This window comes from Bos taurus, chromosome X, assembly GCF_002263795.3.
Source record: "Bos taurus isolate L1 Dominette 01449 registration number 42190680 breed Hereford chromosome X, ARS-UCD2.0, whole genome shotgun sequence".
NCBI classification, from domain to species: Eukaryota; Metazoa; Chordata; class Mammalia; order Artiodactyla; family Bovidae; genus Bos; species Bos taurus.
In genome coordinates this window covers 13,567,580-13,711,758 of record NC_037357.1, presented here as the reverse complement: position 1 = coordinate 13,711,758, position 144,179 = coordinate 13,567,580, and the positions used below count along the sequence as shown (strand labels likewise).

The window sequence follows — 144,179 nt, the reverse complement described above, 5'->3', positions numbered from 1 at the left end:
TTGTTAAGAAAATGAAACAAAAAGCATCTAAATAAGAAAGGAAGATGTAAAACTTTATTTGCAGATAACATGATCATCTATGTAGAAAATCTACTGAGATCTACAAGAAAGCTACTAGAACTATGAAGTGATGTTAGCAAGGTTTCAGAATACTAGATCACTTTTTACTTCTATATACTAGCAACAAAAATAATTGGAAATTGAAGGTTTTTTTTCCTGTTTTTATTTTTATTTTTTTAAATTTTATTTTATTTTTAAACTTTACATAATTGTATTAGTTTTGCCAAATATCGAAATGAATCCACCACAGGTCTTGGCTGCAGGCCCACAGCATGTGGGACCAGGGATTGAACCCATTGGAAGTTGGAGTCTGAACCACTGGACTGCCAAGGAAGTTCCAGAAACTGAAGTTTTCAAACAATGCTGTTTACAATTCAATGGGGAAAAAATAGCCTTTTCAACAAATGTTGCTGGAACAAATGGATATCCACATGCAAAAGAATGAAGTTGGTCTCCTTCCTAGCACCATACATAAAAGTTAACTCAAAATAGATCCTAGGCCTAAATGTAAGAGAGGTGAAACTGTAAAATTCTTAGAAGAAAACATAGCTGTAAATCCGTATGCCCTTGGATTAGGCAACTGTTTTTTAGATATGACACCACAAGCAAAAGCAACCAAACAAAATATAGACACATTGGGTTTAATCAACATTAAAAACTTTTGTGCATCAAAGGACACTATGAAGAAAGTGAAAAAGTGCACAGAATGGGAGAAAATATTTGCAAATCATACATTTGATAAAGGTCTAGTATCCCACAATATAAAAGAATTCTTACAACTCAACGATAAAAAGATAAAAACTCAAGTAAAGACTGGGCAAAAGGGACTTCGCTGATGGTACAGTGGTTGAGAATCTGCCATGCAATGCAGGTGGCCTGGGTTTGATCCCTGGTGGGAGAACAAAGATCACATATGCCAAGGATCAACTAAACCCACGTGTCACAGCTACTGAAGCCAGCAACCTCTGGAGCCTGTGAGACACAACTAGAGAGTCCGTGCATGGCCATGAAAGGATCTCACATGATGCAACGAAGATCCTGTCTGCTACAACTGAGACCCGATGCAGCCAAATAAAATAATAAATAAATAAATACATGAAAAAACAGTAGTAAAAGATCTAAACAGACACTTCTCCAAAGAAATCTCTAAATGGTTACACATGAAACATTATTAGTCATTCAGTTCAGTTCAGTTCAGTCGCTCAGTCGTGTCTGACTCTTTGTGACCCCATGAATCGCAGCACTCCAGGCCTCCCTGTCCATCACCAACTCCCGGAGTTTACCCAAACCCATGTCCATCAAGTCGGTGATGCCATACAGCCATCTCATCCTCTGTTGTCTCCTTTTCTTCCTGCCCCCAATCCCTCCCAGCATCAGAGTCTTGTCCAATGAGTCAACTCTTTGCATGAGGTGGCCAAAGTACTGGAGTTTCAGCTTTAGCATCATTCCTTCCAAAGAACACCCAGGACTGATCTCCTTTAGGATGGACTAGTTGGATCTCCTTGCAGTCCATGGGACTCTCAGAGTCTTCTCCAACACCACAGTTCAAAAGCATCAATTCTTCGGTGCTCAGCTTTCTTCACAGTCCAACTCTCACATACATACATGACCACTGGAAAAACCATAGCCTTGACTAGATGGACCTTTGTTGGCAAAGTAATGTCTCTGCTTTTGAATATGCTATCTAGGTTGGTCATAACTTTCCTTCCAAGGAGTAAGTGTCTTTTAATTTCATGGCTGCAATCACCATCTGCAGTGATTTTGGAGCCCCCAAAAATAAAGTCTGCCACTGTTTCCACTGTTTCCCCATCTATTTCCCATGACGTGATGGGACCAGATGCCATGATCTTCGTTTTCTGAATGTTGAGCTTTAAGCCAACTTTTTCACTCTCCTCTTTCACTTTCATCAGTGGTCATTAGGAAAATCAAATCAAAACCACAGTGAGATATCAGTTTACATTGCTAGGATGGCTTGAATAAAAAAAAAGTAGAACAATAAGATGGTAAGATGAGTAAAAATAGGAACCTCATGCCTTGCTGGTGGGATTGTAAAATGGGACAACTGCATTGGAAAATAGTTTGGTAGTTCCTCAAAAGGTTAAATATAGTTACCATATGAAGGGAAAAGCTCATAGGCACATACCTAAGAGAGCTGAAGATACACATATATACAAAAATGAGTACATGAGTGCTCATAGAAGCATTTATCACAACAGTCCAAAAGCAGAAACAACTAAGTGATGCATATGACGCTATTAATACAGACAACATAAAGGAATCTCAAAATAATTCTGCCGAGGGAAAGAAACCAGCCCCCAAAATGCATACTGTGCTATTCCATTTATATAAAATTCTGAAAATGCAAACTATACAGTAACAGAAAGAAGATCAGTGGTTGCCTGGGGATGGGGGACTGCAGAGGGGATGAAGTAAAGGATTACAACAGGGCAGAAGGAAACTTTAGGGAGTGATGGAAATGTGATGGTGGTGATGGCTTCATGGAGATACACATATGTCAAAACTTGGCAAGTTGTACACTTTTTGTACAGCAGGCAAATGTGAAGGTTACTTTATGTTGATTATTTCTCAAGTAAAACTATAATACAAAATTTAAAAAGGAGCAGGTTTGTTTACTTTTTTATTTGCCCGTGCTGGGTCTTAGTTGCAGCAGGCGAGATCTTTGATCTTCCTTGTGAGATTTTTAGCTGCGGCATGCGAACTCATAGTTGCGGCATGTTGGATCTAGTTCCCTGACCAGGGATCGAACCCAGGCCCCCTGCATTGGGAGCTTGGAGTCTTAGCCACGGGCCCACCAGGGAAGTCCCAGAAGCAGGTTTTTTGAACAGATGAACTGCCAGGTCCTTTCCAGCTCTGATTCTGTGATAGCTATTAGAGGGGATTATCCCAAAGCCTTGCACCGCAATGGTGCTTTGTAATAGGATGCCCAAATCATTGAGATTAAACAAGATTTTGTTTGAATTATTCAGAAACAGGCCTTGTTCTTTACTTTCTGGGACTGTGTAGACAGAGCCCCAAAGCCCAGTTGAACGACGCAGTAGGGAAGCACACCCTCCAGGCAGTGGGAAAACGTCCAGGTCAGAGGAGGAAACTGGGGAAACGACAGCCTAATGAGCTCTGCTCTTTCCAACTTCTTTAAGTCTATGATTCAGAGGATCGGCTCGTCATGGACATTCCAGACCAATGAGGCATCTCAGGACCATGAATGCAAAGACATCCCAGGGGAAAAAACAATGGAAGACAAGGTGGAAATGAGAAATGGCCTTTTTAGGTCTCTTGACCCAAATGCAAGGAGCTGAGAGGATATGGAGGAAGAGGTGGAAGTGTCCCTTCCCTGCAGGAAAGGAGATTATGACTTGACAGGGTCTGGGGAAATCAAATGCAAGACACTGAAGAACTGGAATGTCAGGCCTCCAGGGATGCCTTCTAGATGGACGTGCCAGAGGAGCAGGAGGAAGGAGGTGATCCCCTCCCCACCTGTTGGCAGTGAAAGCCAAGAAGGCAAGGAAGGGAAAGAATGAAAAGCCCAGAGGCACGCTTCAAAGTCATTTGTCAGCTGGGCAGCGCCTTAAGCCAGTGCCAAGGTTGATGGAAAGCACGAGCGGAGATGGACCCAGCCTGAGAGGCTGTCACCCTCCCCTCAGCCCGCAGCTGGAGCAGATGCTTTAAAGGAAGACGATTAAAACCCTCGATGCCCAGGGTGACTCAGGGCAATCTTTATACCTGAGGAGAGTGGCATTTTCTTTTGATCCCAGAGGATGATAAGTTAGGAGCTGCAAGTCTGAAGCAGGGGAATGGAGTGTCCATGTAATCTTATCCTACCCAGCAGAACTCCTACAGAAACTCTTCTTCTAAAGGGTCCTTTCTTGCTTCCACCCTCGAATCTCCTGCTGCCCCAGACCCTGGGCAGGGCGCCTCCCTGGCTTCCAAAAAGCTGATGACATTGGTCAATGTTATCACGATTCCTTAAATGAGTAAGGCATCTCATGGTTTATAGAGCCCCTTTCCCTCCATGATCTCATTTTTCTCATCATTCAACCCTGTGAGATAGGCATTGTTTCTCTCGTTTTTAGGAGAGGAACACAAGCGATGAGAACACAGATGTTTGGATGAATTAATTAATTCATATATTCGTTCAAATAATGGCTGAACACCTACTATGTGTTGGACACCGGTTAGGTTCTGAGGACAGTGATGAAACCAGACAGCCACAGGCCCTCCTGGAGCTCAATAAATTGGGGTTGGCGGGGAAAGTAGGTGAGGAGAGTTATTGATACAATGCAAATCTAATTGCAAACTATGAGAGATATGATGATTTCTCAGCTGGTCTGGAGGCTAAGGCAAGCATCGCTTAAGGAAGCGGTATTTGACCTTAGAGCTGAGCTGATGCTTGATAGGTGTTAGCCAGAAGAAGGTGGGGTGGAGTAGAGAGTTCTCCAAGAGGAAAGGACATGGCACTGCAGATAGAAAGAGGGAGAGAGGCAAGACAGGTGGCTGGCACCTTGCAGGCCATGGCCAAGAGTTGGGTCTCAACCCTCAGAGCCACTGGGAACCACAGAAGACTGGCAAGCTGAGCAGGCCAGCCTAACTATTCTGGTTGGTTTGGAGAATGATGTGCAAGGACTGATGGGGCTTAAATGAGGATGGGGCACAGAAACATAGAGAAGTATACAGACTTGAGAGATATTGGGAAGCAACATGGACAGAAAGTTCATGCTCTTACGATTCCAGCATGCTAGGGATACGAGCAGAGGTAGTGGGGTGCAGTGGGTTGAATGGGAGTGCGCAAAAGATATGTGCATCTCTAAACCCCTAGAAACTGTGAATGTAACCTTATTTGGGTAAAGGTCTTTGCAGATGTAACTAAGTTATGGATTCCAAGAAGAGGTCAGCCTGCAACATGCAGGTGGGCACTAAATCCAATGGTAAGTGTCCTTATGAGAGAGAAGCAGGGACTTCCCTGGTGGTCCAGTGGCTAAACCTCTGAGCTCCCAATGCAGGGGGCCCGGGTTCCATCCCTGGTCAGGGAACTAGATCCCACATGCCACAGCTAAAGATCCCATGTGCCAAAACAAAGACTGAGGATCCTGCATGCTGCAAGTAAGACCTGGAGCAGCCAAATACATAAATATTTTAGAAAAGAAAGAGGCTGAAGGAGGTCACACAGACAGACAGAAGGCCATGTGAAGATGTTGCAGCCCCAAACCAAGGGATGCCTGGAGTCATCACAAGTTGAAAGAAGCAAGGAAGGAATCTCACCTAGAACCTTCTTGATTTCAGACTTCAAGCCTCCAGAGCTGGAATAGAATAAGTTTCTGCTGTTTTAAGCCACCCAGTTTGTGGTAATTTGTTACAGCCACCTTCAGAAACTAATATGTGAGATTTTGCTGTAAAATGGCTACCTTTATTTTTTTCCCCCCAAATGTTACCTTTTTAAAGTTAATACATTACTGGGCTCTCTCTTTCTGTGTTCCAGAAATGTATGGACGACGAAGTGAGACATCAAGAGGCTCTCAGTCTGTGATCTGGGTTAAGACCCATGCGGTGACGATGACACCTCTGATCACCATAGGGGTAGAAACTCGCATCTGGGATGGAGCAAAGCTGACCGAGATTATCTCGCTAGCTTAGCCTCATTATTTCAGAGCTCTAAGCGCACAGCCAAACTGGTCATAGACCTAGTTCCCATCCATCTTTGCTCTGTCTCAGCACACAAAGGTACCAGATTTGAGGTGGTATAATACCCCACCTTATGTAAGTCTGGTTAAGATTAGCCAGCAAAGCAAGAAGAAAGGTTCAGTGGCCCACTGGACCTTGGAGATAAACCTGCTCATTTGGGAGTGGCCATCCTAGTTCACAGGGCCTTGCTGCTTGAGGAAGGAATTCATAGGCCCCCCTCGGAGGACCAGTGTATTTATAGATCCTGGAGGAGAGGAAGGATGGAGGCTCCTGGGAGACGTCATAGAGGATGTGCAGAGGAAATGAAACTGCTCTGAAAGACCAGCGGGAGGAACGGGGACCTGCGTGGCTCTTGGCGAGGCTGAAGGATCAGAAGGAATGGGCAGGATGCAGGGAAAAGGGGCAACTCTGTGGGGCTGGGGTGGCGGTGGGGGTGGAAGAGCAGTTCTTTACCTTCTTGGAGGCTCCCGCTTGGGACTGAATCCTGCTAGTGAGCAGTCAGTCCGTTGAAAATATTTGATATATTGCCAGTGATCTGAATTCCATTGCCATAATACCTTTCAGAAACATAGTTGTGTCATGTGAGGCGTATCTGTGAGGGAACCCTTGATCTGTTAAATATATAAGAGAAACTGGGAATGTATGTTGTTTGCAAAGAAGTTGGAAGAAATGTAAACGTTGAATGAACATTTCTGGGACATTTGGAATCCATTTGCAACTGGCAGAAACATGCCCTGTGAAAGGATTTAGCACGCAAGGGGACTGAGTTATGGAATTAAAGCCAGGGATGTTAATAGAGGTAGTGTGGTTATGCTGCAAAATGGCTACTTCTCCAAGTTTTGCAAAAGTGATAACTTATAATGTTTAGTATTTGACGCTGCATGCTTGGGGCAAGGGCAAGTGTGAGAGGCAAGACCTTTAATCTGTTGCCAGGGTTAGGATCCAGTTGATGATAAAGACTGGGAGGGATTGGATACCAAAGTGAGGGGAGAATCAAACAGCTAGCTGAAGAAGAAATCCTGGCAATGTCCCAAAATCCCAACAACTGGCTTTTTTCCCCCAATTGGTCATTAGGATCTTTTGATTTATAGAGTAAGTTTCAGGCTAGTTTCCATGTAATTAACATCATGGTTTCACACTCAAAGTGGGAAAGTTAATCCCTGAAGATGTATTAAGTTTCTACTGTATGGCAAACATTGTGTTGGTTGCTCTGGGGCATATAGATGAGTTAGAAAACTCAATTCTAGCCAATATAATTGGAAAGACAAATACTTAGTAATGAGACAGTGAAAATTCATGTTCTCTGCTGGTGCTGAGCCAAGTAAAGATCATTTGTCAAGGAGCTAGTTAGTGAGGCATCAACCAGCAGCTGGCCTTTTCTGCTGTTTTTCAAGTTCCTGTTAAGTAGCTACAGAGACAGCGGAAGCTTTGAGGCTCTTCTTACAGACTTTTCACCAAGGTTGCTGCTACTGAACTTCTCTGATCATTAATTTAGCTTATGTCTTAGGGAACAAATTGGATGAGTGATATTGGGAAGATTCATTATTATGATGTGCTCCAGAAGGCCTGACTGTGAATGAGAGTCCGTGACTAACCACAGCCATTCTGAGTGGCTTCACAGTCAGCCGGGGCACTGCTCAGCCAGTGAGTGAGTGACAGCTGTATTCAGGGAAGGCACCGAGGGAAAAGCAAGAGACAGGAGTCAATGAGATCTAGGTCTCCATCCCAACTTTGCCACCCGCTTTCTGTGTAACCCTGGGCAAGTCACTATTCCTTTCTGGACCTCAGTTTCTCTATCTGCATAATGAGGGGGTTGGGACTCTTTCTGTTAGGGAGATTTCTCTGAGTACTGGCTAGGCTTATCACTCTCCGGATGTGTACTTGTCACTCCACTTTTTATATTACTCCTGTTAAAATAGCCACTACCAATTGGGGGTGGGGGGAGTTCACATCTTTGTGTTATTTCTGCTAACTCTTGCTGTTGACCCATCTCAGAACCTGTTGGACAGGCTGTAATGACTTTGCCCAAATAAGGATACCTGATATTTATCATAAACTCAGATTGATTATTAACATGACTGTACTGCCTGGAGAATCCCATGGACAAAGGAGCCTGATGGGCTACAGTCCATGGGGTTGCAAAGAGTCAGACATGACTGAGTGACTAACACACATACAGTTCCTTCCCGCGTTCAATGAATATTTATTGAGTATTTGCTTTGGGCATTAGCACTGCTGGTAAGAACACAAAAATGAGTAAGACATAGCCTTACTGTCTCATACTGTTGTTAAGATATAAACAAATACCTATGAGAATATATAAAATTTATATAATGCTTGCCTTACTAGAAGAGTCAAGCAGTGTACCAAGTACTTCCTAGGTATTGTTGGGTTTAATCCTTTCAATTTTCCGGGGAGCTAAGCCCCCCCCCTTTTTTTCAGATGAGGAACCTAAAATTCAGAAAGCTTAAATAATTTGCTCTAAGTTACCTATTTAGGGACAGTGGCGTTATTTCAGAACCCAGAAGCTTAACCACTATGCTTCACTGCTTCCTAATTTGATTCAAGACAGTACGAGTGTAGTGTTAGAAGTGCGAATAGCGCTTCTTGGTGGTTCAGGAGTTAAGAATCCACCTGCCAGTGCAGGGGACACAGGTTTGACCTCTGGTCTGGGAAGATCCCATATGCCATGGAAAAACCAAGCCCATGTGCCACAACTACTGAGCCTGCATGCCTGGAGCCCACGCTCTCTGTACCAAGAAGAGCCTGCACACTGCAATGAAGGGCAGCCCCTGCTCACCACAGCGAGAGAAACCCCATACGCAGCAATCAACACCCAGTGCGGCCATAAATAAGTTAATCTTAAAAAAAGAAGTGCAAATAAAGTGATATATTAGGCTCAGAGAAGTGAGAATTTGCTTCTCAAAGTTCAGTGAGGGAAGTGTGTGGTCTTCCAGGTTCAGCAGACCTGGGAAATTTTCTTAACTTCTGTTAGTCTCAGTTGCCTCATCTGTAAAATGGGAATGGTAAGAAGTAGGACTACTTCATGGGCATGAGGATTAAATGAGTTAACATACGTGAAGCATTTAGAACAGTGCTTCACACGCAGCAGATGCTCAATAAATTTTAGCTACATCCTCCTCCTCTGTGGGGACAGAAAGAGAGGAATGGGCTACAACAGGAATGCACTCTGAGGTTTCAGTGCATGAAACTATGAGTTGAAACTTGGGTTGTTACAAAAACACTACTTTGAAGAATTACATGCACCCCTCTACTGTTCACTGCAGTGTTATTTACAAATGCCAAGATGGAAGTAACCTGTGTCCATCAACAGATGAATGGATAAAGAAGCTGTGGTATATATTCAATGGAATATTATTTAGCCATAAAAGGAGTGAAATCTTGCCATTTGCAACAATATGGATGAAGCTGGAGGGTTTTACACTTAGTGAAATAAGTCAGACAAAGAAAGACAAATGGTGTATGATATCACTTATATGTGGAATCTAAAAATAAAACAAACTAGTGAATATAACAAAACAGAAACAGACTCACAGATACAGAGAACAAACTAGTGGTTACCATTGGGGAGATTAGGGGGGAGTGGCAAGGTGAGAGTAGGGGATGAAGAGGCAGCAACTACTGAGTACAAGGATATATTAGATTGTACAGCACAGGGAATATGGCCAATATTTTATAACTTTAAATGGAGTATAGGCTTCCCTGGTGGCTCAGATGGTAAAGCGTCTGCCTGCAATGCGGGAGACCCGGGTTTGATCCCTGGGTCGGGAAGATCCTCTGGAGAAGGAAATGGCAACCCACTCCAGTACTATTGCCTGGAAAATTCCATGAATGGAGGAGCCTGGTAGGCTACAGTCCGTGGATCTCAAAGAGTTGGACACGACTAAGCGACTTCACTTTCACTTTCGTAGTCCATAGAAATGTTGAATCACTATGTTGTACACCTGAAACTAATGTAATATTGTAAATTAACTCTATCCCAACAAAAATTTTTTTAAAAAAGAAGGTTGGGTTGTAAGTTGTCAGAGGGGATCCCTTTTTGAGTTGGCTCTGAAGCAAGGTGAGCTCTGTGTGGTGGTGGTTTAGTTGCTAAGTCATGTCTAACTCTTGCAACCCCATGGACTGTAGCCTGCCAGGCTCTTCTGTCCATGGGATTCTCCAGTAAAAACATACTGGGGTGGGTTGCCATTTCCTTCTGCAGGGGATCTTCCCCACCCAGGGATTGAACCTGGGTCTCCTGCATTGCAGGCAGACTCTTTACCAGCTTAGCTACGAGGGAAGCTGGAGCTCCATATAGAGCAGTCAAATGAAACAACTAAGCCCATATGCCACAACTATTGAGCCTGCGTGCCTAGAGCCCACACTCTGCAACGAGAGAAGCCCCGCACACCACAATGATGTACAGTGTCTTTTTTGAGCCAAAGTCACGAGAATGTCTTCTTGCTTGAAAGGGTGGAGCTTGATACTACTCTGGGGAATAGGACATACTTCTTCATAATACTATCATAATACCATACCTGGGAGGCAAACCTCAAATTCCTATCATGCATTAACTTCCTGGATCAAGTGTATTCATCAGATTAACTCCAGTAGAGATGGGTGCTTTGGGGGAATAAGATAGTGAACAGTTCTGATGGCTACTAAGAAGAGAGGTATGGATGGAACAGGGCAAAGATAGAGCTGTTCTTTCCTGATCAGTTCCAAGAGATCAGAGGCCAGAACCCAAAGGTAAGTGGGTGGGTGGGTGGGTCTTATCAGTAAAAGGAGAAAACTAACATTGACTGAGCAACTACTGTGGCTGGGGCCTGTGCTAAGTACTTTACAGGCATTATTTTGTTTAATCTCCCAACATAACGAGGTAGGTACTATTATTACCCCCATTTACTAACTGAAGACACTTAGGCTCAGAGAGGTTAAATAACTTGCCCAAAGTCACACAACTAAGGGTTGACGCTGAGAATCAGGATTTGAATTCAGGTATTTGAAATTCCAGAAACTGAGTTCTTTCTGATACACACACTGCTCACTGCAACCCAGAGGACAGGGAGTCAACCAAGCAGCAGAGGCTGGCGGTGAAGGCATACAGAGGTCACCAAGCAGAATGGAATAGCTTGTGCACAGCGCCCATGAGGGCAACGAGTCACAGGCTGGCTTCACAGGGGTCCGATATCTCATCTCTGTCTTCAACAGTACACTGGATCTACCCTGGTCCTCAGAATTGCCTCTGAACTTGATTGGAAACCGACTCTTGCCCCTCCTTACAGGCTCCAATTGCAAGAATGCTGCTGCCTCAGGGCAGGAAGGTGGGGACAGCAGCTTGCACCTCCTCCCCACCCTTGGAGAAAAGAAAGAAAGTGAAGTAGCTCAGTCGTGTCTGACTCTCTGCGACCCCATGGACTGTAGCCTACCAGGCTCCTCCATCCGTGGGATTTTCCAGGCAAGAATACTGGAGTGGGTTGCCGTTTCCTTCTCCAGGAGATCTTCCCGACCCAGGGATTGAACCTGGATCTCCTGCATTGTAGGCAGACGCTTTACCACCTGAGCCACCAGGGAAGATAGCAAAGACCTTTAAACATTTATTCTGCTAATATGAACTCAACAGTGTCCTCTTCCAAACAAAAGACAGTGCATAGTTCTACCAACAGTCAGTTATTTCTTCAACAAGTTGCCTCCAAGTGCCAACTTTGTGCCACACACTGCATGAGTTGCTATCATTCTGATGACCTTCAAGTCTAGTGGGTGGAGGCAAGTATGCAAACTAGTTATTTGACTAAGCTACTGAGATATACAGGAACATACAGGGGTTTCAGTATGACTAAGCTGAGTTGTATCCCTTACCTCACAGGCCTTGGTTCTGAAATGGGTATCCTGGTGGTGGACCCTCTCCACAGGCCCACAGAACATGGCATGCAGATACAAAAGTACAGGCTGAAATAACTGCCAATGAAAGTTATAGCCATAGCTGTTAAGAAGAAGATAAAGTTACTGTTGGCAAGAGTAGACTGAGAAAGGAAAAAGATGAGATCTAGAAGACTAAGAAAGGAAAAAGATGTGATCTTGGATCCAGGACTGGAAAAATGGATGCAGTTCAGTGAAGTGGAGAGAAGAATTAGATTAAAACATAATTCTCCCACATGGTCAGCTCTTTAAATCTTGCTTTTGATGCATGTCTTGGGAATTCCCTGGTGCTCCAGTGGTTAGGACTCCAAGCTTTCACTGCTGATGGTCTGAGATCAATCCCTAGTCAGGGAACTGAAATCCCACAAGCTGCACAGTGCAGCTTCTATTCACTGAGAGTTGTTTGCCTTAAATTTGTATTTGGCTTTGCTTTTGTATGTTGTAGGTGGGGAAAAGGATTATATAAGAAAGAATGAGGGACTTCCCTGGTGGTCCAGTGGCTGGGACTCCATGCTCCCAACACTGGGGACTCAGGTCCGATCCCCAGGCAGGGAAGTAGATCCCGCATACCTCAATTAACACTCAGCACAGCCAAATAAATAAATAAAGTAAGAAGAAGAAAGAATGATTGGGCTACTCTAGCCCAACACTGTCCAATAGAACTTTCTGCAATGGTTGAAAGGTTCTATTCTGTGCCGTCCAATTCAGTAGCCTCTAGCCATAGGTGGCAGAGAAGGCAATGGCACCCCACTCCAGTACTCTTGCCTGGAAAATCCCATGGACGGAGGAGCCTGGTAGGCTGCAGTCCATGGGGTCGCTACGAGTCGGACACGACTGAGCGACTTCACTTTCACTTTTCACTTTCATGCATTGGAGAAGGAAATGGCAACCCACTCTAGTGTTCTTGCCTGGAGAATCCCAGGGACAGGGGAGCCTGGTGGGTTGCTGTCTATGGGGTCACACAGAGTCGGACACGACTGAAGCGACTTAGCAGCAGCAGCCATAGGTGGATACTGTCATTGGGGCCAATCGCATTAGAGAGAGCAGCTCTTAACCACTTAGCAAATAGCCCATCCACACCCTGGTTAAGGAGCAATTAAATATGAACGCTTCCATGAACAGACTTATGGGGGAGCTCATTCGCAAATGCCCGGGCTAGTTCCATCAGCAGTTAGAGGATCATGGTTCCTAAAAAGCATCCCGCAAGGGTTGATTTACGATTTGCACGGGTATGCGATTTGCACGGGTACCTTCAGGTACATTATCTCATTCAATCCCCTAACAACCCTGAAGGGGGTAGCACGGAGATGATCATCCCCGCGAGATGCAGTAAATCTAGGTGACAACAGCAAGGCCCTGCAGCCGTTGAGGGTGAAAACTAGAGGTCCCCTGTTTCTCCTCCTGGAGGGGGAAGACTCTTTCCAGGGGGCAGCACAAGGAGAATGATCTCACGTTGCTAATGCCCACTGCTCACCGCCTGGGCTTCACGGATGAAGAGGTGAAGACACCTCTACCTCTCCTGTCTCTGCCTTTTTCCTACTGAACTGGGGCCAATCTGGCCGTAGCCTATGAACAAGAACCTTATATTATCCCCTTCCCACTACCTTGATTTAGGCAATAGAAAGCGTTTTGAAAAGATCGTTTATATATTCAAAATTATGTAGGGAGCACCAACCATGCCCCAGCCATTGTTCTAGGCCTGGGGATTCAGCTGTGAACAAAGCAGAGACCCGCACTTCGGAGTTGACAATTACCGTGGACCGAGACTCCTAAAAAGTTGGGCGTACACTGCATTGTCTTAACATTTCAAAAAATATGTTAAATCTATGGTGGTCTCTTACATCTTCAGTGTCACACACACACACCATTCAAGGTGTTTTTTGTGTAAATCTGGACTTGCCCTTCAAGCAAACTGCTTGGCCAACTGAAATGTGGAAACACCTTTCAATTTAGTCTTTTAACATGTGTTGAGTGCCACCTATGTGCAGAGCCCGATATTGGGGACTTTGAAGAGAGGCAGAAGGATGAGAAGACAAGGTCCTATCTTAGGGGGTTCCCAGGGCGCTGAAAGGCAGTTCCTTGCCTTGGGAGCTCCCAGGCTGTAGGAAGGGACAGTCTAGACTGGGAAGGCAAACAACTTCAGGACCCACTTTCAGAGGGGAGTCCCAAGTACATGCAAAATGAATCCAGCCTAGGCTGTCTGGAATCGGTAAATGGTCCCTTGTTGTGATAATGGGGAACAAGAGAGCAGATGCCGTCTCTTAGGAACTGTCACATGTCCCAAGGACGAGGAGGAACCGGGGCAGCCTCTTCTGGATTACGCTTTATCCTGGCAAGTCTTCTGAATGAGAAGTGGAAGGATGGGGTGGGGGCATTCCAGTTAGAGGGTGCCTCCTGGAGGGATAGTAGGAAAAATGGGGGCACCGGGCACAATTCAAACCCAGTTGAAGACAGAGGAGAGAGGCGGGCCAGTGCCTGAGGGTCTCGGCTAAGTCCTTACAGCTGCGGGGTGGCCGTGCGGATGGACGGAGTCAGGGGTAGAGGGGGCGAGTGGGGGCAGTGCCTCGGGTCCTTGACAGCTGTTAAGGAAGCGTGGCGACAAAGGGTTAAGTGTGCCCCGGACTGCCCCAAACGCTTCCTGTGTTTGAAATCCTTCAGGTCTCCAGAACCCTATGGCCCCCGGCCAGGCGGGCTTTGTCCGGGGAGCCGCTTGTGGGCTGTCAGAGCGGCCGCGCCGCCTTTGTTGTGGGGCCACCTCGAGGTTCCTTCTCGCTCCCTGGCTGGGGCTGCCGAGTGCGTGCCGGGAGGGGGGCGGTGTGGGAGGCTCGCTCCCTCTCCCTCTTCCTGGCCCCCCCTCCAGCCCTCCCGATGACCACATGACCAAGTGGGCTCGCGGCCAAGCCACAGGCTACAAAATGCAGCCCCTGGAGTGAGCGGGGCGCATTCCCGCTGGCAGCCTGAGCCCCGGGCCGTTGGAGCCACAGCCGAGCCGCCAGCCATTTGGAACGGGCTCGCCGCCGCCCCCGGAGCCGCCGAGACCAGCTGGGCGGCGCTGCCCCGCGGCGGGAGAGGGAGGCTGCGGGAGACAGGAGGCGGCGGCCGGCCAGCCCGCGGCGCGGCTCGGGGCGCACGGTCTCGCGGCCCGGAGCCACGCGAGTTCCGCGTCCTGCAGCCCGCCCGAGCCGCGGCTCGCGCCTCCCTCGGCCCCCGGCCTCTCCGCCCCCACCCCCGCCCCCTGGCCCGGGCCGCGCGGCGGCGGCCGGCGGAGCAGCATGAATCTGCGGCGCTGCGTGCAGGCGCTCCTGCTGCTCTGGCTCTGCCTGAGCGCGGTGTGCGGAGGTGAGTGCGCGCCCTCCCGCTAGTCCGCGCTGCAGACCCCGCGCTCCCCGCCCTCCGCCCCGACGCTCGCTCCCTCTCCGCCTCTCGGGAGCCGCGCGCGAGCCGTACCGGAGCCGCCACGCGCCGGGCCGCCCACTGACAGGGCGCCCGGGGTCAGGGGCCCGCCGGCCGCGGACACCGCTCCCTCCGGGACAGTGGGGGGCTCGGCTCGGCCTGGGGCCTCACCCGCCCGGAGCCTGGCCCCTCCCGGTCGCCCCTCGCAGTCTGAGGAGCTCAGGGCCGCAGGAGTGCGCCCCGGGTCCCGCGCCCCGCGCCCCGCGCGTCCCGCTCCCCTCGTGGATCATTGGAGGGAGCTGACCTGAGCCGGGTGGGCAGGGCTCCCGCGTGGAAAGTTAGGGGCAGCCGGCCGGTCCAGGGGCGCGGGCCACTGGGGATGATGTGCCAAGATGCAGACGTGACACTTGTTGCATAGGCAGGAGCGCGCGGCGGGGGCGGTGGCGTGGAGCCCAGCTGTTGCTCCTTGCAGCCTGCATGTGAGCTGAGGCAACCTACCCTGGGCCGGGCCGGGCAGGGCCGGGCCGGGCTGGTCTCCTCCCTTACCCCCAAGTCCTGTTTGGTCTGCTCTCCTGCTCCCATACGGGAAGGCTCTCCCCAAGGCCTCGGTCCCACCGCAGGGACTCAGTTCTTCGAGATCCTGGCTCCCTCCCTCCTCCCCTCCACCCCCGGCATGGTCATGCTGCACTTCAGTCCCCCTGTCTGCAGGCACCAAACAAGGCAAGACCGCCTGACCCGGTAGATACCTCCAGGTAGCTGGCCCCCACCTGCACCACAGCCCCACCTGGCATACTTGGCAGTCATCTCTAAGCCCGGTCTCCACCCACAGCCCAGCCTCCCGGTCCAGGCTGCCTGTCTGTGCCTCAGTGTCTCCTGGGGCTGCCAGCTCCCACCTCCAGCTGCCACAGTCCTGTGATCTGGCTGTCACTGCTGCCTGACTGGCACCAGAGAATAGAAAGCCCAAAACCAGGTGGACTAACGCCAGTGCCAGGGTTGGAGTTTCCGGGAGGTAGGAGCTGAGGGAGGCAGAGAGCAGGGCAGCACGTTTCCTAGAGGCAGGCTCCGGGTCCTCCTTGGTTCCAGGCCCTCCAGAACACAATGCAATCTTGGAGGCTCTGAGGGGCCTGGCGGGGCTCCACCTCTCTCTTTGTAGGTCACCTGCTTTCTCAGCTCTTTCTTGCCTTTGGCATCGCTCTGGCCCCAGGGAGTCCTGCCTGGCTTCTCAGGAAGGTGACTTGGTTGGCTCTGGTACCACCTGCCTTCAGCTAGCTATCTAGTGGTCTCTCTTTTCAGGGCCTGAGCCCTGGGTCAACCACCTCCTTGAGAAGAAGGGGAGCAGGCTTTTCCCTGACAAACTCCTGTCAGGTGGACAGTGGCAGAAAGTGAGCAAAAGATACAAATGAAGGAGCCCGCAGGGACCTGCCCTCCGGGAGCCTGCCGCCCAGAGAACTTGGCAAGACACTGGCAAATGGCCCCAGGTGGTGCCTTCAGGGAGAGTGGGTGCAGAGAGGGCATCCCAGAGGAAGCTGGGCCTGCCTGATCGGCACACTTGGGGCTCCCCCAGAGCCTCCAGGGAGACTGTTCACTGACCGACCAGCACTTGGACCCTTTAGATGTCCAGCTGTTGGGGTAGCACTGAGGTAAAGGCAGAGCTGGTTTCAACAGGAGGGAAGGCGCTGTCTGTTTCAGACCCTGCCACGTCCTCCTTCAATTCACCTTTTTTCATTAGGTCGCCTTATCTCCACAGCCTGCTTTGGGTAAATTCGTTGCCCTCACGTTTTGCTTAAGCCAAGCACTGGAAACTTCCCAGGCTCCCCCTGCCTCTTCACCCTGCCCCCCCCGCCCCAGCCTCTCTTGGAGCCAAGGAGGCCACCTCCGTGCAGGTGGCCACCAGCCCAGGGTCCAACGACACAGGTCCTGCTGTTCATGCCTCCTGTCCTGGGTCAGAGAAAGAGCTTTTCTGAAGCACCTCACCCCTGGTGCAGACTCACATGCTGTCCGCAGCCCGAGTCCCCAGTCAGAGTTCCAGGCCTGAAATCCATGCTTCCTCCACAACATTGTGCCCTGACTTGGAATGCACCCCCACTAACACACACAGACTCCTCCGCGGCCTCCTGACCTGGGATACACTTTGCTCTTCTGAGTCTGCAAACTGCTGAGCCAGGGCCAAGCAGCCCTTGGTCTTTGTCTGAGCACCTCTCTCTCTCTCCTGCCTCTCCCCAGCCCCAGCTGAGGCCTGGCCACCATGACAGCGTGAGGACAGACTCTGACCTCTCTGACTCAGGGAGGGGGCGTCTCCACTCCATCCCCAATGCCTTAGAGCTAAGCCCCCAGGTAACCTGAGTCAGTAAGGGACTAATGCAGGTGAAGCAGACGAGCAGGGCTGCCAGGGCAGGTGTCTTCAGTGGCTTGGCTGGCATGGGAAGACGGCTCAGGGCATGGGGCTGGGCAGACAGAGGAGGGGCACCTCATCCCAGAGACACATGCAGGACCCCAGAGCAGTGGAGGGGACACAGCCAGTGCCACTTGTGTGGGCTTTTAAAGCCATCACAAGACAGGCTGGATGGCAATAAGAAAAAAAAATGATACTTCATTCCAAGTGAGGATGGCATGTTCCTGAAAAGTGGCACACACCTCATTGTGTGCTGGCAGGGTTGGAGTTCATGTGGTGTGAAAAGCAAGCCCTGTTTACCCCTGACTGTGGTTCACAGTGGAGATGCTGATGGCACTTCGGTCCCTGTAGGCTTGCGACTCCTGGCTGGATTGCCCTAGCCTTCCTTTAAGTAGCAGATGAGTTAGAGGAAGATATTTAAGTTCACTGGGGATGACCCAATTTCTACAGGGGAATTCTCTTGTGTAGCCAGGACCTCTGCAGTGATGAGAATCGGAAGCCTCTGATTGGCCCCTTTAGACAGGACAAAGCCTGAGTTTCAGGTGTCAGCTTATCTTAGGGTGAACCAGACTCAGAATCAAAAGTAGGAAACAGGTGGGTGATAGGATCAGGGTGGGAGAGGAACTGCAAACTTCTGGCTATGAGGAGGACAGTGAGCCCCCTGCCCAGTGGGGTGCAAGATGCCTGGGGCTTCTGGGTGACTGCTTTCCAGGGTCCGGCTGAGAGCTCAGTCAGCCTAGGTAGTTCTTCTCTGCAGCCCCAGTGTCTAGACATCTCCCTGGCTAGAGTCTGAGCCCAGCAGCCATGCCCCTCATCCTGGCTCTGGGCCTCCCTCCCTCTTAGGGGCCTCCCCCACCAGGCCTCCCTCCCTGATTGCCACCACCACTTACAGCCCTGGGTCTGAGCATTTGCAGATGATACCCTTCCCAGCTGGGCACTGTGACTCTCTTCTCATGGCCTGCTGTTCCTGGGACCATAGCCTGTGCCATTGGTCACCCTTCAGACTCAAGAATCAAGACCTCATTGAGACCTTTATGGTCTTTAGGGTGCTTCTGTGTGCCTGGCCACACCCTCAGCACAGTCCTTTTTGCCCCGAGAGTTTCTCTGGTACTAACTTTTCGTTAGCATCATTCCTATCCTCTTGCAGAGGGCAGGACAGCCTTGAGGGGGCTCCAAAACACAGGGCAGAAGCTGAAGCAGCTGGGGTGGGGGGCTGAGTGAAGGGGCTTCCCTCCTGTCCCTATACACGTTCCAGCCCCTTTGCAGAAGGTAGCCCCATGACGGGAGGAAGCAGCCTCCTGGCCCCTACTGCCCCAAAGCACAATTTGTGTTTGAATTTACATTAGGTGCTGGGTTTAGGGGACCACATTAACCCAGTCCCAACCAGAAGCATGAAGAGTGGCTGGTAAACAGAGAGGTCCTAATGGGCTTGTGACTCTTTTGCGGGAGGGAGGGTGAAGGGCTAGAGAGTGTGCGCGTGCGTGTCTGGGCCAGCACTGGAGAGCGGTAGGCCCCAGGGGCCTGGGCAGGGAGGGCCCTAAGGACAGACCTCGCCTGCTTCTGGCCTAAGAGGAGGAGAAATGCCTGGAAATTGTGTGCAAGTGGAGGAGGAATCACAAAAGCCAACTAGCCAAGGAAGGAACTGGAGCATGGGGATGCTGGAAGCAGGGAGGAAGGAAAGGAAGAGCTGCCAGGGGTATAATGGGGGAACTGGCAGCCAAGGGACGGTTATATGGAAACTGTGAGCTAGTGGTGGAGACTCCTGGATGGATAGAAACAGGTCTCGAGAGAGAGGGATATAGCTGGAGGCGAACCTGCTGGTGTGGGAAGAGGGAGACTGGGATTCACGATCGCTGGCCTCAGAAGCTGTATTTGCCTGGAGCAGCCCCATCCTGGGCATTGCCTAACACTCTGCTGGTCTGTCTCTCGCCCAGCACCATCACCACTCCCCACTCTGCTGGCCTCTGGTAGCTGGCTTGTCTGTGGCGTGCCAGCTCGCCTGCCCTGGCTGGACGTCAGCCTCCATGTGAGGTGGCCCATGAGTCTCGTCCCTCATCGCACCCAGGAACACCCAGCACCACTTGGATTCTATCGGCAGGGCTTGCTCTGGCATCAGGAGGTTTCTACTCTGTGCACAGATGTAGAGGGGAGCCCCTAGAGCAGAAAAGAAGCCAACTGGGATCAGAATAGAGGGAATGTGCATCAGACACAGGATGGGGGTATGATCTGGGGATGAAAAGAGGTGTGGTAAGGGGGGCAACTTTAGCAGCCCAGCCCCCTTCCCGATGCACTTGCTGCTTCAGGTGACGTTCACTCATTTGTTTACTCATTCATTTGTACAATATTTATTGGCCTCTGAATCTGGTCACAACCTGAATAGAATCCAGCATAAGGCAGAGTCAGAGACCACCCTGTCCCCCTGACACAGAGAATCAGAGACTGCCCCCCCCCCAGCAGTCCCCCAGTCACCCACCAGGAGGCCATGGGAGCAAGTGAGCCCCAAGATGGCTAGACACTGATGACATGCCCAGGGGGGAGGTCTGAGAGCTCTAGGACTCAAAAGTGGGTCACCTGCATATCAAAGGATGTACAATGACATCATGTTTCAGATTTGCTTTAGAATACCTCCGCAAAGAAAGAAACAGGAGAACCAAAGCATATGTAACTCCATCTGGATCACTGTTGAATCTAGGTGATGGCCACGTGATGGGGGGAGTTCATTTCATTGAAATATTGTGTCTGAAATGTTTTCAGTGTATCAGTTGCCAGGGTGCAGTGGGAGGTATACTGTCTGCCATGCCCCAGGCTCAGTACAGGCCTGATACCCCAAACTGCACCTCTTGATGACGTTCTGAACACAGAACGTGTATTTGTGCCCATCAGAAACATGATAAAACTCTCAAAAGGACATAAAGTCAGGTGTATAATTCGCAAAATGTGAGTCATGGGTTCCATTTGCCCCAGAACAGTGTAACTGTTGCAAAAAGTTCATTGGTTCATGGATTGAAAAAGAAAAACTATGAGAGCGCCACCTCATGGGGAAACTGCCCCTCCTGGCCGGCTGTGAGGCCGGGCCTCTGCATCAGCCTTTGGGGATGACTGGCTTGACTGGCTTTCTTCTTCCTACAGGACCCCTGCTGCAGACTTCTGACGGGAAGGAGATGGAAGAAGGCACCATCCGATACCTGGTGCAGCCCAGGGGGCCGAGGAGCGGCCCAGGCCCCTGGCAGGGAGGTCGGAGGAAGTTCCGGCGCCAGCGGCCACGCCTCTCCCACAAGGGTCCCATGCCTTTCTGAAGCAGGTACTTGAGCCTCTGGTGAGTGGGTGGCACAGAGAGGGCAGGGGAGGAACAGTCTGGAAGCTGGGTGGGCCTGCTGCTGATTGCTGGCCAGAGACCTGCACCAGGCAGTCCCAGCCCCACACAGAACCCTGGGGCTCACAGATGGGAGGCCGAGGCTCGAGAGGGGCTTGGCGCTCCCCCAGGAGTCAGGTGCTGGCTCCCGTCCGCCCGGCTGCCTAGAGTTGGGCTGGCTGGCCCAGGTGGAGTGTTCTGGAAGACCAGGGGGGGGAATGCGCTTTGATAAGCTGGGGAGGGGTGCCCCAGGGTATGTGTGTGAGTGTGGATCCTCACCAGAGGCGGAGAAGGAGGCAGGGAGCTTTGGGGGTAGCCGCAGGCAGAAGACAGGAAGAGAGCTGCCTGGAGCTATGGGAGGAGAGTTAGAGGTGACCTGCTGTCCTTCCCACTGTCTCCGGGACAGGGGCACCAGCTCAGGGGCCTGAGGCTTTAGGTTCAGGCTTGCGCGGAGCAGGGTGAAGGTGGTCTTCTGTCCTGCCCTGGGCGGTTCCTTTGACCTAGGACACATCAATGACTCCTCTCTGGTCATTTTTGTCTCTTTAGGACCGAAGGGGCCACCACACGCCCACCCCCTGTGATTTCTCTCTACTCCTCCATAGATCGGCCTGCTTCTCTGGAGCCCTCACAGCCGTTCGCCTCACCTGGCCCCTCTTCTAGCTGCTCACCGGCTGGCTCTCCTCCCCCACTTGCCTTCCCATCAAGGATCCATTCAGCCCCTGATTCCTGACTTGGGAGACCTCGCACTGGAATACCAGCCCTCCCCCTGCTCTAAGCCCTACCTCTTCTGTCTGATACCCTAATGCCTAACCCTTCTCTGGCCCTTCCTGCCTCAGGTATGCCCTGCGGGCTGGGTGGAACCCTCCCTTCTTCAACTAGGGCATCAGCCTTCCCCTGGCTGCCAGAGGGGCACAGGGAGCTGAGCAATGAGAGACTCTAGTGAGAGGGGAGAGGGATGGGGTGTTGGCATGCAGACAGGGTGCCTTGGGGGACACGGGAATGGGGGCTTGGCTCTCTGGTCAAGGAGGAGGTGAAGCACCAGAGAAGAGAGGAATAGCTACTGTGGTGTCTTCCTCCTCCCTGAGTTTGGCCCAGTTAAGGAAAGAGGTGAAGGAGAGGGGCCATGCTGTACTGGGTTGGCCAAGAAGTTCATTTGGGCTTTCCATAAAGCTGTTATGGATACTTCGTCACTTCTCTCACCACCTTGCTGTGCTGCCTGACCGTCCCTCTCCCCCTACCCCGGCTAGTTTCAGCTCCAGCTTTGGAGGGGAGGAGATGGGCCTGAGGCGGCTCTGTACCCTCCCAGGAACGAAAGCCAAGCAGGACACTTGGTTTTGCCAAGAATCACAGACTATCAGAGCCAAAAGGCACCTTGGAGATCACGTAGCTCCACCTCCTTATGCAAACTCCTGCAAAAAGCAGAGGCCTGGAGGGGGATGGTGACCTGCTCAGTGTCACCAGAGCCAGAATGAGGGCTCAGGTCTCCCGCTCCCACGTGAGGACATCCTCTTCCTTCTTGATGAGGCTTTCCAAAGCCATGAAGTGCCTTTCTCCCGGGGTTGGGGCTCAGGGTGCCTAGGAAGGGGGAGGGAACTGGCTGTGAGCTGCCCCATGGTGGGACGGAGCTGTCCCAGCCTCCCTGGCCTCGGGTCCATTCCCCAACCTGGCCCGGAAAGTTCTATGACTGGCCAGCCACTCCCATTCCTGTGACACTCGCAGACCCCAGGTATTTTCATAGCGGCAGCTCAGGCACCAAGACTCCCAGGAGCCAGGAGGTGGCCTTAAGCAACTGGACTCAATAGCTGTCCCTTCATGTTGACAGGACTTTCTCTCCCAGTGGCCTTTCCTTGGGGAGGGGGGAGACAGAAAGGAGAGAGGAAAGAAAGGGAGGGAGGGAGGAAGGAAAGATGGGAGGAAGTGTGGATCTCAGCAGGCTTTCTTCTGAGAGGCCTGGGAAGGAGAAAAGGGAAGACAGGAGCCTGATGGCCACCCATGTATGTGTGGGAGCAGGGGGAGTCAGGGCCCCCCGAGTCCCACAACAGATCCCTTTCGCCTATACCCGAACCCTTCCCCTTCTCTCCACTGCTGCTAACGCTACTGCTGCTGCTGCTGCTGCTTCAAGGCCCACCCTGGGGAACCAGGCTGGGCACCCGCTGACCCCCCAATGCCTCTCAGCCCGGAGTGGGGGCTGACCAGTGTCCAGAAAGCCTCTTCTGCCATGGATGCCCCCACCAGGGACTGGGCCGTTTTCCCCTCTTCCTCTCTGCTTCTCCTGTCGCATCAGTTGCCCAGCCCTGTGGGGAACGAGATGGAAAGGGATGGCTGGGAAAGTCTGGGGACACGAGAAGTGGGGATGCTGAGGGGCTGTCTTATTTAAAGTGGTTGTGTGTGATTCTTAGACTAATTTATACAAAGTTATTAAGGCCCTTTTCATTAAGAAAGCCTTCCCTTTCCCTAGTTGTGTTCACTGTGTTTGTAAAGATTGTTCAGTGTAAATATGTCTTATAATAAAGAATGAAAAGCTGACAATTCACCCTTACTCTTGGAGGTCACTTTCAGGAGGGGCACACCTCTCCCCTGAAGTCCCCAGTCCCTCCCCACCCCCAATGCCCATGAACTTCACGCACAGGGAAGGAAGTACCTGCCTTCTATATCAGTTCCAGGTCTGATGGCTTCTAACTAATTTGCCAAAAACTCACAAAAAGAATTGCTATGCTTAATGACCAGTTCACATAACATACAGTCCAGTTTTAAGTGTGTTGGCATCTGTTTGAGTGTCCTAATTGTTATATGCAGTGTCCTTTAAAGGATTAAAAAAAATTAAGAACATTCTGATTAAAGGTGGGATTTCTACTAAAAATTGTTTTATATCCTTGGTGCGTGCCTTCTTCTATTTTTATCTACTTTTGAACACTCCTGGGACTTTTTAGCCAGTTTGCCTTTCTTGAGAAATGTTCTGTTTCCTGCAATAAATACATTTGATAATGACTTTGTATGTATCATTTTATGTCTCACACAGTAGAGTTGCTTGATGCACAAGATAGCCTGAGAAATAAAATGCAAGGAGTTCGATGCAATTCTGCCCCATCTGTCTCACTTCTTCACGATTGTTGTCAAAATGCCAATATCTTGGAGAACAGAAAGGAATGCTGGGTACATGCTAATTTGGTTAATCAACTCATTAGGTGCACACAGGCATACACAATCCAGAGTAAAACCCAGCGAAGAGGAGACAGGAGTGATCCAAAAGGTACCTTCAAGTTTTGTGGGAAATTTTACAGATTTGACAGGTATTTAGTTCTAGAAATATACAATTTGAAGAAAGGGTCTTGAGACACTTGCTAAAAAGTCATAAAGCTGCTCAATGAAAGGTCAAATAGAAAACACCACCCACAGCACACACAGCAATCTCATCATTGACAAAAATGTTGCAGATTGTGACAGTGATTTTAGAAAACGACATTATGTTGGAAGTGCCTCTTAGGAAAATTGGTACAAAATGCCGTCTTTCAAAATTACTACTTTGACTTTTAGGCAAACTGGTCGTCAAAGGAACTGGTTTTAGGCAAGGAGGTTTGGGGTGGGCTGGCTTCATGCTGATTGGTCTGTTACCTCCCCTAATCACCCCCAAAGCTCTAATTTCACATGAAACCAAGGAGGGGGTGGGCGGTGGCAGGACAGAACAACTTAATACTGACCCGTAAGTGTGTAGCCCTGTAACAGTTTACAGAGCTCTTTGAAAAAATATCAAATCTTTGTATTATCCTAACAACTGTACAACACAGATCCCCCATTTTACAAATGAGAAAACGGGCTAAGAGAACTTGCCCAAAGGCTCAGAGCCAGTAAGTGAATCTAGAATCTGGACTTTGAATTCTAGAATGTAAACTCTTTCTATAGTACTATGAAAGATCCCCTAATTAGAGAGAAGACTTAAGTACAAAATGTACTTAAACACCAGTAAGTGCACTTGAAATAGATGGTGTGGTGTGGACTGGTGGAATCAAAGAAAGGCTAATGGAGACTGACCAGCTAACACTGGCCCCAGAAGACCCAGTTGCGTTTGGTAAAGTTGGCAGGAGGATGGTGGACAGTGGAGGAGGGGACAAGGAAGGGGAGTAGCTACCGGGCTCCTCCAGGCATGGTTCGTCACTGGATGCTAGTGGGTGGTGGTAAGTCTGATCTCCTTGGACCAGACGATGAGGAGAAGTAAAGCTGGTGGCTTTCTGTAAAGATAGGCGTGCATGTGTGCTAAGTCACTTCAGTCATGTCCGACTCTGTGCAACCCTATGGACTGTAGCCTGCCAGGCTCCTCTGTCCATGAGACTCTCCAGGCAAGAATACTGGAGTGAGTTGCCATGCCCTCCTCCAGGGGATCTTCCCAACCCAGGGATTGAACCTGTGTCTCTTGCTTCTCCTGCATTGGCAGACAGGTTCTTTTTATCTACCTGGGAAGTATAATTAGACATCAAACCCAAAGAAGGTGGGACATAAGGGTTGCCACCCTTTGGAGATATCTTGACCAAGTAAATACAATAGAACCAGAGTAGGGGGGTTGGAGAAGGCAATGGCACCCCACTCCAGTACTTTTGCCTGGAAAATCCCATGGACGGAGGAGCCTGGTGGGCTGCAGTCCATGGGGTTGCTAAGAGTCGGACACGACTGAGCGACTTCACTTTCACTTTTCACTTTCATGCACTGGAGAAGGAAATGGCAACCCACTCCAGTGTTCTTGCCTGGAGAATCCAAGGGACGGGGGAGCCTGGTGGGCTGCTGTCTATGGTGTCGCACAGACTAAAGCGACTTAGCAGCAGCAGCAGCAGCAGCAGCAGGGGGGTTGTTTTTGAAAAAGAGAAAAAAAAGAAAAAGGAATTCACTTTTTGTTCACTGATTACTACTGGACCAAGATGTGGAAGGGCATGGGGGGAGGCAGATAAACCTGAAAAACAACGGTTCTTCAAATCCACCTGGAAATCGGACAGTCCCCAAAAGGCAGAGAATAGGGAGGTAAACAGACTCAGGCTATACAAGGCTTCTCAGGACCCCAGGTGTAGTATAAAATGAGCCATAGCCACTTAGATGTGTAACATTTCAGATTCTCCCACAAGCCCTGGCTGACTCGATACTGCTAACTGGGGCTAGTCATTCCGAGGTGCTTATAGAATTCTATTTTTCAGGCCTGAAGTTTATTCAACTGAAATTTCTCAACTCCAAATTTCTAAATAGAGTGAATCTCAGCTGACTGCCAAAGGGCATGGTGGAGAAGACTTACTACCTTCTTTTGTGATCCTAGAAGGGGCTGCTGACTGAGCCAGCATTTTTCTGGAACCCCTGAAATGGAAGGTCTCTCCAGGGTTCTTTGAAAAACCAATTTTCCCTACATACTGGCCAGTGCTCAGAGAAGGACACTCCTGACTGCTGCCTTGGACATCAATCGAAGGCCAGAGGGGCATCTAGGACATATCCTTGAAAGTTTCAAATCAGGGATCAGTGAACTTTTCCTGTAAATTGACTTTGCAGGCCATGAGGTCTCTGTCCCAAGTCTTCAAGTCAGCTATTGCCCTTCAAAAGTGGCCATAGACAAAATGTGAATGAACCACAGTGGCTGTGCTACAAAACTGTATTTATAAAAACAGATGGTGGGCCATAGAAGCCTTTCTCATGTGGAGCATCAGCAAGCCCTCCAACAGAGCCCTTGAACCCTTTTCTGGGGCCCAAAGGGAGGACTCCCATTCTGCAGCAAGGTCTAGAATTAAAAGCAGTTAATCAACTTGTTAGGAGCTGGCTCCTGTTCCATGCTATCTGACCATAGATATACTAGCAGAGGGCTGTCTGTGGAAGGGGAAGTCTGAAGTCAGATCAGGGCTCAACTCCCAGCACCACCACTCACTTATCTGTGAGACCTGAAAGCTGGTGTCTCAGTGAGCCCCATTTCCTCTGTGGACAGGATCCTCTGGCTTCTTCTGAGCACTATGGCCAGGATGGAATGCCACGATGCAGGTCAAGTGTTGGGCACCGTGCCTGTCTCATGTATGAGCTCCCTAGTGGGAGGTAATATTATCCTCACTAAGCCTTAGTCTAACCTTGAGAAGTGGACAGGGCAGCCATCATTGTCCCCAATTTATAGATGGAATAACAGGCTCAGGGAGGTCAAGTCACTTGTTCAGACTCAGAGAGCCACTAACTGGCCAGGGCAGTCTCAAAGTTGGCTCTGTTCTCAGCTCAGGTTAGCTGCCTACAAAACCCATGGGATTCCCAAGTGGTGCTAGTGGTAAAGAACCCACCTACCAGTGCAGGAGACAGAAGAGACGCTGGTCAATCCTTGGGTCAGGAAGATCCCCTGGAGAAGGAAATGGCAACCCCCTCTAGTATTCTTGCCTGGAGAATCCCATGGGCAGAGGAGACTGGCGGGCTACAGTCCATAGGATCGCAAAGAGTCAGACACGACTGAAGCGACTTGACACACATGTGCACACGCAGACAATCCACAGGGCCTACCCGAGCATGAATGGCCCTCAGCACTCTCCCCTGTGGCAGTGTTAGCTTGGGCAGCACTTTATCCGGAATTTCGGACTTGGGCACTTGCTCAAGAAGAACTGCCTGGCCCCTAGGTTCCTTTCTACCAGAGGCCAGGGACCCGGAAACCTGACTTCCAGTCCCGAATCTGCCTTTGCCCAGGGCTGGCTGGGCAGCTTGGCAAAGTCTCCCCTCAGCCCCTTCTGGGTCTCAGCCTCCTCACCTGCCTTGGCTGCCTGGAAAGAGGGGGGTGGTAGGAAGCTTTGTTGTGGTCCCAGCAAACAGCAAAGATGCTCCAGAGGGAATCAGTGCTCTGGGAGAAGAAACTGAAGAAATGATGGGAAACAGGACCCCTGGCCAGTGAGGAAGTCCGTGACTGGGTTCTGTGGGTCTGTCTAAGCGTCCCTTGGCCCCAGAGGCTGCTGGAACCTTCATTTAATTTTATTTTTTAAAAGTCTTTATTGAATTTGCTACAATATTGTTTCTGTTTTATGTTTTGGTTTTTTGACCATGAGGCATGTGGGATCCTAGTTCCCTGACCAGGGATCGAACCTGCACACCTTGTACTGGAAGGCAAAGTCTTACCCACTGGTTCACCAGGGAAGTCCCTGGAACCTCCGTGTTACACTGCTCCCATCTTGCAAGCCAAATGCTTTCTGACCTTCGCTGAGTGTGAGAGAATTGGCAGGCTGCAGCCCAGTGGCCTGAAGCTAGTGGCTCAGCACTTGGGATCCTAATCCCAGCTTGGCCTGTAACTGGCTGTGTGACCCTAGGCAAGTCATTTCATCTTCTGGGGATCCCAGTTCCCCCTCACCTATTTTCACAGGACAAGAATTGCAGCTCCTCCTCCCTCGGATTTACAGAATCCTAGTAGGGCAGAGCTGGCAGGCTCCTGAGAGGCCATTCAGTCTGCTGAGCCTCTTCCTTTTTACAGAAAGTTGGGCTCAGAAAAGGAAAGAGACTCACTTAAAGGGACTTGCCAAGCCGGTCCTAACAGACACGTAGGGAGCCAGCACTTCCTGGGTGCCAAGCACTGTTCTGAGTGCATTGCCTGTCCTAGCTAACTTAGTCCCCATCATAACTCCATTTTACACCTGAGGAAACTGAGGCACAAAGAGACTAAGTTCGTCTGAGGATCTTCTGTGGTATGTAACGGAATAAGGACCCAGGTGACACTGTTTTAAAGGAAGCCAAAGGCACTAGTGAAATGCCAAGCAGTTACTCCCCGGGGATGGGGAAGCCTTCACTCTGGCTCAGTCCAACGGCAGCAGCAGTACTTGTGTCTGTAGGATCTGGGACACTGGCCTGGCCTGGATGAAGAAGCCAGCTTTCCATCTAGGCAGGGATGTCTCGGACTTCTTCCCCAGCAAGTGTGGGGACAAGCGTCAGTGACCCTGGCACTGTCATAAGCTTTCCTGTCTCTAGACCCCCAAACTTTCTCATAGCCTAGAGTCCTCTTGGGGCTTCCCAGGTGGTACTAGTGGTAAAGAACCTGCCTGCCAATGCAGGAAACACAGGAAACACAGGTTCGATCCCTGGGTTGAAAAGATCCCCCAGAGGAGGGCATAGTAATACACTCCAGTATTCTTGCCTGAAAATCCCATGGGCAGAGGAGCCTGGTGGGCTGCAGTCCATACATGACTGAAGTGACTTAGCACACACACCTTTTTGGGAACTCCTAAGCTGAATGATAAGAGAAGAAAAACAAAGCAGGGAGGGGAGAGAGCACACAGGGATGGGGGATACAGGGAGGAGGCATCTCAGGAGGGAGTTCTCACCTCTGGGTCCCTTGTACCTCCATCACCTCAGATGCTACTTTCCCCAGGAGTTTCACACTGATTCCCCTCCTACCCCACCCCAAGGTGACTCTGGGCTACCCCGCAGCCCAGCCCCATAGCCCTCTCTACCCCCATCCCAGCTCCCGAATGGCCTGTCAAGTTTCAGGTCCCATGCATTGTGCAAGTTGCAAAAGTAGCTCCAGCTCGCCTCAGCTGAGGCTAATATTTTCAGAACCAAAGCACAAGAAAAACCTGTTCTGCCTGCCCCCACCCAAGACTGATTCAAAAGAATCAATCTCCTGGACAATGAGCTCAACAAAAAAAAAGCACCTACTCTGTGCAGGATGGTAGGTGAGTGACTGCAGAGACGACTGTTCCTTTCCTTGCCTTTGGCAAGGGCGGGACCTGACTGTTGCCATGGTCCCAGCAGTAGTGTGACAAAGTGAGCATCTCATGTATCTTTCAGGAAGCAGAGGCTGGGAAGGACTTGGCCTACGTCACCCAAACCCCATTTCTCGGTGCACCTCTAGTCTCTCCAGCCTTCCCTTCCCTGGCTCTCTGCCTTCTCTAATTCTCCCAGTCCTTCAAGTGCCAGCTAAGGCCGCCTCTCTTATGAAGCCTGACCAGATGCTCCTGCAGCCCTGAAAGTCACGGGCAGGCGATGCCCAGATAATCCAGGCTTGCTCCTCCACCAAAGCCTGTGTCCTTGCCAAATATATACTTTCTGGCCAGACTGAGCATGACCTTTACCACAATGGAGGTGATGATGCCCAAAGTGATGACTGATAGGGGAATCTAACGATAGCACCTTTCCACACGGGGCGCTGTGCTGTGCTAAGTCACTTCAGTCATGTCCAACTCTGTGCAACCTTATGGAGTGTTGCCCACCAGGCTCCTCTATCCATGGGATTTCCCAGGCAAGAGTACTGTGGTGGGTTGCCACTTCCTCCTCCAGGGGCTCTTCCTGACCCAGGGATCAAACCCACGTCTCTTACGTCTACCTGCATCAGCACAGGATCTGGAGGCTTACAAATCCTGGCTCCTCCAAGCACTAAGCCTGGGTCACACTTCACCATTCCGGGACCCAGTTTTACTGTTTGTACAATGAAAATGATAATCCCTAGCTTCCTCACAGGCTTGTCGAGAGGCTGAAGTTTCTGAAGTGGAAAAGTTTGCTACACTACAGAGGTAATTCAGGTGTGAACAATGCCTACCTCAGAGGGTGCCCAGTTTGTCTCCTGCCAAGGGCCGTAGAAATTCATTTCTCAACATTCAACAAATGCCTTTGAGTGGCTGCTCTGTGCCACATTCCTTGAACCTGGTGAGGGAGACCTGTGTTATTCAAAAGTCCCAAGGGCACATCTGACCACATGGTGTCAGGGCCCTGTGGGCAAGCACAGGACTCGAGGAAGTTTATCACAGAGAAGTGGCAGGATCCAGTTGGGGAGGAGAGTGTGAGACGCTTCCTTGAGAAGTATGTGGCAGGAGACGTCAGAGTGAATAGAGAATAAAGCAAGAAAAAGGAAGTCCTGGCAGAGGGAGCCCACGGCTTGGAGGGAGTAAGCATGTGTGATTTATTCTTAAACCCATTTCACAGAAAGTGGGCCCTGAGAGGCGCTATGATTCACAAAGTGAGAGATTCCATTCAAGTCGTGTGTGCTAGCTGATTCCCTTCTGAGCTCTCAGCTGGGCAGAGCGACAGCAGGGCCCTGCTATGGTAACTAAAATATCATCTCATTAGCTTGCCCAAGGCTCTATCGATTTCATCAGCTGGGCAGGAGGGGCTGAGGCCCCACAGCCACAGGACCGGGTGGCTGGCTGTGCCTGGGCCAGCTCTCAGACTGGCTGGACACTTGGCATGCTGCTTAAATGTTCCACTTGTGCTCCACCTCCCTCTCTCCTCCTAGCCCCTCCGTCCACTGCTGAAACTCAGTGTGGCGTGAGAGGCTGCTCCCTGCTGGCTGAGCCTGGGAATGGCAGGGACTTCTCACTGGCCACTGAAGGAAAGTTCCTGAGGTCACCTCAACTCTGTGGTTCACCGGGAGGTGTGAGGAAGGGCAAAGACCAATGTGTATGTGGAGGGCAACCAACTGGAGTTAGTGAAAGCTGACTGTTTTTCTTGCTTCTACTGCAGGACTCTGAATCTGTGAATGATTTTGTGGGTGTGAGTGTGGAGCTCCCACGACTTGAGAAGGTATCTACAGGTCATGCGCACAGGTGGACTGTGTGTGTGAACACTGTCTGGGCAGGTATGTGCGTTTGCTCTGCGGCATGGACTGTATGCCTGCATGTTTCCTGCTTGTGCCTGGAAGAGGGACAGAAATTACCACCTAAGGATGCCGGGCTAAAATTCTCCAGCTGGTGGCTTCAAAAGGTGGCATTCGGCTCTCTGAGTCCAGGCTGGGCCCTATTTGCCTCCATACCAGACTTTTCCTAGGCTGTCTGGGTCTTGGGCTTTCCCGAAGAGCCTTTCCACAAGTTCTCCCCCAGCAGGCCCACCCCTGCACACCCGCAGCTACTGTGGGAATCTTACAGCCTCTGGAGGCAACAACAAATCTGATTTCTGCACGTGCTCCCAGGAGAGGCCCAAAGGAGCATCCCACTGCCTGGCAAGGCCCAATCCAGGGCTGTTCTTTCCTGGTATGCTCTAGTGCTGCCTTCCTGGGTATTTCTGAACATTCCGATCAGTTAATGGCCATGCCATGCTGGTTATTAAAGATTATCGGTCACCCCTGTCCATTTCCTATACTCCCAGGTTATATATATATATATATATATATATATGTATATATGTATGTATTAACCTGGAGCTTCAGGATACCATGAGTCTTACTCTTGTTCTCCAGCCTAACAGCAGGTTTTTCTATTTAAACAGCCCCCTTCTTCATCACGTCTCCAAATGGCATGAAAACACTGGTCCACCTCACTAGTCTCAGCAAGCAAAATCACTTGCTCAGGCCACCAGCCATCAGTTAAATACTTGCGCCATTAGGTTGAGAACAGAAATGTCAGATGAGAGTCTAATGACTCCCTTGGACTTTGCCCAAAGGCCCAGCTTTCTCAGTGAGATCAAAGGGATGGGCGCTCAGAAGGATTCAAGTTTAGGTTCAAGTAAGAACACATGAACAGGCCTGGCCTTGTCCTTTGCCCATGGGTAATGCACACCAGCCACACCCACAGCATTTCTAGGAAACACCCTCTTCTGCTCCCTGGGCCTCAGCTCCTCCTAGGAAAAATGCGAACTGTGCGGAGCTGCTCTCCACAAGTTACTGCCCGGGCAGGGCTCCTCTGCCTGCCCCATGACATGCCCCTTCCACCTGCCATCTTCCCCATATGGCGGCCCTGAGGACTGCCAGGCAGCGTGATGGAAAGGAAGCTCCCATCCTTGTTCTGCCCCTTGGTAGCAGTGTCACCCTCCCCCTCCGAGTTTGGCCTCTCTTGTCTGTAACATGCTGATGATCACTGTACCTCTTGAGTTGTCTTGATGCTCAGTGGAGTCACTGATTCCCAGAGCTTGGAGACAGAAACCATTGCTAGAAGCAGGTAAGGAGTGAGAGCTTCCCTCAGGCAGCTTCCCAACAGGGGATCTTGCAATCTTAGCCTTGCCAGAATCTCTTTTTTATCCCCAAGGTGTAACCAAGAGTCCTGGGGTTGGCAGGGACCTTAGTTGAGCAATTAGTAGATAATAGCAGCTACTATTTATTGAACACTTATTATATACTGTTTTAAGTGCTTTGCATATATTATACTCATGTAATCCCCACAGCATCCCCTTGAGGTAGAAACTCTTATCATTCTCATCTTATAGACAAGGAAACCAAAGCTTGATAACCTTAGGAAAATTGCCCCAAGTCACCTAGCGAGTCAACTGGGCCAAGAGTTGAAGCCTGGCGTTCGGCCCCCAGAACCTGTGTTCTTAATCATTGTGCTTGATGGCCTATAGACAGTCTTCCCTGAGCAGCTGTTTTGCTTCTGCTTGCATACCTCCAGTGACGGAGAGCTCGCTACTCACCAGCATAGCCTATTCTGACTTCATGCAACTGTGGCTGCTAGAATCTTCTCACATGTCTGGCCAAGCCTTTGGTGATCCAGACTACACAAAGATCCCAATTTCCTGAAGACTCAAGTAGGGTGTAAGTTAAAACAGGAGACAACAGAAGGAAATATTTTCCCTGTATCCCTAGACACACAGAGGCCCTATGATTCCATTCCCTTTGGCATGCCAATATCTTCTCAAATGGAGACTGAAGCAGGAAGTAGGATGGTTACCCCCATCTCATTAGTTATCTTTCAACTGGGGTTAATGAGTGAGAAGATGGTTCTATAATTAGAAGCCAACACATACATTTGCATGCTAAGTTGCTTTAGTTGTGTCTGACTCTTTGTGACCCTAAGGACTGTAGCTCTCTAGGCTCCTCTGTCTATGGGATTCTCTAGGAAAAAATATTGGAGTGGGTTGCCATGCCCTCCTCCAGAGGATCTTCCTGACCCAGGGATCAAACCTGCATCTCTTATGTCTCCTGCATTGGCAGGCAGGCTCCTTACCACTAGTGCCACCTGGGAGTGGGTTGCCATTCCCTTCTCCAGAGGATCTTCTCGACCCCAGGATCAAACCTGGGTCTCCTGCCTTGCAGGTGGCTTCTTTACTGTCTGAGCCACCAGGGAAGCACCTAAGACATACACAGCTTTCACTGTATTAATAGGTAGCCAATGAATGCTGAATGAATGAATGCACAAATGAATGAGGCTCAAAGCCTCCTTTCCTGCCAGCCTCAATCCCCTGGAAGAGTTAGTTTTGCATTGTGCTTTGATATCCTTAAAAAGCACCATTTCCATGGTAATGAAGCATATAGATCTGCCACTCTGCAGGGCCAAATTCTTTCCTGTCACACTGACTCTGAGCTCGTCCAAAAAAGATCCTAAACTACCTTTGGTGCCCATGGAATGGGGCACTGTCAATTGGGAGGCTTGAGGAGTGGGCACTGCCATGGGCGGGTCCCCCAGCACACATCTCCTCTGGGGAATTCCTGGGCTGATCGACCTTGCTGGGGTTTCCATGGTAACAACACTAGGCTAATGGGTTGCCAGGGTGATGGTGTGCTACTGCTAAGATTGCACAGGACCAGACCACACAGGGCCACTGAGTTGAAAAGATGCTAATAACACCTTTCTGAGTCTCTATGGCAACAACACTCAAGCACCGGGTAGGCTTTGTCCCAAATGCAGATTAGGCCCCCACCCACCACACTCAGCAAGAACACCCTGGGAGGCAGGCCACTGGTCCAGTGTCCTGGGGCTTGGCTCCTGCTGTTCCCCCCAGAGGAAGAGTCAGCCAGCCCAGCCTTGTCCCCCCTCAGAGGCCCCCTCTCTGCCCCAGGCCCCTCACCATACAGGTCTGGGGTGTCTGGCTGAAGCAGCCAGGGCTTGGGCCACTGGGACTGTCAGGAAGAAGTGCCAAGGCAGGAAGAGGGCTCGGGCTGGTTTTTCATGGGGGAAAATGAAGTCTGGGATACCTTTGGGGTTGGGGACATGTCCTGGTATGGCTGCTGCCAGGCCACTGGACTCACTACCCTCTGGGGCTAAGGAAACAGCCAAGGTGCCATGTCTGCCTAGCAAATCCAGGACCATGAGGCCAGAGTTTTCAAACTACTTTGAAAGCTGTGGCACATATGAATTCCATCAAAGTTGGATGGGTGGGGGCATTCCCCATTCAGTCTTGTCCTTCTCCCTACCACAGTGTTCCTGAGGAACCTTAGCTTCTGTGGAACATAGTCAAAAACCTCTGCTTAAGCCAGTCCAAATGGAAAGATTAACTGGGGACCAAAGAGGGCAGGTGACTTGCCTAAGGCCCCACAGCCAATCATTGTGAAAGTAGCTCAGTCGTATCCGACTCTTTGTGACCCCTTGGACTGTACAGTCCATGGAATTCTCCAGGTCAGAATACTGGAGTGGGTTGCCATTTCCTTCTCCAGGGGAATCTTCCCAACCTAGGGATCGAACACAGGTCTCCTGCATTGCAAGTGGATTCTTTACCAGCTGAGTTACAAGGGAAGCCAGGACTGAAACGCAGGACTCTCATGCTGGTAGGCCCACTGTCAATAAACCAGTGTGTTATGCACATCTGATTGACCTCTAACTTGGGCTTTTTGAATTCTCAAAGACCCCTGGGGCTTCTGTCTTTCTATTTATTTATGGAGGTTTTAATAAGGATCTGTGGGGACAGGCAAAAATGTTTAGAATGGACCTTCCAAATTTAACATTTTTGAGCACCTGCTGTGTGCTACACATTTTACTAAAACATACTTTCTGTGCTAGGTGTCATCTTATTTCTTTATAATAATCTATTTAGACAGGTATAGTTTTCTTCCAGGACTTCCCTGGTGGTCCAGCGGTTAAGACTGCACACTTTCAATGCAGGCAACGTGGGTTCAATCACTGGTTAGGGAACTAGGATCTGACATGCCATGTGGCACGGCCAAAAAGAAAAATAAATTATCTTCATTTAGCAGGTGAGAAAATGGAATCTTCGAGGGTAACTGAAGATTGGGTCTATTGAATCTTGAGCATGTCTTCAGCAGAGACATCGCCTTACTAGCTCCAGCAGGGGATTGTGGGATGAATGCTGATCATGGTCTATCTCTAGTGACATTGAGCTGAGACAGGTGGATGCATTTGAAGTATTAGAAACCCGTTACTACCTTCCCCCACCCTGTTCCCCCCAACTAAAATCACATCTACCTCTGCCCCATCAGAGATGACTGGAGAACAAATCGAGTCTCAAAGTGCAGGCATCTGTTATTCTTCACAACCTGACACAGCTGCTGGCCACAACAGGCAGAACATCTTGTGAGTTGTGATTGGGGAGCGAGATGGTTCCTAGTTGCCATGGAAACTCAGGGGAAGGTGTCGTGAACACCGCGTCCATTACACAGAAGGTCTGGGGCAGAAGCACATGGAGTTACCTCCCAGCTGGTGGCCTGGTGGGTGTGGCCCCCCTTTGTCTGCCCCCAGGAACTGCCAGAGTGTGCAGGCTCCCGCCAGAGACTTTCCAAGAATCGCTGCCTCACACCCTCCTTCATGGCACAGCTTCCCTCCTTCGCATTTGCTCCTACTGCAGGGCAGTGGAGGGGCCTGGGAGTCTGAGCCTCGACTCTGGATCCCAGCTCTGTGACTCTGTGTTCCCAGGCAAGTCATCTGACCTCTCTGGGCCTCAGTTGTCCTTTCTGTAAACTGGGCTGTGGCAAGAATCAAACTAGATCTCAGCTGAAAGAGTCAAGTGCTCAAGGGAGACCTTCCCTGGCACGCTAGACTGGGCTTGGACTAGATCTAGGTTTGGCCCCTTTTCGTGGTGCCTATGGCCCTCTCACTGCTCCTGTGTGGGCCCTGGTCCCACGGCTGTGTCACTCCTGGTAGCTGCTCTCTGTCTCTAGACTGGGAGCTCTGTGACTGCAGGCCTCCCTGGGGCAGTCTCCTTAGGGCCCTGCTGTCCCTACAGCCAGAAGGGCATGTAGTGTAGGGGTTAAGAGCGCAGGCACTGAAACCAGATGGCCACTATCGGCTGTGAGACTATGGGCAAGGTCTTGAACTTCTCACGGCCAGTTTCCTGATGTGTAATACGGAGGTGCTGATAGTGTGTCACTGCTGTGTGTGTGTGTGTGTGTGTGTGTGTGTGTGTGCGTGTGCCCATGCATTTGCTTGGCACTAAGTAAATGCTCCATAAAAATTGTAGGAGAAAGCAAGGAGGGAGCTCTCTGCCTCAGTTAAGGGTGGGGCTTCCCTCTCTTTAACCCCGCTCCCCATTGTCCCCACCCCCATTTCCTGTCAGAGCTGTGTCCCCTGAAAAGAAAAGCCCAGCCAGGCTATTCCAGTCTCACAGATCTGAACCCAGCAGGACTGAGTTTTATACCCCTGTGGCCTGGTCCTTCCCCCACTCCTGCAGCAAGAATCTCTTTTATTTATTTATGATGCATTTGTTAAGCACCTACAGTATGCCACTCCCAGGCCTTCTCAAGCATTGCCTACATCAGCTCCTTCACACTCTCCTTAGCAGTACTCCCGCCTTAGCATCGCATCTCCCTCAGACTATTCAGCCTCCCTCCCTCTCAGCCACTCAGTAGCTCCCTCTCCTTTGCCTCATTTTCCTTATCTAAAAATGAGGCTCTGAAAAGACTCTGAGGACCCTTGTAGCTGAGGTGGTTCCAGATGGCCGGGTGTTCTTGGCTCCTTGTCCTGGGACCAGGGTAAGTTGTGGGTATTGTTGTGTGTGTTGCTGTGTGTGAGTTGTATGTATGTCCTGGAGCTCACCAAGGGCAGGGCTTGGCTTCCCTGCCTGCTGGGCAAGACACAGCCCCCAGTCCCAAGGTGCTCCAGGTCTTCTGGGGCAAGGTTAAGGCCATAGTAAGGGGGGGGAGGTGGAGCTGGAGTTCCCAGAGGGAGGCCAACATCTCCACAGTGAGTTTCCACATGTTGCCAAAGTCAGGAGAGTCAGCCGCGCTGAGTGGCTGAGAGAGGAGCTCACGAGGACCACCCCTCCACTGGGAGAGTCAGCCTCGGGGGCCTTGTTGGCCCACGTTGACCAGGCAACTGTCCCCATACGCTGCCTCACAGTGTCTAATCAGAATCCCGTGGACCCTGGCATATATGTCACCAAGCCACTCTGCAGGGTCTTCCCCACACCCCTCTCATATCCCAAAGCTGCCAAATTTGAGTTACAGCCCCCTTGGCAGTTGAGGAATTCTTACTCCTTCCCATCTGCAACCCTGCCTTAAGTGAAACTGTTGCCCTTCATCAGTCCCCTCGGGGTGAGAAAAGCTCCTCAACTTCACAGGCATGAGGGAGCCAAGGCTGGTTGTTGAGCAGTGGAGTAGCACGCTGAGAGCATTGGGGCCCAGTGAGGAAGCCACACGGACGTGAAACACTCGGAGGTAGAATACCTGAATTCTAGCCCTGGTTCAGACAGCCCCTCTCTACACCTGTTTCCTCAGGGGTAAAATGGGGGTGATGCTATAACTTGCCCTGCTAACATTTCTGGGTTGGTATGAGGATCAAATAAGTACATACATGTAAAAGCACCTGTAGCCTACAGCGCGCTATGTAAATGCTCCCAGCAATTGACAGGTTTCCCTTTGTCCTGTCCTAGGGGGGGTCTGGCTCCACAATTTCTCCTTCCCCCTCCACCATCTGCAATGTTCACCTCTCCATTGGCTCCTTCCCTTGACCTTCAAATGTGCTACAAGCTTCTCATCCCTTCACTGATAGGCACTTCGCTCTCACTGCCAAATCTGAAAAAAAGAATCTCTACCAGATATCTTCATTGGCTCAACTCAGAGTCGTCCCCAAGCTCTGCTCTCTGGCTCTGCCCCCTTCCCCATCTCGCCGTTCATCCTTCTTAGTGTGTGTCTCTGTAGGCACTTGGTCTCACTGACCCCTCTCCACCTAAGTCCTCTGGTTTCTGTGGTAGGCAGCCTCTACGATGGTCCCCATGATCCCCACCTCCTGAGATTCCCACCCTTGTCTATTTCTTCCCTGGAGTATGGGCTGAACCTAGTGACTCGCTTCTCACAAATAGAATATGGTCAAGGGCAGGTCCGGAGAAGGCAATGGCACCCCACTCCAGTACTCTTGCCTGGAAAATCCCATGGATGGAGGAGCCTGGTAGGCTGCAGTCCATGGGGTCGCTAAGAGTCTGATACGACTGAGCGACTTCACTTTCACTTTTCACTTTCATGTATTGGAGAAGGAAATGGCAACCCACTCCTGTGTTCTTGCCTGGAGAATCCCAGGGATGGGGGAGCCTGGTGGGCTGCTGTCTATGGGGTCGCACAGAGTCGGACATGACTGAAGTGATTTAGCAGCAGCAAGGGCAGGTCAGGAAGCAATAGGTAGAATTGGACATGGAACCACAGACTGGTTCCAAATAGGAAAAGGAGTACGTCAAGGCTGTATATTGTCACCCTGCTTATTTAACTTCTATGCAGAGTACATCATGAGAAACACTGGACTGGAAGAAACACAAGCTGGAATGAAGATTGCTGGGAGAAATATCAATAACCTCAGATATGCAGATGATACCACCCTTATGGCAGAAAGTGAAGAAGAACTACAGAGCCTCTTGATGAAAGTGAAAGAGGAGAGTGAAAAAGTTGGCTTAAAGCTCAACATTCAGAAAACTAAGATCATGGCATCCGGTCCCACCACTTCATGGCAAATAGATGGGGAAACAGTGGAAACAGTGGCTGACTTTATTTCTGGGGGCTCCAAAATCACTGCAGATGGTGACTGCAGCCATGAAATTAAAAGACACTTACTCCTTGGAAGGAAGTTATGACCAACATAGACACCATATTAAAAAGCAGAGACATTACTTTGTCAACAAATATCTGTCTAGTCAAGGCTATGGTTTTTCCAGTAGTCATGTGTGGATGTGAGAGTTGGACTATAAAGAGGGCTGAGCACTGAAGAATTGATGCTTTTGAACTGTGGTGTTGGAGAAGACTCTTCAGAGTCCCTTGGACTGCAAGGAGATCCAACCAGTCCGTCCTAAAGGAGATCAGTCCTGGGTATTTATTGGAAAGACTGATGTTGAAGCTGAAAGTCCAGTACTTTGGCCATCTGATGCAAAGAGCTGACTCATTTGAAAAGACCCTGATGCTGGGAAAGATTGAAGGCAGGAGGAGAAGGGGACGACAGAAGATGAGATGGTTGGATGGCATCACCGACTCAATGGACATGGGTTTGGGTGGACTCTGGAAGTTGGTGATGGACAGGGAGGCCTGGCGTGCTGTGGTTCATGGGGTCACAAAGAGTCAGACACGACTGAGCGACTGAACTGAACTGAAGGATGATGGGCTGCTTTGTCCAAGGTTAGATTGTAAGACTGTGACCCCTGTCTTTCTTGCACTCTCCCATCATCTCTCATTTGCTGGTGCTGTGGAAGCCAGCTACCATGTTGTGAGCTGCCCTGGGGATACTGGTAGTATGATACCTACCTTATAAGGTCAAGTGAGACTATGCAGAGGGAGTGCTTAGCGTAGCAAAGCAGGTATTTTATGATCCATAGAAAATTAATTTTCTCAGTTCCAAATATGTGTTAGAAATAATGTTTGCTGTCAATTTATTTTCAACCCATATTCCTGTGATGAAAAGACTATAAGTTAGTAGATCCAGTCTATAGTGATGAATAGGCCAACTACTTAACCTCTCTGGTTTTATTCTTTTGGTTCTGTGAAGTAGCTAGTTAGGGGATCTCTGAGTAGTTTTCAGTTTTAAAGTTCCATGTTAGGATTTTTTTCAAATTAATTTTTAAACAAAGTTTTAATAAAATTTAGCATCAGTTCAGTTCAGTCGCTCAGTCGTGTCCGACTCTTTGCGACCCCATGAACCACAGCACACCAGGCCTCCCTGTCCATCACGAACTCCTGGAGTTCACTCAGACTCACGTCCATTGAGTCAGTGATACCATCCAGCCATCTCATCCTCTGTCGTCCCCTTCTCCTCCTGCCCGCAATCCCTCCCAGCATCAGAGTCTTTTCCAATGAGTCAACTCTTCTCATGAGGTGGCCAAAATACTGGAGTTTCAGCTTTAGTATCGTTCCTTCCAAAGAAATCCCAGGGCTGATCTCCTTCAGAATGGACTGGTTGGATCTCCTTGCAGTCCATGGGACTCTCAAGAGTCTTCTCCAACACCACAGTTCAAAAGCATCAATTCTTCGGTGCTCAGCTTCTTCACAGTCCAACTCTCACATCCATACATGACCACTGGAAAAACCATAGCCTTGACTAGATGGACCTTTGTTGGCAAAGTAATGTCTCTGCTTTTCAATATGCTGTCTAGGTTGGTCATAACTTTCCTTCCAAGGAGTAAGCGTCTTTTAATTTCATGGCTGCAGTCACCATCTGCAGTGATTTTGGAGCCCCCAAAGAATAAAGTCTGCCACTGTTTCCACTGTTTCCCCATCTATTTCCCATGAAGTGATGGGACCAGATGCCATGATCTTAGTTTTCTGAATGTAGAGCTTTAAGCCAACTTTTCACTCTCCTCTTTCACTTTCATCAAGAGGTATTATATGTTTTAGCAATTTATATTGTAATTAAATGTACTTCAGATTAAAATTGCATTCAGTTCAGTTCAGTTCAGTCGCTCAGTCGTGTCCAACTCTTTGCGACCCCATGAATCGCAGCACGCCAGGCCTCCCTGTCCATCACCAACTCCCGGAGTTCACTCAGACTCACGTCCATCAAGTTGGTGATGCCATCCAGCCATCTCATCCTCTGTCATCCCCTTCTCCTGCCCCCAATCCCTCCCAGCATCACAGTCTTTTCCAATGAGTCAACTCTTTGCATGAGGTGGCCAAAGTACTGGAGTTAGGCAATGTTTAAAATACAGGAGGATATGGAAAGTGATACATGTACCTATCATTCACTTTAAGAAATAAAACTTAAAAAAAGGAAACAGAGGCTCTCAATTTAATAGCCAGTGAGTGCCTGAAGGCCACTCCAACAGCCTCATAAGACAGCTGGGAGTGACCATCCTCCAGGTGAACCTTGAGGTACTTATACCTGGCCATCACCTCGACTGCTTGTGAGAGAACCTGAGATGGAGTCCAGCTAAGTGTACCCCATTCCTGACCCACACAAACCATGAGATAAAAATGCCTGTCATGAGAAGGAGAAATATCATATGACATCCCTTATATGTGGAATCTAAAAAGAAATGATACAAATGAACTTAGTTACAAAACAGAAAGACACTCACAGACTTAGAGAAAGAACTTATGGTTGCCAGGGGAAAAGGATAGTTAGGGAGATTGAGATGGACATGTACATACTGCTATATTCAAAATGGATAACCAACAAGGACCTACTGTCTAGCACAGGGAACTCTGTTCAATGTTATGTGGCAGTCTGGATGTGAGGGGCACTTAGGGGAGTATGGATATATGTATATGTATGGCTGAGTCCCTTCGCTGTTCACCTGAAACTACCACAGTATTGTTAATCAGCTATAACCCAATACAAAATAAGAAGTTTAAAGTTTGAAAAAAAAAATGCCTGTCGTCTGAAGCTGTGAAGTTTGGGGGTAACTTATGAAGTTCAAATTATTGCTGTTACTTTCCAGCAGTTTGGACAACACCGCTAACCAAATGTCATCAAGGAGAAATCTGGCTGGGCCCAGTTTAAACAGGGCACAGTGAAATCAACAGATATGGTTTATTTCCTAATATCTTGGAATTAATGATCTGAGACACACAGATGGAGGTAAACAGAAACACTTAATCACTTTGTATCTGTATGCCCAGCAGCAGAAAGCATTGCATCACACTCCATGGAATAAGAAAAAAAAAAAAAGCTAGAAATTCAAACAACCTGAGTCCATTAATAGGGGACTGGGTCCATCAATTGGGGCATAATGGAACAATGACATTATAGAGTTAACTGGAAGGAACGGTATGTTTCAACATAATCAATCTCAAACAGGAACATGGTATCATTTATATAGAATTTAAACACTCATAAAGCAAGCATAGAAATTGTTTATACACACTGCATAATAAAAACATTAAAAATGTGCACAGAGAAGATATAGGTTCCTTTCCTGAGTTTCAGACTCATGTACCCTGCTGCCTATTTAGACATCTTACAGGCTTCTCAAATATGACCACAATCACCTGCCTGATTCTGCTCCAACCCCCAAACCTGCTCCCCCTGCAGGAAATGGCAGTAGATGACAACTCCAAAGTGGATCAGGTGGAAATCTTTTGAGACGTCCTTGATTATTTTCTTTTTTTCACATCCCACTCCTCCTGTCTAATCCTGTCAACTCTACCTTCAGAATAGATCTAGATTCTGCCATGTCTCACCCACCGTTACCTCTGGGGCACACCATCGCCTTTCACTTGGATTATTTTGAAGACGCTCTTAACTGGTTTCCCTGTCTCTGCCCTTGTCCCCCTGCATTCTGTTCTCTACACCGCAGCTGGAATAATCTTTTACAATCTAAATCAGATTAGGTTGGGCCTCTGTTCCAAACCCTCCAGTGGCCCTAATCTCCCTCATTACAATGGCAAATAAGGCCCTTAGGATCTGGCCTCCATTATATCTTCAGCTTCACCTCCTGCTGCTCTTCCTTCCAGTCCTCCACTCCAAATACACTGGCTTCTTTGTTAGTCTTTGCTCGTTCCAGGCATATTCCTACCACAGGGACTTTGCATGTACTACTTCCATGTCCATCATGTTCTTCTGGATATAAGCACCATCTACTCCTTCACATCCTTCAGTATCTGCTTAAATGTCATCTTCTTGGTCAACCTTCCCTACTCACTGTATTTAAAGCTGCAAACCCTCTTCTAGTCACTATTCCTCTTTCTTCCTTTATTTTTCATCCAATAACATTTAGCACCATGTGTCATATTATCCGTTTTGTTTTTGTTTAGACGCTAAGTGGCGTCTGACTCTGCGACCCCATGGACTGCAGCACACCAGGGTCCCCTGTCCTTCACTGTCTCCTGGAGTTTGCTCAAATTCATGTCCACTGAGTCAGTGATGCCATCCAACCATCTCGTCCTCTGTCACCACCTTCTTGTCCATTTTACTGGTTTGTTTATTGTTCTCCACCTCCTCTCACTAGAACATAAACTGCGAAGGGTCAGGGGTTCGGTCTGGGGTGCTCTGCACTGCATTCTCAGTGTCTATGAGCCTGGCACACAGTAGGTGGGGTTGGGGGCAGGAAGTTGTGCCTATTGTCAGGGAAGGCTTCTAAAAGAGCCTCGAGTCACATCCACAGCAGCCGTAGCTTCTGGCCCTGCCACCCCTGACGGCTTTACGGGGAGAATGGGTTGGGTGGGGTGTGTGTACAACAGTGTGTGCAGAACTGTGTGGAAATGCGTAGGATGGGGAACAAGGGGTGCAGGTGTGTGTGTGTGGTAACTGTGGGGTGACTGCACTCAGGAGGGAGAGAACGGCCTTTAGGGTCAGCCAAAGAAGCAGAGAGCAAGTCAGTGCCTCAGATTCATCCTTGGCCTCCAGCAGGTGGACTTTTGGCATGGCCAGACCCTCCCTGCTGTGTCCTCTGAGAGAGCCGCATTGGTAGTGACTATTTGGCCAAGCATCTCTGAGGAGGTGGAGGGGAAGCTTCAGGCATTTCCCCTCCTGAGTCAAAGGAATGCCAGAGAAGCCTTGAGAACAATGGGGAGCCAACAGCCCCTCGGTGGCCCCATGACGTGGGCCTTGAGGGGGGCTCACAGCTGCCGGCCAGAACCCAGGGCAGGGGACAGGGGCTGGCGGGGATACAGAGGAGCCATGGAATCCTTGAAGGAGGAAGCCGGAAGCAGCTGGGGATGACACTGATAGGCATTTCCCGCCTCAGGATGCCCTCCCGCTTTCTTCACTGCCGCTGCAGCTGCAAAAGCAAAGATGTCGCTTCCCTCTGGCCCCAAATGCCCGTCCTAGAGGTTGGGAGCTGTTGGATCCCCCTTCCAGCCTCCCTCCCTGTCCCTGAGTAGAGCAGGCAGCTCCCTCAACCCTCAACAGGGCGCCCCATAGGCGTAAGGGAAAGCTGGGCCTGCCGGACCCTGGGTTTGCTCTGCTTTGCCAAAATAAGGGCTGCTTCTGAGGGCTTCGGGGTCTGGAAGGTTGACTGCCCTCTTGTGCTTTCCCTGGGCCCCTCCTAGTGTGCTCTGGCTGGGCACTGCTGGCCTTCACCTCTTCACCTCATGTCAGTGTCTCAGTGTACAATGCTAGGCCTCAGGCCAATGGAGGCCTCTCACTCTGGACAGTCTAACCCACATGACTTCTCTGTTCTAGGACTCCTCAATCTTTTTACGCATTGCAACTCACTCTAAGCTTCCCAGGTGGCTCAGTGGTAAAGAATCCACCTGTAATGCAGGAGATGCAGGAGATGTGGGTTCGATCCCTGGATTGGGAAGATCCCCTGGAGGAAGAAATGGCAACCCACTCCAGTATTCTTGCCTGGAGAATCTCATGGACAGAGAAGCTTGGTAGGCTACATTCCATAGCATCACAGAGTTGGACATGACTAAGCAACAGAACACAATCACTCTGAGTATGCTTCTGTTTACATACTTGGGTTGTGATAACAACCAACCCCCCCCTGCCCCAACCTACACACAGACATATGTGGTAATCATGGCTGCACCTATTCATGATCCTCAACGGTTGCTCAAGGGTGGGAAGACAGGCTGGGGGTCATGCGTGATTCCCAGCCCCGAAGCTATAACCCACTTTCTCTCCCATTTAAAAAGGCCTGCTGGGATGAAAGTGACTTTGCTCTGTGGGGAACTCTGACTCTACTTTTATTTAAATAAGAATGATGCTGAATCCAATCTCATTTATCACAAAAGGTCACTCGTCTGCACTTAGCTGTTCTATGATTAGTCATACACGTCACAGCTGATCTGCCTTAACTCTGTTGTTGATGGAAATGGCCTCATCCAGAACCTTCTCTCGAATTGAACTGCATAAGAGAGGTTTCAGTGAGTGGCCCTTTCCTGGATGTCTCCATCAGGGTGGGGGTGACCATGAGTCCAGATGGTGGGCTGCAGCAGGGGACAAGCACCCAGACCATACACACCACAGCTACAGTTTGGTTCAAGCCATACTGAACCCTGGGAAGCAGCCTGCTCACCACCCCCAAGGCATAAGCTACCAAGCTGGACCCTATTCAGAGAGGGCCAAGTAAAGGATCCAGGGACAGAATGCTGTAGTGTCTGAAGACCAAAGACGAGGGCATGCATCAGGCGATGCCTGGGAGAGAGACAGACACAGAGAGCCCCTCAGTGAGAGAAAGGGAAGGGTGCTGAGAAATCCCATGGATCTCTGTTGTCCAAAACAGTCACCAGCAGCCACATGATATGTGACTGGTGTGAAAGAAGATACCTCATTAGTGTAAAACACACTAGAATTTGGTGGGGAGGGATAAATTAGGAATTTGGGATTAGCAGATACACACTATTATACATTAAATAGATAAACAACAAGGACTCACTGCATAACGCAGGGAACTCTACTCTATATCTTGTAATAACCTATAATGGGAAAGAATCTGAGAAAGAATGCGCATATATATACAACTGAATCATTGTGCTGTACACAGGAAACTAACACAACATTGGAAATCAACCATACTTCAATTTTAAAAAAGGGTGAGAAAAGACACACTGGAATTTGAAAACCTGGTATTCAAAAAATGTTAAATACCTCATTAATAATTTTCATATTGAATACATGTAAAAAGGACTATTTTGATAAATTGACTTAAATAAAGTATTCTATTAAACATATATAATTACAAAGAGGCACAAGGACCCTTTATTCTGAGGATGGTTTCACAGGTATACACATATGTAAGATCTTAAACTGTACACCTTAAATATGTGCAGTTTATTATATATAAATTTTACCTCTCTGATGTTGTTAAACAATACTTTAGTAGCTCCCTCACTGCTACCCGAGAAGATAAACGAACTAATTTCACCTGTTTACTTTTTTTGATGCTGCTACTAGAAAATTTTAAATTACATCTATGACTTTCATTATATTTCTATTGAACAGGGCTGATCTAGTGATTGTAGACCATTTTACATATCATGAGACTGAGGCGCAGAGAGGGAAAGGAGCTTGCTCATATAATGAGGTGGAGAAATTTTTATTCCTTAACGACAAGAATCCACAGGGCAAGAACTACCTATGTTGGTAAAAAGACTTAGACAAAAGGGTCCCAAAGGCTTCAGGGAGTGGAGGAATAACTTGGGGCAATCTTAGGAACCCTGGAGGGAAAGAGTAAGGAGCAGAGAGGAAGAGGGACAGAGGAGACGGGGAGCTGGAGGGTCTGTGAATTGTGTGTGATGTGACTCCTTCCCTGGGGGTCCATCAGCCAAAGACCTTCAGTCAATTCTACTCTTGTTTTCTTGATGGGAAGGGTCTAGGTTTCTTGCCTTGGTCAATAGGGTGGAAGTCAATAGGGAGACCACGCCCAAAGCTCCAGGAACCTGGGTGGCACAGGAGGCTGTGAGAATATAAATCTTATTTATTCCTCCACCCTAAGGAATTGACCAATACCTTGGACACGGTTCTTGATTTGCCTGGGTCATGGCTTGGGGGTGGGGATGGGAGAACTCAAAGTAATATCGTTTAGATCTCAAGGGGCATGCATGACCTGGTAACTCTGGGATCTCTAGTATGGTCAGAATTTCAAATTTAAGAAGAATATGATCAGAGTGACTGCAGCTGTATTTCCCTCCTCCCACGCCTTAATTCAGCAATCGAACTAGAAAGGATTAAGGAAGCTTCTACTGTGTGCAAGGCCAGAACTTTCACCCCATCATGCTAGGTGCTATGAAGTGTATGCAAAAGCCACAGTTGCTTGAAGGCCACAGAGTCATTTCTGCAAGTGGTGGCATAGGCAATGAACAAAAATTTGAACAGAGTAGTTAAAGGTATATGGGGGTGCTTGGGGCCACCAATAAAACAGCTCAGCACCCTCATAGGGCCCAAGGCCCCAGTGAATGATGGGTCTGATTCAAGGAGGTGCTAAATGTGTCCATAATCGCTGGCCAGGAGGCGGGGGGAAAAGGAAGAGAGAGCATCTGGAGCCCAAGGTCAGTAGATCTGGGTCAACCATGCAGGAAGGGGAGCAGCGGGCTGCCCTGGGTGGGGGGCAGGAAATCTCTGGGGTTTGGCTTTGAGATCCTGGTCAATCTGGCTGAGAATCCCAGGATGAGAGGGGGCACCAAGCAACCCGAATGTGGTCCAGAGTGTACTTCACCACTACTGTCAGAGGCCAACATGGGGTCTGCTGTCGACTGTGCCCCAGCCTGGAGGGCCTGATCAGGGAGTGGTGGTGGATCCATGTGGGCCGGCCCCAGGGGCAGCACTCATACCTCCCTGGTGATGGGTTCCCCACCTTCCCGTGGGGGAGGCCAGCCAGGACTGAGGAGCAACTGTGTCTCCCCCTGGGTCCCATTATCACCCCTTCTCAACTCCGTGCAATCATTCCCCAAGGACCTAATGAGCACCTCCTGGATATAAGGCCCTGTGGGAGTTACAGGAGGGATCGCAGCCCTTAGGTGACTGGCATATGTACGTGTCTTGTTATGATACCAAGTGGGTCCCCAGGACACATCCAATTAAAACCCTGTGGAAAGTTAGAGGAGGGAGAGAGTATTTTCACTTGAGTGGATCAGGAGGACTTCATGGAGGAGGTGGCATTGAAGCTGACTTTTGAAAAGAAGTTGGATTTGGATATGAATTACTAGTCCCTCATATAGTGCTTCTGATTTACCAGATACTCTCCTGCATGCACTACACATGGTAACTCATTTAGGGTTAGCCACAATCCTACGAAAGAAGAACCATTATTATCTCCAGTTAATGGGTGTGGAAATGGAGGCATAGAGGCTATACAGATGGCAAGCAAGGGAGCCCAGGATCAAATCTAGACAAAGTCTGTGCTTGTCACCACTAGACTACACTGTCTCTTGGATGGGCAGAAATGGGGTGGGAGCAGAGTCGTCCAAGGAACGGAATAAGCAGACAGTCAGGGATGCAGGAAAAGATGGCCCCCTCCTGGAAAGAAGAGATGAGTCTATTAGGACTGAAGTGTTTGGCCCATGAAGGGAGAAGTCCAAGATGGGACAGAAAAGGAAGGTGGTTTCCAGTTAAGTCACCAGGGATCTGACGGCAATGAGTCTCCAGCACTCACCTCAGCCCCGATTCCAGAGGGGGAGGCACCTGCCTCTGAAGCTGGGCCCAGCTGAGACAGTGCTGTCCAGTTCTTGGGGGGCTTTGCCAAGGGCAAAGGCACTGAGGCGGGTGTTCATCCGGGGACAAGAATGGAAAATCCATCATGCTCAAGGCAGGAAATTCCACAGTGAAGGCCCCTTGAGCTGCATCATTGCAGCAAGACCCATCGCCCGTGCAAGGCAGGTTCCGTTTGTTTGAGGACCAAAGGTTGTTTTTACCCTGCTCTGCCTATGTTTATATCAGGGGATATTTACCATCAAAACAAAAACAAAGTCCAGGCAGCGCTCCTGCCAGTGCAGTGACCACGGAACCCTTCTCTCTGGCATTTCTGGTTCTGTCCCACCTGATGGATTTCTCAATTGAACAACATCAAAGATCTCCTTTTCTGGTTTCCTTCTCATCTTAAAGGGACTGGCGCTGAGAGGAAGCCATTTGACTGTGGAAGAAAAGTTGTTTCTAGATTTGACACCCTCTCCCATGTCCAACCTGGGTGAGAAGTGAAACAGGTTTGTTCCGCAACCGCTGCTACACAAGCAGGGACAGGGAAGCCAAGGTCTGGACCCTCGTGCTCCACTGCCAGCCTGGGGAACATCCACAGCCCGGAGGCAGCAGCTCTTATTGAACCAGATTTCAGAGGCTGAAGGGAAAGCAGGAGAGGTGACACTGGGGGCCTGCCATCTCTAGCACGAATACCTTTATTCGGCAGATGAAATAACTGAGACTTAGAAGAAAAAAGGGATGACGATGAGACCCAAAGGACAGAGAGAGAGTAGGGATGCGTGCAGAAAATAAAGGATACAAAGAGAAGAGAATGTGAGGTGGAGACAAAGGGCGGCCCCATGGCCTCTGCAGCCATCTGGCCCAAGATCCCTCTCTGCCTTTCTGCTGCCCCTACCTCTGCCCCCACCTGGCTGCTCACCCTCTTGCCTGCACCTGACCCACATCTCCTTCCATCCTCACTGAAGGCCTGCTGGTCCCTTCCACCAGCCCTCACACAGATGAGTGCATCCCAACCCGGCCAGAACTCAATCTGCCTGCCCCATGCCAATCCCTCCTCTCCTGCAGCGTCCAGCCCTACCCCCACTCCCCAAGTGCAGACTCCTTCTGCTGCATAAAGTACAGGCTGCAGAGTCTAGCACTGGGCTATGGACAGAATCCCCCTAGACTTTCCTCCCTACCTCTTGCGTGAGGTGGCACCCTCCACCATCAGCCAGGGCCGAGACCAAGTCCCCTCTTTTTTTCTCCATTCCTCTCCCTCCTCCTCTCTCACCAACAGCAGCCAACAATGGGCCATGCTGTCATGCCCAGTGAGGCATACGATAAGATCCAATGAACCTCCCCATGACAAGAGGGATCCACTAACCGCCAAGACTAGGGATGAATAAGGACGGGGATGGGGGAGTGGGAGACTGGGGGATTGGCAGGTGGCAAAAGAAAAGGGCCGAAAAGAGAATAGGAAGAGTCTCGGACAAGGAGAGGAAGCCGTTTCCCAAAAAATGGTAGAGAGTGATGACACACCACCTGTGGCCCAGAAGCTGAGGAGAGGAACAGAGACACAGTGGCCTCATTACGCTGGCCCCACGCCAGCAACACCTCCGCGGGGGAGCAGCTCCCAGCACCGCTAGCTGCCGCTCTAGCACTGGAGGGAGTGTGGACCATGCGGGTGTGGGTGGTGCACTGATCTGGGGATTCTCTCTGGCCTGGCCTCTGTGGGGACCACACCACATGCTTGAGTGCCCGACTGCAAGGTCTCATGGGTGTGGCAGCTGGATCTGGGCAGGTGAGGAGCAGAACCAAGTTGGCCCCTGCTGGCCACTGCTGGCTCATCTCATTTAATTTGGACAATTCAGTGAGGAAGGTGCTGCTTTTCTCTCCATTTTACAGATGAGAAAATGCACCCCCAGAGAGGTTACAAGCGACCTGTCTGAGGCCATAGAGCACGTGGGTCGTGGTGGGACTGGTATTGAAGGGCAAGTCAGTCTGATGCTGGAGTCAGGCTCATCGCGCCGTGTTGCACTCTGCAACGAAGGCAAGAAGCTTCGATCAGCAGTCGTGTGCTGGAAGCACAAGACAGGAATTGATAGGTGTGAAGGTCTGAAATACAGCCCCCCTTCCAAAGTACACACACACACACACACACGGGCACACACACAGGACACACACGTGCACACATACACACACACACATGGAATACACCCACACACACACACGCGTGGAGTGCACACACACAGGACACACACACACATTCCAGGCTTTGGGAACATCTTTCTGATGCAAATGTTACAACCTCCAGCAGGGAAGAGATTGCAGAGCACACCCCTGGTGGTCGGAGGGGGACAGAGGGCCTATGGCAGGGCTGCCTCCACAGTAAAGATACAAAGTCAGAAGGACAGACACAGCTGAAGCGCTCAGCAGGGAACTGATAAGGCACTGCGGAGTGAGGGTTGCCCCTTTGAGACTTTGGGAGCTTCTTGTGCTTGTTCACTCATCCCTTCAGTTGCAGGAGAAGCACAGGGGTGGGGTCACTTCAACACAGCAGCTTCCCAAGCCCCTGGCAGGGTGGGCGGGTGCCCTTGGTCTGAGCTAGTGATGCCAAGCCCCACCCACTAGCTGCTGAGCACGCGGAACATCCACCTCCCAGGCCCTGGCAAGCCAGCCAGTGCCCTAGGTCTGTGTATACGAAAGTCTCCAGCTAGGCCACTGGAAACACCCTCACTCCTTCAGAGGTTTGCCTGTGAGTCACTTTGTCAGTAAGGCCTGCCCAGGCCACCCTATTTAAAAGGGCACCTATCCGCAGCTCTCCTTTTCTTTTCTTTACTTTTCTCCAACAGCATTTATCATCAAATGATATGTTATACTTATTCATTTTCTTTATTGTCTGTTTATCTCTCTGGCATACTGTATGGATCATGAAGGCAGGCAAGTTTAGGCTGTTTTGCTCACTGCTGTAGCCCCAGTGCCAAGAACAGTGCCTTGCGTAGAGTTGGTGCTCAAGAAGAATGTTGATTGAATGAACTCACCGATTTCTACTATTTTTGAGCATGATGCAAAATATGATGGTGTTTACAGTCTCATGCGTTCTCAGCCATTCCGGAGGGGCAGGCTTGGTATTTGGGAATACAGCCAGTAAAATGGTCAGGGTGAGATCCTAATTTAAAACAAAAAAAATCTTATAAACATGATTTCCCTGCCAAGATCAGTTACTGCAATCGTCACTCTGAAGGAAGGGCCTCACTGAGGTTTAAAGTTCTTCAATCACATACAAAAGCCATGAGAAAATTCAGGAGTGCTCCGTTCACACACAGGTCACCTCCAGTAATGTTGTTTATCACGACTACCAGCACACAGGATCTAAACTGCAGTAGGAGCTGATAGAGAACTTCCTAAGCAACTTAGGTCAACAACGACCACAACAGAAACAGGGGAACTCCCCGGCCAGGGACTAATAAGAGCTCATTTCATTTTCACTGGCTGGGCCACCTCAGGCAACTTACTTGACCTCTCTGAGCCTTAGTATCGTTGTAAAAATGGGAATGATAATAGTGCCTCCCTCATAGGGCCGCTGTAGGGCTTAAAATGAATGAACAGATGTAAGGTGCTTGGAACATGGTAGGTAATAAGCATTCTACAAGTGTCACTTATTATTTGTATAGTTCTTTCTAGACAATGAATGTATAAGGTGAGAATCTTTGTCCTCTGCCCCACCACATCAAGAATGACACATATGAGCAGAATATGTTAGCTATTGATAGTGTTATCAATATAACAGTCATGAGGAGGAGAATAAGGAGCAGGAGGGGTACATGTAATGTCACTACTGAATTGATGAGCCTTCTATAGGAACTGCAAGCTCCATGAAGGCAAGCAGGGGCCAGGATTGCCTAGATCCCTACAACACAGTGGGCATTAAGCTTATACACAGCAGGTGCCCAACTGAATCTCACGTGTGACTTTCACCCAGGGTTTGGGGACTTTCCTGCCATGTTAGAACTCAAATATTCTTATACGTGAGTCAGCCTTGGCCCTCCCTCCCACAGGGGACACAAAGGATAGAGACATCACAGTCTCCTATACTTTCCCTGGGGAAACTCAGTTCAATAGGTCCAGACCTGAGAAATCACTTGCAAGCCATTCAGAAGGAAGTAATCAAACAGGTAGGCACAGTGGACTTCCCTGGTAGTCCAGTGGTTAAGAATCCGCCTGCCAGTGCAGGTGACGTGGGTTCGATCCCTGGTCTAGGAAGATCCCACATGCCATGGGGCAACTAAGCCTGTGCACCACAACTACTGAGCCTGAGGCTCTGGCGCCTGTGCAGCTCAACTAGAGAGAAATCCGCATGCCGCAAGTGCAGAAGCCCAAGCACCGCAACAAAGAGCCTGCGCATCCAAATAAGACTTGACACAGCCAAATAAATAAATGGACTAAAAATATTTTAAAAACCCAAGTAGGTGCAGATTGTGATCATTGATATAATACCAAAGAAATAAACCTACTGATGATAAAGGGTAGCTGTCTATGCGGTGGCTGGGGGGGTGGTGGGAGACTTATGGCTTTTTATGGGTAGTCAGACCTCTATGCGGTGGTCTGAACTTAGACTTGACAGATGAAAAGGAAGCAGACTGCAAAGATCTGGGAGAAGAACATCCCAGGCAGAGGGAACAGTAAACACAGAGGCCCCAGAGCAGCCAAGGGTTTGAAGTCTCTGGAAATAGAATGGAGGCCAGTGAACCTGGGTCGTTAGGCAGAGGGGTGAGGTTGGAGAGGCAGGCGTGGGCCCTGTGAGCCTCCAGGAGGGAAGCCGTGACCCATACTCTCTCCCCAAACAACCTGTCAGAACACATTGCTCAAGTATCCAGTCGTTAAGGTCGCTTCCTGAAGACTTGTCCTTGGCAGCGATTGTTAAGTCCCTTGTTTGTATATGTGTAGTGGGGCATGAGGGCTTCCCAGGTGGCGCTAGCAGTAAAGAACCACCTGCCTGCCAAGGCAAGAGACACAGGAGACTCGGGTTTGATCCCTAGGTGGGGAAGATCCCCTGGAGGAGGGCATGGCAGCCCACTCCAGTATTCTTGCTTGGAGAATCCCATGGACAGAGGAGCCTGGAAGTCTACAGTCCACGGGGTCACAAAGAGTCAGACACGACTGAAGTGACCTAGCCCACACGCACGCAGTAGAACATGACTTTATAAATAATAAGAAACGGAGCTTTGGGAAGGGAAATATGCAATATGTCAGTTTAAAAAAATGGAATCCAAAGCCTGGTCTCTGCCCAATTCATCTGAATTTCCTGAGTCCCTATTGATATAACTGTGAGGAAACGTTTGTGTCCACATCCTGGGCAGGAGACACAGTAAAACCTCAAAATATCCCAACCACAGGGACAAATTTCCTACCCTCCCACCCCCACCCCCAAGAATCCTATTTAGAATTGGGTTCCATGTCTTGGCTCCTCAAACCTGCCTGGAAGGCCACGTCAGGAGTTTGTTTCCTCCCTTATATCTCAGTGCTGCTGCTCTCTCAAAATGTTTCTTCTTCACCTGACCCTATCCAGCAGACCATGTGTGGCAAGCGTCGTGCTCAGCAGATATCCACTTGCTCCCCGATGCTTCCCAGCCTCCCTTGGAGTTAAGTTTGGTCCACGTGAGGAATTCTGACCGAGAGAGAGTCGTTGGAAGCCACGTACATCACTTTGGGGGCTGAGGGGCTTAAGACTTGTTATCAGCTCTGACTGAGTTGTGTCTCTGCTTCATATGTTGAGGGCCTAACTCTCAGGGTGGCTGTATTTGGGTTCAGGAAGGAATTATGGTTAAATGAGGTCATGAGCATGGGACCCTAGTCTGACGGGACTGTTGCTCTGATAAGAGGAGACAGCAGGAAGCTCGCAGTGAGAAGGTGGCCGTCTGCAAGCCAGGAAGAGAGCTTGTTGCTGTTGTTCAGTTGCCAAGTCATGTCCAACTGTGTGCGACCCCATGAACTGCAGCACACCAGGCATCCATGTCCTTCACTGTCTCCCGATGTTTGCTGAAACTCATGTCCATTGAGAGCTTTTACCAGGAATCAAATCAGCCAGCATCTTGATCTTGGCCTTCTCAGCCTCTAGAGCTGCGGGGAGTAGATTTCTGTTGTGTCAGCCACCCAGTCTGTGGTAGTCTGTCATGGCCGCCCCAGATGACTAAGATTCGAGCTTCCCTGTGTCTCTCCTCCCTGCTGTGGAGCTCTTAGAGGACACATATTCCAGACAGCCCTGCTACCTGTCACTCAACTTGCATCACACTCTGCGTGAACAAGAAACAAGCCTTTCCTGTGGTAAACCACTGAGATTGCAGGGCTTCTGTGTCACTGCCACAAACCTGGCCTACCTAAAGCAACGCACGGTGGCAGAGAAAAGGACTCAGAGTAGACCGTGTTTATCCAAACAAGAGCAGAAGCGGAGGAGCGCCACCAGCACTGTCCCTCTGGCCCAGCTTGCCCCTCAGGACTGTGTGTGGATCCAGTGAGCCTGGGGTATTCAAACAGACGCAAATCAAATCAGGCTTTCTGGGTCCCAGGATTCAGCCAACAATGAAGATGTAAACTGCTCCAGGAATTCATGGAGCTCTCAAGTGAGAAAACAAGAGTTCTTGCTGCTAAAAAGTTGGGAAACCCTAGGAGATAAGGCATTGTCTCCAGACAGCCCCCATTGAAATGCAGACCAGTTCCCTGGAAGGGGTCACTTATTTATCCACTAACGACCAGGAGGCACTTTCTTAGGGATCCATTTCTTAGAGGAGGGCTGGAGGGACAGGCAGACCACACAGCTTGGCCCAGGATTACCCCTCCTCTACCCATGGGGAGGTTTGAATTTCTTCAGGAGTAGGAGGGTCATTTCAAGACTTCAGTTTCCCTGTGACTTCTCAGTGGTATGCCCCTCTTGGGTCAGGCCACCTGTATGACCATGTCTTCAGCCCATCCATGAGAGAGAATGGAAGTGAAATTTGAGGCCTTGCTTTTACTCATTCATTCATTCATTCATTCAAATGCTTGGCAAGATTTACGAGAATCTTCTTCTATCTGACCTTCCAAATTTAAAGCCAAGCTTAACCCTAACCTTCCGTAACAAGCCTTCCCTTACTCCCCCTTCCCTTCTAATTCCTGCTGATCTAATACCAATAGCTCTAACCAACATTTACCTCATACCACTACACACAAAGCCCTTCACTAGCTCGTACGACCTGAATGCCATCTCATTTGATCCTCTGGATCCTGAGGGGGGAGGGTGTTATCATCCTTACTTTAAATCTGAGGTAATAAGTTCAGAGAGGGCATGGGACTTATCCAGAGTCACCTAGTAGGGGATTCCCTGGCAGTCTAGTGGTTAGGACTCTGAGCTTTCACTGCCGAGGGCTCAGGTTTGATCTCTCTTTGAGGAACTAAGATCGTGCAAGAGTGGCATGGCCATAAAAACAAAACAAAGCAAAAAAGCTCAAACAAAGTCACACAGAACCTGCAAGATTCCAGGTGTATCCAATTCTAAGACCCCCCTACTATAACCACCACACTCTCTTGCCCTCCACAGTTTGAACTTCCGTTATCATCTGTTCTGAATTGCACTCCCCCTACCCAATCCCTGTAAACTCTTCAAGGGGATGAACAGTTCCCTCTGGGCTTCCGTGGTGGCTCAGTTGGTAAAGAATCTGCCTGCAATGCAGGAGACCCAGGTTTGATCCCTGGGTGAGGAAGACCCCCTGGAGAAGGGCAGGGCAACCCACTCCAGTATTCTTGCTGGAGAATCCTGTGGACAGAGGAGCCCGGTGAGCTATAGTCCACGGGGTCTCAAACGAATAGACATGACTGAGAGACTAACACACATATACACACAGCTTCTTCTAATTGGTTAATAATTAGCACTTCTCCTTGGACCAGCACTTCACAGTTTCTATAGGGCTTCTACATATTTGATGTCATCTGTATGGCTGAAGAGCTTCTTCCACTTCAGGGAATTCTGACATGGGGAGGCCCCCAGACAGTTCTCAGGTTGGGGGTAGTGACTGAAGAAAAAGAAAAGCTTGGTATGTCTGTACCCCACTGAGTCAAGACTCCACAACAAACCAGTTACACGGTGTGAGACTCCATCCCCGAAAACCTTCCATCCCTCTGAGCTTTTTTCACAGAGCTCTCGTGGCTATGGTTTCCTTGTGGTCCCTCTAGGGTGAGGCTGAGCCAGTAGCTGGAGGAATGGAGGACAGGGTCTGGGGCCGGCATGGCAACCAACCTTGCCTTAAACAGGCAGGCCCAGAACATAGACTTTCCTCCAGGGGGAGCCCGGATGAGGCCCGTAAGGAAGTTGCCCGGAGAATAGCACCCCTCACCTCCAACCCTCGCACCCCCCAAAAAAGTCAAGCAAAGTTTTCTGACTATGAGGGAGGTAAGAGCAGTGGAAAGGAAGGTTGGAGACCTGTGTCTGAGGCCCAGCTCTCCCACTGACTGACTCGGCTAAAGAACGACCTCTCTGTGAGTGTCCTCAGGTGGAAGGTGATGGTGGTGCCGCCCTCAGAGGGCTGCAGTAGAAGCCAATGAAATGCCATTGGCTGACCTGTGGGCCACAGGCCTCCTTGTTCCATTTCTTGCTGTATAATTTGGAGTAGGTGTCCTAAGCTCCCTGTGATTATCTGTAAGAAACCAAAGAATGCTTTAAACTATCTGAAGTGAAAGTCGCTCAGTCACGTCCAACTCTTTGCCACCCCATGGACTATACAGTCCGTGGAATTCTCCAGGGCAGAATACTGGAGGGGGTAGCTTCTCCCTTCTCCAGGGGATCTTCCCAACCCAGGGACTGAACCCAGGTCTCCCTCATTGTAGGCGGATCCTTTACCAGCTGAGCCACATGGGAAGACCAACTGTCTGAAAGCAGATATTAAATGGAAATATAATTTTTTTAAACTATCTGAAAGCAGAGGGCTGGTCTGTATAGTCTCACAAGGTCGCTTCCTGTTCTGTGTTTCCATGATTTAAAAACAAAACAAAACAAAACATAAACAAAAACTTGGAACTGGGAAAGGGAGCCGAATGCCAGGGAGGCAGCTTTCTGTACCACTCCCTCAACAAGCCAAACAAAACTGAGGTTATTCTGTCCCCTGGTGGACTGCGTTGCTACTGTAGCTGCTGCCAGGGCCTGCTAGGTTTCAGATCGAGGATCGCTTATGGCCATTCGCCCGTTCATTCAGGCCTCACACGAATCGAGGGCTCCGCTCTGGGTCAAGCTCTGCGCTGTACACTGTGGGAACATAGATGAATCACATTAGGACTCCTCTTTGAAGGGGCCTCGTTATGATGTGATTTCTTTTGTGTTGTGATTCCTACTCATTCTGTGAAACACAGGATTTTTTTTTTTTTTTTTCGTTTTTAGAAAGTTCAGTTTTGTTTTTTTTTAAATTTTATTTTATTTTTAAACTTTACATAATTGTATTAGTTTTGCCAAATATCAAAATGAATCCACCACAGGTATACATGTGTTCCCCATCCTGAACCCTCCTCCGTCCTCCCTCCCAATACCATCCCTCTGGGTCGTCCCAGTGCACTAGCCCCAAGCATCCAGCATCGCGCATCGAACCTGGACTGGCAACTCGTTTCTTACATGATATTTTACATGTTTCAATGTCATTCTCCCAAATCTTCCCACCCTCTCCCTCTCCCACAGAGTCCATAAGACTGTTCTATACATCAGTGTCTCTTTTGCTGTCTCGTACACCGGGTTATTGTTACCATCTTCCTAAATTCCATATATATGCGTTAGTATACTGTATTTATGTTTTTCCTTCTGGCTTACTTCACTCTGTATAATAGGCTCCAGTTTCATCCACCTCATTAGAACTGATTCAAATGTATTCTTTTTAATGGCTGAGTAATACTCCATTGTGTATATGTACCACAGCACACAGGATTTAAGATACGTTTGTTCAGCCATCTTAAGCAGTTTAAATCGAGTCACAGTGGCCAATGTGAACTTCCATATTACTGGTTTTAAAGCATGTGGTATAGGACTGCGAGTGTCTTAGAGTGTCTTAAATCAAAGAGTGTTACGTAAGAAATTTGTTTGGCAACGTCCACAAAAAGACTTCACTGGAACAAGAGCAACTGACAGAGAAAAGACACCCTGGGGCATAACTGTTACACCCTACTGATGGACTTCTTCAAAAGGGACCACTGAGCTGAGCAACTTGAAGTTTCCTCATTGGAAGACTGGGCTCTGTGTTGCTGAGAGCTATTCACAGGGTCGCTGCTGGAGGTACGACTCGAGCAGAGGGTGATCCCTGCTCACGCATGTGAGACCCGTGGCCAGACCTGTTGCTGAACCTGAGATGGTGGCTCCTGATGCCTCGTCCCTGGGCTCCTCCTTGGAGTGGTTCCTTACTCTCCTTTCTATTTTCCCCACTCTGACCAACCTGTGCAATAAACTGGGTGAGTCGTGAACTGAATATTGGCTACATCTCTTTTTTATCTACAATCCCGTACTTCTTCCCTGACTTCATTGCTGGGCCTTGATTAGGGGGCTGCAGTCTCGAGGGACAGACAGACACACAGAGAGATCATTTTGATACAATGAAATAAAGGCTGTTAAAGGGCATTTTGTTTGGCTTGAGGGAGGGACAGGGGACATGTCAGGAAGAGCTTGGCAAGAAGAGGTGGTGGTTGAGTTTGATGACTGGCTTTATGTTCTTTAAGGGCCTTCTGGACAGAGATGGGTGTGGGTGTGAAGGCACGGGACATATACAAGTGATGACAGAATGTTTCATATGCTGGTGCCATAGTGAGGGTTGGGGGGGACAGTGGGAGATGACGTTGAGATCTCGCTGGTGTTCAAGGGGTGGAGGGTTTTGTGTGCCATTCGGATGGCTTAGACCCTATCCCAGGGCAACTGGGAAGTCCTTGAAGGGCTCCGAGCAGGGTACTGACAGGTGAATTTCCATGAGTTCGTTCTGGCTGCTTTGTAGAGAACGGGCTGTAGGAGTGTAAGGCTGGCGAAGTGCTTGCGAGGGTGGCCAGATTAAAAAAAAAAAACAAAACAGAAGGAAAAAAACCACAGTATGTCCACTAAAATTGACATTTCAGACAGAGAACAGTTTTTAGTGTAAGTCTATCTCAAATGTTGTATGTGATATACAAAGAATCATTGTGTATCTGAAATTCAAATTTAACTGAGCATCTCATATTTTATCTGGAAATCCTATCCTAGAGTCATCAAGGAGAGATGATGGAGGCTTGGACTAGTGTGGAGGCAGTAGAATTGGAATTGAAGTGGAAAAATTCAAGAAGTATTCTGGAGACAGAAATGGACGAACTTGGAGATGCTGTGGATGAGGGAAAATGAGAAGGAAGCATCAGACATCATATCCACTCTCAGTTTGAGCTGCTTGCTCTGTGTCTGGTCCTCTAACTGCACCCCATCCCAAACACCACACACACCGAGGTAAAGGGTTCTTCCTAAAACCTCCTAGAGATCCTTGAACCCAGGAGCCAAGATATCCTGCAGTTCCCCATATGCCTCTGCTCAGCTCCTTGGCTTCCATATCTGCTTGGTTCTGAATTTTGGTCTCACCCTTTGTTTGGTCCAGTTTATCAGCAATGGACTGCAGCCTGGAGTGTCATCCGGGCCACCTTCAGGCTTCTGTTCTTTGCCTCTCTGTTCCATGCTCTACAACGACTGGCATGGGGTGCCCAGCCCAGGCCTCTGAGGTTGATTAGGACACATCTTTCCTGCCAGGGAGGAAAATCCCAAACAATTCCCAAAAGCCACAGGCTTCCTTAGGGCCTTCCTCACCACCAGAAGGCTAGGACTGGAATGGTGGCGGGGCTTCTCAGAGCTTCTTGTGAGCCAACAGCACCTCCCAGTGGTCACACAGCAGACTGCAGGCTGAGGGGAGAGGACGTGAGCCGCTCAGTTAGGTTCAATTCAGTGGCTCAGTCGTGTCTGACTCTTTGCGACCCCATGAATCGCAGCACGCCAGGCCTCCCTGTCCATCACCAACTCCCGGAGTTCACTCAGACTCACGTCCATCGAGTCAGTGATACCATCCAGCCATCTCATCCTCTGTCGTCCCCTTCTCCTCTTGCCCCCAATCCCTCCCAGCATCAGAGTCTTTTCCAATGAGTCAACTCTTTGCATGAGGTGGCCAAAGTACTGGAGTTTCAGTTTTAGCATCATTCCTTCCAAAGAAATCCCACGGCTGATCTCCTTCACAATGGACTGGTTGGATCTCCTTGCAGTCCAAGGGACTCTCAAGAGTCTTCTCCAACACCACAGTTCAAAAGCATCAATTCTTTGGTGCTCAGCCTTCTTCACAGTCCAACTCTCACATCCATACATGACCACAGGAAAAACCATAGCCTTGACTAGATGGACCTTTGTTGGCAAAGTAATGTCTCTGCTTTTGAATATGCTATCTAGGTTGGACATAACTTTCCTTCCAAGGAGTAAGCGTCTTTTAATTTCATGGCTGCAGTCACCATCTGCAGTGATTTTGGAGCCCCCCCAAATAAAGTCTGACACTGTTTCCACTGTTTCCCCATCTATTTGCCATAAAGTGATGGGACCGGATGCCATGATCTTCGTTTTCTGAATGTTGAGCTTTAAGCCAACTTTTTCACTCTCCTCTTTCACTTTCATCAAGAGGCTTTTTAGTTCCTCTTCACTTTCTGCCATAAGGGTGGTGTTATCTGCATATCTGAGGTTATTGATATTTCTCCCAGCAACCTTAATTCCAGCTTGTGTTTCTTCCAGTCCAGCGTTTCTCATGATGTACTCTGCATAGAAGTTAAATAAGCAGGGTGACAATATACAGCCTTGATGTACTCCTTTTCCTATTTGGAAACAGTCTGTTGTTCCATGTCCAGTTCTAACTGTTGCCCACTGACCTGCATACAGATTTCTCAAGAGGCAGGTCAGGTGGTCTGGTATTCCCATCTCTTTCAGAATTTTCCATAGTTGATTGTGATCCACACAGTCAAAAGCTTTGGCATAGTCAATAAAGCAGAAATTGATGCTTTTCTGGAACTCTCTTGCTTTTTCCATGATCCAGCGGATGTTGGCAATTTGATCTCTGGTTCCTCTGCCTTTTCTAAAACCAGCTTGAACATCAGGAAGTTCATGGTTCACATATTGCTGAACCCTGGCTTGGAGAATTGTGAGCATTACTTTACTAGCATGTGAGATGAGTGCAATTGTGTGGTAGTTTGAGCATTCTTTGGCATTGCCTTTCTTTGGGACTGGAATGAAAACTGACCTTCTCCAGTCCTGTGGCCACTGCTGAGTTTTCCAAATTTGCTGGCATATTGAGTGCAGCACTTTCACAGCATCATCTTTCAGGATTTGAAATAGCTCAACTGGAATTCCATCACTTCCACTACCTTTGTTCATAGTGATGCTTTCTAAGGCCCACTTGACTTCACATTCCAGGATGTCTGGCTCTAGGTGAGTGATCACACCATCGTGATTATCTGGGTCGTGAAGATCTTTTTTGTACAGTTCCTCTGTGTATTCTTGCCACCTCTTCTTGATATCTTCTGCTTCTGTTAGGTCCATACCATTTCTGTCCTTTATCGAGCCCATCTTTGCATGAAATGTTCCCTTGGTATCTCTAATTTTCTTGAAGAGATCTCTAGTCTTTCCCATTCTGTTGTTTTCCTCTATGTCTTTGCATTGATCGCTGAGGAAGGCTTTCTTATCTCTCCTTGCTATTCTTTGGAACTCTGCATTCAGATGCTTATATCTTTCCCTTTCTCCTTTGCTTTTCGCTTCTCTTCTTTTCATAGCTATTTGTAAGGCCTCCCCAGACAGCCATTTTGCTTTTTTGCATTTCTTTTCCATGGGGATGGTCTTTTTTTTTTTTTTTTAAACTTTACAAATTGTATTAGTTTTGCCAAATATCAAAATGAATCCACCACAGGTATACATATGTTCCCCATCCTGAACCCTCCTCCCTCCTCCCTCCCCATACCATCCCTCTGGGTCGTCACAGTGCACTAGCCCCAAGCATCCAGTATCGTGCATCGAACCTGGACTGGCAACTCGTTTCCTACATGATATTTTACATGTTTCAATGCCATTCTCCCAAATCTTCCCACCCTCTCCCTGTGCAACAGAGTCCATAAGACTGTTCTATACATCAGTGTCTCTTTTGCTGTCTCGTACACTGGGTTATTGTTAGCATTTTTCTAAATTCCATATATATGCGTTAGTATACTGTATTGGTGTTTTTCTTTCTGGCTTACTTCACTCTGTATAATAGGCTCCAGTTTCATCCACCTCATTAGAACTGATTCAAATGTATTCTTTTTAATGGCTGAGTAATACTCCATTGCATATATGTACCACAGCTTTCTTATCCATTCATTTGCTGATGGACATGTAGGTTGCTTCCATGTCCTGGCTATTATAAACAGTGCTGTGATGAACATTGGGGTACACGTGTCTCTTTCCCTTCTGGTTTCCTCAGTGTGTATGCCCAGCAGTGGGATTGCTGGATCATGAGGCAGTTCTATTTCCAGTTTTTTAAGGAATCTCCACACTGTTCTCCATAGTGGCTGTACTAGTTTGCATTCCCACCAACAGTGTAAGAGGGTTCCCTTTTCTCCACACCCTCTCCAGCACTTATTGCTTGTAGACTTTTGGATCGCGGCCATTCTGACTGGTGTGAAATGGTACCTCTTAGTGGTTTTGATTTACATTTCCCTGATAATGAGTGATGTTGAGCATCTTTTCATGTCTTTGTTAGCCATCTGTATGTCTTATTTGGAGAAATGTCTATTTCATGGGGATGGTCTTGATCCCTGTTTCCTGTACAGTGTCACGAACCTCATTCCATAGTTCATCAGGCACTCTATCTATCAGATCTAGGCCCTTAAATCTATTTCTCACTTTCACTGTATAACCATAAGGGATCCGATTTAGGTCATACCTGAATGGTCTAGTGGTTTTCCCTACTTTCTTCAATTTAAGTCTGAATTTGGTAATAAGGAGTTCATGATCTGAGCCACAGTCAGCTCCCAGTCTTGTTTTTGTTGACTGTATAGAGCTTCTCCATCTTTGGCTGCAAAGAATATAATAATCTGACTTCAGTGTTGACCATCTGGTGATGTCCATGTGTAGAGTCTTCTCTTGTGTTGTTGGAAGAGGGTGTTTGCTATGACCAGTGTGTTCTCTTGGCAGAACTCTATTAGCCTTTTTGCCCTGCTTCACTCCATACTCCAAGGCCAAATTTGCCTGTTACTCCAGGTGTTTCTTGACTTCCTACTTTTGCATTCCAGTCCCCTATAATGAAAAGGACATCTTTTTTGGGTGTTAGTTCTAAAAGGTCCTATAGGTCTTCATAGAACCGTTCAACTTCAGCTTCTTCAGAGTTACTGGTTGGGGCATAGACTTGGATTACTGTGATATTGAATGGTTTGCCTTGGAAACGAACAGAGATCATTCTGTCGTTTTTGAGATTGCATCCAAGTACTGCATTTCAGACTCTTTTGTTGACCATGATGGCTACTCCATTTCTTCTAAGGGATTCCTGCCCACAGTAGTAGATATAATGGTCATCTGAGTTAAGTTCACCCATTCCAGTCCATTTTAGTTCACTGATTCCTAGAATGTCGACATTCACTCTTGCCATCTCTTGTTTGGCCACTTCCAATTTGCCTTTGGATTGAGTCGCTCAATCCCATCCAACTTTTTGCAACCTCATGGATTGTAGCCCGCCAGGCACCTCTGTCCATGGGGATTCTCCAGGCAAGAATATTGGAGTGGGTTACCATATCCTCCTCCAGGGGGATCTTCCCAACCCAGGGATCAAACCCAGGTTTCCCGCACTGCAGGAGAATTCTTTACCGTCTGAGCCACCAAGGAAGCCTGAAGTGAGATGGGAGACTGGTCTTTGGACTGGTTTACAGGGAGAGGTTAACCATCCTGATCTCTTCCCCGGCAGGGCACAGTGGTCCTGCCCCTTCTGGTGGCCATCCATCAGGAGTTCTGTTGGCACTCCTTGGCTCTTATGGATCTGAACAGCACATCTGTTCAGTGAACCTGCTGGTAGAGAGGTGGCCCAAGATTACACCTGAAGAATTGAACAGCCAGGCCCTGAGGTCTCTGTCCTTATTAGGACTCAGGGTTGAACTGGTCAGAGTCCCTTAAATTCTCGGTCTTCCATATTTGATAAAAACCAATAAAGGTAGCTGTGTTTAAGGATCCCCTCCCCATACGTGCCTGTGGAGGGGTGGCAGCTCTGACAGATGGGTTCCCCACAGTGGACATGTTGCCAACTGCACAGTGGGCCTTGCCATCATCAAGGGCGACCGTCCAGCTCTCCAGCATTCCACCACCCTCTCTGGGGTCTCGGCCAGAGAAGGAAAGAAACGAGCAAATGTCCCACCCACTCTCTCTCCCACACCAGAGGCTTTAAGTGTGCAGCCAGAGCCAAGGTTCTGGGCCCCAAGCTGGGGAGCTGAGACACCTGGGGCCTCAGATGACCTTGCGGGCAGGAGCAGAAGACTAGTCTGGAGGAATTTAAAAAGGAACTCGGCTCCAGAAATTCAGCTTCTAACCTTTGCTGTATGACTCAAGGCACTTGCTGTGGGGGCCTGGGAATACCCCAGGCTGTGGGGGGTGGAGGAGGCTGAGGTGATCACTGACCAAGTGCTATCTGGCTGGAGGTGGTGTGCTCCAGGAATAGCACACCCTTTGCTTTCTAGCAGGATTTTGGCCATCAGTGTTTGCCATGGCCCCTGGGGGCCCTGGACTCTATTTTCTAGGGCCCAGGACTTTGGACAAATATGCAACTTGCCATGTGCCTCATCTGTAAAATGGGAATAACAATAACATTCACCTCATCAGTACATGAGTTAATACCTGTTTTGTTATTGTTGTTAAGGTGAGCACTTCTCAGAGTCCGAGATTGAGTCTCTGCAAGGATTTAGACACCAGCTAGGGTCTAAAGCCGGAGAAGGCAATGGCACCCCACTCCAGTACTCTTGCCTGGCAAACCCCATGGACGGAGGAGCCTGGTAGCCTGCAGTCCATGGGGTCGAGAAGAGTCGGGCACGACTGAGTGACTTCACTTTCACTTTTCACTTTCATGCATTGGAGAAGGAAATGGCAACCCACTCCAGTGTTCTTGCCTGGAGAATCCCAGGGACGGGGGAGCCTGGTGGGCTGCCGTCTATGGCGTCGCACAGAGTCGGACACGACTGAAGTGACTTAGCAGCAGCAGCAGGGTCTAAAGTGCCTTAAGTTCTCTTCCTTTCACTTCATCGCTGGGTCTCCAGTTGTCTACTTGAAAAATGAAACAGGGCATCTTTTCCATGGGCTGTGAATCTCTCAGAATGAGGACTTCTTGAGGTTCTGTGCATCTGGGTGGGCTGTGGGTGGAGACCATGGTCATGGTCATTGAGCAGTGCAGCATCCCAATTATCTTCCAGTAACTAATGAACAACAGTTTGCCTGACCTCCTGGGCTGAGGGGCTGCGATCTGCTTGTGATGTCAACACACACTCCGGAGTCTTTCACCTTGCATGAGCCCCTGGCCTGCTCCATCCTAGATGGTGTTTTAGCCCCACTTCCCGGCCAGTGCTGAGAGATACGCAGGTGAAAGGCCCCAGGGGCCACGTTCTATTCAGCAAGGGGGCCACCTGCTGTAGACCAACTCCATCAATGCAATTTCTTGCCATCACTGGGTTCCACAAGGCATCAGTCATCATTCATGTCTCCAACCTGACCTCCTCAGGTGGGGAAAGAATTTCTCAGTCTCTGATGAAGGGCATTTGTCTTGGTTTATGTGCGAGGTCTGGATCCAGCTCTATGGTGCCCCAATAAGAAAGTCACTCAATCATGTCTGACTCTTTGCGACTTCATGGACTGTAGCCTACCAGGCTCCTCTTTCCATGAGGTTCTCCAGGGAAGAATACTGGAGTGGGTTGCCATGCCCTTCTCCAGGGGACCTTCCCGATCCAGGGATTGAACTCAGATTTCCTGCATTGCAGGTGGATTCTTTACTGTTTGAGCCACCAGGAGGTAGCTTAGCAGAGTCAACACTTAGAATTGTGCACAGCAGTGGGAGAGATGCTCATGCAAGCGACCCACATGGGCACTAAGATGGAGGGAACAGCAGAGTCATGATTCCCATGAATCTCATGCTCAGCCAAGCTATCTGCTCATTGAGTGGTAGAGGGTGAAATTGCTGCACAAAATAGTGATTTTTATCTCTCTGTTCTGAGCACTTACATGTGAATTCCTGCAGTTTAAATGCCATGCAATATGTAACTACCACCAGGGCCAACCTCTGGGTTTGTGGGTGCTTTGTTAGGGGGCCACAGCCTCTAGTGGTGGGCGGTTCAGACCACCCCAGTCTAGAGGAGGGGTCAGCAAATTTTTTTCTGTGAAGGGCCCGAGATACTACATATCTTAGACTTTGTGGGCCATATGGTCTCTCTCGGGACCACTCAGCACTGATTTTGCCACACAACAGAAGCCATAGACAACATGCAAATAAATGAGCATGGCTGTGTTCCAATAAAACTTTATTTACAAAACAGATGATGGGGCTTCTCTGGCAGTCCAGTGGTTAAGAGTCCACCTTGCAATGCAGGGGACACTGGTTCCATTCCTGTTCGGGGAAGATCGCACAAGTCTTGGAGCAACTAAGATACTTGGGGTTAGGACTTTAACTCACAAATTTATTGGAAGTGGGGAGACATAATTCAACCAGTAGCCAGCGGTTTGGTCTCCTTTGCTTTCACTTCCTCTCCAATTGGCTGGCCAGAGATCATTCTGTCTCTCCCCATTCACAATTGCGTCTCCCCTGCCTCCAACTGCATCATCACCTCAAGCCCTCTTTCCCAAGTTACCCATCTCCAGAGAAGATCTAACTCCTCAGCTTGCAGTGACAAATTCACCTCCCCACTGACTATCTGTGAAAATTTCTAAATAACTTGGAAGAGGGGAGGGGGAGGAGTCAAGGGAGGAAAATGCTATTTAATTCCACCTGATTTTCAGCAAAAGAGAAGGCTGACACCTCCATGGACTTTAGATGATTACAATGCAGTCTTGAAAAGATGTTTTTGTGGATTTTTCAGGCCATTAGTAAGAGATTATAAGAATAGTCACACTCCTCCAAATAGAAAGAAATTATCAGAAAATGAGAAGTCTCTATAGCTTTAAATACCAGTTTTACAACTGGGGACAGTCATTCTCTGCCATCTACTGGCCACAGCTGCGATCGGTAAATAATCTTTGGTGTTTGGAGCCAGGGCCACCATAATTAAAGGTAGAGCAGTGGCCCAAGATCACTGAACGGCCCTTGTAAGTGTCTTTGTGCATGGACATGACTTACAGTGACATGTCCCATGGAGCCCCATGGCCCACAGTCAGGATGGGACCCTGGCCAGCCAGGGAGCCCCGAGGCTGCCTGGTGGTGTTCTGGTCTGAAGTGCCAGAAGCCAGAGGAGAGAAGGCTGCAGATAAGAAGAACAGAGCAGGCCTGGGATGCGAGGAAGCCGTGAGCAGTGGGCCCGGCTTTGTGCCCAGGAGGCCCTCTCCAGGCGCCTACATGCCTGAGCAGGACACTGTGTCCGTTCATTCAACACACAGACATCTCTTTCTTTTAAGGAGTAATGTTTTCTTTAATCTTTTCCTGATATAAAAAGTAAAGCATGCTCATTGTAAAACATTTAGAAAACCAAACAAATAAAAAAGTGGAAAAACATCATTCAAGTTGGCACCAGAGGGTGGCTTGGGGGGCTTTACTGCAAACTCCATTAGCACCCCCAAAGTCACTCCAAATACGCATGAAACTTAAGGGAAACCTCTGCTTGCCTAGCAGAGCAGCTTGCAGTTTGAGGAGAAAGTCCCTAGCCCCTCTTCGAATGGCTTCTAAAGCATCCATTACAGACTTCCTGCAGAGCGCACTGCCCACAGTGCCACCAAACCTGGAGGTGACTACTGTCTGCCATTTTTGTGCATGTGTGTTATCTTTTCTTAAATTTACTTTTTATTGAGATCCAATTAATAGATAACTATATTGGTTTCAGGTGTACAACATAACGATTCAAGGTTTATATATATTATGAAATGATCACAATAAGCCTACTTGGCATCCAGTACTGCACACGGGACTTCCCTGGTGGTCCAGGGTTAAGACTCCATATGAAGGTCGTACCTGCCGAGTGGCCCCCCCCACCAGAAAAAGATTCTACTGCATCACAGAGTTCCATTTTTTTTCCTGTGATGACTGACAACTTTTAAGACCTAGTCTCTTAGCTACTTTCAAATATACAATACAGTATTGTTCACTATGGTCATCATGCTGTACATTATATATCTTATCTTTATGTACTATCTTTATATCTGATTTTTTTTTAATTTAGGACATTTGGTACATACCCGCTTATATTTTATTTTCCACTCAATGGCACATCTTAGCATGTTTCCACGTCACCATTCCTCTGAAACATTATTTATAAATGCTGCATAGTATTTTATCCATAAAAATCTGCGATGTGTAGATCCACCTTCCAGTTTGGAAGTTTATGTAGCTTGCTTTCAGGTTTTGCCCTGATGGATAACGCTGGAATGAACTTCCATGAATCTATGTCTGTGTGCCCCTCTAGGATCATTTCTTTTTAAAAATATTTAATTAATCTGTGAATTAATTTTTAAAAATGTATTTGGCTTCACTGGGTCTTAGCTGAGGCAGAGGGGGTCTTCATTGCAGTGCAGACTCTCTAGCTGTGTCTTGCAGGCTTCAGAGCATGTGGGCTTTGTAGTTCTGGCACACAGGCTTAGTTGCACCTTGGCATGTGGCATCTTCCTGGACCAGGGATCAAACCCATGTCCCCTGCATTGGAAAGTGAATTCCTAACCACTGAACCACCAGGATCATTTCTTAAAAGAGGAATTACCATCAATAGTACAGATGGTTCCAGGCTCTTTGATATACATGGCCATATTTCTTCTAGCAAGGTGAGGCTCCTTTACCCTTTGACAAACAATAGATGTGTGGATTTCCCCTCACCTGTGCCTACGCTGGACATAGGCTACTGGGTGCCAAACAGTAGGCTGCATGCTGGAGACACCTTAGCAAGAAAATTAAAAAAAAAGAATGTGGTGTCTGCCTCCCCAGATTTCCTGACTTAGTGGGAGAGAGCGACCCTGATCAAATAATGAACGTAGAATTACAAACTGGGAGGAGTTCTCTGGGAGAGAGGAAAGGGTGTGAGGAGAGTGCAGTGCGTGGCGGGGGAGCTGGTTTTGTGGTGAGGGAGGCAGACAGCAGTCAAAGACAGAAGTTCCGTGTGGCTGAAGCCAAGAGGATCCGGGTGGCCGAATGAGGGTGGAGGCTGCAGGCGAGCCGCTCAGACCTTCTGGGCCTTGTATTGACAGATCCCAGGAAAAATTCCAGAGACTAAATAGTTTTAAACACCAGGGTGGTGTGGTCAACATTGCCTTTTGAGAATCCCTATTTTTAAAATAAAAAATTTAAATAGTGGTTAAAAGCAAAACAACTAACATAAGATTTACCACTATTGGTTAATTTTATTTTTTTCCCTTTTGAGTGGTTATGGTTTAGTAGTGTGCAACAGATTCCCAAAATTTTTCATCTTGCAAGACTGAAATTCTGTCTCCATTAAATATCAACTTCCCATTTCTCCCTCCCCTCAGCCCCTGGCCACCACCTTTCTACTTTCCATGTCTATAAAGCTGACTAGGCATCTCGGGTAAGTGTGATTATGTAGTGTTTGTCTTTTTGTGGCTGGCTTACTTCACTTGGCACAGTGCCCTCAAGGGTCATTTATATTGTACCATTTGTCAGAATTTCCTTCCTTTTAAAGGCTGAATAATATTCCATTGCATGCAGTATCACATTTTGTTTCTCTATTCATCTGTCAGTGCACACTTGGGTTGCTTCTGTGTTCTGGCTATTGTGAATAATGGGTGTGCAAATATGTGTTTAAGTTCTGTTTTCAATTCTTTTGGATCTATTCCCAGAAGTGGGATTGCTGGATCATATGACTGCCAGGGAAATCCCTCCTATGGTAGCTCTATTTTTAAATTTTTGAGGAACTTTGAGAACTCTTAGGAAGCAAATTCAGCAAGGCTAATTCTCTTGTCTACAAAACAATAGAAAATAGTACTGGATATTGCTGAAAGCTATCACCTTCTTGTATTACATTACTATACTTTACTAACTGCACACACACGAGTGTCTCCAAAGTTAAAAGATCTCAATATGAATAATTAAATGTTTACACATTTCAGGAACACCTATTGTATACAGACTTGTGTCTTTAAGTGCTTTGAGGGACAATATTTGTTAACCAAATGTTGTTGAGCTCTCGGTCTCTGTGAGGCATCATGGGGAAACCCGAAATATGTCTAGCTTGGGTTTCTGGGAAATCCCACTCTCACGAAGGTGGCAACACCACCCTTTGTTGTGTGGTGTGTTAGAAATAGAGGTACAAAAGGAAGGTTCTAAGAGTTCAAGGGAGGCAGGAGTCATGGGGAAAGGCTTCCAGGAGGAGGGGACAGTGGCTGTGGTGGGGTTTGGGCAGGTGGAGGGGTAGGGGCTGGAGGGTTCTAGGTGGCTGACACAGGCATGAGAAGATCAATAGAGGGAGATTCTGTGGGTGAGATGGGCGGAAGAGACCCAGAGCTTTACTGCCAGGCTGAAGAACTGGCACTTCTGTGGTAAGCGGGGGTGAGGGGCCCAGAGGGGTTTATGGGAATGACATCAAGCTGTGCAGGGATGTGTGTAGAGTAGACTGAAAGGGAAAGCTATGGGCAGCTGAGAAATTAGTTAGAAAGGGATTAGGTCATGAGGGTTTGAGTTCGGTGGTGTGGCACAGAAGTGCGGAGTGACAAGGAGGGGCCCGATGGAGGCTGTGAATCACTTGACCTTAGCTTCTTTTCTGTGGATGTCCCATCCCACCTTTTCTCCCTTCCTCTCTGCTCTCCTCTCCTCCTTCCTTCTTTCCTTTCTCCCTCTCTCCTTCTTTAAAAAAAGTATTACATATATCTTACAATAATCAGTCTTACTCATTTAGGTTTCCTTCTGAACCTTGCACAGTGGCCTACAGTTACCAGAAACTTAATACTTGTTGGATTGCCATTGTTTGCTGATTAGAAGTGGGGCAGGTGCCAAGGCATGGAGTCAAGTCTGAGTGGTGGGAGAGAGCAGGATGCCAGGGGAAGCTGGTCAGGGTCAATGTCAGGTTGAATCTGAGCTACTGGCGGGTTATGCAGCTGACTTGAAATCTTGGGCTGTGCTGGGAAAGATTGAAGGCAAAAGGAGAAAAGGGGTGGCAGAGGATGAGATGGTTGGATGGCATCACCGACTCAATGGACATGAGTTTGAGCAAACCCCAGGAGATCGTGACAGGGAAGCCTGGTGTGCTGAGTCAGACTGAACAACAACAAGCTAGAAAAGAGAGAGATTTTAAGGAACATCCCTGCCTTCACCCCCACTCCAGCTGGGGTGATAGTGTCTGTGTTTTAGAGCACAAATTTTGGTCTGGGGTCATATTTTGGTCTGCCACTATCCAAGTACCAAATTAGGTAGTCTTTCTGAGCCTCTGGTGGCTCAGATGGTAAAGCATCTGCCTACAGTGCGGGAGACCCGGGTTCAATCCCTGGGTCAGGAAGATCTCCTGGAGAAGGAAATGGCAACCCACTCCAGTATTCTTGCCTGGAAAATCCCATGGACAGAAGAACCTGGTAGGCTACAGTCCATGGGGTTGCAAAGAGTCGGACATGGCTGAGCAACTTCACTTTCTGAGCCTAAGGGTTTTTTTTCACCTGTGAAAGTGGGATAAAGTGGTACCCTATAAGATGGTTGTCAAGGCTAAGGTGAGGTTAAATGTATTCATACAGCACTTGGGGCAAAGAATAGCTATAGTTATGAGTTATTACTAAGATTTGGAGAGGGAGCATAAATCACATGACTCCTGAGTAATGCCATCATGGCTTCCCACTGCACGGCGAATAAGACAGCCTCCTTCCTGGGCTCCGCACTTGGTCAGGTCCCTGCCTGCCTCTTGCCCAACCCCTCAGCTGTGTTCTGCCTGCCTGCCCCCTGAACTCAGCAAGCTCTCTGCTGCCTTAGGACCTTTGCATTTGCTCCTTCCTTGCTTGGAAGGTTCTTTGCCAGATCTTGTGCAGCTAGCTTTTTTCTGGGACAAGGGAGTATGTATGCTCTGTAATCCTCATTCAAATCGAGATACGGGATCTTTTGGCTTCCTGAGATTTAGATCTCAGCTCAGACATCATGACTTCAAAGCAAGTGTCCCTGAGCAAGTCCCCTTGCCATGCCCTCTGGCACAGCACCCTGCTCTATTCTCTCTAGAGTTCTCATCGTGATCTCCAGTTACCCTGTGCACAGTTTATTTCTATGTGCATCTTCCCTGCTCTGCCTCACCCTCCTGGAGAAGGTACCACAAGAGCAGCCACTGTACTGTGTTTACTCCTATATCCTCAGCACCTTGAACAGCACCTGGTGCAAGGGAGAGCCTCAGTAAATACTTGAATGAATAGCTGGTGTAGAAGATGAGAAAGGAGGGGTGATGGTGGCAGGAACAAGGCTAGTGAGGGTGGAGCAGGTGGGGAGGAGGAGTGGCCTGGGCAGGGGAGATCACTTACTTCCAAGACAGGACGGAAGGGGGAGGGATGAGGGGACCCTGGAGACATTTTGATATGCAGTGCAGGGCTTCAAGTGCACTGCTTCGGCTGACCGCTTTGACATTTTCACAAAGGGTGCAGTCACCTGCTGAGAGCTGAAGGGCAGCAAAAGAGGGGTCTGGGCTCTGAGGCTAGTGGAGGGTTTTGGAATAATTGTACTAGTTGCATTTATTTAGCACTTAAGCACCAGGCACTGTTCCAAGCCCCTCAGACTAGTTGATTTCATCTCATGACAATCCTATGAGGAAAGGCACTATCATTACTTCTATTTTAAGATGTGGGAAGTGAGGTCCAGGGAGGTCAATTCACTTTTTCCCAAGGTCAGACATTTAGGACATGGCAGTCTGGCTCTTGGAGCCTATGTGAAGAACCTCTGCAGTTCCCTGCCTCCCTGGTCCCCAAGGCACAGGTATATGAAGGATCCGGAGGAGATAAAGAGGCCTGTGGAATGAGTGGCACATGGCAGGCCCAGGGGCAGCCAGCCAGCCAGTATGCTGTGCCAGGAACCTAGGAATGGGAGCACAAAGTGAAGGGGACCACGGGGTGGGGCAGGTGGTGACTCAGGGTTAAGCATGGCAAAGATGGAGGCCGAGGCTTTCTGAAGTGCATGAGGAAGGGGGTTTCTGGGCAGAGAAAACAGCATCTGCAAAGGGCCTGGGGTGGGAAAGAGCTTAGCTCATTGGGAGGAGTGAAAGGACAGTGTCACAGTATAGTGGCAGGGATGGGGGATGGTGCAAACCATCCAAAGTGGAGCCCAGGCATTGGTATTTTTCAAAGTACCCCAGGTTATGCAGTAGGTGTTGAGAACCACTGATTTAGACCAGTTTCCAGGTGTTGGTGGTTGGGGGCCTGACTGTAGATGGCAGGGATTATATTTATTGAATTCATTTCAGTGCTCAGTATGGTGGTTTGGGGCCCACACTTTGAGAAACATGGTCTAGATGATTCTAGTAGCCAAGATGGGGTCATTGACCAGCACAGAGCCATGGCTTCAAAGTGTGACCTCATCTCCTCCCAGGCAACCAGGACCGAGGTGAGGAAGAAGGCAGCATCAGTTGGGAAAGGATCAACTTAGGTGAGCAGCAAAGGTGGTAACTGGGCGGGGCTGGGGGGGGGGACACTTTATCCCAGGCACAGGCAGAGGAAGTAGGGCTAGGAGCCAGGCACTGAGGGTGGGCAGCACAGGAAGGAGCAAAAGGAAGCCGGCGGTGGGCATGGGCAGAGCCATGAGTGGGGTTCCAAAGTTCAAGGCTCACTGCAATCAGGTGTGACATGCTGGTGATGGCACCTCATTATTCATCCTTTAATTGACACTTTAGTCCCACTCCCAAAAAGATGTGTGGTGAAACTGAAATATGGAAGTATGGAAGGGGACTGGATGGTGTGTCTGTGGTGGGGGGAGGAGGGCAGCAGAGCAGGCTGAGCAGGTGTCAGATTTTACCGAGCCAAGGTTGTTAACATCACATGAGAGTGAGAAAACCCTGGGTAGGGCAGCAGAGCCAGCATCATGCTGTCTGGCGCAGAGCTGGGGGGAGCGGGGATGGGTAGCATCCACACAGCACCCACTATGTGCCAGGCACCATGTTTGCCACTTTGTTTCTTTCTCATTTAATAACGCAAGGCCTGGTGGGGCATAGGAAAGTTTGCCCTTTTTTCTTAAATGCACTGGGAAGTAACTGAAGGGTTTTCAAGAAGGAAGTGATGAAAGTGATGTAGTTAAGTCATACAAGACTGGTACTCCGCCCATTCTATTCGATAGGCCAGGAAACTAGAGGTTAGCTAGTCCAGGCCCACGCACAAGAAGGTGGTGGCCAAACCCAGACTGAAACCAGGCCCCTCTGAGATACAGCAGTTAGGGCAGAACGTTAACAGTTGGTGAGCACAGGTTAGGGGTCTAGGGTGTTCATGTTCTCTTCTTTCAGCTTTTGTATATGTTTGAAAAGTTTTGTAAAAAAAAAAAAAAAAAAATTAGAAAAAAGAACTAGGTCTAACTAGTTCTAAAAAGAGCTGGAGCTCTTTTTTCCCCCAGTATGCCATGCTCTATCACTAACCTAAGTGACATTAAGTCACTCATTGTCCCCTCTGAGCCTGACTTTGACCATGAGAAAAAACAGGATTGGATTAGACCACCATCAGGGTTCTCTAACACTTAGCAGCAATCTTGCCGGGGCAACATGTAGCTTTAGGTTGCTGCTGCTGCTGCTAAGTCGCTTCAGTCGTGTCCGACTCTGTGCAACCCCACAGACGGCAGCCCACCAGGCTCCCCCACCCCTGGGATTCTCCAGGCAAGAACACTGGAGCGGGTTGCCATTTCCTTCTCCAATGCAGGAAAGTGAAAAGTGAAAGTGAAGTCACTCAGTCGTGTCCGACTCTTAGCGACCCCATGGACTGCAGCCTACCAGGCTCCTTTGTCCATGGGATTTTCCAGGCAAGAGTACTGGAGTGGGTTGCCATTGCCTTCTCCTTTAGGTTGCTAGGCTACACTAAGAGACAGGGCTTCCACCTGCCCTGCACTCAGGAAAGCTACTATGGGTCTCCTGTAACAGCAGCTGGTGGGCAGTTTCTAACCTCCGGGAGGGTAGTCACTGAGGCTACCCTGTCGCACTGCCTGCTGCTCCATCCACGGTGGGGAACCACTTGCAAAAGGAAACACCTTCTTCTGCCAAGGCTTTGGGTGGGGCTACAAAAACCGTTCATGACAACACTGAATCAGCACATGCATTTGGGTCAAGTTCACAGAGCAGACTGGAAGACGACCCTGATTGAAAAGAAGCCTCCAGCTGAGGCCTCTTCAGTCCTGAAGGGAAAGGAATCAGAATGCCCAAATCCATACCAGAGATTGGAGGCAGGGGAATAAAGGCACTATGTTCGAATGAGGGGCTTTCTCTTCCAAGTGATGGAGCTCAGATTCAAGTTCAAAAAAGCACAACTAACTTTATGGGCTTTGTCACCCCAAGAGGTACTACAAGTTCAAAACGGATTTTTTTTAAAGTTGCAAATGAAGGATGTGAAAACGGGCTCTTTGGGAGGCAAGTCTAAACTACTGAGGCTATGGTGCCAAGGCCAAAGCAGTTCTCCAAAAATGCGTATGACAGAGCGTGCCGGATTCCTGGGGCTGGCGCAATCATGGATCTGACTCAGTGTGACATTTGTGGCCATCAAGAATCAACATCTTTTCTTCTAACAGTGTTATTTTGTTGCCTGAATCCCCAGGGTCAAAATAAGGCTCCTTGGCTGACTTCTGAAAGCACTGTGACTGCTTTGTTTGTTTTTGATAATACGTGGTTTCTTCTCCTGTCCAAGGGCAAGTACACTGAGAATTCTGATACTACTTCCTTTCAAGATAGGAAATGCCACTCCAGGCATAGCTGGGGGGGATGGCAGCAGTCATGTGGGACCTGGTGACATAAGCCTCCCTCTCAGTTCTTCCTAAGATCACACTTTGGTTTTTCACACAACATATATTTATTCAGAAAAAATTTGCAATAAATTATAATAAAAAAGATGACACGAAATACAGAATCCCACTAGCAGCTTTGCTTAGTGACCAAGACATTTTTGGGAAATATAACAAACCAGTCATTACAGGATAAAAATTAGGAAACAGTGAAAGGGAGACTAATGCAACATCATCATGAGGGGTTAAACCATTTCTTCCCTAAAACGACAACTGCAGAGTCCTTCCTTACCAGCTGGATCTAAACTCCTTACTTCAGAGGCGCTAGAAAATAGTACATTAGAGGTACCTAGGAGTTAGAGAGTGGGGTGCTGGAGTAGGCAGGGAAACAGATTTCTTATGTCTGCTCTGTTTCTGATCTCCCATCCTGAGAGATTGTCTAATCCCCTTGACCCTGTGTACATCCCAGGACCGGAGCTGGACAGAAGGTGGAGGCAGTGAAGCAACCGAGCGCACCTGCCTTTCAGAGAGTGAGCTGGATGCTGCCCACGGCCCCCACCAACCGCAGCCCTGACCACATGAAGGCCCCAGGGGGTAGCCGACTGGGGAATGTGTCTCGGACAGGCACTTCCCTGTCTTTGTGTGACCACCTTGCCCCAGCGTCTATCTATCACCTGCCTCTCCTCAGATCCCTTTCTGACCTAGTGGACATGACAAAACAGTTGTGTTCAGTCGGCCAGTAACTAAGTTCAGCACCCAGCCCCTGACTTATCAGGTCTGCAGCTATTTGGTACCAATAACTTGACTCCTACTTCCATAATTCCCAATCAGGAAAGGTTTTAGGCAGAATATCACAGGATACATACCTTTCTTCCCCCAAAGAACTCAATGCATGAGACAGGGGAGTTGAAGAACCACTCAGTGGCAGTGCTTTCCTGGCTCTCTGCTTCGATGCTCTAGAAGAGTCAGGAGTCAATGCCTAAGACCTTGCACACAGCCTATACACACGGCTCTGGGGTTTCCATGTGAACATGTGACAATGAGTCAACTCAGGGTGGTTTTAATGAAAGAAAACCAGGAGGAAGTCAATTACATCAGGCAGTTTTGCAGTCAGTGGCCGGTTTGCCAACCAACATAGATTAATTTTTTTAAAGGGGCTGCCCCACAGGAGCTTGAGTAAATGACAAGCTCAGAGGGTTGTCTTGGGAGGGAGAGAAGGTGCTTGCTTTGTCCCACTGCACAGTCTCTTTTACGCAGCACTGGACAGGTGACTGGGAGCCGAGGGCAGCTGGCTGCAGAGCCCCAGTCAGTCCTGATGCGGGAGGGGGCGACGGTACGTCAGGAGAGCAGAGAGGGGATTCTCGGGGTTATCCTCAATCCCCCTGCTGGGGGAAGGAACAGTTTCTGTAGAGGCCCACTTGGGGTGCAGCCTCCCTTTTTGACTGTGGTACAAGCGTTGCTCTGGAGGTGGATTTCTAAGTGAGGTGTGGGCCCCACAGACACCCAGGGTTGGTTCTTGTGTACAATTTGCATAAGAACCAAAAGGGATAGTAGGAAGCAGGACCTGTCGAACATGAATATTCTCACTCCTGAAACACTCAAGTGCTTCCACTGTGTGACTCTCTCACATCAATGAGATGTCATCTCTAATAGTCCCTAATGTTCTGCTACTAAGTGTGGTCTGAGACAAGAGAATATGCTTCCACTCATCATAGATCCATAAAAGGCCAATGTCAGGGAGGGGCACAGATACCATTGTGGCAGGAATGCACAAATGCATGTAAAAACCACATGGAGATGGTTAGCTCACTGCTGGAGACACCCAAGGAGGCACTAGCCTCACTGACTTTCTTCGTCATGGTAGTACTAGTGGAGTAGAGGACAAAGGGTGCTACGGGGGGGCGGTAGTGCCAAAGTGCTTTAGACCAAGGACTACGGACAAGTCCGAGCTACGGCAAGTAGTGCTTGTGGGCCTAGAAGGGGAACACCTCAGAATCTAGGTCTCAGGTGCTAAGGACAGTCATGATGGCTGGGATGGAGGGCAACACACACATCCCCAGGTAAAGGAGTGTAAATACAGGTCTCTTTGCCTTATGAAGAGAGAACACAAAAACACCAAAATATGGTTAACTTTGGCTTGGCAATATAAGTCTAAAAGTATCTTGCTGCGTAGAATATGGCAAGGGAGGGGTTAGGAGACTCTTTTCCTTTCACACTAGAAACAGAACTTTTTCATGCCAACAGCCTCGAAATTCTGCAACGGACCCTTCCTGTGGCATGACTTTTGAAATCATTCTGAAATACTCGAGGCCCAACATGTTCTGCCTCTAGAACCTCGGGGAGTAGTAAGAGGAAAAGGCTTATCATTAGTCTTCATCACTCCCAAGTAGAAAAGTCAGAAGGAACTGGGTAGCACGCTGGCGGTCACTTGGAGTCTGTCTTGCCATAAGGTTGGGTGGAGGCCTTAGGAGGAGACTAGTGAAGAGAGTAGCTAGAGGGAGAGAGAAAGAAAAGGGGAAAACCCTCAGTTAGACACAACCTAAGCAAAACCTCAGGGATGGGGGTCAGGGGATGCGGGGAGTGGGAGGAAGTGACTGTTACACGCCTGGACACGAAGAAGGGAATACATGTGTCCCCCATCCACGGACAGTCCTGACCAATGCTCCCGTGTGGCCATTCCTAGGAAGTGTTCTTACCGATCATGTTGGCGTTGACATTGTTGTACTCGGAGAATTTTAAGAGTTCTCGAAGGAATGCCATCAAATAACGAAAAACATTTCTATGGCATCCTGGAAGCTGGGAAATCACCTGTTTTTTTTTAAGAAAAAAGGGGGGTGGGCAGTGAGGATAACATGGAGGAAGGGAGTAAGAAGAGCTCACAGCTGCCATGAAAGTGGTTTATAATTCAACCCTTACATGACCTGTCCCTTGTTGACTCATGACCAATACTACCTGTTGAATGATAACTCACACGGCAGAATGGTCATCCTGTTTGGCCCCTGTCCACTCAATGAGTAGGCCACGTTAACACATAGTCATATGCATGCCCTGCCTCAGGAGCAGATGGGTGTCAGCCTGCTCTCTCCCAACCTCCCCAGGCAGGTGGTGGTGGCATCTGCCAAGCTGAACGGTTTTCTGTGCAATGCCATTTGGCATGGGTGCGAGTGCCTCCCGATACTCACTAGTTTGATTGAGAGGTATTCTCAGTTATTGTGCCTCAAAAGCATTTCAAGATTAAAAACAAACACCGAGAAGACAAAAAGAAAGGCTCACGAGTGGCACCCACCCTTCCTGGTCATGTTGGCCAGAATGCTGCATGTGATCACTTTACCAATCTTACCCTGGAGAAGAGGTGTGCACCCTGCTCAATGGGCTAACTGGAAAAGGGTGGCAAATATAATAGGAAATAACACAGCCTACAGTTGAAGGGTCCCAACTCTCAATGCTGGTGTCCTGCTCTGAACAGATCGAGACCCATCCTAGCACACAGCTGGTTGTCCAGCTGGCTTTGTAAAAATGACTGATTTCTCTGTGGGGGAACTTGCCTCAAACACATTCTCAGAGCAACAAGACTCACCTGTCGGCAGATCCGGGGATCCTGAGCAGAGTCGAGGCATCGCTGATAGAGCTCATAACAGATGACAGGTTCCGGCAGGGCTTCTAGGAAAATGAGCAGTGCCTCAGCCACTGAGTGGTTACTGCCAGCTGGATGGCCTTCTGTCAAGGGAAAGTGGCTCCAGGAAAAAGGCCACACTTAGATGCAATGTGCTCCCTCCCTCAAGCTCCCTCAGGGGTGGTTTTCTTCCTCTTATTCAGGGCACCCTGATCCTAATTGGGGTTTGATATTTTAGTGGTCCAGGTGTGCTATAGCTGAGTTATTAGAGAATTGATCAAACACTCTTGGGAGGTTTGGCCTGACTCGAGAGTCAAGGGAACTTGACGTGGCCTGCAGAATGACAGTTCACACTGGAAACTCATCACCAAGATTTCCCATCCTCCTCCTGGTCGTGTGGTGGCAGGAGTGATCACTGGCCTAAAGCAGAGCAGCACCATGGCTGTTGGTCATATGTCCCATGCAAATTACAATTCATGGTTATCTACCCTTTGATTCCTTTTAGTAAGCATCTCATACAGAGAAAGCGTGAAAGTTCCTAAAGGGAATTGAGAACTGTATAGTCAAAAGACAGTTACGAATAAAATAAATATGGAAAACACAAAAATCACACGCAGGTGGGAAGAAGAGTTTGGGCAAGTACACATCCAGCTTCCTAAGCTTTTGTCGAAAAGGATACGGATTGTCTTGGGAATGCTGGTGTCCAGACAATCAATGATCTGCTGTAACTCCTCCTGCATTCCAGGGGTTTGGAACAGATCCTCCTACCAAAGAGGTTACAATGAATGAAACAGCAAAATGACCATCCCTAAGGTTCTGATGATTACCCAGCGATGAGGAGAGCAGCAGGAAGCGAGGGGAAGGAAGAAGCATCATTCATGATGAGGAACAGAGGTGTGACAATGGCACCTTTTCCCTTTATCATCTCTGTAATCCGTGTGAAATTTTCTTTCAAACTAGGAGATTATCGTCCAAGGTTTCAGCCTGCACCTGACAGGGCAGGGGACTGGATGACTCAACGGGGACATCAGGCATTCCCACTTCCAGGCTCCTGACAGGTACAGAAGGTGGAGTCCAAACAGGGGATCATATCCAAATATTGACACACAGACTGCTAGGGCAGGAGTCAAGGGTATGTCCACACCAAACCTTGTTTTCAAGTTCTGTTACTTTTCCGTAGGTAAGATAACATTATCTTTCAATGTAGGCCAAAGAAAATTTTCTTTTTTGGAAGAATGGGTTGGGGATGGTAGGTATTTTAGATGGGACTGAAAAGTAAGGACAAATTTTTAAAAAATGGTTTGCTTTGGACTTTGAAATCTGCGATGCCAAGGTGACAGCTGAAGCAGGTGCTCCGGACTCAGGTGCTGAGTGGTCCAGGGGAAAGCGTGTGTGGCCAGGGGACAGGGGAGCTCAGTTGGGCTCTACTCTGCCACTACACTTATGCCATAGTCTTAGGTAAATCCCCCAGCCTGCCTGCTTCAGCTCTCACAGCTATACATGGGAATACTTCCACTTGTCCAGGTGCTCTCAGGTGACAGTGCTGTTCTGCAGAAGTGACTTGGGAAAGTTAAAAGCACTATCTATACTGACGCGAGGTACTATCATTTCCCAGTAGACTCAGGTGCCTTCCAAAGGTGCCCGGAGGCCTGCCCTCACTCACCTGGTGACAGGCATATCTGAATAAATGGTCTACCAGGAGCCAGATCTCCTTGGGGACCTTAAGAGGTCTCTCACTGGCACCTTCATCCAAGGGAACCATCTGCAGAAGGGATTTCTCCTAATAGATGAAAAACAGTGAGAGTCAAAAGGGTCTCAATAAAAATTCCTGTGTCAAACCATCTTCCCCCCACTCCAGTTCTGCTTATATGGGTATTATCTGATCTTCAGCTCTTAACACTGTTATTTTTTTTTTTTTTTCCTTCCTGGGATGCTCCTGGTCAGAAGGCACTAAATATGGATTTCCACAGTTAAATGATATCCTTTTCTAACAAGACGCTTCACTTAACCGTTAAGCATTCCATCTGGGTTTATTATGTTTCTCACATCGATGCACTGTGCTCTGTAAATCCTTTCAAGGGTGACACTGAGAACCGGCAATACAGTCACGGTCCACACACTACCAGAGACTCACGGACCATTAAGTTACAATTGTCAACAGAGCACTTGGAGAGAGCAGCAGCTACTGAGGTTTTTTGTTGACTTTTAATTTATTCTTCTTTTAGGTCTTACCACAAATATCAGAGCTTGCATTGTTGATTTAAATGGCGTTCTCTGGTCCTCAAGAATGAAAGACAATTCACATTAGACCTACATGCATGAATATTTCAGGCTTGACAGAAGATCTAATCTTAAGGCACTAAAACTCAAAGTCCTAAGATCCAAAAATAGTAAACTGAACACAGCATCCCAAGAGCCGGAAATACCACGAAAAGTCTAGGCTCTGAGTCCAGAAGTTATTCTTTATAGTAACAGCTCAGCAAAGAGTTCTCAGGCCTTTGACTCCATTCACCTAACTTTCTACTCTCTCTTAGATTCTCCTGAAGGAATCTCAGAGGAAAACCCAGAAGCGACATAAGTTAGATCAGTAACTAAACCTGAACTGGAAAATGGGGAATAAACTCAATTATTTCATGTTTATATAAGTCAAATATAAAATATATCACAAAGATTTCTGAAATAGGTTAAAAGGCATCTGAAGGCAGCCTTCATACAAAATCTAGTGCAGAAAATGGTGACCAGTTTTTGGCATCTTCCACCTCCTACACCTCTGGCTTAAGGTCACATATTATGTATACGCAAACTTAGAAAGTGCTGTAAATTTGATCCACAACCCTTAGCTGTGTCACTTGAAGGGAAAGAAGAGAAGTATTTCACTACTTTCAGTGAGTGCATACAGTAGAACAGACAGAGGGCTAAGAAGAGTGTTCTGTTCTTCAACATGCACGGGTGACCTTTTAAAGCCGCTGTGCCTTTCTACGGGCATCAGGAAGAGAAGGAAGCGTGACAGTTGGTTAGCATTTAAAATCTATCTTCTTCACATTCATTTTGTTTCTTTTCTTTCCCTGGGAATCCATCACTTTATATTCACGTCTCCTAGAGCTGCCAGACCTTCAATCATGGCTCATCCATTAACTTCTTTCCACTTGCAAGTATTAAATCCAGGCATCCACATGACACCTGAGCCAAAACACTGTCCATAATGCACTCTGCTCACTTTCTGGACCAAATGCAACACATGTACAGATTCTTCAGCAGAATAAATTATTCAGCACTAGTTCATGTACTTTTTAAAAAATCCGACATCCAATTAGCACTTTTCCTGTACTAAGGCATTAAGGCAACACAAGGCACTGTTCAAGATGAAAAGACACATGGCCTGCTATTAACAGGAAAGGGTTGGGAAGCAGAGCCGTCTCAATCCTTAGTGGTTTAAAAAGGTTAATAAAATGCCACCAGGTTACATACACCATCCACTATCCATTTTCAAATTCACGTGTGCTAATATGAAATGTCATGCTTGTTGTCTCTGAAGTCTAGAGAAAGATTACACCCAAGAAATAAACTTTAAAAAAAGTCCACAAATGATCCTGAACTCTAATTTTTCAAAGAGAAACCAGGCACGCTGTGTCTTCTTTCAATGGGACACATTCAGTGCTTGATAAGTCCATACTCTGTAACCTCCGTGCTATTAACTGAAGCACAAAAACAGTATGCCGTGCCTACCATGAAAACACATTAAACTCCACCAAATGGGGAGGTCACATTAGATACTGTGTGAAAGTGCTTTAAGAATGGTTTTCAAGCCCGTATTTCTCTATTAGATGACCCTGTGTAGAGCTGGGCACCCTCCAGCTTGAGGATGGAGAGGTGGCAAAGCACCACAGAAGGAGTGCTCACTTGGTCCCTGCACTGGGTATGCAGGAGACCCGGGTTCTAGTCCCCTGTGCTCCACACCCTTGATGTCAGGAGCAGGATGACTTCAGTGAGATTCTCAACCTTCCTGGGGTGTCTATTAGAATGGAGACGACATCTTACCCTGTCTGAAGGCAGGGAACTCTACCACATGATCCCTATGATCTCATTCAGGTCTAGGATTCTATTCTATGCTCTATTCTTGACCATATCTGTGCATTCTTTCAGTAATTACTCTTATCACTTCCCCCAAATCACTCTTAAAGAACAGAAATTCACTTCTGCTTTTACTATCATTGAAAATGGAGAATGGCTAAGCGGTACCCTCCTCTATCTTATGAGCTTTCATATACATCAAGACAGCTCTTCAGTTACTTCTCATTTCAAAAAATGGTAATCTGGAACTTTGGGTCCTTTGCTTTTATGTTCTGGGTCTCAATGACTTGGCAGGTGTAGTAAGTATCTTTCCTGTACTTTAGACACATTTAAACACAGCTGGCAGAATTTGGGGGGATTCTCATGGAGTCAGAGGTCTCTGATATGGGAAAGCTGAGGGATAAATTCCAAGGACCATGGTTAAATGTTAACCAAGCACAGGGAAATGCATAATCACCAATGGATTGCATTACCTTTTCTAGGAAGCTGTCTTCTTCCTGAGAGCAGAGCAGGAAAAGAAAGTCATTGACAGATAGAAAATGATTAGAATTAATTTACAGAATTAGAAACAGATCAGTATTATCAGAATGCACTAGCTTACTAGATACATATATTTTAAACAGCTTTAAATTCTGCAAATAAATTCTGTTGAAAATGGAACATATTCTCACATACAAATTTCTCGATTATGCATACTCAATTTTGGGCAGTTTGTTGAGACTATCGCTCAAGAAACATATGTGTGCAGTCCTAGACTTTGGTGTCCATTTGCAGATGTCAGCTGATCAGCCAAACGCCCACTGGGGTTTCCTCTTCCTGCGCTGCTGGGCGGCATCTCGCTCACCCTAGTGCCACTTCAATGGAAGAATGTGGTTGTGAGCCCGAGAGCAGCCATGCAGAAGGAGATGGTGAGCATCTCTCCTCTCCACTGCGATGCCTCTCAGCCTAGCTAGCAGTCTCTCTCACTCCTTTCCCCTGCCTGGTACCCTCTCCCCTCCTCAAGGGCCGTTAGAGTCCCCAAATATGAAGTCTCTCTGAAATACAAATTCATTTCATTCCAGACCTTTGTGGACCATAAGATCCATCATTATCCCCTAGTGTGTTTTCCTACAAGGCATAACAGAAAAAAAGAGAAGCAAAGAAGAGGGAAGAAGGTGTCTTTTTAATCATCTTTGTGTTTCACCATTATTACCATCTAACAAAGACAACAGCAACAATAACTACTGCCACCACTTAAGGGGTATCTGCCATGTAGGGGTATCTGCCAGCAGTAATTGCAACGGGCTCATATACAATGTCATTTAGTCTCCACACAAACGCAAAGTAGATTGTTGGGGGCCAGAGTGAGGTACTCCGCCCGTGGCAAAGGTCATGAGGAAGGAGGCTCGACATACGCAAAGGCGGGATCGAGCCTCAGGAGTCCCCCTGGAAATCCTTGAGCATCTACCCCCATAACCAGAGCCTGCCTACTTTACTACTTTGTGCTCTCACCTACACCTCTGACTTTACGGGGGGCTGTCCCCCACCACCTCTTTCGGAGAAGGAGTTAACCTAGAGCTCCAGTCAATAAAAACTCTTGGGCGTGACAAGAGTGTTTTAACCTACAAACTCCTCTGAAGGTTCTCTAGCCTGCCTGACGGGCTCGTCTGGCCACATGTGATTGCTCACAGCCTCCCAACCGTGAGAGGCACGAGATGCTTTAAACCCTCTAAAAACAGGTTCTTTAGAGAAGTTAGAAAACTATAAGTATAGTGGGCTGATTAGAAATTGTGTTGGTGAAGGGTTTTTCATTTGTTGAGCCAATGTTTGTTGCTAAGTCTCCATATCCCCTGCCCTTACACACATTGATGAATATATAGAAGAAATAAGTATTAACCTTTGATATTAATCACGTTACACCTTAGGCTAAGTAAATTCTTTCCTTAACTAAAACCCACTATACCCTCACCCTGTAGGAATGTAACTTTATTTGGGTGGGCGTCTGTTTTGAGAATAATCACCCTTGGAGAAATAAGTGTCCTGGTTGACTGACCACTGTCACAAGGAGAGGGTCATAAATTGTCAGCAGGCCCCCCTGGCCAGAAGATGATGTAACACCCCTAAGACCTCTGTATACATTTGTATGAAGCACCTGACTTTGATGAAAGTCAGGACTGCTGACCCCATGTGACTTTTGCATAACATCTCAGTGTATAAAAGTAGACCATGGAAAATAAAGAATTGGGATCAGTTTCTCGAAATACTGGTCTCCCCATGTCTCTCTCTCTTACTCTGGCTGAGTCTCCATCTGGAGCGCGGAACCCACCAAGCTTACTAATTTTGCCTGGGCTTCTAAGATCCGAACGGGGAGGCCTCAGTGTCTCCTCTCCTTCGGGAGAACGGAAGGACGCCTGCGGCCTACGTAAGTGGTGCAAGCTTCTTGTCTTGAAGTTTTATTGGTCCCCCGCGTAAACCAAGCTACTCAGCCTCTTTTCTCCACTGAATTTTCCTACTGAGCTATCCTCATTCTATTACTCCTTACATCTCTAATTAATATCTAATTGAAGCTATTGTATCCTGATCCTCGCCGACGCCGTCCCCGCTTCGAACTCCCTGGATCAGCCGAGGCTGGACCCCGGCAGGTGGCGCCCGAACAGGGGTAGATACTACTCCCACTTTACAAATGAGGCAACTGAGGCTCTGGGAGATCAAATTATTTGCCCACAGCCACACTCTCAGCTATTAATTGGCAGAATCTGGATTACAACCCAAGTCTGACTGACTCCACAGTCATGACCACTATGCTCCCTTAGGTAACTCAGAAAAGTATAAACTGACTGCTTCCTAGACAGAGAGGTGGAGGAAATTTTCGAGAATGTATTCTATTTTCCGGCAGGCTAAAGACAGTTAAAAGGCAGCAGGGTTAGTGGAAAGAGTACAGGCATGGGTGTCAGGCAGTCCTGCGTATGAATCTTCATTCTACCTCTTAATTCATTTTGTACGGACTGCAGGCAAGCTACTGAACTTCACAGAGCCTCGGTTTCTCCATCTCTAACCAGAGACAACAACATTTACCTCACAGGCACACGGAAGTGGCCTAAAACTCGGAGTAGGGGAGGGGGGCGGAGGGTGTGCAGTGGTTTTGCAAAAGGCCAGCAGCAGGCCAGGTCTCTCAAAGCTCCCTGCACCTCCCCAACAATTCCCAACCCTGTCAGGGGCCACCAAGAACCTGAATAGAAATCCCATGTCTCGGTCTGAGAGTGAAAGGAGAAATCCTGATCTCACCATCAGAACTGTGCAGGAGCTTGGAGGTGGGGAAGTGAGTGTTTCCTGACACTCCAACCAGTGCTGAGTACATTGGTCCCACGTGCCTGTTCCATATGATGGGTAGAGTTTGTAGTATTAGTAGCTACATTATGAGCTAACCATGCTTTTGTAGCATATATACAATGAAATACCATATATAGAATGAAATAAAAGTAATCAGAATAATAGTGATTTATAAAGGATACAAAATTTATAGTATTGTAATTATAATACTTTGGAAGTCAATTCTGAGGGCCAAACATCTAAGTTAACTCAATTTTGGAGTACAATCTTTTTTAAAATTTAGAACTACTTGTTAACAGAGAATCTTCCTGTCTGACAGACTTCTCTATTTTCCCTCCCGTGAATATGTGCCATATGATGTGATGAGTAAAACCAGGCAGAGTTTTTATATATTAACCTGCCAAACCATCAAAAAGGTCTTCTTTGAGCACTATCTACCAGTGCAGACACTGCGTTAAGTGTCTTTGAGGGGTGGTGGTGGGGGCAGGTGTGAAAAGTGAGGCTACAGAGAGGGGAAAGACATGGTCTTTGACTCAAGTTTGCAACTGAGTTGGGGTGAAGAGGCCCAGAATTTATGGCCTGGCATTATTGTGATTCACCAATCTGAGTTCTCAATAAATGGTAAAAATAAATAAATAAAAAATCAGGGGTACAAAGGAAGAAGTCCAACTAGCCCTTAAAAGAATCACAGGATTTTAAAGGGTAGAGATGAGGTGGGGACATTACAAGTGGCAGGGAGGCAGAAAGAAACAAAGGTGGCGAGATTAGGGAAAAGTTGATCATATGGTTCCTGGGGGAGGATAAAGGGGGAATGAAAAAACTATCAGGAAATAAATCTAAAAAGGTATATTGAAGTCAGACTCTGCAGGGCCTTAAATGACAGGTAAAGCAATTTGGATTGTATTCAGCAGGTGTGGGGGAGCCAAAGGTCTGCCTTTAAGCAAGGAAACCATAGGCCCCACAGCTATATTACAAACCGATCAGTCCAACAGCCCTGAAGAGGGCAAATGCAAGGTTAGGGAAATAGAGGCAGAGGGAATCTTTAAAAGGCTAAGGAGGTAGATCAAGTGGGAGAGAGTATGCACCTCACCTAATAATGGGAACATAACTTTTTTTTTAAAAAAATGAATGGATACAAGAGAAAACTCTGAAATCAAAAGGTCTCTGGTACTGGTGGAGGTGCAGCAGACTTACATTGATAGTTTATTCCTCTGGCTGCAGGCAGAAAGTGGGTGTAACTTATACTTATTTCAACTCTAGGTTCAACTCTGAAAATAGAAACATCACTTGCTGCTGCTGCTGCTAAGTTGCTTCAGTCGTGTCCGACTCTGTGTGACCCCATAGGCAGCAGCCCACCAGCCTCCCCTGTCCCTGGGATTTTCCAGGCAAGAACACTGGAGTGGGTTGCCATTTCCTCCTCCAATGCATGAAAAGGAAAAGTGAAAGGGAAGTCGCTCAGTCGTGCCCAACTCTTAGCGACCCCATGGACTACAGCCTACCAGGCTCCTCCATCCATGGGATTTTCCAGGCAAGAGTACTAGAGTGGGGTGCCATTGCCTTCTCCGAGAAACATCACTTGCTGCTGCTAAGTCACTTCAGTCGTGTCCGACTCTGTGCGACCCCATAGACGGCAGCCCACCAGGCACCCCCGTCCCTGGGATTCTCCAGGCAAGAACACTGGAGTGGGTTGCCATTTCTCCTCCAATGCATGAAAGTGAAAAGTGAAAGTGAAGTCGCTCAGTCGTGTCTGACCCTCAGCGACCCCATGGACTGCAGCCTACCAGGCTCCTCCATCCATGGGATTTTCTAGGCAAGAGTACTGGAGTGGGGTGCCATTGCTAGCCCCCACTAAAAAAGAGCATTCTCCTAAGGCAGGCCTACCATTGCTGCTAATAAGTTAGTTCAACTGACTTGATTACTGGCTGCAAAAGGTTACATATTGATCATATTATGATCAACGTTATGTGGCAGCCAAGCCTGGATGGGAAGGGAGTTTGAGGGAGAATGGATACATGTATATGTACAGTTGAGTCCCTTCTCTGTTCAGCTGAAACTATCACAACATTGTCAATGGGCTATACCCCATACAAAATAAAAAGTTAAAAAAAAAAAAAAGGGAAAAGAGCCCAGGAGTCACCAGCGGGAACATTGGCTTATAACAAATACACTGCAAATCATTCTTCACCCCAGCTTTCAGCCTTAGAGGTAATTTCCCAGTAATAAATGCAATGAAAATCATGTAAAAAAGTCATTTAGAGGCAGATTCAAATTTAAAAATAAAAAGCAGAAAACTGAACAGATACTGAAGTTCTAGAAAGGATTCATTCATGTGAAATCTAAAAAGAAACACAAACCTTAAACTTCATAGGGTAAGAAATGGGTCATTAGGTCAGAAAGACAAAATAAACATCTACTAAAGAGATCACTGGGAACAAATTAATCACCAAGTTGTTATTCATGCTATTTCAGATTTTTGATATTGTTCTGTTAATAGACATGTGATGTGCTTAGTCGTTCAGTCGTGTCTGACTCTCTGCGACCTCATGGACTGTAGCCTGTCAGGTTCCTCTGTCCATTGGGGTTCCCCAGGCAAGAATACTGGAGTGGGTTGCCATGCCCTCCTCCAGGGGATCTTCCCAACCCAGGGATCAAACCCAGGTCTCCTGCATTGCAGGTGGATTTTTTACCATCTAAGTGGCCAGAAAAGCCCTTAATAGACAGGTCCCCAAGCAAATACAGCTGGTTCCCTCATCCCTCAACTTTTTCCATCTCTGTATTTACAAGCCAAACCTTTAGCTAAATCTGATAGGTTCAAGCTTAGTCTCCTTTCCCACTAGTCCAATCTACATACAAACTAGAAAGTCCCTCCAAATGTGTCTATTTATAACCACCTACTAATGTGACCATTTACAACCACATACTACTCATCAAAGACTTCCAATGGGTCTAGATGCCCTCTGGCTCCAGTATAAACTCATCTGTTGACTTCAAGGCTCTCCATCCCCCATTCCCACCCTACTTAGCCAGCTTCACACACCAAAATAGGCTGATTCTGAGACTGATTTTCACAGAAATTAGCTCATCAATCAGTAAGCTTTTACAGCATATAAGGGCTTGAGTAAGCAGCACAGGAAAGGAAATCTATTTGTTGATATAAATTACAAGTTCCACATTCTAAATGACTCATTTTAAATAACTTTCCAAAATATTGACTTACCCAACACACTGGACATGGGCCAGTAAAGGAAGTTAATGTTTAGATGATCTCTAACCAAACTTCCTATTAACCTCAGTTTAGAATTTAGCCATATTGTAAATACAAGTAAACTTTCATCACCACTGAATTATAGGAACCCAATAAACTCTGTAATACTTTGTATTCAATATACAACAAATACATATTGACGAGTATATGCTACTTAATAAACCAGAAAAATCCACCTTAATTCTGGAAAAGAATAATTACAAAGAGATTATCCTGTTTGTCACCTGTGCTAATCCTAACAGTTCTAGTAGCGGCAAAGTCACTATCAGGGAGAATGAAAAGGATTTATACCAGTTACTTTATTCTGCACTTGCGGGGAAGAGCACGTAGCAGAAGAATCTTGGTGAAAACAGCACAAGAGAGTCAACACAGGCACTGAACTCACTTCTAGTTTCACTCAAATTTTAGAGTAAATAATACAAAAAAGGACAATAGGTACCGTCTCATGGGATTTGAAATGTCATCTTGGGTCTTAGAACAAGCAAGAACAAACAATCTGAAGCATTTCAGACGGTCAAAATCAAGCCAAAACAGCATGGGAAGGTATTACAAGTGGGGTACAGATAATCTTAGATTCTTGTTTGTTGCCCCACACTAATATGGATAATTTCCTCATCAATGAGATCCAGGAATTTAATAATAATTAAATGCAACAGGCTGTGAAAGAATCGGGACCCTAAATCCTACAAAATTAAAGCTTTAAACAGAATAAATTGTGACCACACACATACAATTTAAGAAGAACTCAACAGTTTTGTAAGAAAAAAATGATCAGGGTTCTATTTAAAAAACAAACAAACTCTGAATCATGCATGCACAAAAAGAAGGAAAAAGGCTTCCTACAGAGCCATTAACTCCACTAAAGATTTTGGCTACTTCCGATTCATGGTCAAATGTGGCTGAATTATCTGATAATATCTTAAAGAAACTTTCCTTAATGGTGGTTAAGTCTCCTTCCCATCCCTTTAATTAAGACGGGACAATTACAGTAAAAAGTAGTATATAGTGCCTGAGCCAACTTTGAGCAAAAGGTTCCAGTTAGAGGGAGTACAAAAGGATAAGTTTAAAAAATCATTAAGAGGAAACAATCAGACAAATTTTTACAATGGCAGGCCCCTGACTGGACAATTGTCCTGGATTTTTAAAAAGCCAACGTCATCAAAAGAAAAAAAGGGAAGAACTGTTCTCTAGAAGAGACTGCAGAAACCTCACCAAATGTACTGCATGAATCTGAATTGGATCTTGGCTTTATAAAGCTATGACAGGAATTATTGGGACAAGTGGAAAAATCTGAATATCGACTGGCTAGTTTTCCTAGGTGTCATAATGGTATTGTGCTGATATAGAAAGTGTCCTTTTTCTTGAGAAGCAGGTCAAAGTGTATACTGGGAAGTGACACATCACCACTTAGTTTTGAACAACATAGCAAAAAAAAGGTATATGTCAGTGTAAGTGTGCAAAGCATGTGGGTGTTGTTTACTGTACCGTTCTTTCAATTCTTCTGCACATGTGCCAGTTTCATAATAAAAGTTGGGAACAAGAAAGCTGGGAAATGGCGTTTGGGATGGAGGCAAGGTGTAGGAAAAAGAAAGGGGAACAACTTCATTTAGAATATATTTCAAAGGTGAAATAATAAATCTAAAACACAGAAATATGATGGTAGAAGAAAAAAATAAGTATCATGAAAAATAATACACTCAGTCATGAGGGCTCTAGGGAAACAAGCATAATTCCAAGAAAGAACACTGTGAATGAGCTCAAGGGTTTTAATCTGCCATCTGAGTCATCGCTACAACAATTCCATGGCAACAGAACGGATCACACTCTGACAAGCCAGCAGCCTGCCCGCCAGTCTAGTCCTCCCTGCCAGATGATACAATCACTGCTCCAGCTAAGCCAAAAGGATCAATGTGAACACTGGTGGTAATGATGACATATGGCTGTCACATCATTTAATTTTCTTTGGTAAAAGACTGAGTGTAAAAAAAAAAAAAAAAAAGACCGAGTGTACTTCCCAGACAGGTCTGCACACAAATACAATATTTTCATTTAGAAGAAAGGTTCTTTTTTTTTTTTTTTTTTAAGTTCTACCAGTTTATTGCTACCAACCAATCTCCCTCCACCTTCCTCTTGCATGCACATTCAGTCATGTAACCTCATGGACTACAGCCTGCCAGGCTCCTCTGTCCATAGACTTTTCCAGGCAAGAATACTGGAGTGGGTTACCATTTCCTTCTCCATAGGAGAACGGTTCTAACAGTTGTTACTAAATAATATATGTTCCTGAAGATAATAAGCATTTCCTCCTTAAGGATATAGCTTGGTGTTGGGAAACGGAAATCCTCTTCTCGTTTCTCCAGTTGAGTCACACTAAACTTGTATCAAACTTCAGTGTACATTATAATCATCTGGGATGCTGACAAAAACACAAATCCCCAGACCCTGCACCCTGAGATTCTGATTCCACTGCTGCAGGTGAGCAGGGGGATGGGCCTGCAGCTAAGTAAGGACCCCCAGGGGCTCTGAGGCAGATACCCTGAGCTTCATTATGGTCTCGGCTCCAACAAACAGCCAAGTTTGACTTGGATCAGATATGATGATACAGTGAGAAGCTCTGGACTGGGAGTGAGAAAATCTGGGTGACAGATTCATCACTAACTTATTCCACTTTGGGCAGGTTATTGTTTCTGTGCCTCAGTTTTCTCATAAGTTTGATGAGGATAATATTGCCCTGCCCCTCACTGGACCTCACATACATGTTAATTTATTTAAAAAATGACTTGAAAATATGAAGAGCGTAACAATTAAGCATTGTATCTCTGAAAAGGGAGGCTTTAATCTCACTCAGTGAACTTTGTATTATCAATTATAGCCACGACAAGAGTCAATTACAGATTACTCTCTTCTCTTTCCTTTTAGGCTTAATCCTATGAAAGGCGCGCTAGGGTAAAGTGACATTTTTATTCACCACTTGTGGTCCACCCCCCACCTCCTCCCATCAGCCCTGACCAAAGAGAAAGCACAGAGACAAGGAGGACATCACTGAAGCCTTGTTACATTTCCACCTTAGGGAGATTCACGCCTTACGATGCCTCTTACCAAGTCTATGAGTTTGGTAACAGGAACTTCTCGGATTGGTCTTTTCATTCGGCACAAAGCCTCTAAGGATGTACCAAAACAACTTGGGAGGTAATTTCCACTGATGGTCAAGAAGTAATCTTTGCCTCGATCCAGGTGCAGGACGAGAATATCTTCAATTTTATCTTCCCCTGAGTTCAGGATGGTCACAGAGTCCTTGCTGACATATACATCAAGGGAGATATCCACGGTCTCATCTGAAATGTAAGAGATGATACACAGTAACAGAAACTTCCAGTGGAAAAGCAGAAAGGGGATGAGAACCAACAGAAGAACTGTCCTCTAAAAAAATCATCAAGTGATGAAGGAGAGATGGGACACACAAAAAATGGAGAAATCCCAATATAATGACAGTGAAGGTGAGAGACGTGTGGTTAGAAAACAAGAAGTTAAACAAAGGGAGGGGATGGGAGTCATGAGGGGACAGTACATCGCGAGCAGAGACAATGGTAAAGGGGAAACTCACTTGGCTCCAAGTAGCCCTCACAAGGTTCAGCCCGAAGCCATGGCTTGCAGTACTGGCTGTCATTAAGCTTAGGGATGAAAGAAAAATGGCAGGGAACCTGTCCATTGTTGCTGATCTGGAACTTCTCCTTTTGTAGTTGCCGAAACTTCACATTCTCAAACACAAACTGGGGAATAACAGACAGACACAAACATGCATCACTAGTAGGGGAAGAAAGTCAGTTGGATTATTCCATAGAGAATATGAATAAAGAATAAGGTCATTATTAACCATTATTAACTGCTGATGTACTCGCCAAGCGAGCCAGCTGTCCACTGTCCCCTCTCACAATGGCAGCGGAATGAAGCAGGTCTCACTGCTTCTCTAGGTTACTGATTCTTCCTGGGATCCTGAGAGGAGAACCTGACCTCAGATCAGCGCATGTATCCTGTGATCAACTTCTGGTTCCTAAGATATGAATTAACCAGCAAATCTGAAATATTAAATAAGAGCAGCTAACATCTGAGGGCTTACTTTGTGCCCAGTGCTGTTTTAAGGGCTTCGCATGTATTAACTCAAGTAATCCTCACAACTGTCCCTTTGTCCAGAAAAGGAAATTGTAGCTCAGAGAGGGTAGGACAGGTGCCTGTGGTCATATGTCTACTAGGTTGCAACGCAGGGACAGGAACAGAGGCAGTCTGCCTTCAGCTCACACAGTCTTCACAACTCTGCTAGTTACACGATTTCCCGTGTGCTGACCACTATGGGCAGGAGACAGGTGGCTGGGTATGCTCACCTCCCTCCGGCTGAGTTCTAAGGAAGGAAGGAAATCATTTTCCATTCTGTCCATGATGCGTACAATGTCTTCAAACACTTTCCGGTACCTCCGTTCATCCACAACCTTCACCTGAAAGAAAACGAACCTTCTTTTCAGTCTTGCATGCTCGCAGCTCATCTTCCTTCGAGATTACCTAACAGTTTAAAACCAGTCATTACAGCAATCATGTCAAATAAACTGTGGTGCAAACAACTTCCTCAAACACTTTCTGAAATCTCGTTTCATTCACACCTTTTATCTGGGAAAAAAAAAAAAAAAAACAGATAGATCCTTATTTAGTTTTCTGTGCTCTCAACTGATATATCTCGAAGAATCTAACTATCTTTCAAAGGTCAGTAAAACAAACAGAAATTAAATAAGCGTTACAGAATCATACACTGCAAGGTAGAGGTAAGGTTAATTGGTTAACTTCTTGGAAAAGTTACACCTCTGTGCTAAGAAACTTGGCAATAAATATTTAGGAAGAATATTCTTTGCTCCACTGTTAAGTAATTTAGTGGTGGAGAAAATGTGATGACTGTGCTTAAATATTATTTCCAGCACTATACAAATTGACAGTGTCAAAACATACCTGTTTCCAACAATGATTATGAAGCACTGAAATAGCACAAAATAATTACTAAAGCATTTAACTCTATTAGCTGTTATGCACAATGCCAAGAATCATAATATTGATGCTCAGATTATATGATGATAAAGGTATGTTAGTAAATAGACCCTATGGTCATTTTAGAAAACAGCCGATACAAAATGTCCCAGAGTAAAAGCATGACAACAGACAAACAAATCATTCTGACTAACAGATCAAAAAACTCCCATCTGACACAGCACTTTCAGCTTCCTGACACAGCTGTGCCTTTTTTTTTTTACTGTTAAAACTTTATACAAGTCGATGCTCCAAATGAACAAAATTAACATAGCCTTTTCACTTATTAAGATCCTGATTTCTTTTTCAAAATAGAAAACTTTACAAATTCAATTTAAAAAAACAGACTGATGCATACAGTAGAGGCTGTAAGGAAAGCATGAAAAATAATCAAAGCTGAGGCAAGTATCTCAAATATCTCAAAGGTTTTTACATATCTGAACCATATTTAGAGAATCGAGGGGTAACCCATCATTAGGGTAAGAGGAATTTAATACTTCTTAAATTCTTCAACATTTTGCAAGTTTCATTTCAAAAAGTATTCTACATATGTCATCTTATTTTCACAACAACCTGTGAGGTGACCAAAGCAAGGATTACTGTTCTCACCGTTGAGAATCTCGAGGTACAAAAAAATCAACTAAGTTGCTCACTGCTAGTTAACAGCAGAGGTGTTATCTGAACCTCTAGCATAAGACCCTTTCCAACATTCCAGGTATGTGACTTGGGTAGGTCTTAAGAACACAGATGCCTTAGCCCACAGATCAAAATCTCCAGAGAACAGGGTCCATGCATTTTGAAGCTTTTAGGCAATTCTGAAATCCACCAAAGTCTGAGAACTAATGCAACAGATCCCATTACCAATTGCAGGGGTTGGAACCCCATCTCAGCTTAATCTCAGCCAGCCCACAGCAAGTCTTAAGTTAATTGGCCCCTGAGCACTTGGTCCCTTTGTTAACAGTCACTGATGCCAATGGTGGTAAGAAACGTAATGTGGTTCTTAAAGCCTCTAATCCTAGCATGCCTAAGAGTCCAAAATATGGGGTGGTTACCCAATAAAATCAAAGCTCTTCTCAGAGCATTATCATGATCAAAACCCTTAATGCACATGAAGGGTAATGAAGGGAAAAATGTCACCACAGAATGTCACCACTTAACACACCCATTTTAGAAAAAGAAATTACCAACAAAATTAGAATTAAGAAATAAGTACAACGAGCTAGATCTTTATAGAAAGACATGAATAGCATTCTAGAATATACCACTGAATTAAAAAATAGTATGTTGTATACCAACACATATAGTATAAGACCATTTATGATATATACACAGCAACACACAAATAATACCATATTGGGTATAGGTAAACAGAAAAGCAAATGCAAACATTGAGAACTGTGCCGACCAATGTAACAGCCAGTAGCCACATAAGGAAATTTACATTTAAATAATTCCAAATTAAATAAAATCGAAAATTCAGTTCTTTAAATCACACTTCAAGTGGTCAGTAGCCACTAGTAGCTACTGGACTGGACAGGATAGATTTAGAACATTTCCATCATCACAGAAAATCTATTGGAGAGCACTGGTCTAGAAAGAAAAGAAATTCATAAGGGTAGTTGGCCTTGTTAGGGAGTGGGGGTTTGGGCAAAAGTGGGAGTGGAGGCTAGAACGGGTGCTGAAGATCTCAGCTTTACTTGTGAATTTTGCTTATTTTTATTTAAAGAGAAAACATATTTGCATCTCTGTGTAATTTAAAAAGTATTAAAAACTAGAAAGGTAGACCTTTATTACAGATATAATATATTTACACAAATATACACAGAAAGCATGGAAAAACTGTAAATATCTTGCTGGGAGCTCTGCATTAACATTATGTGTTAGTCGCTTAGTTGTGTCTGACTCTTTGTGACCACAATGACCATAGCCCGTCAGGCTCTTCTATCCATGGGATTCTTCAGGCAAGAATACTGGAGTGAGTAGCCATTCCCTTATCCAGGGGATCTTCCCAACCCAGGGATCGAACCCAGGTCTCCTACCTTGCAGGTGGATTCTTTACCATCTGAGCCACATTTATTAAAGATACACAAAAATACACAGAAAGCATGGAAAAACTGTAAATATCCTCCTGGGAGCTTTGAATTAATATGTATGGAGTATTAGAAATATTCTGAGGTTCTGAAAAAAATATACACAGAAAAGCTAAGCATAGCTGATGAAACTAAAAAGGTTAGTGTTTGGGAGGAAGATATCCTTTTAAAAATGTATTGAGAGAACTCAAATGAAGAAAACATGGCAGTCTACAAGTCTAAGCTAGAAATTAAGTGGGCAAAAAGTAGTATCTGAATGTATATGTACTCAGTAAGTTCTTTGGACCTCTGGAGGCCTTGCAGGGGTAGTGGAAAGATCATCTGTAAGTTTGGGAATTAGACAGGCTTAAGATTTGAATCTCAGCTCTTCTTCTAGCTAAATGCTTTTTAAGGAAGTTTATTTAAACTCACTGGTTTTTCACTTGCTCATCTGTTTTTTTTAATTTTTTTTTTTACTTTACAATATTGTATTGGTTTTGCCATACATCAACATGCATCTGTTAAACGAGAAATATTTAACTCAAAGCATTGTTGTGAGGAGCAAATGAGATGTGTATAGATTGCCTAGCATGGTGTCTGCTACATACTAGCTATTACTTGAGGAACATACATATACTATTATTACTTATTATTATTTTAAAATATCAAAATGGAAGAAAGTCAAGTCATGATTGACTCAATAAAATTTAGAATCTAAGACCAAGAATTAAATTTTTACATAAAGGAAATGCTCCAAAGTCATTACCCTCTAAGACAGGAGCTGGATAAGACATATTGCTGAGAACCAATCTCAGAAGTCAAAAAAATTTACATATGCACAGAGGAAAGAAATCCACCCCACTGTGCTCTTGGCATGTCTGAACTCATTAATCCTCTTGAGGAGATACCATTATCCCCATTTTATAGAGGAAGAAGCTGAAGTACAGGGATGTTGCATAGATTTTCCATGGTTACATTTAGAAAGAGTTTGAGCTGGGATGAGAGTTTAAGCCGCCTAGCTATAAGGTCCATTCTATCAAGCACTGCCCTATACAGATTCTGTCAGATTATATGACTTCAGGTCTGGAAAATCTACATGGAATAATCTAAATGTACTAGCTGTACTAAATTAAGTCAACAAGATCCCAGAATATAACCTGTGTACTAATAATACACACCTAGAAAATACAACAGGAAAACAAAAACTTTACTCACAGTGGAGACAAAACAATTCAAATATTGGCCATTATTCCAGCCCAGGATGCAACTGCTGCTGCTAAGTCGCTTCAGTCGTGTCCGACTCCGTGCGACCCCATAGACGGCGGCCCACCAGGCTCCCCTGTCCCTGGGATTCTCCAGGCAAAAACACTGGAGTGGGTTGCCATTTCCTTCTCCAATGCATGAAAGGGAAAAGTGAAAGTGAAGTCACTCAGTCGTGTCCGACTCTTCGCAATCCCATGGTCTGCAGCCTACCAGGCTCCTCCATCCATGGGATTTTCCAGGCAAGAGTACTGGAGTGGGGTGCCATTGCCTTCTCCAAGGATGCAACAGAGTTAAAGAGAAATTTAAAACCTGTGTTCCTGAGAGGGGAGGAGAGGGTGACATGTATGGAGAGAGTAACAAGGAAACTTACGTTACCATATGTAAAATAGATAGCCAATGGGAATTTGCTGTATGGCTCAGGAAACTCAAACAGGGGCTCTGTATCAACCTAGAGGGGTGGGATGGGGAGGGAGATGGGAGGGAGGTTCAAAAGGGAGGGGATATGTGGTGTTGGAGAAGACTCTTGAGAGTCCCTTGGACTGCAAGGAGGTCCAACCAGTCCATTCTGAAGGAGATCAGCCCTGGGATTTCTTTGGAAGGAATGATGCTAAAGCTGAAACTCCAGTACTTTGGCCACCTCATGCCAAGAGTTGACTCATTGGAAAAGACTCTGATGCTGGGAGGGATTGGGGGCAGGAGGAGAAGGGGACGACAGAGGATGAGATGGCTGTATGGCATCACTGACTCGATGGACGTGAGTCTGAGTGAACTCCGGGAGTTGGTGATGGACAGGCAGGCCTGGCGTGCTGCAATTCATGGGGTCACAAAGAGTCGGACATGACTGAGCGACTGATCTGATCTGATATGTATACCTATGGCTGATTCATGTTGAGGTTTGACAGAAAACAACAAAATTCTGTAAAGCAATTATCCTTCAATAAAAAAATAAATTTTAAAAACAACAACAATAAAAAAAAAAAAAACAACCCATGCTCCTGGATGGGAAGACTTCAGTATCTTAGTTAGCAGGACGACAGTGTGCCTCTTGGAGTTACATACAGATGATGTATTCTGACCAGTCTGTGCCTCTTTGCTTCTGCTGTCCCCAGCCCTCCACCAGGAACCTCTCTCCCAGTGCTTCCTCTTTTCTCTATCTTTCTGATGCAAAGCTATTCATCATCCTTTAAAACCTGGCTTCAAGCTCTTCTTTATGTATAATAACTTTAGGAGGTGAAGGGTGCTACCCAGACATTATGCAGCATGAGAAACATCTGTGTCATTAAAAGGCCATATGGACAGCATTTAGGAGGGTCAAGGGCTCTAACTTCTCAATGTTGCAAACAATTATTTGGCTATGAATTGAAAACGTTTATGGTTCACGGAATTACTGATCCATTCTGAGTCTAAATAATGCCCTAAGAATAGATACTTAACACACAAACAAACAACTTGTAAACAAACAAGTGTTTACCCCAATACAGAAGAGGGCGCTAACAGGCTTGTGGTCACTGGTTTTCAGTTCCATGTGACTCCGGTAATGAAGCTGATTAACATTAATGCCTCTCCAGAGAATTCGGTCACACCAGGCTGGCACCCGACATTTCCCACTGCAAAAAAAAAAAAAAAAAAAAATAGCAAGGGATTAGAAGGAGAACATACCACACAAGAGTGGAATATCTACCACACTGGTTCAGACCTGAGTTCGGCCCTCTTGTTATCTGCTTCTCCTTTCCTAACGACTTCAACTATTCCTTATTTTATTGCAAGCTCTGTGAAGGGACTTGTCTTGTTTGCCACTGAATTCTCAGCCCCTAGCACAAGATCTGATGAAAGTAGGTGCTCAGTGAAGTGAAGTGAAGTGAAAGTCACTCAGTCATGTCCGACTCTTTGCAACCCCATGGACTATACAGTCCATGGAATTCTCCAGGCCAGAATACTGGAGTGCGTAGCCTTTCCCTTCTCCAGGGGATCTTCCCAACCCAGGGATCAAACCCAGGTCTCCTGCACTGAAGGCAGATTCTTTACCAGCTGAGCCACAAGGGAAGCCCAAGAATACTGGAGTGGTTAGCCTATCCCTTCTCCAGGGGATCTTCCCGACCCAGGCATCGAACCAGGGTCTCTTGCATTGCAGGTAGATTCTTTACCAACTGAGCTATCAGGGAATGAATAAACAGTGCTCCTAGGATCAGGATTTACATTTTCAATAATGTTGCCCCAGGGAAAGTAGAATAGCACCTTCTGGACTGAGCGACTTCACTTTCACTTTTCACTTTCATGCACTGGAGAAGGAAATGGCAACCCACTCCAGTGTTCTTGCCTGGAGAATCCCAGGGACAGGGGAGCCTGGTGGGCTGCCGTCTATGGGGTCGCAGAGTCGGACACGACTGAAGTGACTTAGCAGCAGCAGCAGCAAAATAACCTCAGAAGGGTAGGATTATATTCAGAATACTTCCTCTTTGTTTGTTTTATCAACTGCTATGACACTTCACATCAGATAGACAACAAATGAACTCTAAAAATCCAATCCTATACTTCTAGAGTGGGTTGAATCAATGGAGATGGGTTAATAGCAGAGATTTCTTTAAACCTAGACTTTTATGGACAAGTCGAGCTTCTAATAAAGATGAACTAAAAAAATCTAAGCATGCAAGTTTGAACACATAACAGCCTATAAGAATACCAAAGGAAGGGAAAAAGCCTATTCATCATTCTATTAAAATAAGCAACACTACACCTGATCCAGATGGGGACACAAATAAAGTTCATATCAGTAGCTCTTCAGTTGACTCTCAAGTCAGACGAGTGGAAGAAACAAAGCAATGTGCACAGGATCTGTCAGAGTCAGAGTCACTTTTCACTTGCTGAGCAGCTCCCTCCCTCAGAGGACAGAGAGACAGGCTCCTCCCTCCCCACGCTGGCACTCCAAGTCTAAAGAAGCTGATGATACCCGGGAATTCTCTTTCTTTCAAACTTCTGGGTTCAAACAACTAGGAAACCATAGTGAATGAAGAAACAGTAAGAAGACACACAGCCACCAGGCACATACTGACAGAGGCACTTTACTAGGGGTGATCAGGAAATCAATAGCCCCCCACTAGACAGGATTCTCAGCTTCCCCTGGCAGTCATGCAGGCCAGGATCAGGCACTGGTATTTGTAAAAGTCCTCCAAGAGATTCTAGGGTTTCCCTGGTGGCTCAGTGGTAAACAATCTGCCTGTAATGCAGGGGATGCAGAAGATGCAGGTTTGATCCCTGGGTTGGGAAGATCCCCTGGAGAAGGGAATGGCAAACCACTCCAGTATTCTTACCTGGAGAATCCCATGGATAGAGGAGCCTGGCGGGCTACAATCCATGGGGTTGCAAAGAGTCAGACACAGCCGTACATGTACACACACACACACACACACACACAGGAGAATCTAATGTACACTCAGGATCAAGAATCACTGTGCTGGAAGAACCTTTCATGCTGCTTTGTTTTCACCTCTGGTATCCTGAGTTAAAGAGCTGAAAAAAGAGTTTGGGCAAAGAAGCAGAATAGGGCACTAGGTAAGGAAACAGGGGCAAGATCAGGAAGGCAAAAATCAAATAAGCAGTCTGCTGAGGTGAGAGAATAAGGCACTACAGGCAGCTCATAAAACTTCAGAGCAGTTCACACCCTCTTAAGGTGAGCTCCCTAGAGGAGGAAATGGCAACCTACTCAGTATTCTTTCCTGGGAAACCCCATGGACAGAGGAGCCTGGTGGAGTTGCAAGGAATCCACAACTGGGCAACTGAGCGGAAGCACAAGCAAGCAAGGTGAGCTCACCTGTGAGTACACAGGAATTAAAAACTCTTCTTTAAGAGCACTGAGCCATTACGTTTTTATCTCTGCTTCTGGCAAAACCCCAAAACTTCCCAGTCCCTCAGCAATTCAGAGGGACAGAAGTAAGATCAGGTTTTAACCTATTCCATAATGAGGTTCTTGTTATTTTACCTGGAATCCCATCGGTCTGTTTTAGAATCATACTTATATGTGGGGATAAACTTGATTTCCCCTTCCATGAAGTCAGCAAAAGCTTTTTTCTGTGTGCGTTGAATATTTAGCTAGAGATAGAAAAATGTATCATATAAGCAAGGTAACACCATCTTAATAGAAGTGATAATCAGGTTGATCAGCTATTTTTCTGTGCATCTAGTTTCTGTATCTTTTGCAATTGTCAGAGTACATAGATATTTCTGTGCCTTATGAATTAAATTTTGACATTCCCACAGCATCTAAACTCACCCACAGACAGGATGCTCATATAAGCATGTCACTAATTTTTTATTGCTAATGGTGGTCAGGGTACAATGGAAAAATGAAACCTGAATAATCATAAGTTCCCTGAAGTTAGCATGTTTTTTTTTTTTAAATTTATTGAAGCATAGCTGATTTACAATGTTTTCTTAATTTCTGCTGTATAGCAAAATGACTCAATTATACATATATTCTTTTTCATATTCTTTTCCATTATGGTTAATAACAGGATATTGAACATAGTTTCCTGTGTTATATTCTAGGATCTTGTTTATCCTATATATAATAGTTTGAGTACAGCTTTTTTAAAAAAAGCACACAAATGTTGACTGGATAATTCCAAAAGCCAAATTCAGTAAGAGTTAGAGATCATTTTGAAAATTATCCTCACTCAAGTATTTTACCAGAATTACATAAGATTCCAATTGTACCCCCTTTGGAGGCAGGACAGAGGAAAAAATGCAAAGAAGTTAGCTAGCCAACTTCAATGTGAAGGTAGACAGGGTGAAGATAGGCTCACTATAAAAACCATTCTACTGCAAAACACCAGAATTCTGACCATATCTGAAGGTTAAAAGCCTCATACTAGGATTTAAAGACATTAAAAAAATAGACATTCAAGTCAATTTGAAACATTTTCTCCCCTCAATAAGAAGCATTCACTTTTAGCAGTAGTATCCATATGCTGAACTAAAAAATTCAAGTCCTGTGCCAGGTTCTGAGGCAAATTGCCAGAAAACTAGGTTCCTCAATATCGTTTTATATAAATGCTACCATATCAATGCTTCCCTGACAAGTTTTAACATCTATAAAACAGCTAGTCTCAACTCCTCCATCAGTTCCCATTAGACCACAGTTTGTGCTATCTGTCCCAGACAAACTTCTCTTCTATGCTCCCCAATCCCCTCATAGGGCCTCCCTCTTTTACCTCCAAGCTGTTGCTGAGCCTGCCAAGTAATCATAGAGCAGCTTACCCTGTTCCATCTGCCAAACCACATCAACATAGCTGAAGGCCTGTTTCCTCCAGGAAGTGTTTTCCAATTAACCCCACCCATTCTCCAACTCATTTATACAAATCTCTGAAATCTCTTCTTGATAAAGACTTAATGAATAAATGTTACATTGACTATTTATCACTAATATTATCTCCCCTCCTCCCATCCAAGTACTTCATAAAAACCTTGTGTGTATTCACTGCTTCACTATCACAATGTTTTCCCAAGACAATGAGACCTTTCCATCTACTTCTAGATTAAGACACACTTCCCATGGGGCTTAACAATTTTATCTGCTATGTAAGAAAGTACCTATAAGATAAAATTTTACTTACCTGGTCAAATTTCAAGAGTCTCTGAAGGTCATTCTTGTTAATAAGACTCTTCACTTCACTGGCATCAGGCATGCAAAGCCTGTAGTTCAAATCTCCCAACCAGATGACGACACTGAGGATCAAAAAATATATGAGTAAGAGTAGCAGTAATTAGCATAAAAGTCAATGAGAGGAGAATGCAGAGAAGGAAAATGGGTAGATTACTGATAAGCATTCATTTATCACTATGTGACAAGGGGTTTGAGCGCTAACTATCCTTTGGGGATGAGTACTATCAACGCCTGAGAGGGACAAGGGGATGAGAAAAGAGGTGGGAGGACGGACACTGCACGCATGAGGAACAAAGATGGAGAAATATGGGGTGTGTGTGGGACTCGGGAGCCAAGGAGTTAACTGCCTCAGAGAAGCATGTAGTTTATTTGCTGGACTAGCTTCAAAATTTCACCTGGCTGCTTGCCAGGTCTCTAGGGGAAGAGAATCTGAACATTTTCTACCTCTCCAAGCTCTGATGTTCTACTGGCTCTCCACGAGGGTCTGCACAGTCTGAATGACACCTCTCTCAGGCAGGGCCCACTAGCGAACAGAGGTTCAGGGCTTTCTGCTGTCACCAGTCTATCTACCCCTGCCCGGGAACCACAGTCCAAGTCCCAGGAAGAAAGGAGACTGGCAGCCCACAGGCTCCCAATCACAGCAACAGACCCCCAGGTGTGCTTAGAGCCCCATAGGGGAGACCCTGAAATGACTGCACCAAAACGGGCTATTTCAAATTCTGAATGGGTCTCCTTGCCAATCTTTGATGCAACATGAAATTTAAGGAATCCCAGGTAAATAAATTTATGGAATTTCAGGTCAATTTTATGACCACTGATGTCAAGGCCTTGCTTTACCACTGTGAAGCAGAATTCCATATGATCCAAAATGTTGAGACAATATGGAACAGGCCAACATCACTATCTTGCCCTACTCTTTCCTCAATTACCCCACTCTCTATTGATTCTAATAGCCCTCAAATTATCTTTTGTTTTCCTGCTAATTCCTATCTCAAACCACTTATTCCAAGTCTCATCACCCTCTCAGAATTCCAATTACTAGTGTTAATTTCCTTACAGCTATTTTCTACTAACAATCCATTCCTCAACTGATTTTTGTTTCTGTTCTTATTAAGTTCCATTATTCACTAACCTTTCATATTAACCACTGGTGTCTTTAAATCACCATGGCCCCTTTTCTGAATGATTCACAGTCAGTGAAAAGAATCATGTAGATCTATGTTTACTGGCTTGGAAAATAATTCACAAAAAATAGGATAATACAGTCCTATATAATGAGTATGTGTGTGCATGTGCATAGATAAAAGTCTAGAATAGCACTATTCAGAAGAAATAGGACGCACATTACAAATGTAATTTAAAATTTTTTAGTAGCTGAATATAAGAAATAAAAGAAACAAGTGAAAATAACTTTAACAACAAATTCCATTCAACTCAATATATCTAAACTTTTGTCATTTTAACATGTAATCAATATTTAAAAAACTGAGATAGTTTACATTTTCCCCCATAATTTCAGTGCATAGTCTATGCTCACCACACACCTCAGTTTGGACTAGTTACTTTCAAGTGCCCAATAGCCACCTATGGCTACTGGACTGCCATACTGGACAGCAGAGATCTAGAAGGATACACACTGAATTGTCCACAATGGTTTTCTCTGGAGGGAGGGACTGGCTGGGGAAAGCAGAGATAAGAAATGATGGATTTTTTCATTTCACCTTTTATTATATTTATAATAAATATTTCTATTTTATAATAAAAAATAATGAAAACTGATTACAACTGACAGATCCCCTCCACCACTACTCAGGTGTCCACTGACAGAACTAACCTTTCCTCTGATAGCAAATCTAATTTCTCTGACTCATTGCATCTGCTAGTTCTCAAAACCTTCCTCTTCTTTGTGAATCCAATCCCAAAACAGAATCTCTCACTCTGCACATTTCTATAGTTTCTCATCATGGTTAGTCTCTTCTCAGCTCTGCTACTCAAAGGCTAAAGAAGACTTAACCACTCACTCATGTTTCATGATGTTCAGCTGTGGGAGGGTCTGATTTGGGACCACAAAACTCATTCGTGCGCAGATGTCCTTATAATCTTGATTCCTTCTCTCAAACTCTTCCACGTGGGCAGCCAGGTGGGAATTGACAATGCAAAAGGTAGTGTTGTGAAATACAAACCTCACAGCTACCCCACCTTTGTTTCCCTGTTAGCAAGAGTAATTATTCACAGTTAGTACAAAAGACACAATGAGCACCTGAACTTCATATGGACATGAAATCATAATCAAGCTCAACTCCAAAGTAACTCACCATCTTTCCCATGATTCCAGTTCCAACAGTTTCTGTAGCAACATCACGGATATATCGCAACTGATCCTTTCTGGCAAATATCAGGAGCATCATCCCAACAAGGCGGACTAGTTGAACCTTTAAGTTCCAGGGAATTAGAAGAGGTTTGTGTTAATACCACTCTTTGCACATCTCTAACTTCCCACAAGTAATTTTCCACCAAGAAGATATAATCATGCCTCAATTTGAATCTAAATCCTCTAATTCCCCAATGGACCTCATAAAGAGGAAACAAAATTTTTCCAGGAAAGTGCTAATCTGGCTCTGACCAGTAAAAGTCTTCAGGGACAACGAGTACCCTCAGCTCTACATTCATTATTTTAATCACATTTTAGCCTACCATGAGTAAGCAGTATTAAAAAGTTGAATAATAAAGACAAAGCCTCTATCCCAGCTTGTTCTTTTTGCCTCTCCTTCCTAGTTTCTGATTTACAATTTCCTAATAAAATGTGTAACAATCCTATTGACTTCTTTGTGAACTAGAAATATGTCTGAAATATGTATTAGTCTATATGAGAGGAATAACATCTTCAGCAGTCTTATCACCTGCATCAGGTGTAAGAAGGTGCAGATGAAAATTACTCAGACAGATGACTCCTTTTGAAGGGCTTGGTATGGTAGCTGCATAATTAAAATAACTCTTTTGGTAGCCTCTACTATTTGCCTTCTAAAGACCAACAAATTGGGTCACCTTGCTAAAGTCAACTCTACTCTTGACTTACAACCAAGTTTTAAACTCATTTAAATTCCACAACACTCCTGTTTTTACTCCAATTCCAAAGCTTACCCCATGCACCCACATGCTTCAAACTGCTTTTCTGTAAAGCATCCAGTTCTGACCATGCAAGCAAACAATTTCAATCTTAAAATCTTATTGCAAAAAGTCACTTATATGTCATTTGAGTTAATTATTGCTAACAGTACAGTAAAATTCTTCCTTTCTCTTAAAACTTAGCCAAGCAATGAAACTATAGAATCGAGAAGCTTAGGGAATTTTTTTTCTAGGAAATAGGAATGAAAAGCATTAGTCTGCCCTATCCGGTATTACACATGGGGAAGAATTCAATTAATCCATTCTTTTGGAACAAGCTATAAACAGAGTAACTTCCAGTGAGTGCTATTTAGTCATATACTAAAAAAGATAATTAAATGCGGCTTACTTTCTTATACTTGGCTTTGGAATGCAAACTCCTCTCTACCGCCAAGGACCACTCTTGTTCTTTCACAGATTCAAAGTAGAAAAAGGCTTCTGTGCTCAAGTCCAGCTCTTGGAATCTGAGAAAACAAGAGGATGTGAGATCCACATCCCATAATTATCTCTGACTACCTCCTGTCCCATTTTCTGAGACATTAGGTGAAAAAAGGAATGTGGGAGAGAGGAATTTTAGAGAACTGCTCTATTGATTCAAGTGATCAGTAAGGACAAGTAGTTTTCTTTTCAAAAGACTCCCCCACAAGTATATGCATAGGCCAAGCAAAACACAAAAAAACTTCCATAAGGGATAACAGAGCTTTGCTTATATATCCTAGGAGTAGTCACTATTAGAATTAACCTCAGATCTCAGTTTCTATGAAGAATATAGTTTTCTAGGGGTTTTAAGAGGACTAGATGCTTCCTCACAGCATTTTAGATATCTCTTCCTTTATGATCTCACAAATTTGACCCACAAGTTAGCTCTCATACATAGTCTACAGCAGGTTTTTACAAACAGTGGGGAAAAAAGGGCAAAATGTCACATAAAGTAACACCAAACATATAGCCAAAATGAAATTCCAGACATGTATTTTACCCAATGCAGTAGATATCAGGAGGATTCAGATCACAGTTCAGCCAAGGTTCTAACCCACTATCTGGAGACTGGCCATTCACGTTCCACGTTCCAACAAAAAATCTAATACATAATACCAAAAAATAATTTAGAAACAAAGGTAAAGTGTGAACTAAAGAAAGTTCTCTCATTATTTCTATACAAGTGTATATTCACAATAAGCCAGTGCAATTTCTCAAGCTGCTTTGCCACACATACCAAAAAACCCTTCTTGCCTGTAGAATGCAAAGGCAGTGGGCTTATTCTCTCTAAATTTCACATCAGGTAAACCTACAGAAAGGAATCAAGTTTCTATTTAAAAAACACAAATTTAATGGCTCTACCACATATCCTTCCTCTTACATTCCATCCAAACATATCTGAAGGGAGAGCTTCTGGATGGGAAAGAGGTATCTTCACTCTGTAAGGATGTCTAATATGGATAACTGTTCCATAAGGAACCATAGTTAAATCCAAAAACTCACTTCTTGAAGGATTACAAGGACATCTGTGGAGGAAATTCTGTTGAGACAGATATAGTATTAAGGGGGAAAGCAGAAGGGAAAACTCATGACTGTCTTAACTGTTTACATACAAATATAAGCATCCTGGGGAATCTGAAGAACTGGAGGCTTCAGCACAGGGATATAGTCATGACTGAATTAGAATAAATGAGGCATAATGGGATAGCAGATGGGTCTGGAATCTTGGACTAAAAGGGTACATGCTGTTCGCAAATAACAAAGAAAAGTGTTGCTGCTCTGCACATCGAGATACACGGCATACTACACCACTCCACACGCCACACACAATGAATCCAAAAAAGAGGATATCAACAAGTAAAAATGAAATGAAAAATCTAATAGAGGAAAGAATTCAAGATAGGCCTCCCAATCAAGAGGATTGGGTGAAACTTCCTTTAGTTAACTTAGCAAAGTAGGAAAATGAAAATTAAGGGCTAGCAGCAACAGTGGACTTAAACTGCCGATACTGGCAAGAAGAAATTGGGCAGGTCAGACAGATAAACACACCTGCTTATGGGGTGTGCTAGGAGACAATTCTCTAGTACATGTGAGCTTGACTTCGTTCTCTAAGAGTGGATAGTATTAGTAGATGTGGTATCATTTAGTAATATACCACATGATTTATAATCTAAATCATTTGGATTTAGAAAATCCAAGGGAAATTGTAGCATTTGCATTATTGTGGATATGTAGGTTACTGATCACATAAAGACAGGCGCTTGAATCAGCTCACCATTCTTTTTTATTATGCTTTTATTCTGAAATAAGCTAATTACACTAATATCTTAAATACCAAAAGAACATTTTTTGCTATACCAACTAATGTAACTAATGTTTCACCTCCGTAAGTAGGAGAGAGACTAACCTGAAAGTCTGAATGTTGACATATTCTTTTTCTCGCTTTGCCAGGATGTGTTTGATGAGACCCTCCCGCTGTCCAGACTGGGTGTTTGGTACAAAGAGCTTCCGCATGGTGTTGGTCACTTTGGGGGGTTCCTTATTAGAAGCTTCTTTTTCACGTGAAAGCCTAGTGAATAAATGAGCAATTCAGAAGTGAAACTGCCTTCACCAGGGAAGTCTCACACATGGGAAATCTGTTTCAACACAGGACTTACATTCTATTCACTGAAGAGGGTGGGGGTGGAGGTTCCCGGTGAACCCCTATAGGCTGATTCTGCAAACTGATTTTCTTGTCCAAATTCATAGATGAAAAATTATCCTCAAATCCAAGAAGCCCTGAAGGATGCAAAACCCAGAGTCAAAGCGGGGGAAGATAACATCCAACTTGTTCGGGATAGATAGGACTTTGCTTTGGTCAGCGGTTTTGATCTGATCCCTATTTGCTCAGCGGCATTACCAAACAGAAAGGTATACGAACAGTGATAACATAGATAGGGGAAGAAGCACATCTGTCCCTGAACCACTGACACATTAACTAGAATGATAAACATAACTAGTAAGTTACATTAACTTGGAACATGACTAAAAGAGCGAGTATTTATAGAAGACTTTTAACACAATGCCTGGTTGATAATTAGGGATTATATCACTATCTCACTTAATCGTCACAAAGACCTCATGAGATAGGTGCTATTAAAAAATCTTCCTAAGTTACAGAAAAAGAAACAGAAGCTCAGAGATGTCAAAGTAACTTGACCAAGGTCATATAACTATGAAGTCAGAGAGCTGTGATTCAAACCCAGGCAGTCTGCCCCTGGAGTCTGCATTTTTTATACCTCTGCTAAGCTGGCTCCAAAAGAGCTAACATGCCATAGAAAGTAACAGGACTGAACATGAGGTGGTGAGTACAGACTCCAAAACCACTCCATAGGAGAAGGTATCTGACATTGACATTACTCCACACTATCTTATCTGCCCAGATAAAATCTACTGACTCTGCAATCATCATAGTGACCAGGGGAAAAAAAAAGAATCTTTTCAGTACCTGAAAAAACAGAAGAGTTGTCCTTAGTGTCTAATTTCTGGTACCAGCTGGATGACTCCTTTTGGTCTGGAACAAGAAGCTGTGACTGAGCTGGAGAGATAGGGGTCATAGAGTGGAACAACCATTCCATTGAATGGAACTTACCATAACCAAAAGAGGAGCCTGGTAGGCTACAGTCCATGGGGTTGCAAAAGTCGGGCACGACTTAGCAACTAAACCACCACCACCACCAAAGGCCATTCACCTAGCACCATTCCTGAACACAAAGGAAGAGACTAAGAAAATGAGAGCAGCTCTGGGACCATCTGGGGCTGGAGGAGGATTACTGTCTGCAGTAAGCTGGCCATGGCAAGAAACAGAAGATTCTGGAAATTGACTCAGGGTCCTTAAAGCTGAGTAGACTTACCCTAATCTATCCCTGGGGTCATTCCTGAACAACAAAAAAAATCACCTATCAAGGCTCCATGAGCAAGGTACTCTGCTAACGGCCACGTGTCTCTGTATGCATGTCCTAGACAAATAGAAAGAAAACTGCTGAGGTTTGAGTTACCTTCCTGAGCAGCAAGGACCTCTGAGACGAACTTCACACAGTGATCCTCATCAGGGATTTCAAAGCGTCTCTCTCCGGTCCAGTCCCCTTGAATCCTAATTTTGCAGCCACCTAAAAAGAACAGAAATCCATATACATATAATGTTTTCTTGGGATCATATTTTCAACTTACCAATTTAATAGAAGAAGATCCAGATAGCAAACATTCCAGACCTCTAATGTATGAAGCATACCTATAAGATCAAGGGATTCATTGTGGTGGTGGTATTGGGGGTGATGCAGAGAAAAATTTAATGTAGGCTAATGAACTGTGTAAATGAGCAGCCTAATATAGTGACATGATGTATAATAAAATCATAGTTTCCTACATTCTAATATGTTGCTCATATGTCACTGTAGGAACCTTCAAATTCTAGCAAAAGATCAATTCCCCAACCACCCCCCTCATACCTCCTAGCTGGAAATTCCTACCACTTCAAATCCAAATCACATAATACGAATCTCTGAAGTGTGAAGGGAAAAACGGAAATAGGATGGTTTGTTCCTTAGGTACAGACTGTACTCAGGCAACTGAATTTATAAGCTAAGTAAAAAAGAAAAGCATAATGGGATCGGCTTGAATTATTCTGCAAAGAAGCATCCATACCTCATTTACCTCCAGTAAAAAATCTATGTCTTGAAAAAACTCACAAAAATAATATAATGACCCATGTCCACGAGTGTTCTGGTTCAAGTATAGCCAATTGGAAAACAGTGTAATTAGAAGCAAAGTTACCGAGGACTTCAGTTTCTTATGTATATAACATACTGTCTCCCCTTTTCTAAAGCCTTACATTTACCATCTGTATCAACTCTCTGGCTATGGTGATCCAGGAAACCCATGTCCTTGTTTATATTCTTATTTTAACTGACTTATTACACATACTGCTTTCTCATGGCCCTGGAAACTATAAGCTCTTTGAGGGCAAGAGACAGGTTGCACATAAGGGTTACCCAACATAACACTCTCAATGGTTTCCTGGGGTTGTCTGGGACAGAGGGGCTTCTCAGGACTCAAGACTTCTAAAGGTAAGACCAGGAAAGCCCCAGGAAAACTGGGCTCATGAGTTACTTTACTGATAATAATGACATCAGACTTCACAGACAGAAGGCATTTAATGACTATAGAACTGGACTCTTTCACACTTGTAAATAACAGAGATGAGAAAATGAAATGAAAATCATAGTATCTTATGGTAGAAATCCACTTCTGAACCTTTGACTCTCTCTTTCTTTGTATTTCTTTACGTTTCTATCTACACAGATTTAGTGACCAGAAGAAAGAGAAAAACATAGAGGATAAAAATGGGGGAAAAAAGCACGCAAGAGGACCAGCAATAAGAAAATTAATGAGGCTGCCACTGTAAGGGGGAAAAAAAGGGCATGAATAAGGACTTTCAATTAGAACTGCCTTCAAGATACAGGGAAAACCTCCTTCAGGACACAAATAGTCCTCTCTTTCTCTGATAATTTATATTAAAAGTAGAAAAAAAAACTTAAAAAGAGCAGCTTGTATCGGATAGAAACTTAGAACAGGAACATGTGTTCTCTCTGTTCCAGGATCTTGAAAGATACATTTTAGCAAGTATAAAAAAATAAACTGACCCATTTAACAGAAGATTCCAGAAACTGCTTACAAAACAAAAAACACTAGATGCTCTCTCACCATGTTGCATGGGAAAGAGAACAAATGACCCCCTCCACCCAACCGTCTACTCTCTTCCCTGCCAGCCCTTCTGGCCTCTGAGATCAGCTAACACTCCTCTTTCCTCAACTTCTCTGAATACTCTCTGAATCTCTCAGTAGTTCTCAACTCAGGGAGCATCAGAATTACCAGAGGCACTTTCAGGAAATACTGACAGTTGGGCCCCACCCCAGGCCAAGAAAACAGAATTTCTGGGGGTGAAGCCCACTGGCAGTTTCTAAAAACACTCCCCCAGGTGATCTAGTGCATCCAGAAAACCAGAGTCACCTGCAAACTGGCCGGCCCCTGAGAGTAGCTCCCCCACAGCCCTCCAGAGTAGAGGCTATTTATAGTCTCTCACATACTATGTAATTTAAGACTGGTGTCCTTATTTGTCCTAATGCCATCTCCAGACCATTCCCTCTCCTCCCTCAGGAAAAATCCCTTCTCCTTTGAGACTCACCCACTGGACTATGCCAGTGCTTTCCCTTCCCTCCTCCATGAGATCATGCACCAACCTCCCAGAAACTTCTGAATCCAGGCCTGATTCATAAGACTTCCTCTCCACTCACACTTTTGCTTTAATTTTGCATCCCTTCAAAATTAGCACTGAAAACTCAGTCAACACCTTCAACTTCCTCATCCAATGACCTTGCCCCTCCACCTCAGCCACCTATTCCCTCAGTCTTACTGGGACTACTCAGTTATACCCTGGATCTTTTGTCACAGAAACACCATCACCTCATAAATCTTTAATTCAAATACCCACTCTGAACTCCTTGCCACTTACCTGCTCTTAGGGGAACCTCTGACACACTGATCCCTTCACTTTCTCAGTATTCATTCACTCTCTCTTGCTTTCACTACCCTCCCCCACCTTTCTTTGTGAGGGCATTAACCCTGCAACTGTGCTTAAGGAATTTTCCCAGCAAGAATACTGGAATAGGTTGCCATTTCCTCTTCCAGGGGATTTTCCCAACCCCAGGATTGAACTCATGTCTCTTGAAGCTCCTGTTTTGGCAGGCAGATTCTTTACTACTGAGCCACCAGGAAGCCCTTCGCTTTCCTTTTTGTCAAACAGAAGCCATCATTTCACTCTGTTGCAAAAACCCAGAACTGCCTTACCACTCACTCTGTTCTGGCTAATGCCTACCTGGCTAACTCTCAACACTCAGAAATCCAACTAACTGCGTTCTCTGTGCTTATATCTGAGGGAATAAAACCAGATACACAAGCACACACACACCCCATTATAAATTGACTACTAACCTCAACAGGGCCCTGTATGATAGGAATCAGTCTAAGTTTCCATAGTCAACTTGTCTCCAACTACTATCTGGAAAAACAATTCACAACTTCACATTTATCATCAGTCTTTGAATCCCACTCTTCCCAAGCAGACTGCTTTACCTTATACTTCAAAGGAAATGGAAGCCATCATATCCTACCTGTATCTCTATTCATCTTCTCCTTTCCCTTCTGGTACAAGGAAGAAGATCAGAGGAATTACAACCCCTTGGGTTCTCTCAGGAATCTTACCCTTGCAATCATTCTCTAGACACCTCCCCTCAGTATCTTCAACCTCTCCCTCACATAGTCTCCTTCTTATCAGCATTTAAATAAATCGTGTTCTAAATTCTCCTTATTTAAAACAAAAAACCTTCCTGGACCCCATATCCCACTCCAACTCCAGTTCATCTCTACATTCCCCTCTGCAGTCAAGCTTTGAAAGACACGTAGTTAAGTTACTACTTGCTCACCTTTCGTTTCTCTCTTTAATCCATTCCAGTGTGACTTTGGCTCCCATTACCCCTCTGAAATTGCTTTGTTAAGGTCACCAATAATCTCCATATTGCTAAATTCAATGGATATTCTTCAGTCATATTATCAGATCTATCAGCAGAAATCAACAGTTGATCCCTCCTTGAAATAGTCTCTTTAAAAGGCTTCTATGACACCATACTCATCTAGTTTCTCTCTCTCTTTGGTCACTAATTTTTAGTGCCCTTTGAAGTATCTTCTCCTCTACCCAAACTTGAAAAAGTAGAGTGAGTTCAATCCTAAATCTTTGTCCTCACTCTGTATCAGCACTGTCCAATAGGACTTTCTGTGATGATGGACATGCTGTATAACTACACTGTGCAATATGGTAAACAATGACCCATGTGGCTAATGAGTACTTGAAATGTGACTAGTGCAACTGAGGAATTGATTTTCTAATTTTGTTCTAATTAATTTAAATAGGCACATATGACTAGTGCCTACTATAACTGATAACACAGCTATACAATGCAATCACATAATCTCTTATGGTTTCAAATACCCTCTTTGTGCTAGTGACCCAGACCTTACTTCTGAGCTTCAGATGCATACATTCAACTGCCAATTTATCATCTACACTTAAACGTCTCAAAGAAATTTCAAAGTAAACATGGCTAAAGCCCCAGGAAAACTCATTCCTCTTGCAATGTTCTTATTTCTGCAAATGGTACCACCAACCACATTCATGCCAGAAACCTAGGATTCATCCCTGACAACTTCTCTTCAGCTTATCCCCTATCCCCACACCAGCCTCTGTTGATTTACTCTTCAAAATAATTTATCATATCTGTCTAGTTCTCTCCATTCTTACTGCCACTATACTCTCTAGCACTCTAGCTTAAACTGAAAGAGCCTCCTGGCAACCCAACACGGGCATAAAATCATTCATATTCTTTCAATTTTTAAACTCTAAAAATCCAGATTCCTCATCATGGCTTACAAGATTCTACTGGATCTGGTCCTAGCCTGGCCTACCTTAGTGCCTGAGACTTACTTCAGGCATGCTGGCCTTCTTTCATTTCAAAGAAATTATCAAGCTACTTCCCAATTTGGGGCCTATACCCATGACGTTCCTTTTACCTGGAATCTTCTCTTGCCCATTTTCACCTCTTACTTATCCCCTCTGGTCTCAACTTAAAAGTCACTTCTTCAAAGAGGCCTTCCCTAAGGACCTTGACTAATTTAGTCTTATCAATTCTCTCTATTTCTCCCTGATAATATTTATCAAAACTGCAACTATGAGGACTTCCCTGGCGGTCCAGTGGTTAGGACTCCAGGGTTCTGCTGCAGAGGGCCTGGGTTCAATCCTGAGTTGGGGAACTAAGATCCCACAAGCTGTGGGTGATGAAGCCAAAGAAAACACAACAACAACAACAACCCTGCAACTATGTAACCATACATTATCAGTTTAAAAGCTGTTTCTTAAAAAAAAATAATAAATAAAAAAATAAAAGCTGTTTCTTGCACTAAGTTTCATGAAGTACCATGCCTATGCTGCTTTTCCCTGTATCCCTAGAGCATAGTGCGTGGCACATAAGAGGTATTCATCAACTTATGGAAAAGATTATCGGATTATAGCCATCAATGTGACACTAGTACCAAATAGCACAGAAGCAAGAACCAAAGCAGAAGCAGCAACCTTATCTATGTTATTTTCTACCAACTGTGCAGCACTTAGAATATTGCCTGGCAAATAGAAGGCACTCTACAAATATTTGTTGAAGAATGAATAAAAGAGGGCTCAGTATTAAGGAATTAGTATCATACTGTCCATCAATAGGTCAAATAAGGAAGAACAATAGAATCATCTCTATACATACTAAAAAGACATTTGATAAAATTTAATATGTATTCATCATTTTAAAAACACAAAGGACTTCCCTGGTGGTCCAGTTGTTGAGACTCCGTGCTTCCACTGCAGGGGGCGTGGGTTCAATCCCCGGTTGGGGATCTAGAATCCCACATGCCCATATGCCATGGCCAAAAAACTTAAATAAACTCATACAAATGTGAAATATATGCAGTTTCTTAACATTTTTTAAGATAAAACTATAAAATCAATAAGCAATAATGTCCTCAACAGTGAAGCACCACTTGAGGCATTCTCACTGGAATCAGGAGCTAAACATAAAATGTCATCATCATCATCATCATCATTTAATGTTGACCTCCAAATTCTTGTTGGTGTAATGAGATAGGAATCAAAACTAATAGCTACTGCTGCTGCTGCTAAGTCGCTTCAGTTGTGTCCGACTCTGTGCGAGCCCATAGACGGCAGCCCACCAGGCTCCCCCGTCCCTGGGATTCTCCAGGCAAGAACACTGGAGTGGGTTGCCATTTCCTTCTCCATTGCATGAAAGTGAAAAGTGAAAGTGAATTCTCTTGGTCAGGTCCGACTCTTCGTGACCCCATGAACTAGCCTACCAGGCTCCTCTGTCCATGGGATTTCCCAGGCAAGAGTACTGGAGTGGGTTGCCATTACCTTCTCCAGGTATAGCTACTAGAAAGACACAAAACTATTATTTGCAGATGACTAGGGCTATCAAAACCAAAAAAGAAAATAAAAGGCTCCCCCAAAATAAAATTCCGTGAAGTGGCTGGATAAAAGATAAATATCTAAAAGTCAACAGCTGCTCTGTATACTAGTAGTAAGCAACAGAAGAGAAAAAGCTTCCCCCCAAAAAAGTTCCACTGACAATAGCAGCAAAAAAATCCATCAAAAAATATTTAACCTACAAATATTTGCTATCTATGAAGAAACCACAATATGTTACTGAGAGATATAAAGAGAACCTCGGTAAGTAAAAAGAGATATACCATGTTCCTTGACAGTGACTTAATTTTACAAAGGAGTTAAATTAACAAAATTTGGTGCATATCTATGGTGAAATGTTAGCCATTAAAAATCATATTTTTAAACTATTTTAAATGATATGAGAAAGGTCACAATATCTGTTAAATGCAAATGCAGGATAAAAACTATATAGTAGGATTCCAATTATGTAAAAATATAAGTAAAGGACTGGAAGGAGATACATAAAAATGTTAATTACAGTGGTGATCTCTAGGTCACAGGAGTGTAATTTTAATTTATACTTTAAACTTTCCTGAACTTTACAAATTGTACATAATGAAGGATGTATTATCTCTATAATCAGAAAAAATATTTTAAAATGTTTAATACCAACATCCAGACAGTGTGAAAACACAAAGTTTCAGTAAAATCAGCCTTGCTTAACAAACCCAAGGTCTTCTCCAGCAACATATTTTATGCTCTAAAGGTTTATATGTGAAGCCTAAGGATCAAGACAAAATCTAGTTTCAGTACAAATGTTAATAAATAGGCAGAAATGAAGCATTTTATTCAAGTGGTTACTTAACTCCTTCCCATATAATCTAGTAACTTAAATTCTGGACACAGCAACACATGGTTAATTTCCATGTAGGAGAGGCTAACTAAACCAACGCCATAAATTAGGTGTTTGTAAGAGAAAAGGCACAGCTCAGTTTAACATTTCAGCTATGGAAATACCTATTTCCATACTAAGAACAGGACATTTAGGTATCTAATTTCAGAAGATTTCAGCACCAATGTGTCACTGCTGAACAAACTTTGCTCACATTCTGCTTTATTAGTATTGCTCTTGCCTTCTCCTTTTTAAGTACAGTAAGACGTAGATATTAGGTTACTTGCTCTCCTGGATATCTGCAGTAGAAGCTAGAAGTTGGATGTGCTTAGCTTTTAGGATCAGCCCTTAAGACTTCCAAAATTTATGACCAAAGGAAAGAATAATAAAACCCAAATCAGAAGAAGTACCTAAACTGTGTAATACAAACCAATAGTGCCAAGGACGGGGACTATGTCTAAGCAAAATTATGTATGAACTGATAGCCCCAAGCTAAGGGCCAAGTCCCAGGCATCCAAGGACTCAACCAAGAGATAAAGCACCCCATTTGAGTTGGATTCGTGTCGTCACATACTTTTTCCCATGGCAACCACAGAGTAGATACAGTAGCATTCAAGTGCCCATTTTTCCCTCCCCATGTTAACAAAGCACAATTTTAGATGATAAATGGAGAACAGCTTGCACAGAAAGTCTAAGATGATTTGTTTCAGACAGATAAAAAATGTGAGAATGGAAACAGTGAGAAGGAAGACCGTGTTCTCTCTGATAAAGAAATGCCTTGAGAAGATGGTCTTAAATAAAAGACCAAAATTATTTTAAGGAAAAAAAAGATTTCCCTGGTACAAAAGGAACTCTGTAGCCTCCCAAATAATATAATAAACTAAGGAAAACATTATGATTTAACATGTAAAAATCAAAAGTAGGTAGGAGAAAAAAGCTTAAAACATATCAGTAGTTAAAAAAACCTCATAAACCTTTTGTGCCTTAAACACTCTATGACCCTTCCTACAATTTCCTACTCCACAGGAATGACTTAACTGATAGCAACAAAAAACTAGTATCTCAAAAAAGTTCAGCATCAGAAAAGCAGATCATGTTTTCAACTTTTTAAAGACTCTTGCCAGCCACCTGCTTTTTCTTAAGCTTAGGCTAAGTGTTTTGGGGAGGCAATACTAATTTGTATGGCTGCATTATGAAAATAGAGAATACAGGATAAAATGGTAAGATAAAAGTTGTGCAAAAAAGGTGTCTTACATACAGTGGGTCTTCAAGTACATATTTGTTGAATGAAAATCAACTCCATTCAGAAAGATACTTACTGTTTGAAGCTATGTCAATTAAAAGAGTTTCTTCCGCTTCTAAAGGAAAAGAAGAATAGGATCAGGGAAGAGAAAACCATTCATTATAACCCACAGAAGTACACACCTAACTACTTCTTTCAATCACCACTCCTAGGTTTTAGAACACATTAAAAAAAATCCTTTGCTTTTTTGTTTAGCACTTTTAAAAGGGGATTTTAATAGCACTGTGTCCTAAAGATTATAAGCAATTCAACTAAAACAAAAATGCATTGAACAAGTAATCACACGGAATCCCTCAAAGCAAATCAAGCAATGACAATAGTAGGGAATATAACATGTTAATTCAAGTGAAAGTGAGTTTAATTCCCCTCAACTATAACACACTAACTTAATATAATCTAACTGTATCATTTAGATAATTCTTATAAAAAGCCAAGAAAGTGACCCCAAAAGCCTAGAGGTAAATTACTTTCTTAACTCAAATCTAGTCTCTGAAAAATTTCCAATGACCTCATTACCTCCACCCCTGCCCCACACAGGAACAGAGAATACTTGAAGTTATCTTCAGGCTACCATTAACAGTTGTGGGTCCAAGGCTTACCACACCCAACAAGTATAAAACAGGTCAAGTTCAAAGTTCTATTTTCTCTCCATGGCTCACCTAGACTTCCTCCCTTACCTCTAGTGTCTAGATCCAACTCATCACTTCCTCTTGGACTTCCCTGGATTTGGCCATTGGCACCTGTCAGACCCTCCTGGCTGGTTAAACTCCGGGTACTCCCTCTGGGTACTGACTCCTTCCTGGAGGAGGAAATGGCAACCCACACCAGTATTCTTGCCTGGAAAATTCCACGGACAGAGCCTGGCAGGTTGCAGTCTAGGGTCGTAAAGAGCAACTGAGCACGCAGGCACTGACTCCTTGGGATGAGTCTGGATCCACCTCAGCCAGGAGTAATCTCAACCTTTTCTAGCTCCCTCACTTGCCTGGATTGTAATTTGGCTCCATTACTCAGGCACAACAGAAGAACTGATAATGCCCCTGCTGCTGCTACTGCTGCTAAGTCGCTTCAGTCGTGTCCGACTCTGTGCGACCCCAGAGACGGCAGCCCACCAGGCTCCCCCGTCCCTGGGATTCTCCAGGCAAGAACATTGGAGTGGGTTGCCATTTCCTTCTCCAATGCATGAAAGTGAAAAGTGAAAGTGAAGTCTCTTAGTCGTGTCCGAAGTGAAGTCGCTCAGTCGTGTCTGACTCTTAGCGACCCCATGGACTGCAGCCTACCGGGCTCCTCTGTCCATGGGATTTTCCAGGCAAGTGTGCTGGAGTGGGGTGCCATTGCCTTCTCCGGATGCCCCAAGTTGTCTAATATTAGAGAATAGTCTCAATACTTTTACTAGCATGATGAATGAAGTAAGGGACAACAGTGCTTCAAGACAGAGATATTAGTTCACAACTGCTCTTTGGTAACTTTAATTCTTTAAAACCCAAGTACTCATAGATTTTTCAAAATAGATGTACAGGTTGGGAAACAGAAAGGATGTGAAAACTCAAGGAGGTATCTGTTCCTTTTGTCATGAGGATTACTATGTGCATGCACACAAATTTTCCTAGATTCCAACCTAGCAATCTGCCATCTATTTCTTATTAAAGACAATACCAAGAGAAACAGGGTAAAAGAGATTCTAGAAGTAGCACAAAGAAGGTATAGGGTCAACAAGATACTAACATCATTGTCTTTGGCTTTTCTCCTCCTTAAAGGGCTGAGTATGTAACAAAAAGCACTATGCTATCAGAAATGAGGTGACCACAGTAACTTATTTCAGCACGCAGGTGCCTCCTTCAATGTCTCTCTTACACAGGGCAGGCTAAATAAAAGATTTCATTCTACTACACAATATGGATTCTATTCACAGTGGGTATTTTTAATTCTTAATATATGCTCTCTTAAAAAGTCATGCCCACTTAGTATTTCTACTTATAGGAATAAATTCTAAGGAAGTAAGAGACATGCAGGAAGATTCATTATTTATACTAACAAAAAATAACTCAAATGTCAAACACAGGGAATAACTACAGTAGAGGTCACTCATAAAATTGAATAGTATACAACTATTAATAGCATGTAAAAGCACTCAAAACATGATAGCAAATAGAACGGACAAAAAACACATACATATGAGCTCCACCAACCCTAAAAGTTACATGTGTAGAAAAAAGGAAAATGTTAGGTATTTATCTCTGAAGGACGTGAGTTTACTTATTTCCTTTATAATTTTCTGTTCTTTCCCAACTTTTTACAGTACATATATTACTTTTGTGATCAAAAAAGTTGCATGTAGTTTAAGAAAGAATTTATGCAAGGCAGGATTCAAGTTTTCCAAGAAGCTGTAGCTGACACAGAATGCCTGTCGGATAAGCCAATGGAGCCACTGGAAACATAATGCATTTGTTCTCTAATAATCAATTTCCTTTCTAGGGCAATGTGAAATGACAGAAGCAACACCTCCTACACAAACCTCCCAATTTTTGAGTCTCATTGTAGCAGATGAAACAACAGATTTTCTGTTCCCTTTCCCCAAATTTGAAGGCAGGAAGCCAAGTATTTCCTCCCCAGAGTCGATTTTCTTATGATTCACCAATGTCAAGGTTTGAGAATCAGCACAATTGAATGTAAGGTACTACAATCTGGCAAGACATGTTGCCAAATGTTTTAATTTCAAATAGTGTGGGGAGAAAGTGCTGAACGCATGTGAATCGAAATGACCTTGATAGTTTACAATGAGCAGTTTATCAGTTAAGCCCAAGAATGTGATTAAAATCTACATATAGGTTCATCAGCATAAAAGACTACCTACATAGGTAACAGACCACATCTATCTCTAACCCCAGCCAGGGTGGCAGGTGAGAATATATATATTTCAATATAATCCTTCAGTACTCTTAGACAAAGAATTTATCATCTTCTCAATGGTAGATTATTTACAGAGGGTAATGCATTTCATTTTATGTGCAGTGACAAATTTAAGTATGTATATTATACAATGATAACGACCAAAGAAAAAAACATTATAAAACTAACTAAGCAATTAAAGCTAGTACCTTGAACACATCTAAAGTGGCTATTTATAGGAATGATATCTTGAACACGCTGTTCCTTCTTGTGCAACTGGATTATTAGCCTAGGAAACAGAAGAATGCATCAACGAATAGATACTAAAAAACTAAAAAAAAAAAAAATTTAACAACAAAATACATTGCTGTATTGTTATACAAATCTAGTCTGTATTTATTAGACTTGTTGGATCTTGTTACCTGGATCTGAGAATCATGGTAGATATTGCTTTAGGTCTAAAAGGATGTTAGTGATGATCAGTACCTGAATACCCACAGTTCAATGCCATGGAGAACACAGTCTATGTCCTAAAAACAGTTTACAATTTTAAGAGCATGAGATATAGTACACACACCTTCAGCTTACGCATACCAGAGTGAAGAACTAACAGTTAGGTGTGAAGACCATGAGAGAAGGGACTATGGCTGTCTTTTCACCACAGTATTTCTAGCACCTAGTACAACACCTGGCATGTAGCAGTCCCTCACGTTTGTTGAATAAATGGATTATAAATTTCATCAATTAGCTTTCTGATTTTATTCCCATGGCTTTTATCAAAGAATGATTCTATCTTTTCAAATAAGTATACAGGTTCACGGAGAAGTAAGAGGAGATGCCCAGCCAGCTGCATTAGTCAAAATAATCCAGTGACCAATGAGGTAGCAGATATCACAACCAGATTGCTTTTATATCCCTGTGTTTTCATCATGGTTTACAATTTAATGCTAGTATTTCTGGTAAGCATAACTGAACTTTGCCCCTCAGTATGAAATACCAGACTTCCAAATTCCTATGTATTCCTGAAATATTAATTTTCACTTACTACTTAATCTTAGTGGTCCAGAATCAAGGTGTAACCTACTGGTAAAAGGTCATCCTGAACATCTCCTAACTTCCCCCAAATCACTCTTCAGGTGGTTCTTTGAGCCAGGAGCACTATTCTTTCCTTCCCTGAGACCTAGCTCAAACTATCAACTCCTCTGTGAAACTCCTCCCAAGTAACCTCAGGCAGAACTAGTGGCCTCATGCCTTTGCGTGTCCCTCAAACATAGCACTTAACAGACTCCATTATAGTTACATATATAACTATATACATACATACAAAAAACTACATATGAATCCCTCAGATTTGAACTCCATGAAAGCAAAGACCCTATCATATTCAGTTTTGTCTCTTACCTAATAGATGATCAATAACTTTAGTTGAATAAACATTTAATTAAGCTACAAAGAGAGGTGAATTTCTAAACATATGTGGTCAACTTTTGACCTTAGAAGTCATTCTTTAGAAGGGCTTGATTTCTATTTTGTTGTCTTTTGGGGGCTTGTCATTTTAGCTTTTTGAATTTTTTTTCAAATTGGTTAACTTTGAAGGGGTAACTTGGGGGAAAGAAATGCTTAGATAGAACTAAGGGAGATAAAAATATTAGTGCCATTTTTCTGCTCTGATTCTACTTGCCTAACTTTCAGGGATTTATAGTTTAACGTGATTAGAAAGAAGAGTATGGGGGAAGGTCCTTCTCAAACTGCAAAGTTCATGAGTTGAGTACAGTCCTATAAACCCAGATGTAGACCAGAAACTAGATAAGAAGGACAAAGCAATGGTCAACGAGAAAGAGCTTACTTTAAGGAAAATGAACACAAACCAATGTAATTCCCAAGTAAAGTAATACAGAAATGATGTTGAACATCAACAGTAAAGTTTCAACTGGATTGTCTTGTTAAAAACCAACACAAAACAGACAACACGGATGGACCTTGAGAGCATTATGCTAAGTGAAAGAAGTCAGACAAAGACAAATACCATACGATCTCATGTGTGAAACAGAAAAACAAAAACCAAAAATACTGAACTCAAAGACATGGAGAACAGATTGGTAGTTGTTAGAGGCAGAGGATGGGGGTGTGTGGGTGAAATGGGTGAAGGAGGTCAATAGGTACAAATGTCCAGTTAGAAAATAGTTAAGTCCTGGGGCTGTAATGTATAGCATGATGACTATAGTTAATAATAATGTACTGTATATTTGAAAGTTGTTAAGAAAATATGTCTTAAAAGTTCTCATCAAAAGAAAAAAAATGTTGAAGGAACTTCCCTGGCAATTCAGTGGTTAAGACTCTATGCCTCCAATACAGGGGGTGCAGGTTCAATCCCTAGCCCCGGAAACAAGATCCCACATACCACGTGGCACAAAGACAGAAACAAAGAAAAAAATTGTTAACAATGTGTGGTGATGAATGTTAATAAGACTTATGGTGGTGACCATTTCATAGTATATACAAATATCAAGTCATTATATTGTATACCTGAAACTAACATAATGTTATAAATATCAATTTAAAAAAGAAATGTGACCGCCCCCCAAAAAAAACCAAAAAACATAAACTGGGAAATCAAGTCAAGTCCACAAATATTTCCCTAGGAAATACTCTGATTTGTTTAAGGAAGGTTAAAGATGAAACAACAGGTTGCATCATAATCTATTTACCTTGAAAAAAAAGAACGTCAGTGTTTGAGTCCTTGTGTGCAATAAAATCGTTTTCAATTGTAATTTTAGTCTCTCAAGTAAATTTCTCCTATGGTTAACAGCAGGAACTACAAAACTAAAGAAGGCACCCAAGAGACAAGGATTATATAGACCAATAATGTAGTGTCTCTAATAAATGATTTCAAAAGAAACTTCTCAAATATGATCTAATTCTGAGATGTTACATGCCTTTAAATCTCAGCTATGCTACTTCCTGACTGTGAACAAATGACTTAACCTCTCTAAACCTCCATTTCTACACCAAGAAAAAGGGGATGACGATGATAATATTACAATTTCACAGCAATCCTTACATGAGAGTTAAATGAACTAATTCATGCAAGTGCTTAGAAGAGTACCTGACACACATCAAGCCATTGAGTGTGACTTGTGCTATACTCATAACTTATACAGAACTGTAACATAGAATTTGATTTCTCTAGGGGGGAAGACAAAAATAATCAAGAGAGCTACCATTGCAAGTTTAAATGTGTTTCCAGTACATGAGACCAGATAGAAAGAGGTGTTTCTCTCAAGGCCAGCTGCTTGTTCCCTTATCAGCTGAACAGTTCCAAACCTACAGAACCAAGGGAACAGATCCTGAGATGTGGTCATCTCAGCACTGTAGCTATTTTTATTTAATCCTCATAATTTAAAGAAGAGGAAACTGAGGCACAAAAAATTTAATGGTTTGCCCAAGGTTCACATCTTCCCATTCTATTCTTGCTTTTGGAAGTGGTACTGGTGTTCCACTTTTCAATTCACTTTTCTGTTGAATTTACTTTCATTAAACTGGTCTTCCAGTTTGATGAAATCTGGGAAAAATACGAACTTATCACATCAACAGAACTGACCAAGCAGAATCTAGGGAAGAGCTACTTCCATAAAACCAGCTGACATCCAGTTTGAATGGCACCAAGAGTTTCAGAATAGGGCAGGCTAGGCTAATGGAAATTTCTTCTCTGTAAACTAGACAGCATAGACAAAGATTGAATCTGGACAATCTAAACGCAGGGGCTGAGAAAAATTGTTTTTAAGCAGAATCCATTGTTGGGGGATGGCAGGATTTAAGTGACTGACAATTCTTCACTGATGTCAAGAAACCAGCCAACAACCAGGGGCGGTGGCTGGGGCATAAGGGGATAGGGACCTACCTATATAGGATAGTCATCAGAGATACTTTAGATGAAGCATTAGTGGCAAAGAAGTGAGATCAGCAGCCATAGTGATGGCTTATCAAAACCTTTTGATCAAACTGTCCAAGGCAGAGTGGAAGGTAACACACCCTGATGAAAGGCCAAAAGTCGTTTACATTTCTACACATGTCATTACTTTTTCTAATAGTCAAGTCAGTAAGTGAAGCAGTTACTGGCCTACACAAAATCATGACTGAATTAATGAATATGCCTTCAAGCAAATGGAATAAAGGGGTGGGGAGACTGGAGGAACCAGTTGAATGAGATTAAGAGAAGGTTAACAATGAAGCATTTCTACAGCACTTTTACTTCTTTGTAAACCACTTTCGTATTTATTATTCTCCCAGTTATAACTCCAAAGGCTATAAGGTAAGGCAGTTCATGTTTTTATTAAACTGATGAGGACACTAAGGCCCAGAAAGCTTTATTGACCAGCCCAGGATTACACAACCCATGTCAGTTGCAGGGCAGGAACTAAGAACCCAGGCTTCCTGCTTGCCTGCCCATTGAAGCCCTTTCCTGAGCCACAGGCCAGGAGCAAACTTGGGGAGAAAGCCGGGTGGTTAGAGCACTGGCACTTCACACCCGGGCCGAACCTGTTGCCCACGTGGCCTCAGTGGGAGGAGGGTGCGTGGCTTGTCGCGGTTTGGGGTTGGGAGGTAATGGCAGGCTCCCCTCCTTTGTGGGTATCAGGTGGTTACTTACTCATACTGCCCGTTCCTCTGGACTAGGGTCAGCGCGCAGGGCTCCCGGAGAGGACCCTTCATCTCCATACCCTCGATAGTATGCGGGCGCTAGTCAAGGGTCTTCTCTACAAGCGCGGCCCAGGAGGGGACCCGCGGTGCAGGGCGGCGAGAGGCTCCTGCCCCTCTGCCCACCCTTCCTCCCCAGCGTCCGAGGCAGCGCCTCCCGCGCCGGCCCCCCTCTCCCGCTCGGCTGGGTTTCGGAGCCCGATTGCCCCCTAGCCGCCCCTCCGCCGCGATCCGCAGTCCCGCGGACCCCCACCCCCGCCCTGCGCGGCCTCCCCTCCCCCTTCTCTCAGGCGGATACGGTAAGGGGCTGGGCTCCAATCGGGAGCGGCGGCTCCATCCCGGCGGCTTCCAGGCTCGGCGGGACTGCGGACTGCGGGCTGATCCGACGATACTGCCTCCCGCGTCCTCACACCCCTTAGCCTCGGCTGCGCGTCCTTAGAGAAACAGCTCCGTGTTGGGCGCGGGCAGCCCGCAGCCTGGAGCCCAGAGCCGGGAGCCGGGAGCCTGACCCGAGAGAGAGCGGCGCCTCCCACCCCCGCCAGTTTTCCAGGCCGCCGCAGATTCCGCCCCCTGCGGCCAACCTATGGAACTGCAGGCCAACTCGACGGACTGGGGGCGTCTCCCCCACGTCCAGCAAGGGATAAGCTTTCAAGGCTGTCTGTGACGCCAGACTTGTTTTGGGGATTTTGAAGGTTGCAATAGAAACAAAGTACAGTCATACCCATCAAATAACTCAAAGGTGTTGGGGCCACTAGGACCCATATCCTCCATTCAAAATATCCTTATTATGGTTAACAGAATGGACCATGCTGGTTATCCTACTACTCAGATGTCCTCCCACCTCACTCCATCCTTCCACACCCTAAATCGGAAAAATCCCCAGAGATCATACCTTTGCTTTCTCTGTCCCCCTTTAAGCTCACTTGTAAGCAGGCAAACACCAAATATATTATCCCTGGCCCACATCCCTTGCCTAATATAACTCATTGTTAGGAAAGCATTGGATGACAAAAACCCACGGTTATTTCACACCGCGATGCAGGTTTGACATTTCAAAGCCATGTGCTTGCTTGTGTCTCCTGCATTGCCAGGCGGCGCTAGTGGTAACGAACCCACCTGCGAAAGCAGAAGATGTAAGAGACAGGGGTTTGATCCCTGGGTCGAGAAGATCCCCTGGAGAAGGGCATGGCAACCCAATCCAGTATTCTTGCCTGGAGAATCCCAGTGGACAGAGAAGCCTGGCAAGCTAGAGTCCATAGGGTTGCAGAGAGTCGGACACTACTGAAGTGACTTAGCACGCATGCACTTGGGAAGCCCCATATGCTTGCTTCCTCTCTCCTGATTGCTCCGTATCCAATCAGCCAACAAGTCTTATTAATATGTTCTTTGGAATTACTTTTAGATTCTTTGTTTTCTTGCCATTCACACTGCCATCACTGGAGTGTAAGCCCTTGTGATATCTCATTTGACCATTTTACTCTGTTGACAGGCATAAGAATATTCTTCCTAGAGTAATGTTTCAGTTGTGTTATTCTTTTGTTCAGTGGTCACCTATGGATGTGAGAGTTGGACTGTGAAGAAAGCTGAGCGCCGAAGAATTGATGCTTTTGAACTGTGGTGTTGGAGAAGACTCTTGAGAGTCCCTTGGACTGCAAGGAGATCCAACAAGTCCATTCTGAAGGAGATCAGCCCTGGGATTTCTTTGGAAGGAATGATGCTAAAGCTGAAACTCCAGTACTTTGACCACCTCATGTAAAGTGTTGACTCATTGGAGAAGACCCTGATGCTGGGAGGGATTAGGGGCAGGAGGAGAAGGGGACGGCAGAGGATGAGATGGCTGGATGGCATCACTGACTCGATGGACATGAGTTTCAGTAAACTCCAGGAGTTGGTGATGGACAGGGAGGCCTGGCCTGCTGTGATTCATGGGGTCGCAAAGAGTCGGACACAACTGAGCGACTGAATTGAACTGAACTGATTCTTTTGTTCAAGACCCTATGCTACTGCTGCTGCTGCTGCTGCTAAGTCACTTCAGTCGTGTCCGACTCTGTGCGAGCCCATAGACGGAAGCCCACCAGGCTCCCTTGTCCCTGGGATTCTCCAGGCAAGAACACTGGAGTAGGTTGCCATTTCCTTCTCCAATGCATGAAAGTGAAAAGTGAAAGTGAAGTTGCTCAGTCGTGTCGGACTCTTAGCGACCCCATGGACTGCAGCCTACCAGGCTCCTCCATCCATGGGATTTTCCAGGCAAGAGTACTGGAGTGGGGTGCCATTGCCTTCTCCGGCTTTAGACCCTAGCTGGTGTCTAAATCCTTGCAGAGACATTTTAAATTTTATAAAGGTTTTTAAAAAATTGCAGTTCAACAATTTCCTTTCCCATTTCCATACACACATACTCCCTATCTCTCCTTCCTGTTTATTTTTTCTCCTGAAGATTTTTCACTATTCATTAATTTATTTTACTTATCAATTTCATTTATTGTTTACCTTCCCCTATCAGAATGTGAGTTCTGGAAGGGCAGGAGTTCTTACATTTTTGAATTCCCAGCACCTAGAACCATTCCTAGAACAAAGTAGATCCTAGAAAAATATTGATTAAATGAATAAATGAATTTGTATCTTGAATGTATAAGAACCTCTACAAATCAGTGAGGAAAAAAGAAAGAAACCTTGTAGAAAAACTGACAGGGACTTCCCTGGAGAGCCCGTAGTTGAGACTCCACTCTTTCAGTGCAGGGCGCATGGGTTTGCTCCCTGGCTGGGGAACTAAGATCACAAATGCCTTGCATGGGGCATGCCCTCCCCCAGAAAAACAAGACAAACAAAAACTGACAAAATATATGAATAAAGGGGCTTCCCTGGTGGTTCAGTGGTAAAGAATCTACTTGCCAATGCTAGAGACTCAGGTTCGATCCTTGGTCAAAGAAGATTCCACACGCTGTGGAGCAACTAAGTCTGTGCCACACCTACTGAGCCTGTGATCTAGAGCCCAGGAGCTGCAACTACTGAAGCCCTTGCGCCCTAAAACCCATGCCCTGAGACAAGAGAAGCCACCTCAGTGAGAAGCCTGCACACTGCCGCTGGAGTGTAGCCCTAACTTGCCAAAGCTAGAGAAAAGCTCATGCAGCAACGAAGACCCGACACAGCCCAAAATAAATAAATGAATAAATGACTAAGCAATTCATAATCAAGGATATCCAAAGGATATGAAAGGACAAAAAGAAATGAAAGGATGATTCACCTCATTACTACTCAGGGAAATTAAAAATTCAAACCATTACAGCAACATGGATGGACCTAGAGATTCTCATACCAAGTGAAGTGAGTCAGACAGAGAAAGGCAAATGTCGTATGATATGTTTATATGTGGAATCCAGAAGAAAGCTGCAAATGAAGTTATCTACAAAAATAGATAGAGTTACAGGTATAGAAAATAGAGTTACAGGTATAGAAAATAAACTTATTGTTATGGGGGGGCCAGTAAGGATAAATCGGAAGATTGGGATTGATACATACACACTACTATACATAACACAGCTAGCTAATAAGGACCTACTGTAGAGCACAGGGAACTCTACTCAGTACTCTGTAATGGCCTATATTGGAAAAGAATCTAAAAAAGAGTGGATATATGTATTTGTATAACAGATTCACTTCATTGTACACCTGAAAGTAACACAATATTGTAAATCAATTATAACATAATAAGTTTTTTTTTTTTTTAATTTTAAGCTATGAGATACTATTACACAATCATTGGTTTGACAAAAATGTAAAAATTCAGACAACACCAAGTGTTGTTGAGAATGTAGAACAGATAGAACTCTGAGGCTGATAGAACTGCTATGAAGAGCCATTTGACATTGTATAATACCCTTCAACCCAGAAATTCTATTTCTAGCTATAGACCTGGGCAAAATTCTAACCTTTGTGCATAAGGATACATGTAAAATAATGCTCATTGCAGCATGATTGGCAATCTCAAAAAAAAAAAAAAGGAAACAAATTAAATGTCCATCAGGAGTTGAATGAAAAAATGAACCCTGGTATTCATGAAACTGAATATTATTTTGGAATTAAAATGAATAACTCAAGCAACATGTATAAACAGAGTTAAATCTCAAGAATATGATATTGAGCATAAAGAAAAAATTATAAAACATGTACAGTATACCATTTATATAAAGCTTGAAAAGATTATATATTGCTTATGGCTACATACGTGTAATAGTAATAAGATATAAATATGAAAGAGCATGATCATTGTTAAATTCAAGAAAGGGAGAGGGTTGAGACTGGGGAAGGGCATAAAAGAAATATCAACTATAATCTGAAATACTTATTTTTTCAAACACAATCTGAAAGTTGATCTGGCCAGATTTGATAGAACTAAATGGAGGATACATATGTTGGTTATGTCATTCCATGTACTTTTCTACATTTGAAAATGTATGCAATCAATGAAGATGAAAAATAAAGAAATAATATGGAGCTTAGGGTTATCAGTGTCAAACACTGAAAACAGGACAAAGAAAATGAGAATTGAAAGAGTCTCTTTGGATATGTCAAGGAGTTCATTGGAGACCATGAAATAAGTAATTTCAATAAGTGGTCAATAAGAGGGTAGCAGGCTTCCCTGGTGGCTAAGTGATAAAGAATCTGCCTTCAGTGCAGCAGTCACAGGACGCTCAGGTTTGATCCCTGGGTTGGGAAGATCCCCTGGAGAAGGAAATGGCAAACCACTCCAGTATTCTTGCCTGAAGAATCCCATGGACTCAGGAGCCCGGCAGGCTACAGTCTATGGTGTTGCCAAGAGTCAAACATGATTAAAGCAACTGAGCATGCAGCACGCATGAGAGGGTAGCAACAAGTTTACAGGAAATTGAGGAGAGACTATATTCAGAGAAAATGGAGGCAAAAGACTATGTATTGAAGGAGTTTGGAAATAAAAAGGAACAAAATATAATTTTAATATAATTAGTTTGAAGGGTTGAACAAAAATTCTTGCCAAAATGTGAAGCCTCCTTAAAGCAAAGGAGGAGTCATTGAAGAGGGGGACACAAGTTCAATCACCGGTAGGGTAACTAGGATCCCAAAAGCCTAGAGGTGGCAAAAACAAAACAAAACAAAACAAAACAAAAACCAAGAATAAGAGGTTGTGAAGAAATGGAAATCTACTGAGGTGATGACACTAAAAACTGTGGTCTCTTACAAGGGAGATGATGATTTTTTTAAAAAAAGTAATAAGTGGATATTTTAATAGAAATAACAAAATAATAATCCTGGTGGCTTAACACTGAATTCCTATGACAGGCATTCTTTACATGGCTTCACATACATATTTTCATTTAATTCTCATGAAATTCCTGTAAAGTAGTAACATTATGCTACTTTGTATAATATTATATTATATATTATGCACTTTTGTATAGTATTTTTTATACTGTAGTATATTATTATATTACTCTGTATAATATTTTATACTATAGTATAATATTACATTATACTACTTTGGATAATACTAATACTAAATATTGTTTCCATCTTCAAGATTAGAAAACTGAGAGTCAGAGAGGTTTAGCAACTTACTCATTAACTAGTTGATGTCAGAATCAGGATTCAAACTTAGGTTTGTCTGACTCCAAAGTCTGAGCTTTTAATCCAACACATTACAGCATTCATTCGATGTTCACAGTCATAACAGTAAGTGTTTTATTTAGAAACTTCTATGTGCCAGGCACTATGGTAACTGCTCTGCCTGAATGATCACATTTAATCTGATGTAATTTCTGATGAGATTGAAGTTGAGAGTAGAGGGTTTAGGAACATGACCAAGGTAGAGGAGGGAACAGTTAGTGGTAGAGAGTGATAGTGAACCAGAAAAGTTAATGAAGGTTTTAGAGCGACAGAGAGAGCCCAGTTGGAGGCAGATGGCATGGACTACCACAGTGGTCCAAAGCAGTATGAGTCTGTAACTGTCTCTTACAATGCTTGGCAGATGGAAAGCAGGAGTAGGGAAAATATCCCAAGATGGTGCTTAGGCTTGGGGATTAGTATAGTAGGCAGAGGCCATGGGGTGAGGGAGTCTGAAGTGGTGTTTAGGATGTATTCAAAGTTGGGTAAAAATTTTTATCTACTCAGCCTAGGGCCAGCAGAGGGGGATAAAGGCAAGCTGGACTCATGCCAAAGCCTTTGACTGTGTGGATCACAATAAACTGTGGAAAATTCTGAAAGAGACGGGAATACCAGACCACCTGACCTGCCTCTTGAGAAATCTGTATGCAGGTCAGGAAGCAACAGTTAGAACTGGACATGGAACAACAGACTGGTTCCAAATAGGAAAAGGAGTACGTCAAGGCTGTATATTGTCACCTTGTTTATTTAACTTATATGCAGAGTACATCATGAGAAACACTGGACTGGAAGAAACACAAGCTGGAATCAAGATTGCCAGGAGAAATATCAATAACCTCAGATATGCAGATGACACCACCCTTATGGCAGAAAGTGAAGAGGAACTAAAAAGCCTCTTGATGAAAGTGAAAGTGGAGAGTGAAAAAGTTGGCTTAAAGCTCAACATTCAGAAAACGAAGATCATGGCAGCCGGTCCCATCACTTCATGGGAAATAGATGGGGAAACAGTGGAAACAGTGTCAGACTTTATTTTTTGGGGCTCCAAAATCACTGCAGATGGTGACTGCAGCCATGAAATTAAAAGACGCTTACTCCTTGGAAGGAAAGTTATGACCAACCTAGATAGCATATTCAAAAGCAGAGACATTACTTTGCCAACAAAGGTTCGTTTGGTCAAGGCTATGTGGTCATGTATGGATGTGAGAGTTGGACTGTGAAGAAGGCTGAGCACCGAAGAATTGATGCTTTTGAGCTGTGGTGTTGGAGAAGACTCTTGAGAGTCCCTTGGACTGCAAGGAGATCCAACCAGTCCATTCTGAAGGAGATCAGCCCTGGGATTTCTTCGGAAGGAATTATGCTAAAGCTGAAATTCCAGTACTTTGACCACCTCATGCGAAGAGTTGACTCATTGGAAAAGACTCTGATGCTGGGAGGGATTGGGGGCAAGAGGAGAAGGGGAGGACAGAGGATGAGATGGCTGTATGGCATCACTGACTCGATGAACGTGAGTCTGAGTGAACTCCGGGAGTTGGTGATGGACAGGGAGGCCTGGCATGCTGCGATTCATGGGGTCGTCAAGAGTCGGACACGACTGATCGACTGATCTGATCTCTGATCTCTAGGCCTACTACTGTAGCAAAGTATTGTACATCTTTTTTTTAGGATCACTTCAAGTACCCCACTTAGTTATGGGCTTCTGTATATGTTAAGCATTTCTGTAAGATGGCTAAAATCATTATATTATCCATAACTGCCCTCTGACTTACTTATGGTTGTTAATGATACTACTATTTATCTAGTCACCAAGTTTGAAACCAGATTTATCCCTGAACTCTGCATCTCCTTCATCTCTGATAGCTAACAATTCAAATTTTGTCAATTCTGTAGTACATTCCTTAATATGTATAGCTCTGATCATTCTCATCTATCATCAGATGGCATTTTGTCTAACTGAATAAAGGTCTTATGTCCTATACTTGTATTTACATACAAGAGGCATCCAGTTCAAAGAATTAAATGGTCATTGAACAAAATTCAAAGAAATGAAACTCTGGCTTCAAGTCTCACATTCACCATCACCACAACCATCCCCTCAACACACATACACATGAATAAATGTGTGTTCAGTGCCTGCCTTTATCTATCAAACAACTATAACTAAGTGCTTAGGACTTCTGGGCTTTCTCAAAATAAAAAAGTGAGATCTTTAACATAGACTATAAAATACTTAAAAAAAACTCAAAAATAATTTCAATTAAAAGGACACAAAATATAACATTCTATCAAGTTCATTAATTATTTAATTTTACATTTATTAAAAAAGTTTATTGTCTTTGAAAGCAATTTTTAGGTTAGATCTTCTGACTTCCCAAGAATTTCCAAGTATGCACAATGATTATGGAGAAATCACAGCCATTATAAATTAAATTAGTTATGCACAGACACATAATTTCAAGAGCAAAATTACAAAAGCCCTTTCAAAAATTTATAGCAAAAATATAAATTTTTAATGCAGGATGAGGACGCATTTTAATATGTTTAATATGATGCCGGCTGAAGCCTTCACCAGAAAGAGTGTGTAGGGCCTGCAAAGGCAAAAACAAGCCTGCCTAACATAGATGAGGCTGGGGAAGAAGATTCTCGTAGGTGAGTCAGCAGCCAGAGGCTGGAAGACAGACTGAGCAGAGGCATAAATGATTCATTGATTTTTAAATCATCACTACTTGAAAAGCCTCGATTTTCAAATACACAAATCCAACATAGATATTGTGCTCCATGCAGAGCAGCATAACAAAGAGCTCATTTTTATTTATGTATCTCCATTTATACTTTTCATTCCTTATAGAATGTGGGGTGAAAAAGACTCATGTGAAGGGAATAGGCACAGCTAGTCTCCTTTGACACACGAGGCCCTGAAAAGGCCTCCTCCAACTCTCTACATCTCACCTTCCCTTTGCTACTCTATTACTGCCCTGTTTGGGCTTCCCTTGTGGCTCAGCTGGTAAAGAATACGCCTGAAATGTGGGAGACCTGGGTTCAATCCCTGGGTTGGGAAGATCCCCTGGAGAAGGGGAAAGGCTCAGTTCAGTTCAGTTGCTCAGTTGTGTCTGAATCTTTGCAACCCCAAGGACTGCACACCAGGCCTCCCTGTCCATCACCAACACCTGGAGTTTACCCAAACTCATCTCCATTGAGTCAGTGATGCCATCCAACCATCTCATCCTCAGTCGTCCCCTTCTCCTCCCACCTTCAATCTTTCCCAGCATCAGGGTCTTTTCCAATCAGTCAGTCCTTCGCAACATGTAGCCAAAGTATTGAAGTTTAAGCTTCAGCATCAGTCCCTCCAATGAACACTCAGGACTGATCTCCTTTAGGATGGTCTGGTTGGATCTTCTTGCAGTCCGAGGGACTCTCAAAAGTCTTCTCCAACAACACAGTTCAAAAGCATCAATTCTTCAGTACTCAGCTTTCTTTATAGTCCAACTCTCACATCCATACATGACCACTGGAAAAACCATAGCCTTGACTAGACGGATTTTTGTTGGCAAAGTAATGTCTCTGCTTTTTAATATGCTGTCTAGGTTGGTCATAACTTTCCTTCCAAGGAGTAAGCATCTTTTAATTTCATGGCTGCAGTCACCATCTACAGTGATTTTGGAAAGGCTATCCACTCCAGTATTCTGGTCTGGAGAATTCCATGGACTATATAGTCCATGGGGTTGCAAAGAGTTGGACACGACTGAGTGACTTTCACTTCACTTCACTTCCTGCCCTGTTTAGTTTCTTCTTTCTTTCTTTCCTTTTTTTTTTTTTTTTATCATGCATCTCAGTTCCCGGACCGTGTATGCAATTCTCAGTGCATCGGATTTAACCCAGCCCATGGCAGTGAAAGCCTGGAATCCTAACCACTAGGCAACCAGGGATTTTCCATGCCTTAGTTAGTTTCCTAATTCCCTTCACCCTCCTCCCCTATTTCGCTTTGCTTGAATAGGATCTCCTTTCTGCTTCACAAATCCCATAGCCAGGTCTGACATTGTCCAGTCTCCTTTCTCTCAGAAATTGGAGTTAAAAATTATCAGAAAGGATTCTATCCTGAACACATCTTTCCATAGTTACCTCCCAAATCCACTTTTCACAAATGTTGTGCTCTACCCAGTATTTCCCTTAGGAACTGAACAAGTGCAGTGGTTAGTGGCAGTCAGATGGGTGTGTTCATGATTCAGGTGCTCCTTTGATCATCCAGCTGAATACTTCTAACTTGCCATCTTGGTCTTGACGTTTTTAGAGTATTAAATTATTATTTTTTCTTACTGGCTATAAGCTGTTTAACACATATCTGCAAAAAATCAAAGGGATGCTGATGTTGAAATACAGACTGTAAAAATGATTAAAATTCTACAAATTCTCAAGATGATACTCATCAGACCCATAGGCTGCATTTATCTGATCAAAATTCTTTCATGGCACCTAAAGATTTCTCTAGTAATTTGAAAACCCTAAAAGAAAAAATAGAGTTATGGCTGAATTCAACTCAGTTTTTTGCTTATCAGAAATAAAAATATCTACATCTGCCAAGTAGAACCATCTTTACAATGTCATCATTCAAAGATTAAACACAAAAACTACTAAAGCAATAAGCAAGCTGATATATTTTAAAGCACAAAATTCAAGGATTCCAATCAGGTTTTGAAAGTAGTTTTTTTCTATTTGTGGCATTTAATCTACACTTTGATGGATCCAATAGGATGATCTCTAAAGATTACCCAAGCTCTCTTCTAACCTCAACCCTGTGACCTTTTTTTTTTAAGTTAAAAAACACTGTTTATGTATTAGGGTGCACTGGGTCTTAGTTGCAGCACACAGGATCTTCAAACTTCATTGTGGCACATGAGATCTAGTTTCCTGAGGGATCGAACCTGGGCCTGCTGCATTGGGAGCATAGAGTCTTAGCTACTGGGCCACCAGGGAAGTCCCAACGCTGTGACCTTTTGAGGCAGGAGGTGACACATGAGGATGGTTTCCATTCCAAGGCAGATGTCACAAAAGAAGGGCAGAACATACTCTTGGTTTTTAGATTGTTTTATGTCTCAGTCCAGGATATAAGACATAAAGATTTGGAAAGAATCCTTGCTGGGAAAGACATGTTATGTTACTCATTCCATCCGTCCTTCCATCCTAAGACGAGAGCCCCAGAACTGAGAAGAAGGTGAGTTTGAAAAGAAAACAGAAGCTGGAGTCTTGTGGTTATGACCAGGGGAAGCAGTGTTGGGTGGTTGCACGGATGGGGGTCATTAGAAGCCTGATGGGGAGCTGGCTACCTTCAGAGATGGCAGAAGGAATGGATGGCAGGGTGACTGTTCATCTCAGGGAAGGCCAGTGCAGAATATGTCAAGAGCCCAAGAAGTGGATGCGCCTCCTCACCACTGCTATTTTAGTCTTACATAAACTCTAGAGTTCAAAATCAACTTGAAGGTCCTGAAGGAGGGGGGGAGCTACACCTAAATCTGACAGTTTAAACATGAAGTGACACACACACACAGAGGAACACACACACACACATTGAACTTACATGGAAAAGTCTAGATCGTTTTCTGCTCTCCGGAAGAATAGTGCCTGTAGAAAGAAATTAAGTCCTGATATAGTCAGTGTAAACTCCATGACTGTGTCTGTCTTGCTTTGGCTGTATATCTAGCACTTAGCACAGTAGTTATTCAATATAGGTATCTCTTGCAAAAAATAATGTGTGATTTAGAATTTTTTACATTTTGTAACATCTAAGAATATTAAACATCAAAACAAGTTGGGAAATGCTGCTCTTATCAGTCTGACTAATTTCTTAATCACATCTTCCATCTCATGAAAGCTGCCCTTCCCTCCAACCTCCCTTGCAGCTGTACCTGCTGGAATCCTCACTACTCTTCAATGCTCACCTCAGATAGTCCTTCTTTGAGGCTTTCCTCCTGTTACCTCTCAGCTGGAAAAGAATATTGCTTCTTCTGAACAACAATGTTTCTCTCTGTGTACCTCTTATAGACCATATTGGAATTTCTCAAGGTCTGCTTTGTATCATATTGTTACAGAACAAATAAGCACACAATGAAGTAACAAAGCATGAGCTCTCATCATTCTTATCTTAACTCCCCGCACCCTCTCCTCAGTGCTTTACAGGGGCTTTGTTTTATTTTTTATTAAAAAATTGTTTAAATAATATTGTGTTGGTTTCTGCCCTACATCAATGCAAATCATCCATATTATACTTTTAAAAGTAAACGTTTATAAAGCATTCATACTTTCCTATAAAATATGTCTATTTTTTCTGCTTTTAATGTGTGTATACAATTTAATAAATTACTACCAAGTGAATGCCCATGTAACCTCTAGCCAGATCAAGAAACCAAGCACTGCTAGCATTTTGGAAGGCACCTCCAAACCAAGTGCCTCTCTTTCTGACCACCCCTTCTTTCCCCACCTAGAATTAAACCAGTGTTAGTACTGAGCCAGCATACTCTCATGAGATATAAAAGCATCTATCCAATAGGATTTGAATCATAACAATCATTAAAAATTTTGAAGATCATTCCTGGATATAACTACTATCTTTTTTTTTCATGCTAATCATTTTATTTGCTTTTCTTTATAGTTGTCAATTATGAATGTAACCATAAATACTTTCACTTATTTTTGAACTTTATATGCATGGCATCATACAGTATGCATGCTTTTATAACTTGCTTATTTCACTCAATATTGTGTCATGCATGTAGATGTATATAGCTGCCATTTTCATTAGTATAATATTCCATCAATGAATATATCACATCCATTCCCCTGTTGATGGGCATTTGCATGGTCTCCAATATTTGGCTCTCATAAACAAAAGTTGCTATGAATATTCCTGTACACGGATTTTGATGATTACGTAAGAATGATATTTTCTAAGATATATTATTGTAGTGGAATTTCTAGGTCCGAGGTGTCATAGGTTGGGCTATCCAGAAGCAAAAGCTGAGATGGAGTGTTGAATGCAAGATGTTTATTAGGACCAACACCTGTGAAAGGAAGGCAGAGGAAGGAGGATTGGGCTGAGGGGGAAGGTGACCTGTGACACAAGTCTGACAAAGCTTGAGCCAACCTGGTGTGGAGCTTTGGAACAAGTAGTGCCCATTAGTGTGCTCTGCATCTGGCCTGGCTCATTGACACTCTGATCTTGTTCATTCATCTTAGGAAGAGCATGACCCTGGGGCAAAGCAACTCTTTGCAGCTAAAGTAGACCTTCAAGGAGTTGGCAGCTGGAGGCTATCTGTTGATGGCATTCCTAATATCTGCACAGAATGTCCTTCCTTGAAGGAGAATCTGGGTGGCAATCTCTTTCTCTATCATGCAAGGGTGCATGTGCGTTCAGGGCTGGTAAATAATGCCAAACTGGTTTCCAAAGTGGTTGCACAAAGTACGCACTCAACCCATACTACATGAGGGTTCCCATTGCTTCTCATGCTCACCAACTCTTGGTATTGTTAATCTTTAAAAATTTTTAGCCATTCTATTGGATGTATAGCAGTATCTCTTTGCTGTTTTAATCTGCATTTCCCTGGTTACTATCAAGGTTAAACACCTACTTACATGTTTATTGCTTTGTTATGCCTCTTTTCCCCACTTGTCCGCTTGTGTTTGCTTTATCTTCCTTAGACAATGAGTCTTTTTCAGGTAGGGGTCAGCAAACACAGCCAGATGCCCATTTTTATATGACCCTCGACCTAAGGACCGGTAACTCAGCTGGTAAAGAATCCGTTTGCAATGTAGGAGACCCAGGTTTGATTCCTGGGTTGGGAAGATCCTCTGGAGAAAAGATAGGCTATCCACTCCAGTATTCTTGGGCTTCCCTGGTGGCTCAGTTGGTAAAGAATCCACCTGCAATGTGGGAGACTTGGGTTCGATTCCTGGGTTGGAAAGATCCTCTGGAGAAGGGAAAGGCTACCCACTCCAGTATTCTGGCCTGGAGAATTCCATGGGCTGTATAGTCCATAGGGTCACAAATGAACGACTTTAATTTACTTGACCTAAGAATGGTTTTTATGTTTTTTAATTGTTGAGAAAGTATAAAAAGGAATAATATGTCATCACATGAAATTCAAATTTCAGTGTCCACAAGTAAAGATTTTTTGGCTCCTCACCATTATCCTGTTGTCTATGTCGCTTTCATGCTATACCCCAGAGTTTAGTGCTTACAACAAAGACCTTTTGGCCCAGAAAGCCTGAAATATTCATAATCTGGTCCTTCACAGAAAGAGTTGGCTGAGCTCTGTTCTAGGTTGCTGGCTCTAAAGTGTGGTCCTTGGACCAGCAGCATCAGTATCACCTGGGAATCTGCTAGAAAGGCAAATTCCTAGCCACACCCCAAGCCTATCAATTCTGAAAGTCTGGGAGTGGGTCCAGCCATCTGTGTTCAACAAGCCCTCCAAGTAATGCTGGCATGTTAAATTTTGAGACCACTGGTCTAGGCTCTGGGAACGGACATAATCCATTTTCTATGCCAGTCATCATAATCCTTGGCATACTGTTCCACACAGAGTGGGTAAGCTGTAAAAAGCCTTGAAAAGTGTTCTATAAATCCATTATTATGCATATAAAATCTGTCCAAAATGGATACCAAAGACAAAATTAAAAGAAGAAAAGTGGGAGAAATCACAGAGGGCATCATAACACCTGAAGGGTATGTGTGGAGCGGGGAAATCACTGGGGAGCCATTCCCTGGGCCCCCTTCCCTCCACTTCATTTCAAGTAGACTTTTATTATATCCATTTTACAGCTGCAAATTGGAGGCTTAGAAAGGTTAAATTGTTTGGTAGAATTCGAACTACAAGTCTTTTCGACTATAGAGACCAAGCTGGTGATAACTGTGCTATTCTGCCTCTAATATTCACCATTTGTTTTTTAGCAAACCCAATTCAGATTACTTAGCCTGTGTTTCATGTTTTAGGGCATACATGGGTGTGTAGAATTTCAGTTGGGAAGTATTCAAAAAATTTGGCTATATTTTTTCCTGAGCTAGGTTTTGCGTGATAACTTTTAGAAGTAAAAAAATTCTTTCACTATTTAAAAAATCTGGCTGTATTTTTTCCTGAGCTAGGTTTTGTGTGATAACTTTTAGAAGTAAAACTAATTCTTTTACATGCAACTTAAAATATTGTCAACAAAAACCAGTTCCTTAACCAGGTAGCATTACTGTAAACAGCATAGTAATTTATATTTCTTCTGTTATATTACACATGAAATAACTGCATTGTCTCTTCAGTGTGAAATTGTTCTGTTTTTTTTACTTACCCTGTCTACTATTTCCTACTCCGTCCATTAGGGATGATTTCAACCTGCCCAGGTTTCAGCAATATTTTTTGATTCACCTGAGAAAAATGTTTTTTTTTTTTATTTTCAGTATTTTTTTTTCTGAAGTATAGTTGATTTACAATATTGTGTTAAGTTTCAGGTGTACAGTAGAGCGATTTATTCATATGATGTTATTTATTATATAAGTATGAATACATTCACAGAGGAAAGTTAGATTAGAAAAGCAAAAATAAGAAAAAGTCACACTTAATCCCACCATCTTGCTGTAACTACTATTAACATTTAGCGTGGTACCTTTCAGACCTTTCTTTTGTGCAAATCTATTTATGTAAACAATTTCTTTCTCTCTTTTTGCAAAAATGGGTCACTCTGTTTTCTTGCTTGCCTTTTTTCACTCAGCAATACATTAGAAGCACATTCCCACATCATCAGATATATATTTACATAATCATTCAAAATAATCATTTAGTATTCCATTTATGAATATACTATATGATATTTTGCCAAGCGCTTCTTCTCAGACATCTAAGTTGTTAGATTTACCCCTGTCCCTTAATTCCAACTGTCCTGAGTCCATTACTGTTCCAAGAATTTAATTTGGATACAAGAAGAATCTGAAATTATTCTTTAACTTCCACCTTACAACAACTTCTATGTGTAGCTAAAGAAATTATCTGGGTTGATATAATACCAAAGCCTTAAAAGTGACAGTTTCTCCTAATAAACAGAGAGTGAACACCATGGAGACAATTGGCAGAAATATTTTTCAGTTATTTTCTCAACATAATTTCTACTGTCAACGAGGAAGCCTTGTAAAAAAACAGAGAACTTAGTAAAGGTGAAGTGGAAAGATGAGGTTTGGAGCCAGACAGTCTGGCTTTGAATCTGGTTTCTGTCACTCACTATCTGGGGGAATTCAGAGGAGTT

The 144,179-nt window shown here is 45.2% G+C and overlaps 2 protein-coding genes and 2 non-coding genes across 10 annotated transcripts; 2 read left to right on the top strand and 2 right to left on the bottom strand.

Moving 5' to 3' along the window:
- Positions 1 to 11,259: 11,259 nt before the first annotated feature.
- Positions 11,260 to 11,331, bottom strand: TRNAC-ACA (transfer RNA cysteine (anticodon ACA)). Its single transcript has one exon. It is a non-coding gene; the product is annotated as a tRNA-Cys (tRNA).
- Positions 11,332 to 14,611: 3,280 nt separating this feature from the next.
- Positions 14,612 to 23,801, top strand: APLN (apelin). Of its 3 annotated transcripts, none has more exons than XM_005227485.5 (3): positions 14,612 to 15,015; positions 20,591 to 20,762; positions 21,360 to 23,801. In XM_005227485.5, exons 1-2 carry the CDS (start codon positions 14,949 to 14,951, stop codon positions 20,755 to 20,757), a joined length of 234 nt encoding a protein of 77 aa, XP_005227542.1. In that variant the 5' UTR covers positions 14,612 to 14,948; the 3' UTR covers positions 20,758 to 20,762; positions 21,360 to 23,801. The 3 variants fall into 3 exon arrangements, with proteins under 3 accessions (XP_005227542.1, XP_010819696.1, NP_776928.1); XM_010821394.4 differs by having other exon boundaries at positions 14,860 to 15,015; positions 20,591 to 20,777; NM_174503.1 differs by lacking the exon at positions 21,360 to 23,801 and having other exon boundaries at positions 14,949 to 15,015; positions 20,591 to 20,757.
- MIR12048 (microRNA mir-12048) lies at positions 21,834 to 21,895 on the top strand. Its single transcript, NR_162420.1, has one exon. It is a non-coding gene; the product is annotated as a microRNA mir-12048 (primary transcript).
- A 54,187-nt stretch (positions 23,802 to 77,988) lies between the features above and the next one.
- On the bottom strand, positions 77,989 to 128,797 carry OCRL (OCRL inositol polyphosphate-5-phosphatase). Of its 5 annotated transcripts, none has more exons than XM_015461421.3 (24): positions 128,575 to 128,782; positions 128,230 to 128,309; positions 123,791 to 123,870; positions 120,712 to 120,750; positions 112,442 to 112,552; positions 111,892 to 111,981; positions 111,062 to 111,182; positions 110,812 to 110,973; positions 109,405 to 109,506; positions 108,775 to 108,889; positions 107,576 to 107,692; positions 107,282 to 107,469; positions 105,211 to 105,322; positions 103,578 to 103,687; positions 101,073 to 101,208; positions 95,582 to 95,692; positions 94,807 to 94,972; positions 94,302 to 94,537; positions 85,102 to 85,125; positions 82,221 to 82,337; positions 81,237 to 81,321; positions 80,522 to 80,649; positions 79,641 to 79,752; positions 77,989 to 79,435 (listed from the first exon to the last, which is right to left on the bottom strand). In XM_015461421.3, the coding sequence occupies exons 1-24, from the start codon at positions 128,611 to 128,613 to the stop codon at positions 79,311 to 79,313; spliced, it is 2,706 nt and encodes a 901-aa protein (XP_015316907.1). In that variant the 5' UTR covers positions 128,614 to 128,782; the 3' UTR covers positions 77,989 to 79,310.
- Between the last annotated feature and the right edge of the window lie 15,382 nt (positions 128,798 to 144,179).

Bases quoted from the DNA above. Each gene is read 5' to 3' on its own strand.
- OCRL (XM_015461421.3), bottom strand. From the start codon at position 128,613: ATGGAGCCGCCGCTCCCGATTGGAGCCCAGCCCCTTACC. The intron at 112,553-120,711 runs GTAAGTATCTTT...TGTTCTTTTTAG, and splicing joins AATTGACATAGCTTCAAACA to GTGGCTGCAAAATTAGGATT. The intron at 79,753-80,521 runs GTGAGTCTTGTT...AAAAAAAAACAG, and splicing joins ATCCCCGGATCTGCCGACAG to GTGATTTCCCAGCTTCCAGG.
- APLN (XM_005227485.5), top strand. From the start codon at position 14,949: ATGAATCTGCGGCGCTGCGTGCAGGCGCTCCTGCTGCTCTGGCTCTGC. The intron at 15,016-20,590 runs GTGAGTGCGCGC...TTCTTCCTACAG, and splicing joins CCTGAGCGCGGTGTGCGGAG to GACCCCTGCTGCAGACTTCT.